The 144179-nt window shown below is 36.2% G+C and overlaps 1 protein-coding gene across 1 annotated transcript; it reads left to right on the plus strand.

The window, feature by feature from the left end:
* Positions 1-46711: 46711 nt before the first annotated feature.
* Positions 46712-115170, plus strand: LOC108773761 (neurotrimin). Its single transcript, XM_018539683.1, has 8 exons — positions 46712-46763; positions 87157-87323; positions 96452-96637; positions 96963-97152; positions 98244-98372; positions 106972-107091; positions 107343-107513; positions 114917-115170. The coding sequence occupies exons 1-8, from the start codon at positions 46712-46714 to the stop codon at positions 115168-115170; spliced, it is 1269 nt and encodes a 422-aa protein (XP_018395185.1).
* The last annotated feature ends 29009 nt before the right edge of the window (positions 115171-144179 follow it).

Genomic DNA, 144179 nt, shown 5'->3' on the forward strand with positions numbered 1-144179 from the left:
CCTAATTCCTCGGGATCTCGTTTCGTCCTTCAAGATGTTTTTCCCGTCCTCGCGCGGCCACTCCCTATTCCCTTTAGTTCACACGTTACCGCGGAACGTCTATGCAGCTCGCATCGTTGGACGCAACCCGCGGGACGAACCGCTTCCGACCGCATTTCCCATTTTCCACACGGCTGCCGGGAGATCGGAAGAGGATCGCTACCAATCACTCACTGTCCACTACAACTCAAGCTGCCAGATCGTACGCGCGCGAGTGTCGGTTGCCCGCCGGTCGATTCGACGTTTCTTTGGCGGTCGATGCTAATTCGTTCGTTGTTTCTGCTATTTGTTCGCGGCAATCGACGTCTGTGGAACAGATATCGGACTGGTCCGTATCGCATGGAGTATGATACCAATTTCGTGCGATTCCTCGACAAACGACGCGACGTATACGCGACGTAAAGATATTGGTACAAACCAATACTGAAAATTGACGATTTTTATGGAAAAGACTACATTTTTTTACATCTATATATATAGTGCACGTTCACCACTAAATTTAGATAGTTAATCGTTCGCCTGCAGTTGGAATTTTTTAATAAAATTTCATTCTCAAATTTCACTCTCATTTCTGCTCAAATTTAAATTTTTTTAAATAAAGATTTTAATATTTGAGTTAAAAAATTATTAGATAATGTAATAGAGATGTTGAAATTTGTAATTTTTTTGAAAACCTAGAATAATAAAAAAAAAGCTTGGACTAGACAAAAAGACTCAGATTACAGACGGAGGGAGGAAAAATATAATTGCAGACTCAGATTGCACAGACGGAATAGATACAGTGAGTGCAAAAAGTATTAATACGAAGAGAAACTTTTATTGAAAAAGTTTATTTATAAAAAATAAACATTAATCAGCTTTTATGCAATAAATGTGTTCTATCTTAATGCGAACAAAAGAACTGTGTGTATTCGTAATCTTAAAAACTATATTTTGCGACTGTAATTTTTTATTTTTGCTATTCCTAAGAAATACTATATATTACCATATATCTTTTAAGTAAAATAATTTTATAAAATATACAGTCTATTTTATTCTTCGTCAGTAAATTGTTAATTATCGCTTACTCTTTAAAAATAAAAGTTTTTTAAAAGCTCCCTTCCTTGTATATACGAATGTTGTTTATACTCATTGCGTAAATAAATTATTGAAACGAAAAATTTGAACGTTAATAGACGAGGAAATGCTTGTCCGTTTTTGCAAAGATCCGTTAATTCTATAAAATCCTGGTCGAAATTTCGCGAAAAACTGTGCATCACAAAAGCATCGTGTCACTCGCGAAACGTACGTTCCATATAAACATTGCAACACAGCGAGATTTTTCATTGATTTTGGAAAAAAAATGCTCAGAATTCATTCCGTTAAAATATCTCGCGCGGCGCGACGTACGCGGTCGTAAAACACCGCGATATAGCAACGAACGGGGATCAGAGGGTTTCATGTGACCACTTCGGCATTCCCGTGCATAGTAACGTAAGGGGGTGGGTTCGAAACCCATCACTCACTGTCCACAACAATCCGAGCAGGACGCGCACATCAGTTATCACTAGCCGCTTCTTCGGCAACGGACGCAAATTTGAGCCGCCCTGCAATAGATACCGTAAGCTAACGAATGGCTTAAGATTTTGCAACGTTACACTGCGCGTTTACAGCAATTTTGATCGAACTATGCTTTTCTCTGGTGAATGAAAATGTGTAATATATTATATTATACATATTTTGTAATTATATTATGCTTTGTGAATTCTCTTTACGTAAACATGTATAAATTATACTTCTTCAAAGTAATTTTAATTAACATTAATTTTGCGTGGACGAAAGTTCATATGCGCGAAAAAGCTTCGTCATAAAATTACATATATGAAACGGACGTAATACATCCCTCTAAAATAAACAACACAAGGGATAATTAAATAATCAATTTTGTGTACCACGTGACTTCGATTCACTGTATCGCTTTTCTGTCTAAATTGCCTAAGTAATCAAAGGTACGCGCAAACAACGGAAAACTAGAAACTTGATCGAGTCAGTGAATCGCCGATATATCGAACGTTCAACATTTGTTCATGTCAACAGAAAGTAGAACTTGTTTCGTCGAAGCGGTATCCAATTCGCCACGTTACGATATTGCTGTATCCTTTTTCTCTTTCCGTATCTGTCCTTCCGAAGTCGGCTCAGAGATACAAGGACACCACAACACCTTTTCTAACTTGACTGTTCCAGTTATTACTGAATCGTTTCTCTTGAAACAGAGAGAGAGAGAGAGAGAGAGAGAGAGAGAGAGAGAGAGAGAGAAAGGGAGGACTAGTTTGCGCTTATGTGCCGCGGCAGTGGTATGAGGTCACATTGTCGTCAAACGAAGGCACATTCAATTATCTCGAGACCGGCGGCAATGGGTGCAATCTCAAAGTATAAAGATTAAACGCTGCAACAACCCAGCAACAACGATGATGGCGATGGCGACAGTGGCGATGGGTGACGCACGGCAATAGCAACCCTTTCGGGTTTCGGTTGGCTTTTATTGTCAGAGATAACAATGGAGAGGCCATGCAGATGCCCGCCGTTCATAAAGCCTCCCACCCTGTTTTTTAACCTGGCGTCGCTCCGCTCCCCGTCGAGGTGTTCGAATTTTTCCTCTTTACGCTCGAGGGCGGCATCCACTTCTCCCCTCGCGCACCGCGCCCTTTTCTCTCTGTTCACCCCTTTTATTGGCACACCGGAATGTTTGCATTGCGAGACCGGCAGAGTGGCCGACCGGCACGGTCCGTATGTCGGTTTCATGAATTTCATTTGTAGCGACAAGACGACGCGTATATATTCACGCTATAGGTACGCTGGCAATTCGACTGGATTTTTATAGACGCAAAGGGGGATATATTTCCTTTCCACTCTTTTACGGACGAAATCATGCCTTGTGGCATGCTGATCGAAACGTCGAGATTTGAGGGGAAAAAAGAGAAATGATTGGCCACGATTTTCACTGTGCGCGCGCGTTTAGTAAATGAATGCACTTGGTAAGCAGGGTGTTACACAGTTATAGAAAAGTAACGTGACCCTCTGCATTAATGTTAAATTAAATGTCATCTTTAAATTTCCGTGATTCGATTAACATTCTCTTGTGTTATGCGGCCGCACCGAGTGCTGTGCTATGTACGCTACGTATGCAATGTTCGCTGCACCGAGTGAGCACACCGAAAGCTATGTTGAACATTTTTCTCGTCAGACTACTCCCCAAAATATTCGTTTGCCCTAACAAAGTACTGCCGATTTTGATGAAATATTATTATTTATGTCATTGTGTGTGTACATAGAAAGAAAAGTGAGTACATAAAGTAAACGTAAAATGATCAAAATATAATGTCATCATTTAATGAAACAATTGCATGAAATTAAAATTTTAAGAATATTTTCGAGCTCCAATAAGAGCTTCCACAAATGAAATTTCGTTGTAACAACCACACGGCCAATAACAGTTTAAAAAATACTTGTTTTCAATTCTACTATGCATGCCCGTTCATGACGACGTTTCCAAAAAATAACCGAGAACTAAGCACTTTGCGGCACGTTGCGACATCGCTAACATAACAAGCATAGCGAGCATAGCGTACATATTGTGTGCAATTTAGTGTGTGGTTAGTCACATTATAAATAAAGATTATAAATAAACTATTTTTTTTTATGTACGAGATAAACGCTCCCGTTTTTTAAAATAATCGAAATTGTAACTAAACTTAAGAAATATAATAGCTTAAGAGTTATTGTTTACAGTATATAGTTAACTAAATTTATAAACTGTATGCAAAAACCCAGACCTTCAACTCAATAATTGAGAAAAATACGAGCCTCTGAAATTTACTTGGTTCATTGGACTACTTACCCCCCCCCCCCTATATTTAAAATTAATCGAGGATTAAGGCCCGGTTGCACCAACGTTACTTTGATTTTAAGCGAAACTTAAAACTCTACCTCGTTTTAAAGTCGAAAGAAAGACAGAGATAGAGACAGTTTTAAGTCTCTCTTAAAATTGAAATTACGGTGCAATCGGGCCTAAAAGACTTATATTTTCGTAGCATTTAATTTATAAAGACTCTTCTTCTTTCAATCGTTATAGGTACTCTATTGTAATTTTACATTAAATTGATTTGATATTCCGTCATTTCCAACTTTAAAGTAATATAAAATTTACGGCAACAAGCAATGTCTTTTTGTATTAATATGCTTATAACTACCTTATACAACCATGATTGCTTCTTACAGCATTATTGTACAAGTAGGATCTTTAAACGTTCAGTATATATTGCTCTGAAATATAAACAATATCGTGAGAAATGAACAAAGTAGCCCCTTTTATCCTAGCTATAATTGACTTATCATTTTATTACATCTATGTAACAAAAAATTTAAATAAAAAATTCAGCATTTTTCATACTCATTATCATTATTTGTTCCTTACAATTCTAATTAATAGTATTAAAATTAAATATTCATTATATACAAAGCAATGAAAAAATTTAACAAAGATCAAAAATTTAAACGAGTCAATTCAAATTAGATGATATAACAATATAATGTTATTTATATTAAAATGTGAATTCTTAATTCCAATTGAATTTAATCGTATCTGATAATGAATCGTAATGAAATGTCGATGAATCCAAACAAATATCGTTTTTTTATTGATTTTTGCAATCCAATTGCCTTTAACGAGAAATTAAACGAATATTAATTTTAAATTGGATACAATATTTAACGGTTTAAATTGACACTATCAATAATGTGAATTAATTGAAATCATTATAGAATATGTGTGTAAAAATTGCTGCGATAGATTATCGAATTCATTATCTTTCTTTAAACTACTAAAATTTTTATTCATAAGATTGACTAAATTTATTGAGATCATTAAATCTTGAAATTTATAGACAGCGTGAAAAGTTTAAAGTCTGAGAAGTTTTTATATATAATATATTTTTAAAAGTATTAAATTTCTAATGTTTATAAAAACTTTATATATTTATATAAGAATTTAAAGATTGTAGAGTCTTTAGATTTTACTAAATCAGATTTTTAATCTCGCAATTGTTTTCACCTACACAAGAACATGTCATGCTTTAAATCATTTAAGTCGTTCTTATATTTCTCAATTTTTCACACACATCTTCAGATTTTTTAAATTCTTTAGTCCCTTTAAATCACGAAATTATTGACAAGATTTTGCACGAAAATATACAGATATATTAATTAAAAAAACAGACCAATGCTGATGTGTTAAGCGTTAGGCGAGGCAACCGAGAATGAATAGCGCACAAAAAGAACGATATTGGTCGAGCAAAGGGATCAAAGTTTACCGGGCTCTAGAGACATAGCACGCAATTACATGAACATACAAACACGTCCGCGTCCTTTTTATTCAACCTATTTTCATTCTGTTTTCCCATGACGTGTACTCATCCCATATGCACTCACAATAGATATACATATATGGCCCATCTACTCCGTTATATATCAGTATAAACTCATTAAGCGCGACGAGATTTATTTTCTGTGACTTGCACGTTCGGATTTGTCAGATCAATGACGTTCTTAGCAACACAATTTTAAGCGATTATTCTTAACATTCACTTTCTTCTACCTTGATATATTAGTTCCTGATAATACGTGTATTGGTAATGAACTTGAGAGATTCATAAATAAATTATTTTAATATACAACAAATAAACTATTTTAAGATTGAGCCAAAATGACGAGAAAATTATTATTTCATTAATCAAGACAGGTTTATTAAAATTTAAATGTATTTTTTTATATTTGCGATGTATTTCTAAAATGCATTTTTGAGATGCAACATTGGCAGCAGACAGGAGTAAAAATATCCGCGCAAAGAGTATTTTTACTCTCGACTGCTGTCAATAAAAGATTAATAAAGAGAAAAGTACACCCGTTAAGCTCTGAATTGATTATTATCGATAATAATTTCAGTAACTATTGTATTTTATAGTCTAATGTCAATTTTGTTCCATAATTATCTCATTAATTGAACTTGGTTTATAACGCATATAATTATTATTAATTATTTTATTAATTAAAGTAGAGAAATAATATTTTGTCTAGACAGTCTTTTATTGGCTACTGAATGAATATAGGAATTAATAAATTAAATTCATTAAGCACTGAGATAGAAATTTAATTAGTAAATTATAATTTAAAAAGATATATATAAAAAATGTTTTTCTTTATATATATATATATATATATATATATATATATATACATAGATTGGATTTCAGTTTATTTTGAATGAATAATTTTTTAGCGCAAACAACGCAAAATGCTGTTTTTCCATTTCTTCATTCATGCATATAACATGCCTTTCTTAATTTATCCAGTCTCGACTTTATATAAGCAATGTCACTAAAATTGAAGAAGTGTTCAATTCCGTGTTCAAATGTTTCGTTTTTTTTACACCATGTTGGTTGACGTACAATAGTAGCGAAATATTGCAATAGTATGATAGATATAGACGATTTCAGTGATATTCAATGACTAATGTAAACAAATATATCTTAAAATAATAAACTTTGTAAACGTGGGCGTATATACCCAACCGATATTGACCGATAAATTTTCGTCCAATAACAGCTGTTATGTTTTGATAGCTTCGAATATTTTTCCCTATTTTTCTAAAACAAACAACGTTCCACAAAAACCGATAAAAAATACTCAGCCAACGCTTTAAGCTTGCGAAAAATCTTTCCGATCAACACAACGTAGAGCGATATAATATACACAAATATATATTCATTATATATTATATTTCACACGACGCGACGTTCGCTCCTACAAATAGCGCATTATCGTGATTTGATGAAAAATTGCAAAAATTCAATAAGTCCGATTAATTAATGCATCGGCGATGAATGAAGGTAACTCAAACTCGATTGATCGCCCGCCAATCGTGAGAGTTAACTAATTAAACTGAGCATCGAAAGTTATCGCGCGATATTGAATAGAACTCGAAAATCCGGATCTCATCGATGTTACCTCGAGCGGACTGCGCGTTAATTTTCACCACGCGCCAGCTCGTTTTCCCACGGATTCTCCCTCCCTGTCTCTCTCTTTCTCATTCGGATGAAATTTTCATGGTTTTCGCAGAAGCTCAGAGGCGAATAAAGCGCGTTGTCGGTCGAAGGAAATGGTAGTAACAAGATCGTTTGATATACAACGGCAGTTTTCGCGACGCAAACGTCTTTCACGAAAATCAAAAGTGGGTGATGCGCTCGTAGAAATTCTATCAAGGAAAGGAAGAAAAGTGAAGAGACACAGCCCCGCACACACATATAAGAGAAAGAGAAAAAGAGATAGAGAAAGAGAAAGGAGAAGGATAGGTGAAGCGTTTCCCATCGCGTAAACCTACTCCGACTTTCTCCTCCTATCGTTATCTTTTTCTATCCTTCTGTCGTTCTATCTCTGGCTCTACCTTTAACTCGTTTCGGTCTCCCTTTTTCGTTTCGCGTTCTCCTTCCGGAGTAAAACTATACTCTTTCTCTTCTTTTCATGACGTCGTCGTACCGCCATGCGGCCCCGTATTACTCGAGCTATGTAAATGAATTTCGTTTAATTATCTGGGAGAGGTCGCGCACCGAGAACGAGAACGACGGAAACGTGGGGGTACGAGGGTTAGCTCCCAAGAGAGGGTGACGTTGCTTTCGCTGTACAGTTAAAGACTGCCCCTGAATTCACTGCGACGGCACTTTGCCAGCTTTAGAGAATTTCTCAAGTCCGATCTCTCTCTCTCTCTCTCTCTCTCTCTCTCTCTCTCTCTCTCTCTCTCTCTCTCTCTCTCTACCCTTTCTCTTTCTCTTTCTCATTTTCTCCACCTTTGTCCACTTCTTCTCTTTCCTTCCTTCATTTCTCTTTCTGCTCGCTACCCTCGCGCATAAATGCTACCCTTTTCTCTCTGTTGCCCCTTTCTATTTATTTCTCGTTGTCTCGCAGCACCGTGGCACGGCTATTACACTGGTTTTGTCTTCTAATCGCGCTACGGCCAGTTCCTTACGGAGACGTCAGTTAATTCGTTGTCTTTGGGAAGCATAATAATGAATCGCGCTAGCTGATTCACGACGCATCAAATTTGCAACGCGAACAGCGAGCTGCAATAGGTAAAATCGTTAATAGAGAAAGACAAAGTTTCGAAAATAAAATTTTAATAAAAGATTTCTAAAGAATAAATAGGAGGAACCTCTTTAATATATTATCTATTCACGTAATTCTAAATTTATCCTCCCAACTGTACAGATTAATTCAAATCTAAAAACGGCGAGGATCGACCTTTGAACATGGTTGAGTTTACGCCGCTTCATTTGCGTAGAATAAGTTCCCTAATCCACACTGATTTTTTGTTTCGCTTTTATATCGATTGGAATTGCATTGCATGCTTAACATTGTTGGCGATTCGACGATATTGTTTTTACTGTTTGGTATGCATCGGTGAATAACCCTTTGGGGATAGAAATTTAATGGATAACATCGCGTACCTGACTCGCATATTTTTCTTGCAGCTCTTGCCAAACATTCGATATCAGATATCTCGCCCACGATTTTCCAACTTTCTATATCGAGAATATTTCGAAAATCGTGCACTATCACATGATATCGCCTGTATAAAATAAGAAAATCTCCTATATATACCATCATGACTGCTAAGAATGGATTTTTTAATATACCATAATTCTTTAGATATGTATAATCATCATATTCTTCATATAATATTCATATTTCACTTATAATAAGTAAACGAGTATATCTTGTTAGAAACAGTTCCCAATTTTACTTGGTGCTTCGAAAAAAAATAACGATTTAAATTTAAATAAATTAAAAGGCAACGATGACAGTGTCAGGAATAATAAAACTAGGACGCGGAAATACACACCAATCCAATCGGCTTACGCGATCCGCAATGTGGAATAAGAATATACGGCGAATTAAAGTTCGTTTGGAACTATGCGGGTATTGGATCCCAACTACTGCGGAAGTCCCGTTTTTTCACGTCCTTGTCTTCCTCATTGCAACCTGAATTCCAACCAGAGTCCTCCTCGTCTGATCGGTCCCAACGGCGGCAGTCGGGGCTCTCCGTCGCCCGGGACGTTAGTTAAGATTAAGTTAAAGTTGGATGAACTTCAGTCCGGGCCGAGAAACTATGCATAAGCGGTTATATTATCGCCAGATTTTGCGCGCCGCGCAGCAATATAATGCGAATTTAAGAGGGATCTTATCACGTCGTCCTATAACCATACAAGTTTACCATAATATTAATAAGACGTTCTGCCATAACAGGTACTTGGATGTGATTCTTCATTCGCGCGCGTGCGTGACGAAACAGCTTTTCATATATAAACAAGACATTTGTCATGTAATTAAAATCGTCATATAATTAATCATCAATGATTAAAAACATTTTTGAATAATATTAAAATCGCGTAGCCAGATGAAATAGTATTTTAAGAATTTATTTATTTAATAAGATTATTCTACACACACAAGTCGCAAACGCAAAAAGATTCACAATATTTGTTGCGAATAAAAAGCGGTTAATGATATCATTAATCAACACTTCTGATTTATTGTCATGACGTTGCAAACTATGTTTTACATTTATAATTTATGCAAAATAACCTTTAGATCATGCAAACACTAATCAACTTAAAAAAAGAAAACAGATGACTTATAACAGAAAATAATAAATAAATAATTTAAAAACAGCTAAAAACAGCTAAAACTGAAGTTTTTAGACACTTTGATTAAATTTTGACTTGTATATTTATGTGAATTTTTACAATATAATATTGTAACATGTGAAAAAATAGAACGCTATACATATAAATCAAGTGATTTGTGCATAATTTTTTTTTTCGAGTATATTTAGCGATTGAAATAAATGTCGTAAATTGACTTTATTTTCATTCTATCGTAAAATCGAAGTATCGATTTTCTTTTCGACAAATAAAAAACTAAAATTAAACCATGCGCACGTAATCCCGCACGTGTCTTCGACACGGTAGAGATTTGCTCAGAGGAAGAGAAGAGTCTTCAAGTCCGTTCTGTCTCTCACAAGGTAATTTTTTTTAAATCAAACCAGCGCGACGTTGTCTCGTCTAACATTCTCGAGCGATATTCGGAAAAAGTGACGGCGACGCCGAGGAAGGGTGAAAAAGGCCGCATCGATGGCGCATCGCACGACAATAGTAGATACACGTACATCTCCCAACGGGATATATACGGCACCACTTTATCCTCCTTCGCCCCGCCGCGCCGCCGCGCCGCCCCGTTCCGTTCCACACCCTTTCGCGAGAGTGCAGTGCTTCCAACTCCTCCTCCACCACCGAACTGATGCACGCACACACGCGCGCGTTATAAAATGCTCGTTATAGTTCGCCACGTAGGCGTGCGGGGTGAGGAATTTAATTTAGAACTTGATTTATATTTTAGCGGGCCATAAAATGGGGAAATAATTTGTCTCCTGAACGCGTATGAGACGGGCTTCCTTCTCTGCACTACTATGCAGGGTTTCGTACGTATCAACCGTCTCCCCTACCTTTCCCCCCGCTCATCTTCCTTACGTTCTATCCGTACGTTAAACCCACCACGGGTCGCCTTCTGCCGAAAGGTCGCGAGTCGACGGGCACATACATTACGCCCAAGTGCCGAGCCATCCTTCCCGGCAATGCACATGGGGGATTCTGCTCTTACAAGCACCAGCGTTAATCTTGAAAATCTTTTGTACGCGAATTTTCGAGGATCGATGTGAGAGAGGAGCGATTAAAAGATAAAAGCTGAAAGCGACTCTTCTGTAAATGCGCGATTAAAAAGGCGAAACCACAGATGTTCAAAACAATGATTTTTTTTTTCTTTTAAAAAAAATTACGTCTTGTGTTCAGTCATATAATTAAAGATATTAATTATATATTAACATAAAAAATATACTGACACAGAATATCTAGAACATCTAATTTGCAAATATTTTTTGTAAAAAAATATATCGAAACTCGTTGCAGAAGATTTTATTCTCAAAAAGGTTTCAAATGTCTATCACGTTATATCACGTTTAACATCTTTATACAGCGCGATCGTTAATTTATCGTAAACACGAAATCCGCAATCTTCGGCGTCAGGGATCGTGTTGAAAGAGAGAACAGTCATTATCATGACGTCGTAATCAACGACGAAGACAGACCTTAATGCCGAAGTAAGGAAGAGGGGCTGGGAGATATTTACGACTCGGAAAGAGATAGTGCGGTGAGTATAAACGTGTATAGGATGGGCTAGAGCAATCTCTTCTCATCCTCGATCTCGCCGAGACTGAGGGATTCATTAAGGTTGGATGGAGGTGTTAATATAGTGAACATTGCCGCCGGGAGTCTCGCGCGCCACTTTGCCTCTCGTAAGACAGGGATACGGAGTCACCGAGAACGACAGAGAGACGAAAAGGGGACGTACGGCGGATGGCAAGGGTGAGCATTTTGCGAGGAAGACGGGAGCGCGAAAGCGTAAACGTGGAACTGTCGACGAGGCGGGACAATCGCGAGGCTCAAGCGTACCCGTGAAGCTAAATTACGTGGGTTCCGCCACCAGGACGAAACTATTAGCTAGGATTTAGATTCGCGCGACTCGACGGTGTCGCTATCTTGGTCGCGTATTTTGACGCCGTCGCCTATCGTCTCGGTAATTTCCAGGGATGGAGGGAATGAGGTGAGATGTTATAGAGTCGCCGAAATGAATCCCGGTTCTCTATAATACTATATACATCAGAATTAAATATGCATAATCTATGTCTAGACTATTTACACTGTCATTTTACGTTACATTAAAGGAAATATATGAGACCGTTAAAGGAATATGAGATAATTTTTGACAAAAGTAAAAGGATGAGTTGTTATTCTATATTAAAAATATCATTTTATTCGACTTTATCGGCTTTAAAAATTTTCGTAGACAAATGAAAATCTAGTCGAATTCACTCTTTTCACACAAAAAAAAAAAAAAAAGCGAAAACGTTATAACTGCTCTATTATAACCCATAGTTTATTTACTTGGTTCGCAATTTGAAATTTGCGTTTTTGAATCATTGGTATAAGCGTGAATTGAGCACTTTCGCCGAAGTAATTGCCAGTGTATTTCACGAACGAAACACATACGTGTTTCGCAAAATGCGAAATGGAGCAATCATTTTGAAAGCTTCAAACTTGCGATTGTACAGGTATACGTAACTGGGTCGAGAAGTTTAGAAAACATTCATATACCCTGCATCTATAAAATTTCCGCGTCATCGTGCAACGCCCCTATCACCCAATTTATTTGTTCCTTGCGTGGAAATTAACAATCAAGCATTGAATGCGCTTGACAAAGGAGAGCTACAATTTGCTCCTATCTCCCGTAATCTCTCGTAAGTAATGTAATCTTTCAGAGTGCTATGAATATGCAGGTGAGGGCCCATGTGGTTTTTTATTACGTATTAGGTATAGAAGTTAATTTTCACCTCTACTTGATTCAACTGTATATTGCGATAAAGATTCAAGATTGCTTTTGCCAAGCACTAGTTCGTCGCTTGATTTGTCCGTCTATTTCTAAAAGAAATCGATAAATGAAAATACTTGTTGAAATTTACGTATAAATGAAATTTATATCGAGCTAGATTTTCTTCCGGTACTACCTACTAATGTTTTAATTCAATTATTCTTTACCTCAATTTTATCGATTTAATAGATTTCTAAGGAATTATTTGTATTGATAAGTTCTTGTTTTTTTAAGAAAAACTCAATAGACGCTCGATGCAACCGCGAAAGACGTTTGAATCTCGGCGATTCGTTTGCCGCGATGGAGCTACGTTTACGTCGTTTCAAACCGCATGCGGATTCTTTTTAAACCGTATTAGTTACCAGCGCGATTCCACTCATGAGGTATTGAACGAACCGGTCCGTTAATGGCGCGCGATCAAAGAATATTGAACGTCGATTCGTCGAGAGCGGCTCACCAGGAGTGCTCTGGAAATTTCACGTTAGTTAGACGTAAACGAGCCGTTTCCCTCATTTCTCTGATCCAATCTTGCGCTATTATTCGATCCGTGAATAGCAGTTGCTTGTGAAAGAAGAAGAGGGATATTCAACTGTTCACACGCCTGCAGAGTTTTTGATCAAGTTCGTTAACGTCAAATATATCGCGTATTCAAACGATGTTCGAAATATTGAATTTTTAAATTAACCTTACAATATTATCAGATAAAGACTTGTTGTATATGTAAATTTTATGCGGACCAAATGAATTTTAGATAAATGTAAGAAGATAAAAAAATGTTTATTGTGTCTTTCGTTTAGAATTATTTTATATATTATATTTATTACGTCAAATCGGTTTATTTTTTAATATCTTTTGATATCAGCGAGAAAAATAATCAAGTGTAATTACACGGGAAGGAGGAATCGGCACGTAATATTATTTTGCTACCATACTGTGCATCTCGTCAAAGAGCAACTCAAGATCAACATCGTTCTCGAAGTCACGTGAGCAGTCCCGTAATCAGTGGAAGACCTCGTCTCACGTCCGACGTCAATGTTTGTGAACATCAGACAAAGTCTTAACTGCGAGCAATTTCATCGAAATAGTTGGGCGATCCTAATTCCGTCAGATCAATTTAGCAGCGGATCCCTAACTTGTACGAAGTGCAAGACATGATAACTCGATTACCGCTGTCCCTCATCTTATTCGTTCACCTAAAAACTCAATACGTGATACTGAATTACATTGATGACGTTACACTAACGATGCATTTGACGTATACTTATTTAGATAAAACGCTTTCTTACATACAGAAGCTAAGTAAGTTCAGCGATGTGAGATGACGGGATTCTTCGCGTTACAATTTTAAAGTGACGCTCGGACTTTCTCGGCTTTATTCTAGGACCACGAGGTCACGAGGCAACGGCAAAATCCTGAAGAAAAACAACCCTCTCTCTCCAGCCTGAAACCGCACTCAAAAATCTCCCAAATCCTTAAGTCCTCCTAAGGAAACATCCGTGGCTTAGCGGGGATCTACCGCCAACCTCGTTTACGCGACAAATTCTACGTTGGGGAAATAAGAAAAGAGAAAGACACATGTTACTCAATCAAAATACTCTAAGAAAATGAAGATTTTTCCTTGCAAATCACGGAAATATTGTTTAAAATTAAACGCATTAATAATGTTGATGACACGATTATGTTGATAGTAACAAAGAATCATGAATTTTGCGCATAAAATACCGACAATACCTGTATTAATAATATTTACTGTATGATAAGATAATATATAATGTTTTAAAAAATGGTATTTAAAAAATTTATAGTAATACATATTTTAATTCATTTTTTTAAATTATGAAAATGATATTCTATATTCAAAATTTATCTTTAAGAATTACACACATCAAATATGCAGAAATAAAAACAATTTAAGAATCTTCAACATTTCCATTCTTATTTTATTCTATTAATAGTCAGAGTGATAAAGAAGAGGAATAATAATATATAACTTAAACTGCTATGTCAAAAAATTATATATATACATATAATTGCTCCTGTTGATTGTCGAAGATGTCTTAACTAGATTAATGATTGGAATTTCATAAGAACTGTCAGGTTTAACAGATAGTAAATGAACTGCACGCGATGCACGATGGACGAGCGATGGGTCCAGGATGGAAGGAAAGTCGCCGAAAACGGATTACGTGTGACAAACACAGGGATAAGTCTTTAGACACGGAGCTAGGTATAAGGGCGTCGTGTGTCACCGACATGCAACAAGTTGCCTCCAGTGGAGTCACCCCCGTGTCTCACCGCTCCGCGAATAGCGAGCCACCCCGCATTAAATCATTTTTAAACGTCCTCACGATCGCCGTCGGACTTTTATTCGGGCCGTCGGGCCGATACAAACCGAAGTCTGACGCGCGATAAATTTCTTCCTCGTCGGATTTCTTTCCTGAGAAATAAAATCCAACTATCAGACGCGTATATTGTTTCTCATTCTTAAAATATAATATCAATGTAAAACCTGTTATAAGTTCAATAACTTTAAAGTATCTATTTTCAAAAATTATGTGCCTAAATGTACATTCCTGTTAGTCGAATATCGAAATCAGGGTATCTATCGTATTACACATATATACCTTGTATATTGTAAATATATAAAATAATTAAAACAAAGCATTTTTTAAATGAGACAAATAAAGTTATTCTTGAGAATGTAAAAGAAAGAATAAAAGCGGTAATCTTCTTTAAAATTTAATATTTGGTGAGAGTGTATTTAAATTAATTTATAGCTGTCAGATTTGTCTGACGTTTTAAAATGTTACGAAAAATGACTAAAATTATAAATAATTATAACACAGTTAGTCGAAAGAAAATTATAAAAACATCAGAATTCTCTCTCTACCTGATCTGTGTCTTAAAAGGAAACTTGTAATACTAAAGTCAGATACACTTGGAGAAAAGAACTCTTTGGAAGTTTATCGCATATCTGTAACATAGTCAGAAGTATGCGGAGAATTCCAGCGCGGGTCAGGTCGGCCCGGTCGTTAGAGGGCTGGCCTTCCCAGTTCACCCTGAGCATGTATCAAACTGAACGGCTCCGCATTTAATAACGGTCGGAGCTCGCTGTCAGGTCGGAACCGCTGTTTAAAGCAACCGTTCGATTGATTGATTGATTGATCGATTACTTGGAGCGGCAACCATGTTACCCACGAATACGCAACACTCTCACCTATATGTTCTACGCGTCGTTTAACTCTACGTTATGCGCGTAAATTGTAGTACTATGCTGACTTAGAACAAATGCAGCAAGTTCTCACGTAATATATTCGAAACTAAAACTTCCATTACATAAAAATGGTTTTTAAAAAATATATTTTTGCAAAGAGATATTAAAATGATTATCTTTTCTCGTTATACATATAGGAGAATGTCCTAAATCGGATCGTGTTCCAAATCGGACCTTTTTAATTTAAATAAATACAGTTAAACAAATTAGCGTGCTATTTATAATGTAAAGTCCTTATAAGACACCGGACATGTGACAGCAGTTTGGCAGTACTTTATCATAACGTTCATAGAATAGACGCAAATATGTATTTAGGCTATCATGCAAACATTTTTTTTAAAAAGAACTGTATTTTTATCTTTGAGTTTAAATTGCTCGTTTTATTCAATACTAACAAAAATTAATTAAAATATTTTAAAATTCCATCTAAAAGTTCATAAAAATAGGAGAGGTCCGATTTGGAACTCATAGTTCCATATCGAACCGGAAAATGCATTTTTGCATTTTCCGTTATAGTTCGACACAGAGAAGAGATACGTCAAAATGGTCTCAAGCAAAAATGAAGGAAATTAAATGATCTTTCGAACGGTATCATTGATTTTTCATGATCGGACTTTATTTACGCCTTATAGAAAACAGAAACTGTAAATAGGTCCGATTTAGACTACTCTTCTCTATTATATATATCTTAATTTCTTTTTTCATTATCTACCAGTTGAATATTTTTGTCGTTATCTGATAAATATAGACATTTGTGTAACATTTTATTTTTGTATATAGAAAATTGAATCATGAATATAAAATTGCAAATCTTATTTATTAAGAAAGAATGATAAAAGACATCAATTATATAGATGACAATTATTTTTTGTTCAGTGTGCAATTTAAAAACTATTATTACCTGAATAAAATATTTCTTCAAAAGACAAGCAATTCTTATTTATGATAATAAATACCAAGAAAATATAAAATATTATGAGAGTTACGTTTCCTTGCATCCGTAAAAATAAAGAGGTCGCATTCAGGAACTTTGTAAAATTGTAAATCTGCGGAATTGTACAGTTGGTAAACTCCACCGAAGTTAAAAGAACGTTCTAGAAAAAAGATGGACCGGCTGCTTGTTTTATTTCCTTTTATCCTTTTTTTTTTAACCAAGTAAATTTCGCAAGCTCCCCCACTCGTTTCCTCTCGCTTTTCTTTGCACGATGTTACGCGAATAATTTGGAAATGGTATCGCAAGCCGAGATCACGTCGTGCGCTTAATGCGGTGCATAATGGAAGCGGAAGGGGATGGAAAGGGAGACGATACTCGATGTAATCCGCGATGCACACACATGCATACAACGGGGGCGCGCTGCAACTGGGCTACGAGGTTACGCCGGCGACGCGTGCGGGCGTCCTTACGAGCGATAAATCAGCGACGTGCTCGTGAAATTGAGCACGCGTGCAATCCCCCGTGTAAACACGTTAGCAGTTCATAACGTCGCGAGATCCATGGAAGCGATCAAACCTCGCTGCTTTCTCTCTCCCGTATATATGCGAAGGGAGCGCGGCGCGGAGTGTCGGATTACGTCTTCCTGATATTAACCCTGCATTGTAGGAGCTTGCACGAAATGCACCTTACTATGTTGTCCCCGTGCAAGAGATGCGGTTGATTAATAAAATATGAAACGCGCGTCACGATGGAAAACTCTCTTGCCGTGGATTGTAAAGTCTTCTTTTCTTGTGTGAGAGTACATGTAATCCGTTTATCAAACGAAGAATAAAGCCTAAGAGATTTCGTCTTGTCTCTATAGAAATTAATGTAAAATTCAAAATAGCTCTCTTATGTCTGTATAAGTAACGTCGTGTCTTAGTCACTGTGATACTGCTTATTTATTTATTAAATACAAAGAGTACCAAAGAAAAAAAATTAGATAAATCGATGTGCATTTTAATTCCGTCTGAAAATTACCGACCTTACAGCAAATTTTTTATTAACATATATATATATATATATATATAATAGATTATAAAAATTACTTCAAACAAAATAATCGGTATGTATTATTTAAATTTAATAATGCATTAATGCAGAGAGTACAGTAAGCGAGATGAAGAGAAAGAGAGAGAACGGCAATGTCGCGTTAAAAAAATAGAATGACATTTTATTGCGTACATCTGCGTCCGCACTCGTACATGAACATAGCCACAACCTTTTTCACGAAGTTCACAACATAGGCGTCACCAAAGCTTTTTTTTTAGGAATCTTTATTAAAATCTGAAAGATCTTTTCAATCCCGATAATTTTATATTACAAAAATAAAATTATATAATAATTAACATAATAATGAAGTTTTCAATAAGATAAAAAGAAAGGTCGACTAAAATCATTGAAAGAGTTAAAAAAAATATAAAATACTTTAATATTTATATATATTAATATATATTTTTTAATTGTAAAGATTTAAATTGTAATCTTTTATCCCTTATATGAATTTTACTACCTTATAGTGTATTAAACCGTTGCTATTTTTCTCTTCTCTTTTTAAGAATTTAAAGACGAATGAGAGAGTTGTATCGTATTACGACGCCTATGCAGTCATATACATACCGCACTCGCGATTGCCTCGTAGATTTCTGGTACGCACGTACGCATAAACGCGTCATTGCGCTGCCATGAACCCAGCCGACAGGATGGTCAGAGAAAGAGAGAGAGAGAGCGGGGGTGGGGAGGGGGAGGGACTGGTGGAAGGTGATGAGCAAGTGGACAGAGACGCGAGATTGGGTTGCGGGACGGGGTTGCTGTGGTGAGAGTGGCGGAGGCACATGCGGAGGGTTAATGCATCAACATCAAAGTGGCTTGCCGGTACAATTATTGCACTCAACGCACTGGTCGCTACCGCTCGGCGTGCGGTGGCGCACACTCACATGGATCGCAGAAATAAAACGCACACACGTCCGCTACAGCGGCGCCATGAGAATACAGACCGTATGCACCTGGCCCAGCAGAGAGATATAGATATAGAGAGAAAAAGAGAAAGGAGGGAGGAAGAGAGGGGGAGAGAGAGAGAGAGAGAGAGAGCCGTATATTACATTCTTCCGCATTTAACTGGACGGACATTAATTTGAAAAAGTAGGCGGCTGTCGCACCGTACCACGCCACGCCGTGCGCGGCACGGTTTAGAATCTCATATTCTCGCGCGGATGCGGGCATGCGGACTTTACGCGAACGTTCAGCCGCAACTTATGCGCTTTTGACGCACGCGATTTTCCTTTTTCCCTTACCCGTTTTTCCATCCGTTACCCGCCGCTCGCTGTGGCAGTATTGCGTCGCGTTGCGTTGCGTTTTTGTGTCATCTCACTGCACTCGAATGCGTTACCGAGGGATTTAAGATTTCCGCGCGCGTTGTTTCTCCGCGAGAATCCGCATTCGCGAGACTTAAGCCAGAACCAACGGTATTAACGGCAAAATCACAGCAAATTCTGGTTGGAGCTCTGTGCGAGAGCGAACTTGTGCGATTACATACGAATATAAATATATAAATATCACGAAGGTATTTTTAAATATTATTTTAAATAATTAATTTTGCTTTAAGAATGAATCTGCATTCAAGTGCATTATTGCAGAAATTCAAGATTTCCACGTTCGCGCTTTTGAATTTACGCGTTGGCGCGTTATGTGGTCAGAGAAATTATATTTAACATTTTACTCACAAATTCACATAAGCTAACGAATTATACAGGGTGTACCGGAAATAATGATATAGAGATAAAGATTTTTCGTATAAAAATGTTCAACAAATTTTCGATGAATAAGATAAATATAGGTATTATCGAAATTTATATATTATTTTAAATTATATAAAATTTAAATTGACAAAAAAATCAATAAATAATCAGATTGGATGAACCAAGCAGATTGTAGCTAGTCAAATTCATACTTAATGAATACTTAATTATGATTTTTTCAAACAACACTAAAACTTCGTTTTACATTTTCAACTTACCTTCATATGAGGAATCATCTCTTTCTCTGTTGTATCACGCTTTCCGGAACACCCTATTCCGGAATATGCAAATGTAAATAAAAGAGAAACAAAGAATATTCTATGTATATCTAGCATATTCCAACTAACTTATTGTATTTAATAAAAGTAAAATATGCTAACGTAGTCAGTTATAACGTTTGTATTTATATGCAAAAAATATAAACTAATTTTATTTTATAAGAAGTAATTTATTAATTTTGTATAGCTTATCAATCTGCATTTATTGATAATTTGATTATTGCCTTTTATATTTCCATAAAAGTATTAGAATTTTTAAGAATCATAAATATTCCTAAAAATAGTTAATTATATTATAGTATATAAAATAGTATAATTAATCAAATTAACTCACATTACTTTTTTCTTACAATAACATCTAAGGGAATGAATAATAAATAGACAGATCGATACGCATGTATCGTAGGTATACGTGTTATGACTAAATACGCTTGAGTCTAATTATGTAACAATTAGGCAATTTAGATCAATTTTGAAATTATTCTAAAATTCCTTTATTTTAAAATTTGAATTAAAGTAACTGGGATATTTGAATATATTCGTGTGATTAACTGTTGCATAATTAGACTCGCACATTTACATCTATAACATGCGTATTGATTTTCCATTTATTATCAGCGATTTATACTTTTTTATATATACAACATATAATAATTAGCTATTCTTGGTAACATTAATGATTGTTAAAAATTTTAATACCCCTATAGAAGTGCAAGCCAATAATCGAATTATTAATAAATATAGATGGATGGACTAAAAAAATTAGTACATTATAGATATATAAAAACAAATATTATAACTAACACATTAGTATATTTCACTTTTATAATAAATAAGTTAGAATATGTTATATGAGAAATATCTTTGTTCTTCTTTTATTTAGACTTGTAACATTCGCATATTAAAAAAGTCTCTGAAAATTATTTTTCTCTCTTGTATGCACAAATTTATATAATATTTAATCCTGGAAACAGAGGCCGCACATGCAGACATCAAATTCGATTTAAAAAAATATTTGAAAAAAAGAAGGTAATAGAAAATAAGAAAATATTTGAGTTAATTAATAAGGCGATTGATACCTTTGACCAAAACTTGTATTGCAGTGAGAGATACAAAATAATGTATATGGAATACGCTACGTGACTATCGTGGAAATAAACGTTTCGCCTCGCAAATAACGAATAATAGTTAAATGATAAATTACCCTCTGGTTGCTCCGCCGTTGCATTATACGTCCTCGGGCCCCCTTCCTCTCTCTCGGTTTTCCATTCTTTCTTCATAGCACTTGTACACTCACTCGCGAAAACACGGTTAATTACGATTGTGCGCGCTTTAATTATTAAAGCACGATAATCACGCGACACTTTCCGCGATACAATAATACGACTGATAAAGTCAAACTGTCGATTAATTGAGATGCGATTCGTTCCAAAATATATCATCAAAACCAGGCGAGGAATTTCAGGCGCATAAATATTTTTAATAATCTTTCTTTCCTGTTTTAAATAAATACGTTGTCTGAAATATATAGATTTACTTCGATAGATGACTATTATCACAATGCGCTCATTGATTAAGCTATGCTCACGAGTTGCAAATGTCGCTGAAGTTACAATTAGTTGTTAAGTCTATGATAATAACTTAGTAAATCGAGTGCGATGTTAATTTTACCAAAATTCACATTTGGGGGTGCCAGTTTCACTGATCTCGATTTAAGTCCCGATGGCGTGTGTCACAATCAACAGCATAAGATCGATCGCGCATCAAGCGTAAACTCGTAATGTTTGCGTTTGACCCGACCTACGGATACCACGACCCTGATCCGTGTTTATTATGTTTGTATCGAAAGACGTACTACGTGGTTACGCCTTACTTGTGATTCTTATGTTTAGTCCGAATTCGGAATTCCTTACCACGCATCTCACGCGATATTGTAGATGAAATAAGGAGTTACACAACAAAGATTTTAATCAATTGCTTCAGTTAATGTTCGTTATTCATTGACATAAAATACGAAAAATAAGAAAAAATCGCATATTTTATCGTTAACACATTAATATGAAATACTTAACGTGTGCATTAGAAAAAAATATATAATATACATTAAAAATCTCGTATATTTGCTCGTATATTGGTCAATTTTCTTTATTGTATAAACCATTTTGATGATATTGAGTGTGTATATATTCTATTCGTAATATTATATATGTATTACTATATTCTGTCGTTTCTGAGATCAATTTTGATAAATGACTTATTATTGCATTGCAAATTTAATATATTTATTTTTTAATACTAATAATTATTAATAAAATTAACTTTGTTTTTTCTATGACAATGGCTATAACGTATATCCTAAATAAACGAAAATGTCGAGCAATGCTGTGTCAATGCAAATTTTTATTGTTATTGTTGAATATTTAACGCTTCAAAATAAAAACTGATTATGAGTGATATTCCATGTGTTTAAAATTAATTAATTATTGAATCTAAATTAATTTATTTGGAGAATATAATTTATCTTTGTTTTTTATACAAAAAGTCATTATGTGAATTCATGTATTATTACCTAAAAAATTATTTTTTATTTCGCAGAGAATAAAATTGTATGATTTTAATAAATCAGAAAAGTATAATATTAAATCGTTACAAAAATAACTTTTTTATTTGACTTATTAAAAGTACGCAACTGTTTCATTTGTATTAAACTGGATAAAATTTTAAAAATAGAATAATAAATTTATCTAAATTTTATTAATAAACTTGTCTTTAAATTTAGTAATTTTTGTATCGACCGTAAATTAGTAAAATTTGTATCGACCAACAAACAAGGAAAGAATTACACGCCTATAACGGTCTAAGCTGGATCAAGGTGCTAATAATAAGTATGTGTGAATTTTTATATACTACATATGTAGCCCCCCCATAATTGCGCGCTGAAACATTCAGACATATAACGCATAAATACTACAGTAGTATTATAGGTAATATCACCGAAATAATTTTTTAATTTTAGATTTAGACTTTAATTTAGAACTTTACTTAGAACTTTAAATTTAGATTTAGTTTATATTCTTTGTAGGGGAATCTTTCGAGTTTTGCGTAGACACCTTACTTGTCAGGATCTAAGATTTTGACTGAGGCCCTCGGACGCTCACGTCCCGGCCTCCTCCCCTTCTCGCGGGGGCACACGGCAGCAGCCAATTAAGCATGATCGCGAGATCGTGCACGGCCAATCGCCGAATTCGGAAAACCGCGCTACTTCGAGAATCTTCTCTCACATCTCCTGCTCACGTGCAAGGACAAAACGTTCGAGACAGATACGATCACGCAAAACAAGCAACTGCCTACCAAATATGCTTACATCTTTGTAATTATAAAAACATAATTAATCAATTATTTATATTTTTATATCAATGTGAAAAGGGTTAAATAATTTATATAATATCTGTCTATAGTATAAATTAAATATAGTGTAAATACAAAATTCATTTCGCAAATGTAATTTCTGGAATTGCCCAACTTTAAATGAACTGGAAGATTACTTCCACATAAAGATTGTGTCTATTTCAATTAATAAGTTTATTTACAAAAATAATATAAATAATTAATTTCAAAAAATATCTTTTTATGAAACATATATATTACATCATCAGAAATCATATCTCGAATTCATTAATGCGTGAAAATTCACCTACGCAATCTAATCCATTATAAATTAGCTTAATTTCCCCTAAATAATTATATCTCAATTTTTATATTCATTTATTTTATATTTATTATTTGTTTTAAACTAAGAGTCCTTTACATCATTTATTATTGTTTTCATTTATTTGAACTTACACATCATCTGTTTACGATTAAACAAAAATATCATTTTTTCCTGTGAAGTACGATTCAATTAATTGCGAGATTTAAGCGCGTAAGCAATCACCATGACGAACGTGGTAAATCACGAAGGGCCGCCGGTTATTCGCGAATTTTAACTCGTTTTCATCAACTATGTATGCTACATCAATGCTTTCGCCTTTCTCCTCTTTTTTTCTTCCATTTCTGACGCGATATTCCTCCCTGTCGATCGTCGGAACTCGTCAGGAGGGACGTCAGGAGGACGCTCGTCATTCTCGAAAAGTAATTGCGCTGGAAAATGTTAAAGCGCGAAAATTGCATGTTTTACCACCACCCCTCGCATCCTTCCCCTTTTCGACTTTGCGTTTCACGGGGGCGCATGTTTACCGCTTCGCGCGGACGTGTGTAACGTTTGCACGCGTATCGGACACGCGTGCTAAAAGTGCCAAGCGTGACGCGGCTGCGGGATGAGCATGGGACGAGAGCGCACAGAAGTATGGACCGCGCGGTGGGATATGTGGTATGACCGCGTGAGGAGATAAAAGCGGATAACGTATATTCAGAGGGATCACCGCGACGGCGGATACCCGCGCCGATGAATAATACCGGATGTATTCCTCGATATAGCGTCGCCATTTTCGATGCAGCGGTGACTCGCCGCCGTTGTGCGACGATTAGAATGTAAAAGAGAGCCTAACGTGAAATACATCTAACTTTATAGAGCGCGAATAAATATCTTTATAGAATAGTTTACATTGTTGAAGAAATAATTTTCACTTTAATATGATCTTTTCACTGTGTATTTTATAATTTTAGTTTAATAATTTGTCGCAATAGATTATTCATAACTTCTTAAAACGTTTATTAGCATCAAAATTATTACTCGCGTGCTTATCAATTTAATTTAATTTTGACATTATTATCCCAGTTTCAATTCAGGAATGCGTTTTAAGACCGAAAATTATTTCCGCGGTTTATTGTAGAACTAAATATGTATATAAATTCACATTGAAATAGATGATATTATTTATTTAAATAAGTACTGAAATTCAGCTGAGACCAGCGGTGAGACTTTCTTGTTATATTTACAATAGTTATATATATGGTCTTATGTCATTTATTATTGTTAATTCTTTCATGTTTTTAATTCCCCCCCCCCAAAAAAATGCAATTTTAATTCATTCATTGATGCAATATCGAGAGAAAGAGAGAGAGAGAGACTTCTTCCAAATATATCTCATTTAAAATTTTAAGCGTAACGTAATAAATTTTATGATGTAAGAATTATCGTGTTTCTGTGATAATTTATATATTGATAACTTTAAATATTTGCGTAATGGTGCTAGACATTGTTATTTAATCGATTCGTAAATGGCAATTTCGCAAGTCCTCGCCGCTGAAGAGTATCGAGGTTCCCAAGAGAGACGCCGGTTGTGTTCACGATCGGAAAAGCCAGGCCATGTGCGTTATACGCGAGTATGTTTCCACCAGCGGTCACAGAAACGAGCTCCGTCCCGCTCGTCTCGCTCGTTTAACCCAGGCGAGCGCTCGGTGTCCTCGCTAATAGGATTAGCCAGATTCGCGAAGTTTCCTCCGAAAACGGAATGACCGCGGTGGATGTAAACGCCGACGAAATTTGCGGCGGATTTCTGGTGCCGAGCCTGCTCATCGCCATGGATATACCTGACATTTCGATTCGTAAAAGCGACACTGAACGCCAGATGCTTATCAAACAGATACAGCGATTACACTCGTAACATTTGTTCGGACATCTCACAATTTTCTCAGCACACGATCCTAATTTTCGTGACACGTCGACGTGAGTGATTTCGAAATCAATTTTTTTCGAATTGAAAGTCTACAATACAAACATTAAGATTCCACGATGCTTCATTATCGAGAAACGCGATTATATTCGCGAAGATACACGGAATATCACAATTTAAGTACAACTTTGTTAGAAGCTGTTTAGAATTTTGTTGGAATTGTTACAGTCGACCTTCTTACGAAAAGTGAAGGTGGAATGTAATTCCGACTTCGACCTTCGCGCGGGTTTTGGCGGCAGAATGCAGGGGAGCTTGGTGCCAAAACTATCCGACACAGGTTCGTAACATTCGTCGGTACCCACTGTCTCTGTAATGCGACCACTTACGAACGTGCAGCCGGCAGCTATGCAGTTTAATACTTGCGAGTGTTTCTTGCAGGGGCGGCATACCGCGCATACTGCGCTCCTTTTCCTTTCCAGCTTCTCTCTTTCTCTGCGGGGGTTATTCCATTTCGCTAGAATAAACCGACGAAGGGTGGAATTTTCTTGCGGTAACCACGAATCGACTTACACGCTGTTGGAGTAAGAATATGGTTTAGCTGTGCATAAAGGAGAGAAGAACAATGTTTAATTCGCTTTCTTGCAAACGCGTCCTGATTCACTGGGATGCGTGGAATTATTGTGACTTTTGTGAGCCGGAGACTTCTATGAAAAGGGAATGAATTTCAAGAGAATTTTCAGTAGAGGCACTTTAAAAATTTACTTCGTATCTTAAGAGTGTGTTACATAAATATATTCCTTATATTCGAGAGAATAATATTGCACAGGACGTAAAAATTATTCAAATATCCAATGCGTGACCTTAATCTTCGTGTTAGCTTAAATTTGTCGCTTCTATCGACATAAATTCTCAAAAAAAAAAATAAAGTAAAGAAAAGAGAAAAAGGCAATAGAGGAGCGGCGATTGTGGCAAGGAGTGGTTTCTTTATGTGCGACATGGTCTAATTATTGGCATGACCCGGTAGCGCACTCGATCGAACGTGGAAACGGTCGCCCAATGCGGACTGACAAAGATGACGTTCAGATCTTGAAGCACAAGTAACCGCGGAAGTGAAGTCCGTGCAAACTCCTGCAGACAGCTTCACGAACTTCACCAGAACGTTACGTACATGTGTGTAACAGTGTAATCGTTCACCAACGTACCCCGTGAAGTATATAGTATTGTTCAAAAAAGATACTCCCTTATCTTGTAGCGTGTTCGCATATTTCGTGTACTGTGAATAATTAAAATCGTCGTAATTTATATGCGATACAGTACAATTTACTCGTATATTATCACGAATTTCGTCAACAAATGTGAATTCGTGGTAAACTCTTACGCGCACACATTACAAGTTTTTAATAAAGTTACAGCACTAAATCACTTATTCCATAAGTTTATTTAAAAATAATTTTTAAATATTTTTCTATTAAAAATTTCAAATTGTTTAATAACATAATAAGTGATGACGTTTTGTGGTAATATTTTATCTTTCTTCGAAATGAAACGAAACATGATACGAAAATCACAGAAAACACTTGAGCTGAACGTCATCGCTACATTTATCTGCAATTTACGTTACCGTCGTCGTAACGTTGATGTTAAGTCTGGCCATCATCATTGAACAGCGCTGTACGTTCGGACGGTTTCAACTCGCTCGAGTGGCCGTTATATGGGGTTCTAAGCATTCTGATTCTGCTGACCATTGCAATCCTCCGCCTCCCATTCCTGTTACGCCACCCGTTCCGTGCGCTGGTACGAGAGACCCACCCCTCGAAGCTACGTGGTTCGCCTTTAAACCACCCCATTCTCGCGCTCGTTCGTTCCGCGACTCTTCCTCGCGCTTACTCTCATTTAGTGATTTTCCAACCTTTCCTGTGTGGTTCGATCTCTCGCTTGCTTTCTTCATCGACCGCGCGCGGATCTCGTTAGCGGTGCCTTCGATTTCACTACGTATTTCTACCTCTTCAGCTATCCCGTCCGTAAGAGGGAACGTGTACGGAATGACCCTCAGCGAAGGGCAGAGTCGATGGCCATGCTTACGAGTTGAAGAATCAGAATGTTAGCGAATGCAGAAATTATGTGACACATAAGTAATAATTTATAGTAGTATAATATTATCATATAATACAATATTACATATATATATATATACATAATTACTATTAGTAATTATAATTAGTGCATATTAAACACTTATAAGATTCTCAAAAAAATTATGTATTGGAAATTTATCTAACAATTTTCTACAATACAACCAATACATGAAAAAATACATTTTTCTATTTATGACGTCTGTTTACAGATTAAAAATAAACTGCCAAATACACATTAAAGTTTACTGTTGAAATCTCTGTATTTACGTTTATACCTATTTTTTTCCTAGTACGTTTTATTTATTAAGCATCTCGTATTTGTTCTCTCGACAATAAACTCGTAGTTATTTGTTGCCTCGAGGAAACACGATCTAATAAAAAGTTAAATATCTGCAATGGTAGTCAATTGCCGTTTAATTTTCCAGTACTGCCAAGAATGCGAATATCGCGGTAGATTGAATACGATTTCAAGATTGCTTTCTTCAAGCACATGATCAAGTGAAATAAAATATACTTGAAGTTTTATATATAAATATGTGTATAAAACTTTGTATGTGTACACATACACACGCACATAAAACATATATATGTAAAAAGAAATAATAGATGGAAGGGGAGAGAGAGAGAGAGAGAAAGGATATTAATATTTGTAGAAAATAATATCGTTCACAAACTGCGAACAAACGATGCTTGGTAAACATGCCCGGAATTTTAAGCGAAAATCTTCTTGCTACCGCGGTTAAGGGAGAATGTAAATCCAGCGTAGCCGAGCTCGCGAATTATAATTTTCATTCCACGGCACGCGAGCAGGAATTTGTACGGGACGATAGTCAAACTTATGTAAGAATTGCATCGACCAATTACCCTCCCCCATCTCAACCTGTTTTTCCACCTACTTCCTCGCTCCAGCCGTCTTCAGGATAAATTTTTATGGCACTGAAAGTTTTCTCGGCGATTCTCGATTAAAACGCTCCGCTAAACAATTTCGCCATTACTGAGATACGCCAATCGCCGGGCTGGTGAGAGAGAAACTATAGGGAACTTTTTTAAAATGCCTGATACGCGACTGAATGAGAATCGGACGCAAAAGTTCCAAGATTTTAGATATTTTCATGCGTAATTATATTCGTTGATATAAATATACATTTAACTGAATTATATTTTAAATAATTTTTTTATCTGCAAATTGAGAGTATAAAAGTGTGTGTAAAACTAGAAAATATATTTTAATTATTTAAATATCTTTAAACATATTTAACGATATTTTAAAAATCTTTCTCTACAAAGCAGCTCCAGTATTTCATATTTTTTATACGACATGAATTAATTACTTTTTACATGACATCTAGATGCAAAAAATAGAAAAATTATGATAAAAAGACATGTACAATTTCTGAGTATTTTTTTTTAAGAGAGATTGTTATTTAGGTTTTTATTATTAAAAATATAAAATGCTTATTTTTCCTTATATTATTCTGTGTATCAGTTTTTATATTTATTTTGTTGGGAAAATGTGGAAACATAAAGTTTAATTTATAACGTAGTTTCTATTAAACTCGAAATAGAAAGTTTCAGAATGGAAAGCGAAATGTATTTCTCGTAAATTTCTTAGTGTAAGGCAAAGTTATCTTCTTTTTCTTCAAATAAAAAAATGCCTGTTATATGTGTGTCTATTACTTATATATAAAAAAATTAATGACAAATAATTTAATTTATTACTAAATATATTTCCTCTTTTTATAATTTATTTCTCTAAATATAGCCAAAAACTTTGTGTAAGTCCATAAGTTTAAAACGAAATTTTTTTTATTCTCAGTGTCGTTGCCAAAATGCAGACAGATCTAAAAGTTGATCGTTTAGCTTCGAGCAGTTACATTGACGGAAGTGGCCAAAGAGGGTTGGCTCGTTGCGCGAAGGGAAAAGAAAAAACCGGGAAGGAATGAATAAAGGACGAAGAATACCAGAAGTCGGTGAAAACTCGCAGAACCGTCCTGGTGGATACGCCAAGTCGTATATATAAGGTGTCTCAAGTTCTCATGTAATGTTCGAATTCTTTTTCTGATATAAGTAAAAATCTAAAAATCTCTACATCAAAATTTTACATTTTAAATTATCGGAAAAAGTCGCAAAAATTATTATGATTATTAATTATATATATATATATATATATATATAATATACATTACAAGTATTATTTTTATTATTAGCGTTATAGAAGGAATTAATTTCATAAAATCTTTAATGACTCGCGGACATATACGTATTGAGTTGAATTATCTAGAAATGATAACGACAAGAAATATTTTTTTTAATATAATATCAGATAGATAAAATATACACTCTACATAAATGGAATAGGCGAGAAAAATAGCTGATGTTTTCAATATCACCGTCCTTCATGCATTGGCATTTCAGAATAGAGCTTATCTCATTTAATCTTGTAAAAAAGGAGAGAGTGAATAGATTTTATACATATCATATAACGTGTCGCTAAACATCTTTGACTTTAACATATTTCTTCATTCGTATTCGCAAAACTTGCAGGATGGATTTGTCCATAGAGATCAATCAATACTCGGCTTTTAATATATCATCTTAAAATGTCTAAAGGGGATCTTCAAGAATAGAAAATGGAATGTGATCAAGTAACGTAAATTTTACGCGATTATTAAAAATAAAATCAGAGGTTAAAAAACATTTAAAAAGAAAACAAGAAATAAAGTTTTACGCGACTATTTAAACATCTGTTAGCTATAAATAAAAATCTGATAAAAATAAAAATCTTTCCAATAAATGCTGACAAACTGTTAAGACAGTTCATGGTCTACTTGAAATCGTCGAGCTAATCTCGTACAGTTAGATTTTTATCGCCTAACCATCGTCGATAGTAGCACGATCTCGAAAACAGTACGCAGTGAGAGAGTCAGCCATCCTGCCGAAATCGAATTCCATCAAGTTGAAGAAGTATATCGGCGACGAAGAACCAACTCGAAACTTTTACAAAGTCTCCCCTTGTCTCTCGCTCTCCCCATTTGAGTTTGGCAATTGTCGCGGAACTCATCCCACTCGTAAAGTTTCTCGGCCGCGACTTCACTATCGTGCTGCAAAAATATCAGCGGGAATTAGTTAACGCCGTTGCAACAATTCTGACTGCAACAAGTAGTTAGCACGGCACGCTTTGTCATGGAATTACATACGTAGCTCGGAAAATATTAGTTGAGATCTACGTGATGTGTGTGTGTTCTTTTATTATTATCCTTCCGGTTAGAAGACAATTTTTAAAGTCTTTTGAATGTAAGAGAAATAGAAGTTACAAATCCTACCTTAATATTTAATATTTGATATCTTGAAGATAATTTGTTCTTCATCTTATATCCAAAAAAATATAGAAAAAATAGAAACAAGAGAGAAATGTTAAAATTGTTTATGCACTTACAACTTTATTCTCAAATCCTGCTACTTGATTGTTATCTAATTTTCTTTAAATAAATTTTTCTTTAAATAAATTTTCTTATTCAAAAATTAAAACAAAATTTATATAAGATTGTGATGTTCAATAATAGACATAAATATATCTACCGTAATCGGCTTAAGAAAAACATGTATATTAATATATATATAGCTGGTAATTTTTTTTCGACATTTTTATGACCACGTTATATGGTTAAGGATCTCAAAGAAATAGTTGAGCAGAATCTCGAGCAAATCGAAGTTCGTAGGTTGACATACGAGAGAAGTGACCTCCGAAACTTTCGATCCTCTCATGGATTTTATCCTCCAGAAATCTTTTATTCCTCGCCTAGTCTCGCATCGCATCGCAAAATCTTTCGGCATAGAGGATGTCAAGTGCAGTGGTGTTCTAGCTACAATGCATGTGCGAAAGAAAGAAGAAAAGATGAAAAAAAAAAGAAAGAAAAGGAGGAGGACGATAAAGACAACGAAAGTTTTCTTAAGCGGGTGGTGGTTTGCGGTAAAAAGCTGTATTGTAAAATTGAGAGTAAGCAACGTAAAAACTTTTCCGCGAACGGCAAATCTCAAATTCAGCCACACGAAAAGTATTTTTACGCAACAATAAATAAAGATTAGCATTCAACAAAAAAAAAAAAAAAAAAAATAATTTTCGCTTAGAGTCGATAGGTGTGGAAAATAATATACCAGCAAATGATTTTCATAGGATTCATACAATATGATGGAATCGCAGAGTGTTTTCGTACTCTATTTACGTTCCAATATTTTTCTATATATTTTACTCGTACGAGGATTACCCGAAATGTTTTATTGCTACGGCCTGAAAGCAAACCGATGTTTTTCATTTCGCAGTATCGAGCAATTTATTATCATTTGTTATTTTTCAGTATGATATATAGTTATACGCTTTCGTAAGCAATAAAAGTTTTCTTGATAATCGTACCTACATTTATTTCTATAATAAATTTAATTTTAAAAGAAAACAAGGTTACTTCCTTGTAATAATTTATACAATAATCTATACAATATTGCATAAATTTGAAAGAAATTTATTTATCTTATGTTTGCATGTGTATCGTTACTTCGACAAGATTATTCAGGCTAATAAACCGATCTTTCTCTCCATGTTTACGCGGAAGCTTCTCACGTTCTGTACCCACATGCGGGATTGAATGCATGCGATTGTTACGTAGCCGCGGGAATGCGAGAATTTGTAATGCACAGTTAACATGCTGCTGACACGTATCCATCGACATCGTCAACCAGCTAGTCCTGTGGGACGAGCTCGTGTAAAGTCTCCAGTGAATCTCGCCTACGTGCTTCCCCCATGGTTGTCTAAGCTCTCCCTCAAGCAATCGTTGTTACATACACGCGATACACACACGTTCGTCAACGCGCCTGCAATCGAAGACACGTTGAACGCAAAGGATGGTAAAGGGAGCGTACTCGAGACACGAGTGTCGAAATTCCCATCTTCCCTATTATCTGCGACAACACTCTATAGCGTAAACCCTGTACCTTTCCTGCGAGAGCCCTGAGGCGACTACGATTGCTCGCAAGGTACTTCGCAACCTAGAAAAATGTCAATTTTCGAACGTGACAGTTTTCCGATTTACTAGCAGAGTGAGCCGGCGCGCTAAACGGTTTCCGCGGGGCGGAAATCGAGTGCTCACGCGACACCTCGTTCCGTCTCGCGGATGGACGAACTGGACGGTCTCGGTGTGAACTGTCGCGCAGGAGACAGTTGGTCTTGCCTCTTTGAAGATGAAAGATCGCGCCCATTTATGGTACAGTAAAAGATAAGATCTCGACATCGTCCTTTCTCCGAACAATGAGGTAAGTTTCTGCTGGAGAGACACTCAATTTACTTTATAGTAACTGTTATAATATAAGTGTGTAGTTATAGCATTGTATGGTATATATATTGTCAGAAAGGGGGTATTGTAAGATATAAGTTATTATTACACAATTTTTTAAATTATATCCCTAACACACAACATATGCGTGTTTAGTAATATATTTTTAAAAATGTAAAGATTCGATTTCTTAAATTCGTTGTCCTCAGAACGTTTATACTAGCTGTTTCTTTTCTTAAAAGTAAACTGTTTAAAATTTTTACTCAACATAAAGCTTGCACAGCTCTCATTTTGAAGAGGAAGCGATATAAGTATGAATATAAGCAGAAGGGTGTACTCAAACGTTGAGTGTCTCGGATACACGTTCACTTAATTACACTACTATTCCTTAATATCGCTCTGTAATTCTGTAATTCTGGCTTTCGTGCACACAGTAACCCAACAAAAATGTAAATCTGCTTTTACCAGTGTATGGTATTATTTCAATGGAAAAAAAACTATTTAATATTATTCTTAATAATTTAATTGACATACATATGAAGAAATGTGCTCATCGTTTGATCAATAGATATTTTAATTTTAAATTCTATTAGTTTTGTCTCTATATAATGAATGTCTAATAAAAAATTATGTAAAATTCTAAAAATTAATGTTTTGCCTCAAACTCAATACATTTATAATTGTGTTAAAGCTGTATAATTAATTATTGATCACATGGTTTGCATTATATTCTGACGTGAGATTTATTTACTTCCTGCGGCGCGACAGGGTGAGACATGATTTATTTCGCTCATGTTATTTCGCGACGTGTATTTCCTATCGGATAAGTTCTCGCAATCTTTAAGCGGCGGATACGAAATCACTTTTTCACACTTACTGCCTTATCGAACTTCGAATGTCCTTGGCTGAGGAATGCAAATCAGTCGGGCTTAACTTAGATGAACCCTGTCGTCCAAGGAAAAGAGGTATAAAGAGAGGGGGTGAGATTATGGGAGAAAGTCAGAAGTTTCGGATTACCAAGTGCAACGTCTCCTCCTTAGAATCCAAATGCCGTAGACGGGTTAGTTTGACTTTCAATGGATTGCCAATCGGTGCAAATGCGTCGCACCGTTGGAATACGGCGATGGCATGTGCGCGGTTCGATATCCGGATATAAAATACGGGACGCGCTAGCTGTGTTATCTAATTGGATCAATTTTCTGACAAATTATAAACATCATTCATTAAAATGACTCGCTTACGTAATCGTAAATGATTGGATAACGCTGAAGCATGCTACATATTTAAACTGTTCCGTCGATGTGTAAATCTCAACAGTTTGTTGATTGCAAAGTATATTAATAGAAATCGATTTTATTTTTGTGAGTATATATATATATATATATCAATCGTTACTTTAGTCAAATTAATCATAAATTTCGTACTTTTATCAATTTGATCTTTCAGTAATTTTAGTTTTTAGAAAGGAAGAGTTGTCAGAATAGTCAAGAACGTAAGTTAACAATGTCCAAGTTAAGAAAGGTCTCAATTGTACTTTGCTTTATATACTATAATATTATTAAGAAAGAAAAGGCACGCGAGAGAAGTCATGTATTCAGACTACACACAAAACATTCACCGTGATACATGTCCATCCTGTGGGATATTTCAGTATGATTTTCTCGGTCGGGGGATACGAAGAGAAGTTTGAAGGTTCCTCTCGATTTTCCCGGCTCCGACAGGCTACGTCCTGCATCACAATACTTCTCCAATTTCCTGAGCAGAAGTTACGGGACACGTTCCATCATGACGTCACGAGAACAAAGCTCTTTCTCTCTCCCCTACCGTCTTGCTCGCTTTTCGTCCCCGCAAGCCCCCCAGGACTGTTCTCCTTGTATAGCTAGTTGTTCCTTACACCCGGCAGACGACGGTAGTGGGGATAAATAATCATTCGGGGTAAACTAAGTTTGTGCGCGCCGCGCCGCGACGAGAGGACGTCAAAGATCGCGAACGGCGACGGCGACTTTCGTTCGACGTCTGTTCGATCGTTAGCTATGGAAACTCGATTCGTCTTGCTTTTAGTGCGTCTACCAAGTTTCTACCACGGTAGATTCGGATATGCAAAAATAATGGTCAAGTCAGCGGCTCATTATATTCTCGTTACGGCGCGAGAAACTTGCCGCGTTATCGAAAGGAGAAGAGAAACTTTACGCGCGCGCGTGATAGCGCGCTCATTGATAGGCGAAAAAGGAACCCTTATGCTTGTGTTTTGAAACGCAACATGCACTGAGAGAAATAAGTTTGTTATTAGAACATAAAGTGATAAAAAATGTGATGATTTGGTAGGAAAACGAATCGATCAGTTATTATTGCAAATAATAAATAATACACGGTTTATATACGATAAAAATCACATTTACTAAATCATAAATTAGTATTGCTAGCGAATAAAAATGTATTCGGCAGACATATAATTGCTTTTATTACTAATAATTAGTTGGACTAGCAGACTAATATCAGTCTCCACGACAAAAAAATCTTGGACATCAAATCAAAAGTAACAAATCGAGTACTATTCGTTTTTGGCATCGACATCTGTTGTTACTATCTACAAAATCTTTTTTCTCAGTGTATGTAATAATTTTGTTAGTGATCAGTGCTGAGATTCATAAGTTTTAATTTTCCATAGATAGAGCTTTAACATTGTAAGATTTGTAAATCGAACATACAATTTTGGGACATCCTAATGTTCAAATAGTGTAATGACTTAAAGTAATTTTATATTTTACTATCTTATTTTTTACAGTTTTGTTCTATTCATATAAGCTAATTATGTATTATTATGTATTATTATTGTATTATATTTATACTAAGTTCAAGGATTGCAATTTTTTATATGGCTAAAAATTTTAAACTAATAACAAAAAACTTTAATGAAATCTCAATAAACCATATATTCCTTTAATATTACAAAAATATATATTTTTGTTATGAGTTAATTAAAGATATTAGAAAATAGAATAAAAAGATAAAAAAGAGTAAACTGCTATTTCTTCCTAAATATCGCTATTTAAATTCACAAGACTCATTTATATCGCGTGATAATTTTCGTGACAACATTCTGAACTGTAACATTCCTTCATGTCGCATGTTGTAATCCAATTTAACACTTAGTGTATCCTGCACACGGAAAATTCTAGAAGTCGTTGTAAAAACGCGATAAAAGAATATACTCGTATTTAACGGTAGCTAATTTAATTGTGACTCCTTTGCAAGATACCATCGAATTTCTTAACGAAAATCTACTTATATGCAGTAAAAGTGCAATCAGCTCGATCGCTAATGCGCCCTCACGGGCGATGCGCGGCAGTTACGTGTCGTCTAAATGGAATTTGCAATTATCCACCTCAGGCAGGATCCCTGGTATCGAGGTTCCTGATACTGAGTCGGGACGACCCTTTGGTTTGCCCGGTCCAACCTAGGAAAACCGCTCGTAAGATGCTTGTGGTTACTGTCGCTGATAAAGGAATGGACGGACGAGGTAGGGATGGAAAGGTATGCGGTCGTGGGAGGGTTACTGAAGCAAGTTCTTATAAGCAGTTGCCGCATCTTTGTCATAAAAATATCAACCTTTTAGTGTATCGTATATATATACATAGTAAGATTTACTTATCTATTTCAACGTCCTCAGTCTAATAAAATCTTGTTAATAGTATTTTGTCACGCGCATTCGCGTGATAATACCTCGCTGTTACCTTCAAATATTATCCCGTGATAGAAGATCATCACAAGAGGATTAAGACCGCACTAGAGGCGGCTTCGTCGTCGCTTAATGAAGTTACACGGCGTCTTTGTCGACACGTCGCACGGCGAATGTGGCTACACGCATTTGCGAGCAGCTCACAAATTTATTAATATTAGAATGCAACTTGCAACGAGAGGCCGCGTTGTATCGCGTGTACAGTTTCGTAATAAGGACGGGACTCCCGCTCGAGAAACGGGAAAAGCGACGGAGGGAGAACGTCGGCAGCGATGAGAGGGAGGTTAACTGCCGGGCGTGGGCTATGCGCGCCACGTGTAATTAGCAATGTTCTGGGTGTAGGGACTCGACTTTAATGGAGCGCGTCGCATTAACCCCGGCATTTGCACGTCAGGCATGAAGATCGAGTGCAGCCGCACGGGCATGCCTCTCTTTCTTCGACTGGCACCGAATGAATCCGGGATTGTCTCGTTGGCCATTGTACGAGAAGTCATCCATGAGATCTATCTTGTCGTTGAACAAGAACGAGGGGTTTATCTTTAATAAAAAAAAAATGTTCCTAAATTAACGCATAGGATATAATCATCGTTGACTAAAAAAAAAAAAAATACCGATTCCTTAACAATTTTTGCAAAACCTTAAACGCGTTCCTAATTTAGATAAATGAGAAATTTAGTGTGCTTAATTGTTAATAATTTTGTCTAAATTTTACAATTTCCAATTTAAAGCAAAGTTATGTATTTCAATGCCATCGAATAACCGGCGTTTATTCGAACTGGAAATTGTAAAATTCGTATGGAAAAATTATTATTAGAACTCACTTCGACCGAATTGTATGACTTTTTTCGTTCATTCATGTTGAACAATTCTTGATCAATTTTCACATAATATTACCAACTTATATTTATAATAGAATAGCATTTGTTGTTACAAAGTTTCAATAATTTAAATGTTTAAATCATATTGTGAAAAATCTAATACTGACTAATTTAATAGTCAATTTATTACTAAAAGGTAACAATTAATTACTTATTAGGAGTATTAAAAAAAAGTAAACATTAAACAACGGTGCTTTTAATATATATACTTCAAATAAGTAATTAATTACTATCTTTTAATATTGGCCGGTATTAGATTTCGTAAAAGATGTATTAAAATAAATGTAAAATTTCTAAAGAGACCGTAAGTAAAGATGCGGTAATAATCTCGCAATTTTACCGAGCACAAATAGAATGTATAAGAGAAAAAAATGGAGACAGAAAGAAGCGACAGACAACGGGCACGTTACAGACAGTGCTTTCGGTTGCAGCGCTATATATGCTGCGAAGTTATACGGTGTAAGAGCCGAGTTATATTACCTGACCTGAGGGGTCTAACGCATTCAATTTGCGCAGGTGTTTCTCGGTACTTTCTCAATATTCGACGGTGTAGTGGGGCACGGCGCCACCATTTCCCCGTGGCTGTAAACTCAGTTTTATTATTGATAGTCCAGCACTCGAGACACCATTTCTCCTCGCGCTCCAAGAAACTCGCTTGCACAACGAGCGATCTGAGCCCAATGACCTGTTTGCGCGTAAGATAGCATTGATACGCATCTGAAACGCATACCAGATGTTTCTATTCTGCCTTGCTTGAATTATCGACAAATAAATGTCATTGTTATGTCTCTCGTGTGTCTGTATAAATTTCAAGATATCACTTAGTTCATTTGTCATAAAACTCACAAATTTGAGATAAAAAATCGCATGGAGATGAGAGAAACAGCATCGCAATCATTTTAATATGTTATATGTTTAAAAACAACTCGAGAAATGAAAAAATATAATTTTGCACATAAAAAATATATTGTTTTGTGTATTTTCTATATATCTCTCGTTTACATTTTCATACAATCTTAGCACAATCGTACGTGATCTACAATTGTGATTTCATTTCTCCGTCGCGAGAAGTACTGCCATTCTCAGAATGGTTAACAAAGGACGAAACAAAACACGAAACGCAATCCTTGTAAAGGCAATTAAAAAATATTACAAGAGACCCTTGCCTAGAATTCGCAATGCCTCGCGATTCTCCAACCGGTTCTGCGCAAAATAAATATGCTAATTTCGGTCATAAAATTTCCGACGGCGAAATTCCGCTGAATTCATTTGCAGACTTTTCTGCGGAGAGTGTACGTTTCTGTACTTCCTCCCTCTCGCATAGAGCTGCGTCGCGAAGTGTGATATATTAGGGTGCTTTTGTACAAAGAGCGAATTACGTTCGCACTTATACGACATCCTGTAGATGTTCCAGGTTGATCATAATCTTCACGATTGTAGCGAACAAGCACTTAAGCAAAAATGTATCTCTTGTTAACAAATTACATTGCTCAGTGAAAATTGGGAAATTCCATGGGTTAAAAGAAACAATCTAATTTAACAATGCATTAAAAGAATGAATTAGAAATTGACTTTGATTAGAAAAGTAAATTTTAATTAATGTACGTTTAAACTTGTATTTAAGAAGTATAGGAAATGCATAAATATCATGCACAAATATTTTTGATAATTTACTTTGAAAAGTGTATAAGTCTCTATAAAAAGTTACTGGAATTGGAAGTTCATATTTTCCATATAAAGCTGAATTATATTATATATGAAACGCATAAAACAGCCCAATAAGGTCAATATTTATATTCAACAATTTCATAATTTAAATTTTCTCTCAATTACTTTTTTTTAAAACATGTTTATTTCTTATAAAAATAATTGTTGACCCAGATTCTAAATTGCTGCTACACTTTCGAAACTACCTTTAATACAATATAGAAGAAAATTTGTTGTTTCTTTATAATTTTTCATTTTATTAAAAAATAGGTGTAATGCATCGTTATTCGATAGAATAAGAATAGAGGCAGAGTCTTAAGCTCTTCATTCATAAACGGTTAAATACAAGGAAAATTCCTTAAGCTGCTCTGTATTCGATGCCATGCAATCGTGCATCTCGCTTACCGTAAATATGCATAGAAATTGTAGAAAGCGATTAAGTAGCATTCGGGCGACCGAGTTAGCTAACTCCATTAGCATTCAAGGGACATGCTTTGTAGCATCTCCTAATTTAATAGCGCCCACAGTTTAGCTAGAAGCTACGACATTTCGATTGCCGCGATAATTATGATAATAGTACGAAAAGGAATTCCAACGTGCACACTCATGTGCAAATGTTGGATGTATGATTGGTATTCAGTATCGATAAGCAGGTGTGGTATATCGCGTCGCTATATCAGTCGCAGTTCATGTTGGCACAGGTGCAATGTAATAGGACAAACTGTATGATCAATAATCGCGTATTAAAATATGAACGTTATACATACATAAATTTTAACAATATAATGCAACAATACGAAGAACGAACGTGTAAATACAACATAGATCTTCGTATTAATAATTCTGTATTAATTTCAAGCAATGTTATTTATCGGTTATTGAATATCTAAATTATTGCAGAACGCTATAAAATATTCTATTCTTCAAATGTGCGTCCCGTATTTTTGTCTCGCAGAAAGATAATACATTTTGAATTTTCCACTTCCCGGAACCTCGTTTCTACCTGCGCGCATCTTCGGAGAGATAAGCCCAGGGAAAAAAGTCACGTTCGCGCGGTTTATCCGATTTCCCCCCTTTATACCGCTGCTGGCTTGTCACCGCCGATTCCTTGACAAAGAGAAGCGAGGAAGGACACGAGGCAAAAAAACTGTTCTTCAATACTTTCCGGATACCTACCAACACTTTCGGAGCGCGCGTTAAACGCTTCCGGTCGCTTCGTGCGATCGACGAAGACTCGCCGAGCTCGGCAGATATTTTAATGGAAGTTCGAACTCGACTTAAGATATTTTGCCCGAGCGATGCACGAGGCCGCCGAAGTGTTCATAATGAGATGTTAATGGAGTAGCCGAGGAAAAAAAGTCTGTCACTCGTCACATCACGGTATCGACAGGTCTCTCTCCCTGCTCAGGATCCCTGCATCGGACCTCCCCCTTCGTCTCCGCCTTCCCGATGCTTCTTGGGTTCGACCTCTTCTTTACGCCGTGGAACGGCAAGCATTTTCACCCTCCCGTGTGTCCTTCGATCGGGTAGGGCGAAGGGGGAAGCCTATAATCCATTTTGTCTACCGCAGACTTCACAAATGAACTTCGCTTAAAAACCCTTTCTAGTAGGACCAGTTAACCGGGTCGATCGACAAGTAATCCTGCATCAGAGACGAAATCCCGCCGACTAACTTATACAGCGAGAACGGGAAGAGGAGTGTCATGTGGATTAATATTTTTTGATCTTAATAAGGATAGATGACAGCCGCTAAGAGTACAAAGTCCCTCGTCATTTTTCACCAATTATCAGCTCTGTTCTCGTCGCGGCTACGCCACAGGACGGTTTTACACCTAACGATAATGATCTACGATAAGGCGACACGGGGTAACGAGCAAGTTGCCAGTGTTCATTAATTCCGCGATTAAGCCTTTCGGGTTGGAGTTACATTTAGCTTCTGAAAGAAGTCTATAAAGTCTATTTTAGCCAAGCACTACAGACAGATATCAGAGAACTGCTTTTAGAACAAATAGATATGTAGTTCAAGGTCATTTAAAATTGGAATCTGTTAAATTAGGATCTTCTACGAGCGTTAGTCACAAATCGATATCATGTTATTTCAGGCCTCAAAATAGACTTTATCGCATTGATTTCAAGCACAAGTCTCGACCACGGTGCTTCTTAAATAAAGCTGTGGATAGGGAGCTGTATCGTTTTGCTTTGATATCGCTCGAGGTCAAGGCAGATCTTGTAAGATGTTATTATATTTCTTGTCGAGACAAAGTTTTGGATACTTTGAATTTGCACGGTGTGGCCGCATCACCGAGACGTGAGAAATAACACAAATGGGACGCGGGGAAATATATTTGATGTGGACAGCGCGATACAAGTTTGGTGGTTGTGAGTATCTTCAACGAATATTTGATAACCCCAGGGATGTGCTGTCTAACTTATAACTACAAAATAATACCGACAAGGGACACGGCGGAAGCACGCTATCATTTTAGGTTTTGCCCAACTTTCTGTTTAGTACGAACGTTTTTATCAATATTGCGCGTAAGGACCGATTGCTCGAAAATGGAAATGAAAGTGTAACATTCCAGTATCGCGATAAAACTCCGATATATGCAGATATGGAGCACATAATTTAAAATAATATATAATACAACACGCATATTTGGTTCTTTAAAGTTATATATTAATAGAAAATTCATGATATTAAAACTATAAGAATCTTCTAAATAACAAATGATAAATATGTTCGCGTTAAATGACGTCATTTAATTTTTATGCGCGATCTCGCGTGAGCATGAGGGATCGGTATCTCTACCCTCAAATCGACACATTTTATGGCTCCGCGATGTGGGACAGTAAAATGTTTCTTCTATTAATTCGAATAAAAACACTTTTCGCCGTTACCATTGAATAACACTTTGTTGCCACATGTAAAATATTAGATTGGATTATCGATCGGGTAATATCCTCGTCGAATTGAGATAAGGGAACAAAATTAACCAATGATAACCGCTGTTACTGACGCGCGTACCAATCTACGTCATTTCATATCTCGATCTAACCTTTCCAAGACTTGCATTCCATGATGCAACTCCTTGTGTGTGTGTGTGTGTGTGGCTACGTAGTTTGTTAAAATGAAATTCTAAACGAATTCCTCTTATTCTTGAACTTTTTGTCGGATACTTTTCACAATAGAGAGAAAACGTTCCCAAGCGCGTCGGTGACGATACGAGGAAAGGACGTCTCGTCGATTCGGCGCGAAGTCGTTTCTTCCTGACGAACTCGTAAAAGCGAGACCGAGGACCGTAAACTCACCCCGGGGAAGGTCGGACGGAGATGCTGAATATTCACGAATTCGCCGACCTACACGCCGTACTGCATCGAGGATGGTTCCCGCGTGTGCGCGCGTGTCTTACATATTCCGTATCCACGTAGGTGGGCCTCTCCCGATGCTTCTGTTGCGAGCGGAGCTGAACTTTGTAGAGCGTTAGAGCTCTCGGGGATACCAAGTCCAAGAGAAATAGCTAGTTTCGAATTTAATCGTTTTCCTCATTCATATATTAACTTGATTTCACACCGTCTTAATGAACTCCTTAATGATCGTGTTACGGAAGATTGGCAGATTAATGTCCTGCCAATGCGGTGCTAAGAAGGAATTTCTTCATCTAAGTAATTCTTATTCAGAAAGATATTGAAATTCCCTTAAGTTTATATTTGAAAGCTGAAAGAGTGAGAGAGAAAGAGAGAGAGAGAAAAGACTGTTTTATTTTTGAAGAAATTGTAAATCAATATTCTGAAATTCAATCATTTTTGTGTAATTTATTTTACAAAAATAAATAGTGAGATAAAAAATTTTTAATTTGAAAAAATCGAGAAATGGATATATTTTTTTTAATCGCTATTATATTCAAGACAAAAGAAAGAATTCATTAGAGGGATGAAAGAATTCTTGAAAACTCCGAGAGATTAAAAAAAGATTAAGCTTTTTAGAGAAAAAGACACCAAACAAATTTCTTTCATCGAAGAACGGAATAAGAAAATAATATGGATGTAAGGAAATTATGCAATATATATATATATATATATAAAAATTTAGATAATTAGAATTTCTTGGAAGTGCAATCTGCATACATCAGCTCGCTCGTCATTCATGTGCATCAAGATGGCACGTCCGACATTTATTCAAGGAACTGTTTTTCATCCTCTCTTATACTTGAGCTGGTATCTATCTCACATCCATTATCACTCCCGTCTAGGCCCGCCAATTAATCACGGAAAGGAAATAAGATTTACCAACAGTCGTAGTGGAAAAATAATTATCTCAGCCACATTATCTCACACGCCAGCTTTATCACAAACCGCCCTTTGCTTATCCTGTTATCTAAGCACGTAACATCCCTGCGTAGACGCCGTTTATCGGCACGACATCCTTCTCTTTTAGTCTCTTTTAAAATATGTTTTATATTCTCAATTACAAACAGATAAAATCAGTAAAGTATAGGTAGAATCATATGTATAAAAAATTTAATCATCATCTATATATAATTCTTAGTTTTTGACGATAACAAGAGGTTTAAATTAAACCATTAAATAAATCAATCAATCTTAAATTTAAAAAAAGGTGCTAATATGCGTGCATGTGAGGGTTGAAATTAAATTTTGGTGCTTAATAATATCTTTATAATATATAAAAATTCAAACACATCTTCCAGTACTTCGAATTAAGTTCTTTGCAATGTTTTAAGATGTTTGTTAGCAATCGTTATTATTAAATTAACGATCAATATATGTATATTCAATTTATAATATTACTATTTCCAGCTTTAATTCAGTATTACGTTTTCAACATCAATGTGTTTAGCGCGCAATTTGATAAATTGAAAAATATATTCAAATATTCATATAGAGATATCATTAAGCACCAAGATCTAGCTTCGAAACATCGCGTATTACAGCTAATTAATTAAATCTTGATTGACTTTTATGTTATTTCTCTATAAGAACATCTTTAGCAAAGTGAAATATAAACCATCAACAAAATCGCAAAATTGATACTACATGTAGGTATTTCTATTGATGATTCGCAGGAGTGGCAATATATTGTCACTATTTTGCTAGTCGCGAACGAGGTCAGGCGGGTCAGGACCATCGAGAGATAACGCGCGTAGGGACGATATATAAATGCGGAATGCAAATTACTGTTAACCCCATTGGTCACTTTTTGTGCGTTCGTTTATGTGCGAGAGATCCGAACAATTCGTTGTCGGCTCTGTGCTTCGGGGTTGGTATGGATTGGCTTCACGTCGCCAATAACGAACTGCAGCATCGCCAGCTCCGTGTTTCGCATTTTACCTCGCCGTCCTGTCTCGTCGCCGGCTTGTCGACGTCCCTTTCTCTAGATCCTGTTTGCTTTAAACTTGCAAGCGTCGATAATCGAGTTGCGAGCTCGTTCATTGTTAACGTATTATTCTTCGCGCGCTGATGAAACGGAAACAAACGGACAACGATGGAACGGCACTCGAATGTCACATCCGAGTTCGATTAATATGCGTTAAATGGATGATGATCAACGGAAGCAGAGGGTTATAAAACGCGTAGAGAGGTGCAATGAGATATTCGCACGCGCATAGAAGTATAATTGATAATATTTGTTAATGAAGAAAAAAAAAGAGGTGAATGATTCAATAGAAACCAAAATACAAAATCGATACATTTTCTTACAATTAGTTGTAAAATATTTCATGGTATTTTCACAATTCATATAAATTTTTGGCAACGACTGTGTTTAGTTTATTAATGTTAAACGATCGAAACAAAATTATTGCATAAAACATTATTTCGCTCTATCAAAGATCGTAAAATTGATTATTAAACTTTCATAGATACCCATAAATTGAAAGTGACGTTGCTGGCATTTGTACTTGATTGCGATCTTAATCAAGTTATTAATATATGATTATAAATCGATCGGCACAATAGTCTGGGCTGTGCTCTGATTATTTCATGGCGATCGAAGAATGAATTTTCGGGCGGAACTCGAATAACATTACTAACGGTTTATCGCCGCTTAACGGCTGCGTGCATAATGAGAGGAAGTGAATCGCGATGTCGTATCATGCGTATTATGCGGAACGTATGTACGTATAGCATATGTGGGTTTTATATAATAAAATCAGCCACTTCACGAGTGCTGTAACATCGGTATATCGCCCACGGTACGCGTAAGTCATAAAATAATGGACGTTGAATATGCGTGATTAATTTCTCCCACGGCGACAGAAATCGTCTAAAGCGGAAATGCATTTAGGAGCAATTTATCGCCGAATATATACGTGACACGTACTTACATAAACGTGACAAACGCGCTATTTGCATTCCACCGGCTTTCGTTCCCGTAAATTCTGTCGGCGCCTGTGATAATTTATAAATTCGCGGAAATAACTTATTTTAACTGACAGCGCACTCGTCAAAATTGTAACAGCGATGTAATTAAATTTATTGCGACATTTATTAATTTGTTAATGCGGATTGTAAATAAGTACTGTGATAATATAGTTTCTAAAAATATTGAAAAATATCCACAACTTATTTAATATAAAAGTATAAAAGTTGATACTTCTCAGAAAGTAGAACTTTGATCATTTTCTTCAAAATTGGCATGTAATAAACATCCTTTACGAGAATCGTGTACGATAACAAATTATTAAAAATTTCTATTTATATATAGTTGAAAGATATACACTGGCCACACACAACATATTACAAATTTAATCAGTGAAAATAAATCGTCAAGTTAATATTCTTTCCAAATTATGTTTAATCTCTAACTTCTAAAAGCACAATTTTTGACACATCTCGTGTGGTTAAATAATAGAATTATCTACTTATATCTGAAAAAAAAAAAGGTAGAATGCAACTGCATTAATAATCGTGCATCGAACGTAAACACGCGGTGTTGAAAATGTCAAAGTAGTTTCTTATTCATAGCGAACAGCGAAATTAACGTTGCTCCGCTCTTAGCAAAGTTTGGCCAAGATACGATCGATGAACGTCACCAAGCGAAACGATACGCTCGGCCGGAGCGAGCGCGACGCTGCTGCTCGATCTCGAGATGCGAAGCTGCAACACGTTGAGCGAACCCGAAAGTTCGCTCGCTGGAAACGGACGATAAAGCGGCACGGGCGACCGTCGCGACCGGCCTGATAATGCCGCCCCTTCAAGTAAATGATCGACCGATGTGATTGTTTCAGGCATGCTATGTGTCAGAGCATCGGAAACGGAGGTCCGTGTAGAAGATGACGGGGTTAAGTAGATAAAGGGAGCAGGCCTGGCTGCCATCGACGACGGACGATTCCCTCGGCTCTTCTCTTTCTCACCGCAGCGCACAATGCTCTGCCACCGCGCCCTTGTCATTCTCATCGCTGTCAACGTGCCAATCGGTAAGCGATTTCAATTCTGTCACCTCGGACCTCTACCTTCCCTAATTATATTTCGAAATGATTTGAAGAAATTTTTGAAAAAAAATTAACACGAGATATCCAGAATTTCTTCTGAAAATATTTAAGACGTACCGTTTTTATTTTGAATTGTTGAAACTTATACTCGCTGCTTTGCATATGAAATTTACAATAAAATTAAAAGGTATTCAATGTATGTATCACAGATATTTTATACATATTACGTAGAAGGTTTTATCTTTTGGAATTGTAAATATATTTCCAAAGAATTTGAAAAAGTAATTGTCAAAACGTGTCTATTCTTCTCATTTTAAATCGTCCCCTTATTTCAACAATTCAAAAAATTAAGTTTTTCAGAAAAGAGAAAAATCTACTTTTCAATTTAACAGAATATTATTAATTAATCAGATAGTTATAAAAGTTACAAAAAACAAATTCGAAACATTTCATCAAAAGTAACATATCTTGAAATATCATCAACAATTTACTTTAAAAAAAAGTTCTTCAACCTTCGATCAATAAAACTGTCTTAACTCTAAATATTCTGTATAGAAGACTCTTTTTTATTTATAAAAGCAATACAAAATATTTAAATATGTCACTTTTGAGAAAGATATTATATTATGATCTTTATGAAAACCATAAGAACGATACAAGTGTTATTTGATGAACAAACTGTAAAGTTAAATTAGTTGCTTGTAAAATGATCGATGGATTAATCTTCATCTCTCTCTGACTCATTCATTTTTTTAGTTGTGTTACTTTTGAAGCTAATGGAGAACTTCAAATTATTTATCCACAACGAAATATTTAGAGACAGCTTTTAACAAGAAACTTCTCTTCGTTCGCCGATCGCATTAATCGAGTATTCGATGCAACTAAGTAAATTGAAGCACGTGCACGATTTGATCAGCGAGCTTCTGTTACATATATCATTCCCGGTCCATTACATCCGATACGCTTATTGCGATTGACGCAGAAGTCGATACATTGCGAAAGGTGTCCGATACGAAATCTGTTGTGCCCGACAACGAGCAATAACGCAGATGCAACGGGGGCACGATGCCAACGACGTTCTATATACGCAGTCCGCAAAATAAATAAAGTGTAGTTCGAGTGCCACTTCGCTGCGGAAGCGCGACGCCATCCACCGTCGAGCTGTCAGATTCTTGCCCGAATGTTTATCCGATAGCAGTAAATAGAGAGGAAGCGATTGCGTTTTTGCAAATATTTCATCCTGCTGCGTTACGATTTATTACCCACGGGGCTATTCTACTTCGATATACGACACCCAAATACACATGTTGTCAAGTTTATCAAATTTCTTGATAATTCTTCTTTTATAGGGCAGACAAATAAGATTCTTGGATAATTAATAGAAATAATATAATAATTTTTTGTATATAAAAAGAAACAAGCTTTTTGGAGAAGAAATTTTACATCTTCCCGATCAGCACGCAATTTTAAAACGTTTTTTTTTAGAAATGTTTTTTAAATATTGTGTGCTTCGATTGAGTTCTTAGTGTATCAAAGGGTTATTGAGCTCTTTTTTAATTTCAAAAATAGTCTCCAAAATTTCCACCAATTCTGAAAAATTAATTTTTCATATTTGTTTTTATACTAGTTTATATCCTCATATTTTTATTATAATTAAACTTGTGTCTAATCCAATTCTGTATATAGATATTCCGGAACAACTACCTATTCTCTTTAAGAATCGTGATAAAAGCTTAATAGCTTGTGCATTGCCGAGTAATTGCTCTTTCCTTTTTCGTGATTGATGTACCGATTAGCTGCTCGACAATCGACTCAACGCAATAAATTCGATTTAACCTCAGCCGTACTCGATCTTGACATATAATTCTGCCAATAGGTACTATATACTAGACTATGCATCGATTATCCATCTATTGAGCAATTGAAACATGATTAAGATGCAACTTAATATTACAAAATATAACATAATTCAAAATAGTTGCATAAATCATATAATTATGTCAATAAATTATTTGTTGAATATTTATTATACAAATAAGCGCCTATGTTATAATAAATTCTTAAATGTCATTCAAAGATTTTCGTTCATTACACAACAGACACGAATTTATTTCATTTATTTAAAAATTATTTAATGCTCGAATGATAATGAACGATGATCGTTGCTTTTAATGTTTTAATGGGAGCATTATTAGCAATTAAAATCAATATTTAAATTCCTTTCTATTGATCCAATTTTTCAAGTAAAAATATTTTCTGATAAAACAAAAATATGTTTTCGATATATAAAAAATATCAATCAAATTATAACGTAAATAAAAAAAAAACAACCACTGCCGAATTTTACTTATTTATTCCTGATTCTAAATGCATCGCGTAAAATAACTGAAAACGATCTGTAAATCGCTTGAAAGAGCATATTCAAGTAAAATGTGCACGAGTTGCACGAATGTAGGTAATTCAAGTCCGAGTTTATTCGCAATTAACATGAGCTAGTTGAGAAATAATAAACGAACGCTCATCGTGAAGTCCGAACCGCGCGATGACAACATCTGGCGCGGATGCCGTGGTACTAAATATACGTATATCATACGAACGCGCGTGCATGGTATATCTCGAATGTTGCCGGCATCCAAAGTGCGTCAGAAACGCCGCGAGCCTGGTCGCTGTCACTGATGTTTATTGGCACAGAGAGCGTCCACCACACGTACTAAAATTAATGATAGCTTGTTTAGATTATAGTCCACGGACGTAGTTGGCCTCCGGCAATCTACCCATGTCACTTAACTCTAGCTAAACTTTCGCGATACAAGGATATGCGAAAGTCAATGATTAAGTTATTAAAAATATAGAGTTTTAGCGCAAGAATAATTCTACCATCACACGTTGATGTTATTTTAGAAATAATTTATAAGTTAGAATATATAAGTAGTTCACAAACGAAAATATAGTCATATCTCGAAAGTCGGATCTCGCACGGAATGCCAGAGATTCGGATTCGACTCCCGGTCGAGGTAATATTTTTCTCGCAATATAAATTAATTATTTACAGATTTTTAATATTTCATTCAACATTATTAAGATCCAAGATGCTATGAGCATCGAAATTGTTAGATTGTTAGTCAATTTAACTCGTGATAGTACTGCGGTAGTTTATTAGAGTCTGCGTTGTAAGTCTGAAAAAATTTCGGCGCGCATCTTTTAAGAATCTACATACATAGTATATAAATTCACGAAATTATAAATTAGAAGATCCAGCTTGACCGTTACGGCATGATCTCATCGGTACTTATTAGTTTAAACTCTCACGGTCCAATAAGATTTGATATTATATAGTCTTTAAATATTTCGTAATCTTCTCTGAGATACGATAAATTTAAAACGAATTTACAATAGGATACCTTCTGCGTAATATTAATATCAGCAATATTAATACCGCGATATCGTCCTTTTTATCTCGACATTAAACATCAATGATTTTTGTGGAACAACACAAAGTAAAAACCAAAAAGACAGACTCGTGTCGATGTGGAGATAGAGTCGGGCAGTTTGCGATCGACGGATACATGTTCTATAATCCGTCCTATGCAACGCCGACGACGTCCGATGCAGATGCAATGGAGGATCGGTGCCAAATACGTTATACGGGCCACGGGAAATGGGCACGTAGATCGCAGATATGGCGCGTCCTCCAGTACTGCGGCATGGGTCGCTCTAGTCTGGTCAACTTCTGGCCCTGATGTTTATTCGGCGCGAGTGGAAGCGCCGACTGCGCTTGTCGTTCGAATTAATTTACCGCTTGCGGGCCTCCGGTCTCTTCACAGATATAGATAGATAGATAGATAGGTAGGTAGAGAGATAGATAGACAGAGAGAGAGAAGTAGAGTCTCGACGGTATCGTTCAATCCCGTTAGAAACGAGTACAGGATCTATATTTATATATTGTCTAATATATCCGTAGCACAAATTTTAACTGAATATAGGATTTTTGTTAAAAAATTTGTAGATGCGCGTTTATTTCTAGCCTATCTAATTTAAACGGCGCGACCTACGTCTTCAGACAAATTAGTACAAAGAAACGTTTCTGTCCAAATATGTCTATTTAAATTAGTTTCGCGTGAATAATTTCATTTGATGTCTCCACAAAAAAGAGTTTTATATATATTCTTCTAGAGCAGATCTTTATATATACATATATATTCAAGCTCACTCTTTGCAGATGTTGTCTTTTTCTCTTTGGACAGACGTTGAAAAATTGAAGCGCATTGTCGAAAATTACTATCAAATTGGCCGTGCAATGTCGTAAGACGATATCTTTGTCAACCGCAAGGAATACCACCTCACGTCCATGCTATAAAGAAACTGGAGTGCCTTATCCACCGGTAGTCAGTAAGACGCTACAAGTCAAGCGTTTCCAGATGCATCATGAAAAATGCACCACCCAAACGTGTCTGGGACCGACGTAAGATCGGCAGGGTGGACTCTGGTGGAGATTTGACTCGATGAATCGAGTGAACGGCTACTAGCCGTGAGTGAAAGAAAGAAAAAGGGAACAAACGACGGAGGTTTTATCCGTCGGTGACCGGATAAGATTGTTTGTCTATACTGCGGATCAACGGTGAGATTCACCGATTGTTCCACAGGGCACTGCTGGCATCGCTTTTCCACCCCCTGGCGTTCCTTATCGAGCAAACAACGACCTTTCCGACCAAATTGGTCGGTCTGACTCGGAACCGAGTAAAACGTGATTAATCGCTCGCCTCCTTTCGCGGGAATGTATCTGCCTCGCCAACCCTCCAATGGTTATATAGCGATAAACGGATAACCGCGGTCCAGACCCAATTGAGTCTCGATCCGATATAGGATAGATGCACCGCGCGCATCGCTTTCGATCTTGGGGGAAAAAAAGTAATGCGAAAAACGGAAGCAGAAGGAGACAGCGTGAGAGAAGGATATGTTCGTTAGGTGTTAGTTCGTTAAACCGATTTCTTTTTCCATCACTTCTCTCTTTCTCTTGTTTTCATTATAACCTCAAAACTTGCTTGTATTTCTGACCATAATAAGTTAAAAAAAAAATCGCATAGAACTAATAATTCTTTCAATCAACTCGTTGATTAACAATGGAGTTAAAAAATAATTTTTATCTTTGTTTGATTAGGTAGTAAAATACCTTTATTTTTAAACCTTTCATTTTTTCTATTTGTGTAAATTAAATTTTTGGCGAAATGTTATAATTGTTGCATCATAAATATGGATATTTTTGAGAGAAAAAAATGTTTCGTCGGATTTTTAAACACTATATTTTATATAATAAAGAATTATATAGAGAATAAAAAGCTCCTAAAATGTATGTATCAGCACATTTGAATATCATACTTTTATTTTTGTTAATCAATTTCAAAATTTTCTGCGTGTTTTTAAAACAATTGTAGCTTTTAATTTTTTTATTGCCATTAAGTAGGAAATGTAATAGCAAAAGAAAGCAAGGTTTAACGCATTTAATCCTTTCTAAACGACGAAGGCCTTTGAAAAACTACGGCTGCGTATTTCAAAGAACGGAAAAGTACCACTTCCTTTAATTACTCTGCTTGTGTGAGGTTCTAGGAAGAGAAATCTACCTGAAAATCATTATGCTGCTTCAAAGCCACTTCGTATTACAAAACGGCTTTTAATTGCGAAGCGAATAAATTATTCGATTCAACTAGTCCAACCTTATTACATTAATTATATCTGCCGCAACCTTTGTATGTAAAAATAATTCATTTCTCAAATCAAAATAATCAGTCATCTTGAAATTTGCTTGAAACCGCGATTTACAATATTTATATTATATAAAACAAAAAATTTAATTGTTAGTTTTTGAAATAAAAGGAATCAGATTTGAAAGATTAAATTATAAGTTTTTAATTAAAAAAAAAAAGTACGAAACTTTTTCGTATTTCTATTTTAATTCTTATTAGTTGTACGTTATCTTTAGTTATTCATTATAATAAAAGAATCACGAACTCCAAAACCTAAATGTGAATAATGGATTATATCCTTGTGAATTATATTATGTAAGAATGTACGGAAAATGAGGTAGGATTATATGAAATATAAGCACCTAGAGATCATCGATATCCTATATCTCGTATATATAATTTCATCATTTTCAAGTTACAACATTTATGTTTTTATGAATCGCTCCCGTATTATTCACTCGAATTTACGAGGCTCTCCTAATTCGAACGTAAAAACTGTTAACTACTTTCGACAAATCTGGAAGGGTTTGCAATAAAAATTCTACGAAATACTGCCTCTTTCTTCGTTTCTTAATTTCAGACATTAAATACATTAGCTCGGAAACCGTGTTACAAACTAAAATTCTGTTAAAGTGAAGTCTATTTGAAATTAACTAACTTCCATTGAGGGGATGAAGCTTCTAATTTTTAAGCTAATTTTTAAAGAATTCATCATTGAGTTATCTCTTTGGAAGCGTCGTTGATAAAGGGTTAACTCTTAACATTTAAAGAATCTTTTACGCGAAAAAGCGTGACATACGCAATACGTAAACTAGCTTTATTACATAAACGAAAGTGGAGTGTTTGATTGCGTCTCGTATTTGGCTATGCCCCACTATCCTCTACAAGTTTACCCGTATTGTGACAACGTAGTGCATACACTACGAGGATGTTGCACAAGTTCACACGAACGGTTGACCTCGTAGAAGTTTACCCCATACCTGGTAGCGGTATTCCATTAACTTCTGTCAACGCCAAGCACCACAAGCCCGTGTCCTGAATACGGCAATAAGTTAAAATCAAGCGTTTAGGCCCGCAACAAGACTAGACTCCGGTCCCCTTTCGAGCATTTTAAACTATCAATTTGCATGAATAAAGACATTGCTTATTATTGCAATGTTTTATAATCTGCAGAAAATTAAAGACATGCCTGGCTAACAACTTTTAACTTTATCACTGGCTTAAAAATATGTATCTGATTGTTAAAAATGCACGTTACTATTTCAATATATACCTATATTTTATTCTATCTAGTATTTATTCTATTTAATATTAAAAAGGATGTAATAAAAAAAATACAGAAAATATGAATATTTTAAGATTTATCCAGAGAATTTTTTTACTCACACAACACACATATGTTCGTATATGTAAATTTATGTAACATTTTGTTTATACATACAGTAATTTGTGAACCTTATAGACATTTATTATTCATTCTGGTCAAATTATTAAAGAACCATAAATATGTATCGTATTTCTTTTCGGTATACAAACATATTAGAGTGCTACGAACACGTCGGTACACGCGTGCATACCAGAGGGTGAGCCCGTGACAGGATATCGGGGCTTCGATTTGATCGCATTGCATTGCGAGAGCGCACAGCCGGGTCGCGTCACATCGCATCGCGTCGCTAGTGGCAAGATTCGAAAGTAGATCGGGAAACGGCGGGGTAGGCGTGCGACAGACAGGCGAGGTAATACATACAATCCCCCTTGTTGTCTGGCATCGGCTTGCCGTCGATAGACGATCGGAAAAGATGGAGAAGAGAACTGAGAGAGACCAGAAAGAGGGAGAGGACCATCTCTAGGATAGAAGGAGAGAGAGAGAGAGAGAGGAGAGCAAACGGAACCAAAGTAGAGAGAGACGATGGAGGGATGGAACCTGGACAGGAGTCCTGAGTAGCTTTGAAAAGCGCGGCTGCCGCCGGAAGTCTTATAAACAATCCCAGAAGCGCCGGCAGCCAAGACCGAACTATCCCCCGATCTCGCGCAAAGAGGATCAATGGAGAACGGAATGCGTGTAAACAACGGAGCATTGCTCACGTGCCTGTGTGCGTGTTATACGCGCGCGTACGTACGTGTGTGTGTGTGTGTGTGTGTGTGTGTGTGTGTGTGTGTGTGTGTGTGTGTGTGTGTGTGTGCGCGCTCGAGTGAGATGGCCGCGCTCTCGCCCGCACGACACTCTGCACACGAACCGCAAGACACGGCGACTATACAGAATTGCATCTCCCCTCGCAACATTCCTCGCGACGTGCCCTCGCGTTAATGTCCACGGTGAAATTTGAGAATCAACGAAAACGGAAAAAAAAAAAAAAAAATACAGGGTACGTTATTGGCTTAGTTTTCGGAATATAGTCAAATCCGGGATATGCGTGCGAAAGAGAGCCACGTTGATGAGACTTATGCTCCGTTGCGCCGCATTTTGTTTCCCCCTTCCCCCCCCCCTCCCCTTTACGGTAATCGCAAAAAACTTTAGAAGCTTTCGCAACTGTCGTTCCGTTTGATTACGACCGCCCGTATTTAACATGTCACGCCTGTTACGATAAAATAATAATCGCTCGTCAATGCTACGCGACGTGGGATTGGGGATGGAAATTAATGTAAATGAAATTTAATAACACAGAGAGAGTAAAACGGAATAGAAACAATCAATATGAAAAAGAAAAAAAAAACCTTATATTCCAAAGTTTTTAAATTTCTAAGCAACATATTCTGCTATTCGTACCTATAATATCACGTTTCTTACATATCTTTCGTTCTAGAATAGACAACCTCCGCGCGCTCTGATTTTCCAGCGTTTCCACGATCCACGACTCCGAGCTACGCGAAACGTTTCATATACGTCCACATCGATCCGGGAGAGCCGTGGGCTGATATCGCGCGGCGCACAGAAAATCGACGACAAAAGCGGCAACCTGTTCGCTCGACCTCGGTCATGGAAAATATACGCGGTCCGTGGCAAGGATATCCTATTCGGAAAATCCTTTTCAGAATCGCGTCCGTCTGCCATTGCTATGTATGACGCACAGACAGCTCGTTGGCATACCCATCTTGCATTATGCATCCCGTCATAATGCGACCCTTGGGGGCAGGGGATGGAAAGGGCGCGAGGAGGAGGGGAGGGGGGGGGGGCACCCACGGAAGGGTGCGGGCGCCAGATTCGCGAATTCCTTTTGCCTGTTTTGTAATATCCTTGCATGCACCACACACGACGACCAACCCCTACGATATCCTGCGCGCGGGGCTCGTATATATATCTGTTTAACACATAATCCCCGCCCGTATCTACATACACTTGGCATTGCGTTCACGTGCGATCGAAGAAACCGTTTCCACCTCGTTCGTTTTCTGATTATGAAATTATATCGCGCCCCCTGAGAATCGACGCCGCGCGATTAGGCAGAATCTCGGCGCTATACTTGGGAACTGTATTCCGCTGATCACTCCTGTTCTCTCGGTGGATCGATTACACCCGTTTGTTTGGAATAATTCCAACTGTACAGAGTGCTTTAAAAGTAGCTTCCTTCAACAAGGGAATCTCGCGAAGCGACGAATTCTGATTTTAATAAAAAAATGTATAGACGCATAGATTATACACATAAAGAAATGAACTTAGAAAACATTACTTGTGAGATGAAATTATCTCTTAAAACATTTATTAGCTCCAATTGATATTTTTCTAATTCTACGTAACCTATAACACACTGCGTATACAAAGTTTATAAAATTAAAATTTAATAAATCATAAGACTTCCTTGTAAGTCTCATAGATGTCTTGCTTAAGAGGTAACGTTTCAATGATAAAGAAAACTACTGTTATCTGTCGATTATCTCTGAAAACAATTAAGTGTTTGTCAATAATTATTAATAGTTATCGTTTTCTAGACTTAAAAGAAATGTCGTTACTTAAATAAACGAAGGAATGATTGTTATTTTCTACTAACCGAGTTTCCCCTATAAAATCTAAATAACATGAAGCAGATTCTCTTATGCGCGCCGTTAAATGCAGTTCTGCCAGTCACGTTATTCGTTTCCTTTTATCTCGGCTTAAACAAGAACGCAAACGATGGTCCGTGCGGAGGCTTAAACGATTCTCCCACGCTGCATTTAGACGGATAAGGGATCTCTCATTGGAGGAAAATGAGTGCCTCTCTCGAGAAAGTGAAACACAGCCCCGCCAAGCAGGAAAATAATAACGGAATAATAACGGAAGATCATCGCGCCTTTGATGAGAATTTTATCGCGTTACGAACGAAGCACTTTCTCACTCAACGTTCGCTCTGTCCAAGTTTTTTAACTGGTTTTTATTAAAATTGACCAATCGGTCTTTTTTTTTTCTTTATTTACTCGCTACACTGCGGTTAGGTAAAGGTTTCTACATAATTAAAAAGTTCTCTTCTTAAAAAAGCTATTTAGCGACGAAAATACAGCATCGAGAAAATTAATTTCTACCTTCATATAAAACTTCATCTGTTGTTTATTGGCTTGACCTGCATTTATGCAGTTTGATAACTTTATTAAGATTTCAACGGGTATCTGAAAGAGTTTCTAATGTAGAATAATTATGTATCTCTTTTGACATAAAAGGAGAACTTCGTCGTTATGTGGGAATAGTATAGTACCAACAAAAGAGGACGTACTCATCAACCGAGAAGTTATAATATTTGTCGTTATATATATAAGAATTTGCAATAAGCCAGGACAATGTCTGGAACGTAAACGTAAAATTTCATCATTGTGACATACACCTTTATATCATCAAATGGTCTACAATTAAAAGATAAAAGCCTCCCATATGAATTGTTTGCAACGAGAAATGTTATATACAAATGTCATATATGATACATTATAAAATGAAATTAAACTACACCGCGTACGTTGCTTCTATTACTATTTATTACTATGTATTTGCGCGGTATTGCAACCTGACCTCAAAAATGTTACATATAAAATATTTTATTGATTTACACTCCGTCGCGTACTTCCGCTTTGAAAAACGCGACTTGTCATCACCGACACGGCGAGTAGTCTGCTATATTTCTGTGCGATCGGAGTCAGATCGAAGCCAGGCGAAGCGAAGCCGCGTAAAACGACGGATACGCAAATATTGCGTTACATGGAAAAATACCCCGTGGAGATGCGCTAAAGCCGAAATAGGAAAAAAAAAAAAGATATTGCCCACGACAGCCACACGCGATCCCACGGCATCTCGCTTTAAACCGATACGAACCCGCGCGCTCGTGAAAAGCCCCGTATGGAATCAATGAGACCGCCGTTGTGCAGAAACGTCATGCGGAATTCTCAAAACGAAAGTTCGATCCGTATAGCAACAAGGAAAACAGCCGACCGCATACGTTGAAATTTTAACCGTTTCCGTTCGTAGACGTGCTTTTTCAGCGATTAGAAATAAAATCGTGAGGCTGCAAAAATTTCGCAAAAAAAGAAAATAGGTGAGCCATATGTTTGTCTGCCTGATAACATTCGTATTATAACTTCAATTATTGTACGTAATAAACTCTCCCCACATCAAAGTAAATTAGTAAAATTTTGAATGCGACGTTACGAAAATTATTTCTCAACGTTGTAAAGAGTCCTTTAAGAACTCTATCAACTCTATCGTAATTTATGCAATAATATTCAAACTCGTCGACATGTACGGGATCTATTCTCTTTGAATTGAACAAAGTAGTATAAACACGATATTGTCTTTTGGAAATAACGACACGGAGGAAAGGGAAGATACATATATAGACAACGAGCGAGAGGATCTCGGAACGCGGGCGAGTCGCATGGAATAACTGAAAGAGCGATTCCGTTGGCAGAGGGATGTAACGTATGTAACACAATATGCACGGTGTCGTCTGTGCCGGGCCATTTGTTCGGACGCGAGCCTCGGCGCGAGCAGCCCCCGCGCGCGCATTCGACGCGACTCGCGCTATCAAAAGAGCGGACGAGCTCTGCGCCGGCGTTGATAACGGCTCGCCGCCGTTCATATTTTACGCCGCGCTCATCAATAATTCATGCCGTGAATAATGCGCCGCTGTTTCGCGTTACTTTATACCCGGGTCTCCTTCCTACCCATCTCTCTACCTTCCTTCCTTCCTTCCTTCCATCCCCCCTTTGCCCCCCCCCCCTCCTCTCCTCATCTAGCGAGAGCGTCCCCGCGTGACGTCGGGGGCGAGAGATCGGGGTGCGTGCTGTATCCGTTTGGGACACTCTTATCTCCGAGTTTATCCACCGAAACGGAGACACGCTTCAGTCCGCTCGTTCGCGAGAAGCTGGGCACTGTGACCAGCTCTTTATTCGACTCTCTCGAGGAAGGTTTCCTTAGGATAGTTAGGATGACTGAGAAAAGTATTGAATCTAGGCTTTTAGCTGGTAGACTCTTTCAACCTTCATTTTTCTAACACAAGATTGGATATCAACCAAGCAGATTGCGAGATAAACAATTTTGAGAAGAAGTGAATTTTTTATGAGAAATTTGTGTATGTTCGAAATACTATAGCAATGCTTATACAATGTCACATATTTAGTTTTAACTCTTTCAGGTTGACAGTAATATATAAATTATATGAAATTGCTTGATTTCACGATACTTGAGGAATTAGTTTAATGAAATGAGTCATTAAATTAATTGCTTCCGCCAATAATGTACTTTAAAGGTACAATCGATGTGTAGTGTCTGTGAATTTTGGATAGATAAATTTATTTAAATATGTAACAAATAAGTAAAATACAATTCACTATAGTAATAAAAACTTGTTTATAAAAATTTCACATGTAAGAATTTTTTCAGATTTACATACAGTTTGGAACAAAATAAAAATCTAAAGTTCGAAAAGTCAAGTTACGGGTAAAAATTTTATATTATTGACAAAAGACTAAGAAACAATGATTTAAATATATATATATTCTTTATAATTTTTTATATTTAAAACATATAATAATTCTTAGAGATAACAAAAACTCCTGTACTATAATTCAAAAACAAACTCGGAAAGAAAAGGGCACTAGGAGTCAAATGCAGATAACTTTACGCAAACGCCGATATATATCAAGCAAAACTTATTTATTATAACAATTATTATGAATTACATAAAAAGAAATAAACAGTAAATTGTATTTTTGTTAAATGTAACATTTAGATTAAGTTTACTATTATGTGCTTGAATGAGTTCTCGTTGTTTTTTGCTAAAAAAAAACTCGTGCTTATAATTTTATCAAAAAGATACCTGATATTTTATTCACAATATTGTCCATCGAAAGCTATAACCTTTTCCCATTTTTCGGATAACAAATGGATTCCGCGGTAGAAAAATTCAGGTTCTTTCGAGGCGATCCAGTCATCGAGCCATTTTTTTTTATATATCTTCGAAATAACTGAAGTACTGCTCAGAAAGACCATGCTGCATCGACCGAAACAAATGGTAATCTGATGGAGCCAACGTCTGGTAAATAGAGCGGGTGAGGTAAGACATCCCAAGTGCCTTCAAGATTTCCTTCACTGGTGGTGCAACATGTGGTCTGGTGTTGTCATGGAGAAGAACAACTTTATCATGTCTTTTGGCGTATTGCGGGCGTTTTTCTTTGAGTGCTCGATTCAAATTGAGTAATTGACGTCGGTAGCATTCATTGATGATTTGACAGCAGCTCATAGTACACGACACCGACTTGATCCCACCCAATGCACAGCACGATCTTCTTTCCATAAATATCTTGTTTCGGCGTTGATGTTGATGGTTCGCCGGGACGCACCCATAATTTCTTGCATTTAGAATTGTCGTAACGAATCCATTTTTCATCGCCAGTCATAATTCAATGCAAAAACGACTTCCGTTTTTGTCTTTGCAGCAGCAATCCACAAATGGCTGAACGTTTCGCAATGTCTGTTTCTCTCAATTCATGTGGGACCCAATTTCCTAACTTTTGGATCATGCCTTTTAAACGTTTCCTAACGACTGACACATCGATATATTTAATGTTTCCAAGAACTCTTTGAGCGTCTGACGTGAATCTTCTCGAAATAATGCCTCCAATTCTCCATTTTTTAATTTTTTCAGCTGACCAGGGCGCTCTCTGTCATTTTTACATAAAAATCGTTGTTTTTAAATCTTCTAAACCAATCTCTGCAAATTGTTTCAGATAGAGCACTCCCTATAAGCCTCCATTAGCAAACGATTTTCAGCAGCAGATTTCTTAAGATTAAAACGGAAAAGTAACGTTTTCCGCAAATGAAAACCGACATTTTTAAGGTAAACATATAGAAAAGGCCTACTTACATTTCATTGTGAAAATAAAGTACTACATGAATTTTTAAAGATGGTACCACTTGTGTTTTACTTTTTAATTTGGAAGAATATAGAATTTAATTTCGCGCTGACTGTTGATATCAAATCTTTTATATAAATGATATATGTCATTAGAATTAAGTAAACACAGTCGATTAAGTAATTGGCGTTGGTGAAATTGGTTTTTTACCAGAAGCACTTCTCTTAGCGCTTTTTTTTTTACCATTTTTTAAAAAGGTAAGTTTATATATGATTGAAATAACTTGATAAAATATTATTAACGTATAATAAATAGATATAATTTTATTGTAAAACTTTTTATTAATATTTTTTGATAAAATATTTTTTTCCGTTTCTAATAGTTTGCGAGATATAGCGGAGAAAACTGAAAATTTAAATTTCTTTCCATCAAACATTCACTTACCTTTACATATATCTATGTATTCACTTTTCATACTTGCATATAGTCGAAAAGGAACATTTCAAAAAATACATTGCATGTGCCATTGTTATTACTGCTCAGGTATTTCCCCGTCCCAGAGAAAACGCAGCCCTTTCGCAAAGACAATACTCATTCCGGTACATTCCACCCACCCGTTCTCTCGCAACAGCCGTGCACGCATGCGGTTTGCTTTAACCTTTGCAATAACGCTTACTTGGTCACGTCATCGTTCGTACCATGAAAAATGGCAGCACCGTATTTCTGCCTTAACTGCATTCTCCCGTTTTTCGAGACACCAACGATTCTCGTGACATTTCTGTCTTTTGGTTCACTTTGTAAAATAGAGATACGTAGTTCTCTTACGTTCTCCTTTCTTATTTTCAAAGCTGCAAATTTTACATATCAACTTTACATTTTGTAATTTAATTATTAATAATTTTTAGATAATTTCAGAAAAATTAAATATATTGTACATAAATATAATAATTATAAATTCACGCTTTGTTTAAATTTTTTCGCGTTCAAAATGTAAATTAAATCTGAAGATTTTATACACATCCAGGTAGAAATTACGGTATGTCATGTGTATTTATAAATAAATCAATTTTTATAAGTAAATTTGTAATTATTAGAGCTTATGGAAGAAAAAAGTTAATACAAGTCAAAAAGAATAAATCATTATAATTATTGATCTTGATGTCATTAAGAGGCTAAACTATTAATTTAAGAAAATCTAATGCTTCTTTTCACATAAATTATAAAGTTCGATTTTCTTACTACTCTAATTCAAGCTTTATTAAAAATACAATTAACGACTGATAATGTCACAATCCATGACTCAACCAAAAATAAAGATATAAATTATTTCAATAAAAAATATTTTAGCAATGTGTGTGTGTGTCTAAGTGCAAACTTGCAGATTCGCTTGATACTTAATTTATCATCAAACATTATTTCTATCATTCGCCATAAAACGTCCGTAATGAAATAAGAACAATAAATTTTAAAGATGAACAATGAGATCACAAGAGGTTACAGAACAATTGTAATTTTTTATAACAAACTAAATTCGGAATATAAAGAATGTCTCTAAATTATCAATATTCGTTGATGGATTTCTTGAGCATTCAAGAATTGTTTCCTTTCATCAAAAATTTCATTGCATAATGTTTTTTTTACCATTTTTAAAAATTCAGCTTAAATATTTCTGTAACATTAAGTCCTTCCACAGTAAATCGAGTTACCATAGAAATGTTTAATTTCTTTATAATGAAATTGAAGTACCGAGAACTTAACATGTGTAAAATTCTAGAATAGTTAACGATGAAATGAGGAAAAAAATGTTGAAAATATAAAAAGGATAAAGGGGTAATTCGAGAGTCATCGATAAATATAAATAAGAAGTTATTGCATATAAAAGATTAGAAATATAATTAAGACACCCACAAATTCAAAACTGCATACATAAATATTGAAAATATAACTTTTAGCGTATAATTTAGTGGCAGATAAGGATCAGAGATGTTTCTTTGATTAACTGCACACAAATATTACTATAGACTTTTTTAAAAAACGAGATGATAGTTTAAAAAAAATTATAAAAAAAAAAATTTTTTTTTAATATTTCATTTAAATTTAATGCAGATATTTAATATGATTTTGAGTGGACCTTGATGAAGTATTTCAAAATTTTCGACACTTTACTAAAGAATCAATTCCAAACTTTTTTACATTGTTAATCTCGTTCTAATCTTGTGTGTGTGTACGTATGTATGTATCGATTGCTAGAAAAATCTGTTATATATGTAAAAAAAGTGATTAGTTATTATTAAGTAGGAAGAATATTATCGGTCATTAATAAGCCATGTGGTCCAATTTTACAACCTTTAAATACAAATTAAAACTAAAGAATATGTCTAGCGCATTGCACAAGTTTTTAAAAGTAAATGTATCTCCTTTCGCATCTCGAGACATTCCTTCGGAATATCAATGCGAACAATTTCTAGTAACATATTCGTCATCCACTACGTGGATGATTTAAATTCCCAGATCAATGAATAATGGATTTATGATTTATCCGCTTGTTACGTAATGCAAAAGATATGTATTTATCTCATCGTACCCTGTCGTTCCCCTTACATTTATCCCTCATTCTATGCTTTGAATCCTTTTTAGATATTTTCGACAAGATAACGTGGAAAATCAAATTTCATATTTATATTTATAAAAAATTATCTTAATACTATCGTAATTATAATCAATTTTGTCTCAGTGTACAATATATCTATTTCTTTAGTAATATTTTTTATCTTTGCTTTTTTATGAATTATAAGATTAAAACCAATTTCATCTTTCAAATCTCACAGAAATTGAATCACTTTTTTACTCTTCTCAGTTATATGTTATTTCGGACAAAAAGAATAATCGTTTTTGCTCGTCAAACCGATATTTTCGGCGATGGAACGGACTTATCGGCTAAAAACTGGGAACTAGAGACGGTCGCTTAACCCCTGATCGTTTCTCGCGCGCTTTATCCTCTCTTCGTTTCTCTAAACCTCTCAAGCTGTCTTCGTGGAAGACGTTTCGCTAGGAATCCCCACAGCGATGTCTAGAAAGAGAGTAAAAGAGAGCGCGGACCGGCCTGGTTCCTCGATACGACAACTCGATGTTCCGTGTCAAATTAGCGAAAAAGTAGTGGCATTTTGTCCCACGGGAGAAACCGCTTCGCGCAACACGCTGCAATCGTGTAAGGGACGGTGGGATTTAAGAGATATCCTGCAGCGACTCCCGGCTCCCTGTAATTCAAGTTCATATATTGGACGATTCCCTGTCGCGGATCAATGCAACGTTCCCCGCGGGGATGTATCCTTGCCAACTTGTTTCGTGATGCCTTGGATACGATTGCGCGAAAAAACTCGATCGAAAGTTTTCTTGACCAATTGACGAAGGTAATTTAATACTATTTTTAATTTACCATCGTATAATAATAATTATTATTATTATATCGATTATTATATCGTTTCATTAGTTAAGAAATAATTTAACCAGTGTTCTATAATTTGATGTACAAAAGGTGCAAAGCGATGTTTCTACAGAGACGTTTTTTTATCTCTTTGCCTTCAACTTGCAAAAAATTTAATAATAATAATTTAGAGTATTTGGAGAATAGTATATATAATCATATGCTTTTCTTTAAAGAATGCGCTGTAACTTATTTTTTGCCAAGCTTAAGTTTTTAGTGAGCTTCTTCACGAGCAAGCTTTTATCTGAATCAAGAATTATGTCCTGCTGAATCATTATCCTCAAAAGAAAGAAGAAAGCGGATGCATGCAAGCGGTACGAAGAAATTTTATCCAGCAAGCTAATTGCGATAGAATTACGTTGATATCCGCCTTTAAAGTGTAGCTTTAAAGATCGGAGCCCATCTCGTCTTGGACGGCCCGGAGATCTTCACTCTTTCTACTTCGTATTACGTAGTCATGAGCTCATTGCGCAAAATTCGCGCCTTTGCATTCAAAGCGAGTCTGACAATGCAAGCGTGCGGCTCGAATCGATCGGTGAGAAAGACTTTAGAACATCAAGTGGTTCGTTTTTGCTATCCAATCGGTAAGACCGATATATCGATTCGTAATCGAGAGAGAGAGAGAGAGAGAGAGAGAGAGAGAAAGAGAGAAAGAGAGAGCCCAAAGATACTCATGCGTGTGAAACACGCAACCCCAGAAGGCAGAAATTTCATGTCACACGCCATGCTTCGCTTGAGAATATATCACCACCCTATAAGAAGCACACCCTTTCGCTTCCTCTCTAACTCAATATATCGAAAAGCGAGAGACGTCATTTCGAATTTTGAAAGCTCGTCGATGCCTCTGGTTGAATGATACCAAAGAGACTGAGCTCGAGAGAGATAAACAAAAACTACAGATAACTAATACGTTAGTATAAAATAATTATTAACAATAGATGAAATAAATTAACTAAGAGAGTAAAAAAACAAAGACGACTAAAGAAATACAATCAAAATTTCAAGTCAAGATCTTGCGGATTATTTCGATCACGTTTATGAGACATTCGCGTTCCTTGAGAAAAAAAAAAAAGATCGAGATAAGGTACGGTTTCTCGTAGATACAACGGGCTGCTCCCGAGCTTCTCCGATTCGTTTGCGAACGTATTACAGCAGTAAGAAGCACTTGATTTTGCTGTGTGTACCAAAGCTCATCGTCAACGAAGAAGGTATCGAAAACCGAGACGGGAGCCGAGACCTCATCAGCATCTTCGACGCAGGGAGGAAATCACGACAAGAATAGAAAACAACGAACGAGAACGATACGAAAAGTGCGCGGCTCCTGGGAGGACAGGAGAAAGGATTACAGGCGAAAGAAGATAAGGATAGCAAGCTGGCAGACGGAAAAATACATGGAAATAACAGTTGTGCTGGGTGAATATACCAAGGAAAAAACCTGGTTGAATGTAGCTGACGCGGCGATATTGCGCGAACGTATACCTAAATTAAGGTTGCTTCGTTAAATAAGTATTAGTTTAAGTTAGTTGGAACTATTCATCCGAATGACCGTCTTTTCTTTTTCAAAGATTCGTTATTAAGATTTTTCAAGACTGTAATTATTTTAGACATCTTGACATTTATACGGTTAATATTTGATTGGCTGTTACATCGAGATGTGCAATAGAATATCAATAAAAATAAAATAAAAAGACATTTACTCGTTTAATTAAAGATGTAGAGTTTATTCTGAATAAATAAGTTATATTCCGATATTAAGATACTATGGCGATATTTGTGGACGCTATTTACTTCCATTGTATACGTCAATTTGTATAAAAGCGCGAATCTTTTAAGCATTTTTTCACTAAACAGCTTTACATTGGAAATAAGTCCAGTGAAATTTACACGTTGCAGTTTTTACGCACGATCGAATCTTACAACCCCCATTGCTATCTTCCGTTTCTTCTGAAATCTCTTCTCTCTCTTTTTTTTTTCCTCTAAAAGCTATACGCAGAGAAATCTCTTTAATGCTTTGCCTCGCCCACTGCGCCGATTACGTCTTTACGGTTATTTTTCTTTATGAGCGATCAAAGTAAATCGAGGACGGAGTAAGAGGAAGCAGTAAGAAAGAAAGAAAGAAAGAAAGAGAGAAATTAAAGAGGTGGCAGACTGGGGGAGAAAAAGAGGGATAAAACGAAGTAAAGGAAGAGAAGCCGAGGACGGGAATGATGCGTGAAAAAGAACGAAAGACATAAAAAGTGCACATGGAAAAGCGGATTCGAAAGAGGCAAATGAGAGAAAAAATAAAAAGGAAGGTCGAGAAAAGGAGTAGATTCGTGAAAGATGCGATTGAGGACATTAAGGGATAGAAAGAGATATGAAAGAGGGATCAAGAGAAAGTGGGATAGGGCAAAGGAAATTACAAAACCAAACCAGAAAGCGAGCGAAAGAGAAAAATGACGGAGGAATATAAAGGAAGAGTGAAAAATAAAAGAAACAGGAGTAGTTATATAGAACGTTGAGCTCGATAACAAAAACGAAAATCGGAGGATTGCGAGAAATACGCGGCGATGTAGAGCGTAGAAAAAAGAGAGATTGGAAAGAGGAAACGAGCAGGATCGCCACTATTCGCGAAAGTGTACAAGGGTAAGAATTTTGGTATGGCGGAAAGAATTTTCCCCCGATGGTGTGTGTGTGTGTGTGTGTAACAGAACCGAAGACATAAGATAAGAAAAAGAAAGCGGAAAGAAAGAAAAGTAGCGAACGGCGAGGGGAGAGTGACGTGGGATTCGGTCAGGTGTCTTGACACGTCCGGAGACATTCGTGGATTCGGCAGCCGCTTGTTTGCTCACACCCAATCAAGACTTGGACCTTCCTTCCGTTATACGGATCTTTCCTCTTTTACGGTTATCCACACGAGTCGTCACGCGTGTACGTGTAGTTTTAAATACGTGTGAGGAACTGTCTTCGCGCAATCGCTTCTCTGGTCGCCGTCTAATCCTCGAACCTGTCCCGACTCCAGTTACTCTACTAGACATATTCCCGTGAGACATACGCGAGCTTAGCCTGTTAATCGAACGTATACGTGATATACGTCCGGCGAAATCAACTCGCCGAATCTGTCTGAGATGAGAAAGCATCGCTGAGCCTGCGATACACTACTCACTTCCAGCTTACCTATCTAAAACGTCTACATGCGATAAGATCTAAGAGATCTAAGATTTTACTTTTTAATGCTCCACAACGTAGAAAGAAGATATTGGACGTGGGTTTCTTATCCCTTGAGCTCTTCTGCTATCCCATTCCCACGAAGATATCACTGTGGTTTTCGTCCATTTCCAACCATAGTCATATATAAACTCGACGATTTTAGTAGTAATCTGTATTATAGAAAAAAATGTGTATTGTGTAAATTGAACCTTCTTTTTTCTATTCTACGTACAATCTTATTTTATATAAAATTCTATTTCACTATAATATGGTACGATAATTTAATAATAAAAGCAGCCGATATAAAATATTTTTTTTTTTTCATTTTTATTTCCGATTACAGTTAAATTTATGCGTTTAGATGAATAGTATAAAAAATAGTAAATAATGAATTTTCTATTACTTGTGATAATCTGTTTTCTCATTAATTCTTAAATGCAAAGTCGATTTGCATGACACAGTTCACACACAATGTGTATTTTGTTATATTATTATTACGATTATCAGTTAAACTTTCTAATAATATGTAGATGTAATTTAATATAGAAATTACAGCATACACAGAAAAATGTAATTACGTAACGGCAACAATTTTATTGTGTAATATCAGAAAAGTTTTTTTTTTTTTTGGCAGATATGAAATTAATTTTTAAACGAGTGAAAAACTGCGGAATTTGCGAGGCTGGAAATTTAGAAATCAAGGCGGTTATTTAGGAGAGAGGGAGGACTTTGAGAAATATGCCACTTGAGGGAAAAAAAAGAATTCTCGAAGTAAAATACACGGCTGCGGGAATCGCTGCGAGAACAGCCGGCATTCTGCTCTCCTTAACCGGCTATACATAACTTATGTTTGCGGCGTTATATCTCTCAACCGGGTATACCCGTGGTACATCGTATAATTTCATCTCGCGTGCCGACGTGTTGGGGAAGAAACACGTGTAGGCGAGCGCCCAGACGCGGCGGGGATCCAGCGTAAAATGAATGTAAGACGTACAGGGGAAGATTTTCACGCGAATTCCACCGCGTACATAAATTCTCTCTTTTCCAAAATTATTAATAAACGCGTATCTCGCCTGTATTACGTATTTATCACAGGGAACCCTCACAATACAGTAATTTGTCGTTATAAAGATAATATTGTATGTTTAATTGCGCGCGAAAATGCCATATGTAATAAGATATGAATACAGCAATATCGATTTCAAAGGTTTAATTTCAATACGCAACGCTTTTAAAAACGTCGAATCTTTCGTCGTGTACGGAGGGACATTCCTGAGAACACAATTGGAAATCACACTCGAGACACAGGGGATACCGTTCCTGAGAAAAGCGAGGGAGTTTGCTTTTCGTCGAATTTCCGCTGTCGAGACTGATTCCTCGGTGGGCCACGTCCGTCCGGCCAGACGTCCTCGAAAAGGAAACGAACGTACACGTAATTTCAATGACCATCCGTCGCGCTCGACCGCTAATTTCAGTTGTGCAAGGAATTCCTCCGTCCCTCGGGTACACCTCGGTACATTGCTTCACGTGCTCAAAGAAAAATAGTAGAGAAATTTCTCGAAGAAATTAAGTCCCGAGTAAATTAAGTCGAGAATTCTCCAGTTAATAAATCACAGCCTCGCTCGAATTCATTTCGAGGAAAACGAAACATTAAAATATTCTGTCGGTTCGCAGAGTCTGCCCAAATATTTGGACAAGTTAAGATAAAAGTTTGTAAGTCAGGATATAAAAGCGATGTTTGAAATGTTAATTTCTGTAATCGTTGCTAATTTAAAGCGTTAATAAATATCGAACCTCTTACAGTTATTCAAAATTTGTGGGAAAATTACGTCGAGTCGTTAATAACGGATGTCCATTGGCTTCATCCATTTGTGTAACCGACACTAATCTTTTTTCATTACTCGACGACTATTAACTCTTTCAGGCAAATACCATTTATATCCATTGAAACCCGATAAACATAATTTTCTCACAGCGTAAGCCAACGGAATGATGCGTAAAATAGTCGTGATAAAACATTGTGGCACATTAAACCTGTAACGAAATATCACCAGATGTTCAATGCGATCGGTGCGATAGCAATTAACTTTCATGTATTGATACAGTTTCGCGGCGCTTATTTTAGCAAATATTCCTCGAGCGGTTTTGCGTCGATGCGGATTCGTTCGAAATCATGTCGAGAAAGAAAGGTGACAGGAGAGTGACGGTAAAGTGAGATAAACGAATAGGGAATAATCGATTCCGCCGATCTGCAGAGGATATAAAATAAATTGTGTAAATATTAGTTCCCGCAAGTGGTTATGGAAAATATTTTTAATCATTTCGAGAAACGAAGAAAAACGAAGCTGGCCGACCAGCGGACACTTCGTTTCGCGAATATTGATATTCCTCGCTCTCTCACCTACGAAAACACTCTCACACGCATTTGTTGAGAAAATATAGCGGTCGTAGAATCGTTAATGCCATGTATCCGAACTTCACGACGAGAAGATGTTTTCAGTTTTAATATATGTATGTAGTGCGCGATCAGTATTGCCAGTGAGCCAATTCATAGAAAAAAAATATTGGATCACGTAAATTGTCATATAATATCGTATTAGAATCCATAGACTGTTATATATCTAATATTAATAAGCATTTCACATAAAAATAGTTTCAATATTTATAAATCGCAGAACATTTTAATGCTATAATTACAACATTGAAAAGAGCAAAAAAGCAATTCTACATTTTCGATTAAAAATATTGTAAGATTTTGATTTATATATTTTGATGTAGACAATTAATTTGGGAAATATATATAAATACACGCGTATGTCATCGTTTTTGATTAATTTAATTTGATTCGATAGCAATATTTATGCATCAAAAGTTGATTATATTGATCTGATCTTGATTTAAACGAGATATGACTTATCGATGTAATGAATCGTACGAATCTATATAAATTCGTCAGTTCGTTCAAATTCAAATAAACAGGCGGACACAATGATCCCGCGAATTAATATTAATCGTTCATCCGCAACCGCCGCTTAAGCCTTTCTGCATGGATTTGTTACACTCAATGACTTCATTTACGATTGAATTGGTGATAATAACAGATCATGAAAGAATATTATATGTAATCGATCAAAAATAATAAAATGAAGTGAAGTGTATATGTGTGTGTGTTATTACATAAAAATTTATTTTGAAACAAGAATACATTTTTCTACTACTAGCAATCTTGCATTCATTTATTGACAGAAAGGTATGTCTAAGGCCCAGTTCTATAACTCACGGTTAACTCCTAATTAACTTATTCCTTGTATTTCCTCCAATTCTAGAACTGGAAGGAGACGAGGAATCCTACATTGAATGTCGATTAGGAATTAATGAACCGTGAGTTGCATAACTGGGCCTTAGAGTTCTAATAAAATTAAATTGAATAGAAAAATTTAGACCTCAATCCTAAGTGCTGTTGGGAGTCCCAAGATAAATTACTTTTTCACATTTTTCTCATCCGTTACAGTGTTCCCTCGTATAGGAAAGCAACTCCGAGACGAGCGACATTTTCTCGCAGCTCCATATCGTCAAGCTCTTACTCATTAACGTAAATGACAACGGTCAGATCTACAACCCTTGATTCACGACCCGTTCCCATTCGCGACGGGCGAGTCTGTTTTCTGGGATCGCGGTAGTAGTGGCACTCACGGGAGAGCAGTCGCGTGAAGTAGCATGAGCAAGGCGAGGAGAAGTGGAGAAACGTTTGAAGAAGGATCGGAGCCCATCGGAGCGATGGTGTTGGCGGCGATAGTCTGGGATCCTCGTGGGAGACGTCGAATAACACGTTACTTGCTCACGGCTCCTTATACCCGGGGACACCCTCTCTTGACCCTTCCTCGAGCAAGCCGCTCTCTATCTACTCTCGTCCAACGTTCTCCGCTTTTATACGACGGTCAGTCGATGGTTGCGGACATTTCTACCTCCGTTTCTCTTGTTCCCGCTTCCGGTGACAATTATTACATTTCCACGAACGGATAATTGGAATAATCGAATATGAAATAATTAATAAGATATACTCTTTTAGAAACATCTACGTAGATACGAATTTCGCAGGATCAATATAAACTTATTTTTAGTGTAATTTACAAATACTAAAAATATTCAATGCTTTTAGCTTGAGATCGAAAGAAGCAGAACTATTCTCTTTCCTCACACACATATTTATTTAAGTGTGTGTATTTAATACTAATTTATCCCTCATCAACTCTAATATAAATAGACGAATAATTTAAACGATGATTAATAAATCAATCGATTAATTCAATAATCGGTACTTAAAATTATTTAGTAAATAATTTCATTATGAAAATATGAAAACGTTAATATATACAAGCGAAGTATCGTGTACTCTGAAAATTAAACCTTACTTATATATGCGGCAAATAAAGGAAAAGTATGTCAATCATCAGGCCCGCAGGAAGTTAAAAGCGTGCCTGATCGAAGAGATATTTCGTAGAATAAAAGACCCGATGACAAACAACAAAAAGCGACAATCACGACGGCCCACATGTAACAATATAACGTTTTTGCTCCCTTTCGAGTGTAACCGGCTAACGGTTAACACACGCTTACACATCGGCTCGCACACCCTGCCCCTCGTCTGCGATTCCCGTCCTGTATCAGATTTTTCATTCGCGTCACGCGCACGCTATCCAGGTTGAAAAGTTTTATCCGCGCTTTTAGCGACGATCGCGGACAGACGGATTTAGAGGCGGCGGCGGCGGCGAACGCGGTGACGAGGTATTTTCAATTCGGACGGCTCCACGTTGGCTGGCGTCGCGTCGTGCCGCACCGCTTGAACGGACAAAGGGTCCAGAGGAACAGTTGATTGGTTGTTCCGTCTTTCTTGTCACAGTCGCGATACCGCGTGACAGATCCAACCAACCAATCTGTTTCGAAATGTACAGCGACGCCAACGTGTTTTCCGCGTTGCAAAAGCGTGCAATCCGGCGGGGTGTGCTTAAAGGGATCCCGCGTTCGCTCTTCGTTTCTCTCTGTCTTCTTCCTGTCTCTGTTCGTTCCATATCCTATTTTAGGTTCTCTTCCCTCCCTCTCTCTCTCTCTCTCTCTTTCAACATCTCACCCGGGATTTTTCTTCCGTTTTTCTCTTCTTCTTTTTTTTTTCCCCAACGACAACTCATTTTACCATCACCACGTTAAAAAGCGTTTCACGTACGTAAGCTTATATAATTGGACGACACGAGATTCGCGCGACCGGATTAAATTTTAATCCCGTCCCATCGGTGGGTTTCCAAAATTTCGTCGTACCGCGGCATCCATTATCATTCTCGTGCGCGGGCGCCAAAACTGCTCGTAAAAGTCTCTTCCGAGCTTATGCTTTAAAATGTATTTCCCATTTTTCCCCTGCTAATCCGCACGTCTCGATATCATTAAACCCACGTATGAAAAAAAAAGTTTCGTAAAGACATTGATTATGAAATAAAGAAATTTTTCGCATGTGTCGTATCTTGGTAAATTTTATATTTGAATATTAAATTGCAAATTTTAATGTAGGGAAAAAAGCCGTTATTTTTACGAGAATAGATAAACTCTATCCAAAGTATGTTATTCCCAAAATGGATTCTGCTCCAATTCGTAGTTCGTTTCAAGCATTAATTTTTTTTTTTTTCATTCCGACACACTCCAAATTACGTCCTATCGATCGCTCTTGTCCCATTTTACATTTATTTGCCCGTATCAAACATCACCGCTCGTGAAATCAAAACGTCGAAAAAGACTATTGCTGTAAATGACACTCGGAAATTAACCAAGCGCCGCGCGCCGTCCCGTTCTATTGCCCGTTAAATTAGCAACTTCAACAAATATCGCAGCTAGCGGATTCTCTCCCGCCTCTTTGTCTTTCACCCGCTATAAAATAATACAAAAGCGATTGCGCGCGAGAGTCATAAATTAATTCTCGTATTGCTGCACACTCATTCACAGACGATTGCGGAATCGTAATGAGTTTAACATTTTATGAACTTTTGTTGTACGATAATATGAATGTCACGAACGTTGATTGTTACATCGTGCGAAATGTCAATAATATCTGCCATTTCTAGGTTAGGCACTTTGAATGTGTCGCATCTTTATATTCGTGCATCATAATTGTTTGAGAAAAATCGACGGATATAAAGTAAAAGATGTTATGCAGCGCGTAAACACAATTAAGAATCTATTAAATAGTGTGTCGACTTTTCAATAAGTCTAGTTTATAAATCATAAATTGTTCGTGTTTACAGACATGTAAATGCGAAATTAATATTTCATTATTTAAATTTGCAAAACTCTCGCGTTTCCAACGGAAAATTTCTACTTTGATTAAAACTCCATTAAAGAATAAAGACCTCGCCGCGATACTCGCCGTAATTTAAACGAGTATTTACAACAGAAGCCGTACACTTGTCAACACGCTTCTATCTAGCGATAATGCGAGGAGGCTTTAATTTAACGGCCGTGGTCGTCGAGAGAAACGAAGCAATAATGCAATGGCACATTCTAAGAAACAAGTTGGGTACGATCGCAGAATGGAGCTCGCGACGACCCAGTTACTTTATCTTCTTCGTTCTTGTTCGAGAAAACAAACTCTCTCTTCAGGTTCACTCTCTCTGGAAATGTTAAATTGCAAGCGCAGGTATTCGTAAGTATTGACTCGAAACTGTTATGTTTAAATACCCTTCAACTTTTTAATCAATCCTGTTTCGCAAACTTGGCCACAAAGTTACAAGAAGGAACTTATAATATTTAAAGAAATGTATAAAAAAATTAATGATTTAGCCTATTTAAGCAACTATATTTTTATATTTTCATTAAATCGTAAATACTAACTAATATAGTACCTTCCAAATTTTTTGAAAAATAATCATAAAATACAAGAGACACACACACAAATACATGTTTATATAAAATACTAAAATAAAGTAATAAGTCTATGTATATACATATATTTGTATATAAATTTATTTTATACATATATAACTATACACACATTCTTATAAATTGGAAACATTTATAAGGCTCATAATAAAAAATGATCTTACAGGAACGTGTTCCGTCAGGAAGTCACGCAACACCTTTCAGAATGGATACGAATGTGAATCGCGAGTGCACGAAAAATTGTGGAAGGAAAAAGCTTTATTCAGCGCCGGCACGAAAAGGTTAAATGCGAACGCACACCTCTGGCTCCAAGACCCGATCGCAAGAAGCTAAACGAGAGTACATAGCAATAAAAGCGGGGGGTTAATTCTCAGATAAGGCCACTATGTTGAATGCAGCTCAGTAAACGGCCCATTTGCACGGACTTATTTCCTTTCGGTCGACAAGAGCATCTCGTGCAGTTAAAGACAATTAATCATAAAGTACGCCAGATGTAACTATTGATTAATAGTCGATAATTGCGTTGAAACTTACATTGCAATCGTTTATCACAATTCGATAGAATGTTAAATATCGTAAAAGGTAAATTAAATCTTGTTTTATTTAATTTATATACTCGGATTGAACCGTGCAAGTTCACAAAAAAGTTCTTCTGAACTTTTTTGTAATGCTCTAATTTATTGTATATTTTTAGCACGTAGTAATTAATAAAATTAACTTAAATTAATTTATAATGCGGCTAATTGACAGAAGCATGCCTTATCATTAAAACGTATATATCGTTCAATTACGAATTAAAAATAGTTCACGATGTTGCGCGAATTTCTGCTGAACTATGACGCTTGGACGGGACATTTTGATCCAAAGCTGGCGTTAAATTCAACCAAAAGAGAACATGGCAAAACCGGCTTTGCTCCGCCTTCATCTCTCGGTCTTAATTGCGAAAATACACCGCGTTTAAACTCTCCTGATAGTAAGAAGTCTAGAGGCGAAAGCAACGTGGCGATAAACGCGAAGGTGCATTTTCGACAGCAACGGTTGTAGTTCATGAGGGATGCTTAAATCTGTCTTCTTCTTCCTCTCGACTCGTCGCGAAATAAAAATTCGCAGTAATTTTGCTCTTGAAAACAATAAAGGAGCAATAATCTGTGAATTGTAAGAATTTAAATTTTTGTACAAATTTCTGAAAATTGTTTATCGTTTGTTTAATCTTAATTTTAAATATTTTGTGAACCGACCGTGATAATTTCAAAGTAGGTTGTTGCGAGTTGCGGCGAGTACACATCTTCGATAGAACAAGAATCTCGGTATTTGAAGTATCTAAGTCGGTCCTGAATTTTGGCGCAATGCCAGCTCGGAACCCATGCTATGGTGAACACATGCGTCTCGAAGGGCGGTCGAGTGCGCGCTCGTAAGAGAGCCGACATTAACCCCGAAAAGAGACCTTTACGACGCCTAGGTATCCTACGCCCGTCCATTATTCCACGACTTTCCAGTCGCGCCACAGATAATCGCGTTAACAATTACGTGCCGGCTCCGCTGCGAGTTATCTAAATTGATTAGGGAAGTAATTGCATTTGCCCTCGGGTCTCCGCGACGAATTAAAGGAAAGATAAGGAGGGAAGGGGATGAAGCGAATGATTGCATTTCCGTAAGTATCCGCGATATGCGCATGCATATCGCATGGACTCGTAGTTTGCGCTTGAAAATGACACCAATCGTCCACAAATTGCATTGATTCTTATTCGGATAAATCTCTTTTTCTAATAAAACGATAGGTAATATCCGAAATAAACGAGCTCAATTAGATTACAATAAAAAATATATAACTTTATTATATTCACGGTACGTTTCATAGTAATCTCAATATTTCCCTATAAATATACATTTATAAGCACATCGATAAAATTAACCGAACTATAATATCATAAACCAACTGAGACAATTATATAAGTTCTTATAATATTATAGTTCGGTTCTTTTTCTAAATAAATGTGCGCGTCATAACAATTTGAATATGCCTAGGCATTATGATGCATTGCGATATATAGGTACTTTATCTCCCCTGAAGTAACATTCTATCGTTTTTTTTAGATGAATATTTTTGAATGGATAATAGTACTAGCGTCATCATAAGAGCTAAAGAATTTCCTCAGTAATCGTTTTGCGATTATAATCTCTCGTCGTTACAGGAAGATTTTGATATCGCGAGGGATGAAGATCATTCTTTGGTTTGAGAGAGGCGTATAAGAGGAATGAGGAAAAAGAAGAAAGGGAGAGGTAGAAGGACAAAGAGAGAACGGGGAGTAGGAGAAAGAGACTCCTGAGATAAGATAGGTAGATGCGACGTAAGATATTCCGTACGAGGTACGAGCCCGAGCGAGTTCCTTATCCACCGCGTCGCGGGATGAGAAAGAAATCTTTAAAGCGCACTTTGATTCATAGGCGACCGCCCCGGCAGTGAGGGACAGAACGTGACCTGGCATTAAGTGTCCCATAAAATATTGCGCTCATGTAAATACCCTCGTAAAATTCAGCGGGCAATGCGGGGGTGGTGGTGGTTGCCGCTTCCCTCGACGCTCGCGCTCGTGCCGTGCCGTGCCGTCGCGTCGGCACATCACACCGCGATATTCTAGATATTTACCTCCTTTTGCCGCCTCGTGCCTTTCTCCCCCTACTCGGCTCTGCAAATTCAAATTCGACACGCAACCCTTTCTTCTCGCACTCTCGTCTAGACCGACGTGTATACGAGAGCTGCGCGAAGAAGATGAAATGTCTCGGATGAGAGAAAAGCTTACCGAGAGATTTGACTCGAAATTTCGCTTCCAAATCCGGCGTAGAGAAAGAGCCTCTCTTTGAGAAATTTGTCGCGAATGCGGTAAGCAACAGGAAGGCAAAATCTCAGCGGAAGATAAAAATTGTAAGAACGCGCATTTAGCTCGCATAAGAAACGAATGGAGAAACACATTTCGACGAGGCTGCTGTTTTATAGTCAGTGAATAGTAAGTCGACAGATATCTTTCCCTAATTCATGTCACAAACATGTAGTCAATAATGTAAGGCCAGCCACACACAAGTAAATTTATCAAGTATGTATGCGCAATTCGCATACATATTGTACAAGTTTGTTGCAGGGTATGGTGACAAAACTGTACAGTTATTGCAATAAACTGATATATACGCGGCTATATTCGACAAGTTTATTTGAACGTGTGTGATCGGTCCAATATTAACTACAAATAGATATATTCATTCTGTGTGCTTTTGTTTTACAAAAATATATTAACTTCGTTAACTTTCGCGAAGCCCTCTATGTGTACAAAATAGAAGCTAGTTATTAAATGGCAGGGGTTTTAATCGAACATGCCAAACATAATTCAGCTCATGTTACGACGCTGCGTGTCGCGATATTCGACGTTAGTATTACGGACGCTATAAACTCAGTCGATTCGCCACACAATTCTTTTCCCCGTCATAAAAGCGCTTGGGATACTGCTTTTTCGAATAACCTCGTAGAATGTGATAAAATTCTTAGTTTGCCTCCATGATGAAAGCAACATGAAACATAACGGCAAACGGATTGATGAATTGAAGAAAATGTGCCAGATTTATCATAAAAAAATTAAGGAAATCAAAATCATTGTTGGGATATAAAAGATAAGTTGGTATTCCCTTTCATTTACGTATTTATGACAAAAAAATAAAACAATAGAAAAGTTACCGCAAAATATCTATTTTACAGTAGATATTTTTTTTTAATTTTATTTAAATTAAATAAGTGTATATAATTAAAATAATTTTTTTATTCACACAGGAAGAGGTAAGTACATTTTTGGACGTTTTGTAAGTTCATATCAATGTTTTTCAGTTTGAGAGAGTATATATAAATGATACATGTATGTATGCAGAGACGAGATACGTTGGCTCATATTTCAGGAAAGCTTATAGCTGCACGGTAATAGTAAGTCTTTACTATTACCATGCATATGAACATATTGAGTTACAACTTAACTCTGACAAAACACTTGATATATTTTCATATTAAAGTAAACTGCAGCTAAAATAGTTTATTCTTTTGTGATAACATTTTGTTATTTTAAGATTGCTGATACCGTCATGCTAATCGACATAATTTATTTGCATTGCATTATACGAACAAGAAATTATCAAATAATTTTAAACTTTTAATCGACACAACATGTAACAGTTTCTTTTTAAATGGTTTTCTCCATTATATTAATTATAGGATTGTTTTATGGAGACCGATAGGGTTATTTGACACTATAAAGATTAAGTAATTAGCTTTTGGAAAGGACAGATATACCGGTTTACGCTGTAAATTTATGTATTATTATGTAATTATGTATTATTATGTACTATTTTATATTTAAAATCGTATTTAGGAAAAAAAATATAAGTAAAACAAATTTAGGAAATTATAAATATATATAACGAAGTATAATATTAAAAATATCTATTATTATTTATAAACTATGCAATTTAAATATAAAATCGTAAAAGTCTTATTTTCACATTTATAAAATTCGTTTTTAGTTGATTTTATATAGAAACACAAGCCAGAAATATATAAATTAAGAATTTTTATTTCTCTAATTATCTAAAAGTAGTTTACATATGTATTTATCAGTATTAATAAAGTATGTGTTTAGTTTCCAAAAGATAAAGGGCCTATCTCTTTAAAAAAACCTATGTATTAGCGACTTTCCTTGACTTTATTTCAATCTTTTAATACTTAAATTTATATGGCATTTCATTATATATTAAACACATTACGAATGAATAATCTTTTTATTTTATTTGAGTGTAAGTATATTTTGGTTCAGTAATTTTATTTTTTTAAATTTAAGACTTAAATTTAAGTTTCAAGATTTAAATTTAAGTTTCCCAGAACGTTCCATACGATCGATTTGTCAACGACGCGCAGTTACCGAACTTTTTGATGGCAGCATACTCTGCGAGATACATTTGTTATAACACTCAAAACTTTTACTTGCACTGTACGCGCGTAGACTTAACTCAGTGGATTATCGCGGCCACGATCGATCGAGAGTCTATAAAGCCACGTGCTTTCAGTTAATTACAGATTTCTTAATGAATAACTAATGAATAACTATGACTTCGACAAAGTTAAACTTACGCGCTGTTCGTCATTATTACTTGTGGGGTGATTAATTTTTTAATTTGCAATATTAAATATTTCGAATCTAAACGTTTCAGGTTAAAAACTCTGCGAGAGTAAAACTTCATGAAATGAAACTCTATGAAAATCCGCAACTGAGAGAAAATAAGACTTCTGATAAATTCTGTACATCCTCTCATATCTGTCACGTCGCGCAATTTTGACGCATATGTGTGCATCGCGTGCAAACGTCATCCATTCTTGTCGGGTATATGAAACTTCTGGCATGCAAAAGATTTCCGTATGTCAGTGTTGTATTTACAATGGCACGAATCTGGAAAAACATCACGGTGTAGATCCTTAACACTACACGTAACGAGATATGCTTCGGTAAACAAAGTGGGCTTAATCATATTTAGTTAATTCTGTCACAAATTCATAACGGAATCAATTAAATACAAACTCTGACTCTTTGTGGAACATTTTCCCTTTTCCCTCTGTCAAATTCAATTCCTGTAATCCTTCAGGCGTAAGCGTAGATAGCGGTTTTTTTTTTTATCGCAACAACGCTTCAATATGTCGTCGTCATCGTCGTTGTCGGCACTCGCGACGGACAACCTCGAAATGCGTACAAAATGCGAACGCTCCCTTCGCGAGTTTATAGGAAAAATTTTCGTAGGGAAACTTCTTAATTGAGTGGGAATATGCTACGCGATGCACTTCGTACTCTTTGCATTTTTCCGGTCTCGCATTTTCCATACTTCGCGTCTTCCGTAAAAGTGCAACGCGAATAGTTGGAAGCTCGTAACTCCGTGAGATGCATTCTCGCCATCGATACAGCGAAGCGACGTATTGCGAGATGGAAATTATGGGTTTCCTGAGAATCGATCGTAGAGAATAGTATAATTTGAAATTTAAAAAAATATCCTTTTTACTCTTACGGAATATTATTATCAATCGCGTATAATATAGTATACAATATACATAATATATACTATATATATGTATATTATATATATAATATACTTAGCCTTTTATCTAGACGTTTTCCAATCACTTCTCATCTTGCAAGCACAAGAAAGTTTATAAAAACGCTCTAATTGTACAATAAAAGTGCTGACAGAGTGTAAACAAAAATTTGCATTTGGTTGCACAAGTCGTTGCTTTATGCGCGATGGAAGATAAACGAACGTTACACGCTCGGGACTTTGCACTGTGCTTCGTAGGATAGCGCGATGGTTTTATTGTAAAGGTAGATGGATTAAGTGGCATTACTTTACACTGTCCTTTGTAGCCGAGGACAATTTATGCGAGACCGTTGCTCCGCATAAAGTGCAAGCGTTTCGGCACGGCGTTCCTTTTACTAATCTAATTACTTTATGTATACGCGTGTGTGCATTCTCTTTTGCGCAATAAATCAATGGATAATTGTGCATGTTTTAAGATATTAAATATTATTATTGATGTTATTCTATTATATCCCTTTTAAGAGAGCACGTGAAATATTAATATATTTATTTGTAATGTCTTTACATCTTGATACTTATATGCGCCTCTGTATAATATTACAGATCTTATATAACAAATAATCGTCTACACAATTTTTACAAATCCATTATCTCAAATTGAAATGAAATATAATTTGTCATTTACCGATATTTACGTAGTACAGCAGCAGCAGCAGCAGCAGCAGCAGCAGTTGTATTATAAAATACGCATTGAACTGTAAAATATAAATATGTACAAATTACAGTGCGCCTCTAATAATTAATATCTCAAATAATTATCATTCGCATCTAATAATTAATTTGCAAATGAAATAGATCGTTTGCCTTGTGATTACTCCGCTGTTTTCCGATGTCTCTTTAAAACTCTTGCTCTTCTTCTCTTGTTTCATTGTTTCTTTTTTATTTCTTTATAGCACTCACATAACACAAACTCACAAAAATACTATTAATTACAATTGCACATCCGCTCATAATTAGAATACTTTTACCGTAATGCCGCGCAATATGATTAATAAAGTCAATTAAATAATTAATTAAAACACAAGGGATTTTGTGAAAATGTACAATCAAATGCGTCTCCTGTATATTATACATATATATATTTTGAGATCTCACGAAATACTAGAAATTATTAATATTTGTATTAATAAATTGTAAATTATTGTGTGTATTGTTATAATACGTGTATTATAAAATGATATAATATGAATCACGATTTTTCGCTATTTGAATCATATTTGCTTCAGTTTCTAATTCATTAAGATACTTTACACTTTTCAAAACTCCAGAAATCAAAACAAGCTATATCTCAATTCAAACAGCAATGCAAGAATTATTTAATCTTAAATATTTTTAAGAAAATTGTTATCATGAACAATAATTACAAATTTTTATTCCTTATCATTTTTCAATCCTTATCATTTCTACTTTAAATAAATAACAGTAAACTGTAAAATATTTGTTCCAATAAGTTGTCTCCATACATTTAGGACATATTTATTAATTAAAAGTAAGTCAATTATTTATGTATGTAAGTGTTGTTGATTGTTAATTATTAATAATCAAACACAATAATTATTAATAATTCAACACAAATTGTTCATTGTTAATTATTAATAATCATTCGCGGACAATAATCGTGACTTTGTACTAGCGCCTTTGCTGTAAAAATCAAGATTTAAATATCAGATGGCCATAAGTAACACAGCTACAAAGAGATAACGATTGCCGCTAATTATTATTGATAGAGAATTGCGTCGGGCTTCCACGAGGCGTGAACCACGAACGTGAACATATAGGCGTTAGCAAAACTTTTTCCAGACGGTGTGGAGGCGTTAATATATACCGCCGCCTGGAAAAAAATTCTGCTATGTTCACGTTCGTGATTCACGCCTTGTGGAGGATACGCGGAGTAATTTTCTATCAATAATAATTAGCGGGTTTTTCACGCTTGATGTCTCTATAGTACTTGCCATGACCGCGTCTCAAAAAAGATAATGAATACAAAATAGAGTTGCTCGCCTATTCGAGTCTCGCTATATAAATGATAGATATATTCGTACTTGGCTTTGCGTAACATGTGTCATAATAATGCAAACACATCGCAAGATTTCCACCGAAGTTTAATGTAGAAAAAAAGTTTCGTACACTTCAGTTCTTGTAATGTAAACTAGTTTTGACCAACAAAACTATTACCATATTATACGGTATACATACATATATTAAAATAACAAGATTAAAGTATCTTCTCTTATAAAAAAAAAGAAATGTTTGCGTAAAATAATATATTAGCGTTTTTTTAAATTAATCTTTTTTTAAATTCGTCCATTTTTAAACGGATAAAGTAAAATGTACAGCGACTTTAATAAATTAGGATAACGAATTAAATTATCATTAAAAATAATGTAAAATAATAAATTAATTTTCATTTTTTAATCAAAGCAAAGTTGACGTCATGAACATTATTATGTAAATTTAAAATTACATTTAATAAATCGCTTCAGGTGTTATTAGTGTTATTAATCGCGATTGCACACATTTTTATATCAAAATAAAGATAAAAAAATTATAATAATTGCAATGTTCCAGAAATTAATGTCATTATTTATACATAACAAATTATATTATTGTATATCAAAATATTTATCACGCATATTCAGAAATTATATATTGTGACTCCTCAATATATATTTTTATTATCAAAATTTTAAACTCCAACAAATATCCAGAGTATCAAAATCGCTGAAACTCCGTATAATGACTTTCTTATATTATATTAACGTTTTAACATGATTTATATTTTACACCTGTGTTAAAATGTAAAATACAAAAAATTAATAATACAATTTATAAAGTAGAAAAAGAAACATTTCTTGCACAAATTGACATTGGACAGTACTATAATAAATAAAAATTGAGTATTTTAATTTATATAAATAAACGAAAGAGAAAGAAAGATGGAGAGAAAATTTTTCATTAAATTGAGAAATAGCGTCATAATATTTATTGGTAATGACATGTCAGTAAATTCTGTTTGTTTCGATTTATTCGGTCATTGACGGTCTCTAGCGAACAGAAATTTCACGATATATTTTACCAACGGCTTACTTAGTGTTTATGTATGTACGTCACTCTTCAAATAACTCGTAAAATTCAACGAACAAAATTGCCGACTTCTCGCGGCATGCCGCGATACGTCCTACATCTTCGTCACACATCGCGACTGTAAAACTCAACTCCCTTCTACTCTATGAAGGAAAAGCTATTTTCCTTGAAGCATCTCACGTTGTCGCAATTGCAATAAATTATAGCGCACATATCCGCGTAACCAATTATATTAGCGTCACAACAAAGTGGCAATGTAAATATCGCTCGCAAAGCAGTACGAGGAGCATTTTATTCATACAACTTTGGCCGGTTTTTAACACCCACGGAAACAAATATCGTTTTGAGCCATCGTTTTTTAAACACAAAATATTATGTTTTCTAATTTTTCTACAAACTGTATGTTAATTTATGATTTATAAGCGATTAGCAATAATATCGAAAAGTAACATTTTTAATCGACTGGCCTTTTAAAATGATATATTGACTAAAATAAAAGGCAATATATTTATTGATGATAACTGTCCGCATTACAGCTTTGTGACTGTCACGCATATAAAAATTGATATAATATCTTACGTCACGAAGGAAAGATAATTTTTCTATAGGATACTGCAGCATTGCGCATTGTAAAGATGTCGAAGCATTTCCGCAGCGCGAAGATCGCGGAACCATTTTTAGTCGCGTCTGTCACCGCGGGAACGTCAGATAAATCGATCAGCGGCTTTCATAAGACGCGTTTTTCCCACCTTCCATTTGGCCTCATAAAATTCACATAACCGAGTTACATTAGATGATACTAGCTACTACTGCTGCTGCTGCTGCTGCCAGCCGCGAATTTAAATTCAATACGCGGAGGTTCTTCTCGCGCTAGAGGCGGGTGAACTTTTCTCGTAAGTCAGTTTCTTTGTATCGTTCACCAGACACGAGCATCATATTGAATCTCTCTTTGTCTCGCAGTGCCTCTTCCGCATCGCAATTGCAATTACATAATGGCCATACGATACATTACAACGTGTAATATTTTCTTTTAAAAACCAAAAGCTGGAGGCGCTCTACATAAACAACGCTAAAATATGTTCAAGATAATAATATGTAAAAAAATGTAATACCAACCACGAGAAAGTGAATTTTATGATTATGTCGACAAATATTTTTTTCTTTATCAAAATATCTTTATATGTATACAGAGAGATCGCGGTTTCGTTGATCTCTATAGGTATACAAATTTTATAACTGGAGATGTAGATATATTTGAAAATAATTTTATTGGATTATCAAAATAATTATGTACAAATTTCAAGTACAATGAGTAACGCAAAATGTTTTGACATTCTAGTAACCAGTTTGAGCATTTTATTACATACATAGTTATTTTGATAACGTAATAAAATTATCTTCAAATCTGCTAAATTTTTAAATATTTTAGCAAAATTGTTCTTTCCATGCACCTCTTCTTGATAAACATTACAATAATGAAATGAGATACCACGATTACATTTGTTGCTCATAAAGCTTCACTTTTCAACAAATAAAATTATACAGAGTACTTTTCTATATTGATTGAAATACCGGTTCACAAGAAAGATTCCATAGATCGAAACTATAGTTATTAAATCGTACGTGGAATGCTACGGTAAAAATGTGCAAATTCGTTCACAAAGGTAAGTGTTAAAAGTAACAGGAATTCAAGTCTCCAATATTAAATCCTGCTACAGCAGTCATTGTTCGACCACGGCGAGAAAAAATATAGCCGACAGAATTTCCATCACATAGCTTAGCAATTTCCTGTATTGCCTTCACTACTGTCGCGATTTGGAAATTCTCGAATCTTACTGCATGAAATGTTCTATTCTTTCTTCTTTTTAAATGAATAAATCACGATCGTATATACGACTAAATACGTGTTTATATCATTTATTTGATAGTTAATAATGTACTAGTGTGCAACAGAACATTATAAATTATCAAAATAAATATTTACATAATTGATACGTATATATTTACTGATATTATCTGTTTACAACAGGACGTTATTGATATTTAATCCTAAATAATGGTAACAAATGATAAAACATATAGCTACGAATCGGAGAAAAGCGTATCTTTACGCTACATACTGAAGTAAAAATATAGATCTTGTAGGCAGAAAATATTAAAAAAAAAAGAATGACGTACTATTTCACACAAAACAAGCGACATTTCCGGCAATTTCACTGTATCGTTTTATTCGCAAAATATAGGTTCCGAGATAAAGTTCGCCGGGAAACTATTTCACGAGCGACAGGTGTTAATTCCGCGTTGATTACTTTTACATCGTAAACCGGCTAAATGTTGTCGATTCGGATTGTTACAGCCTGCGAAATACATGCACCGCAATGGGATCCCATTAACAAACTATTTAAATTCCACAAATTAATTTAGTCCCGCCGCTGAATATGTTAACAGTGATTTCTATATATGTGGAGTATAAATATGGAGAAAACACTTGATCTCTTAAATTTCTCTCAAACGAGTCATTTTATTACTGCTATATAGTACCGTATCTTTTATCTTTTCATTATCACTACATTGTGCGCAAATATCGCACTGTTATATGTTAGTAAAAAGTAATGCAGTTAAAAACGATACTCGGACAAATCTATTTTTAGAATTTATAGACAGCTCGGAAATGTGAGAAAATTGCTTGGAATGTTCCGTCGCTAACCCGTTTATCATTTTTGAGCGTTCCGCAAAAAAAAAAAAAAAATCCACCGGTACTTAGGCATTCGCGCATAGTGTACGATAGTTTCTGTTATGAGATAGCTGGATGCCCATAACGCCAAACTTTCTACAAAGGCCCGTTTTTTTCCATGAATATATAACACGACATAAAATATCCCGCATATCCGGTGCGTATCGTGGTAAAAGCCTCGGGATATTTTCACGAAACTACTGCGACTTTCCAATTTACTCTGACGAGAATTGACTAACCGATCTTAATATACAATATGTTTACATGATACTTAAAACGTGAAACTCACAAAACTCTTTTTTAAATATAATTATATTAAACGCCTTTTCTCCTGCGATTACATCCCTAATCCATCTAATAAACACTTAAATCTTAAGGGACAGGAGACGTCACTGTGCTGTATCGAAAATTAATGTATTTTGATAAATTTAATTCAATACTAAAAATTTAGATTAACAATATATTTAAAGAAAAAAAAATAGCTAAATAAGTATTAATTTTTGGTAAAATATAATAAAAACGTCTCGTTTAATTTTACGGTTAACATGATTTCTCGATTAACAGCACAATTGCAAACGCTAAAGACAACTATATTTTCCGACTTGTCACATCCCTAAACCTTAGAATCAATCCTACTTTCCCTTTAAAGAATTATTTGCTCCAGCGCAGCGGAACTTTCGACGATGGAGTGAAGTGGAAAATGAGAATTGTATTGAATTAACGCGCGATCATTGTCGTTTGTTTCAGTGACGGGGCTAGAGCCAGACTTCGCTTACCCGCTGGAGAACGTAACGATCCCGCAAGGTCGAGACGCTACCTTCACCTGCGTGGTGAACAACCTCGGTGGATACCGGGTGAGTCCTTCCTCCTCCGCGAGCGGAGATCACTCTGGCAGCGTCAAGGGTAACGCCCGGGTAACTATTTTACCATTAACCTGTGTCCGCCTGTAATGGACTACTACCTTATCTACTACTACCTACTACTACTAACTCTACTACTGTCACTACTACTACTGCACCACCTATATGCGCGCGTGCCTGCACTTCACAGCACTGCATTTAACTGCACTACCGCCAGCTATGAAAAATGAGAAATATATATATATATATATAAAGTATATATACTACCACAGTCGCCAGAGCAGTCACCATCACCAACCATCTCTCTGTACGACATCCATTTTCATCTATCAGTCCGTATACAGGTACTGCTCGACTACGACGCAGCAACCGAAGTTTCATAGTCTCTTCACGTTCCTCCTGTCTCATTCTCTTCGTTCACTTCGTCTGAGAAATACCGACGATTCACACCGAAGAGAGAAAAAGAGAGAGAGTGAGAGAAAGAGGATTCTTCCATGGGAAATTATTCACTAAATGGTTAATGATGCCTTCGCGCGTCGAAAGAAACCGTATCGTTATCCGTTATTATAGCTAATAACTATATATGCGTTTAGTTATTATTAAACAAGATGCGCCGTACAACGGCTTTCCCCGTTTTGTTCGCGTCGTTGGGTTATGCATCGCGAGTTGCCGCAACTAAGGTGCTGAAACTGTAGTTACTACAATATGTACGCTCGCGGTTCATGTTTTAAGATGGCATCTTCCCCCTAATGTTCTAGAGCAATTTGAAACGCAAAGTAGATTAAACGTTTATTGAGATCGATGTTATCAATATTAACGCGTCACGTAGCCAAGATGAAATTTATTCGGATCGATCTATCGATCTCCACCTTTGTCCTTTCTCTGAAAAGAATTCGAATCGCGAGAGGATGAATGGATACAAAAAAGCCGATCTATCGTTGCAGCTATTGTCTTTTTTTTTTTTTTTTTACAATGGCTTTCGGGCACATTGCCCACTCCTATTTCCATGGAATCATGCTTTCCAAAAGACCATGTCCAATATCACTGGCGCAAAAATTTCTTCGGTTTCTCTCAGTGGATGTCCGGGATAAGATCACAAGCATCGTGCATTGATTAATATAATTGTAAATTTTATCAAGTATATCGATAAACTGCAAAAATTTTTTAATCGGAGATAACGAAATGTTATATTAAATAACAATTATATTTTATAAATAAACAAATTTTGTGATATACAAGTGTTTTAATTTCAATTCAATTTTATATATAAATTTTAATGATTTCTAGTAACTTTCTAGCTCGCAATTTTTAAACTGATTGCTCGAAAGATGTTATTTGTATTTTTTCTTTTCGGAACACCCTGTAGAGAGTTTAGAGCCGCGTGTAATTGCGTAAGTTTCGCTTTACACTTGCCGGTAATAGCGCGATCCCAGCAATGGAAGGAAGATTGATCAAGACCGGCACACAGTGCCGCTATATGTAGCGAAATTGATTTCACGCGAGAACATATCGCCGATGTGGCGTATTAAGCGCTTTACGGCTCCACTTGTTGAACCGATAACTTCTCGATAGCGCCGAGAGCACCCCTTCCTCTCATGCCACGGAGACCTTTCGCCAGGGAAAGAAATTTCGGCGCTGTGCGCGCGACCGTCGTAGGTTTTAATTAAACTTGGCACTGTCAGAGTTTATAACTTGTTGGAAAATGCGATTACTTCCGGCAATGCGCTCGCCCGCGTTTCAACTTCTTTCTCTTAACACGGTCGGACAATCCTCCACGCGGGAGTTTACGTTCCTTTCTAATAAGGATCATCGCGACGGTTTCATTATTTCTTTTCTTTGCTCTTCTACATTATTAAACGTATAGAAATCTATGAGGGAGAAGGTAATTTTGCTTCGTAGAGATTACTGCGCGATTACTTTCGTCAATCTTTCGCAAACCTTTCATAAATCTTACAACTAAAAATATGTTAGAGAATATTTCAGATTGAAATTAGTAATACCCTGATTGTACATTTTATAAAATAGGTAAAGCTTCTTTTTTATATTCTTACATTATTAGTTGTATAAATAATTCAAAATTTTTTGGGAATTATTTGCAGTAGAAAATGTTGTTATGTTTGTATATTTCAATTTTATTTTTATATAAAAATGAAAAATCGTTGTTCTGTCATACAACGACATGTGAAATATTTTTTTAAATTGAAATAACATCTATTGTCTAAAAAAAAAAAAAGAATTCTAACCGATAAAATTTTCTTATTACAGCACAGAGTGCACATTTCGTTGATATTAATATTAAATATCATCCCGCTTTCTATCTCTGAAAATATGCACAATTTCGTTATCGTGATTTTAACGCATCGATGTATCTACCACTTTTGTTCGCAAACTAAAAAAACATCAGAAAATACGGTAATCGTGTAATTATCGTAAAAGAAACATTTCGCCTGTAATATAGTGCATCGTGCGTAATGGTAAAATCTGGGAGATACATTCATGCATAATTTATCATCGCGATCGATCAGCAACCACTCATGTGCCGTTAATTCAATTGATTAATTCGCAGCTCTTGATTTTGATCATTAACAGAATCGCTCCGTATCCATACAATTTTATCAGCCACGTAAAGCATTTGATAAATAAATATGTATACTTCGAATATTATGTTTTCGCCGTCAGACTGATCTTTATTTGGATTTGAAAATAACGTGTGTATTGATAAAAAAGAAGTTTCGTTTCTTCCCACACTTTTCTTGCAAAAGAGCTCTTGAAGACGATCAGCGGGGTTCTCTGTCTGAAACTGAGTTTCTCTCCTCGTTGAATAGAAACTGACAGAACGATATCGTTCAAATTTATCATTGCAACGAGTACACTGCTTACAACTTGTATGCCCTATGCTCTAAGCGAGTCTTGCGGATCGACCAGTGCGAGCCTACAGCGAAGATGTCGAGGCCTAGTATCCGGCTTTTCCGCTTGTTAGATTTAAGCTTCGATGCTTAATCGCACCCGCTGGGAAACCGAGGTAGTTGGGCGATTGGCCCTAGGCAACAGCATCTGCCTTTGCTTCAAACGACAATTAATGAACGCAAGAGTGCATCATATATCGCAAAATAGCTAATATATTTATACACAACAATCTTGTATAACTTGCAAACTCAGATTTTCTTATATATATTAATTGTGATCTTGTCTTTAACAGTGATTTTGTTTAATAGCGTTTTTAAATATACAATTTTATGATAATCTTAGCTTACATATTTTAATACGCAATATTCTTAATATTAAAAAAAGAGTAGATTCTGTTGCCTCATTGGATAATAGCATATTTGGAAATTTGGAGACGAGACGTTTCAAAGGATATTTCAAAACAGGAATGATGGGCATGAAACAATGACAGATAAAATTTCAATAATTGTAAGCGTTAGGCATAATCATTTTTCCATGAGCTTCGAGCACATTCGTGCCTCAAACAAACACAATATATTTTCCATTCAGACATCTTGCCATTTCAAGATATATCTCGATTCTTTATCCGACGTAACGACTCTTTCTCATTAGAGCGAATTATAATTATTCGTCATTGCACTAATTTCCTAAAATCGAATATCACGATATACGTTCCGTGTCCTGGCCCCCTCCGATACGAAAACATTCAGGTCCACATTGGCTTGTCCACGAATGCACAATTTCTATTTGCACATGTGTCTGTTTACAATGCATAAAAACGCACTTGAGATTTGAATGTTCGTGCGAAATGAAATATGGTGCAAGCTGCATTGGAGAAGGATTGAGATGCACATTGTTCGGACGTGTTATGCGCCCTGAGTAATTGCCGAATCCGAGAAGCGAGACGTGCTGGATACGTATTGTTCTTAGCGTGTCACTGAATTCCTGTCTATATGCGAGAGGCATGCCAATGATGCATGAATATATGATAACGGAGAGTATACGAGGTTGCATGAGCATGTTTTTAACAGTAATCTAGAGAGATAAACGAAATATGTAACTTAATATTAGAGTTTAGATCGGAGATGAGATAGGTCGGGTTTTAGCAGCAGCAATCGATTTTAGCGTTTCAATTAGAGACTATAATGTGATATCTTCCTCTTTTCGTATGAGTTTCGATTGTGTCTAAGTTATGCATAAATGTCTTCTATATCTATATAGGACGTATTATCAAATTAGTAAAGTCAAGAATAGGAAAAGTAACAAGCGTAACCAAAGATCGTGAAATTATGTTTAAACGGATAAATTTTGCAAACGTTCTCGTCGGATATTTAATGTTAAACGTGCGATTTTCTTCCCTCATTTACATCGATTGCGTAACTCCCGAGGCGAGTAATCTCAAGCCGGATCCAGATCAAGTAGACGAGGTGCAAACAAACGCCAATGAACAGTGTTCTCACTTTAGCGAGAGCAGCATCGCCAGTGCTTATCGAAGCAAGTGGTCCGTTCGTGCTCGTTCGCGCTTGTTTGCTTCATCTGGGTCCAGCTTATAGCTTATTCGATCTTACACAAAGTGCGAATAAGACCGACGCTTTTATTCGGATCACCCGGTACGTTCATATAGAGCGTACGCTAGAACGAGTAATCTCGTCCGAAACGTGCGTGTCACGTGGATCGGTTAATCGTTCGAATTCCGCGCACGCGGCTATGCGGATGAGTGCGTTTCGTTGTACCGTCGAGCGTGCCGTACCGTGTCATGCCGTGCCGTGCCGTACCGTGCCGCGCCGCGACGCTCGGCGTTGCGCTCTGCCATAAAATCTAACGTTTAACCCGCCATTATTATGTTCTTGGACACTGCGCTCAAATTTCGCGCACATCCGCCATGAAGCAAGCAATGTACATACAATAAACAATTACATTTATAAATATACAAAAGACGCTCTAAAATCATGACCGCCATGATATAATACCATCAGTTTTAGAGTAATTTAATTTAGAAAAATTTTGTTCTTTTCTATTTATTTTCTTTTTTACTTTAATCGTTAAATACTGTGTAGGAATAAAATAAATTGTAAAAGTAAATCTTGGATTGCATCGTTCGTATAAGGTTGATATTCTCGAATCAATACTTTCAAATCGTTACAAATTATTTATTAAAAAAATTTAACGTTGAATTTGATTTAGTATTACATAATATAATATATATTACTTTTCATATATTTTTCTAGAGATACATATTTTTTTAAGTCCCAAGTACAAAGAAGAAGTTCTTTATTGTTAAATTACCTCAGAGAAATTTTCCTTTTCACTGGCTGAAGATGCAAATCTCAATAAATGTAATGATAGAGAAAAACGTCTCGAAAAAGTTAAAGTCATCGAGAAGGACGAGAACGGGCAAGAAAAGAGTGCGAAAAGAAAAAAAAATAATCCACACATACAAAGATAATTAATTACAAAATAATATTCTAGTATTTCGATCTCCGCCGGCAAAGTCATGATATTGAAGAAGCTGTAGAAAGCAAGGAGAGAGAGAGAGATACCTAACTCCAACTGAGTTGTCCAACAGTGAGCATCATGATGGAAGGCAAGAAGGAGGGGAGCCGCGAAACTTTTAATTAGCAAATTTATCCATTTATGTACTATACGCCGCTCAAAAAGGGAACAACCGTACTTTGTCAGTCGGCAGTCGAGAAAATAAGAACTCAAGAACGAGTCGCGCTATATAAGTGGGTGACGGCGTCGGAAAGCTACGAATAAAACGCGAAAGATGAGAAAGGATGAAGAGTTAGGTGAGCCGCGGTGAGGGGTTCTGAAGAGGCGCGGAGGAGATGGCGGGAAATAAACGAGGTGTGGTAGACTGGACCGAGGCTCCCGATCCCACAATGCGCCACAATGGAGCGCCGACGATGGTTTTGCATATGAAAGAGGACCGAGAATGGAGGGAACGTGAAGCCAAAGGCCGGGGGGGAAGGGGTAGTAGGTGTACGTAACGCGATATTATATCGGACTAGGAAGGTTAACTCACCCCCTCGCCGTCGCTCTCTCATCCCCCGAATCTCTTTGCGTCTATCTATCCGTCTGTTCCGTTACCACCGTGGGGGTACCTTCGCGGTTTCTCCTCCTTAAAGATCCACGAAGATTGGAAGACTGGTGGAGGAAGAGGGAGAGGAAAATCGTAAGCCAACAGTATCTACTCTGGGAGGAAACTGCATTAGATAGAGAGGACGTTTTTGCATTGAGATAGAGGCTCGTTTCCATACAAGGCACGGCGTGCCCTTTAAGATCTCGGTCGCCCCCCCCCATTCGTGACCCGCTCTTGCTCAAAAAGACATGTGCGCGATGCTGCGTGTCCTCTAAAGAGGAAAAGAGAAAAATGACGTTTTTGGTGTACAGGATTTTCCTTTCTGTGGGCGCAGCAGGATCACGAGATCGCGCTCGGTTTTCGAGTTTCAACTTTCGGATACGGAGCAACGTATTGTGCATGCCTTCGAATTGCCGTCGTAGTTGCTCGCACGATACTATCCGACTCGCGTTGCTATGGATACGTTCTTTCACTTCTGAGAGCGATTTTTATATCGCATATTCATGAAAAATTTGTTACAGAGTTTTCCGAAGAGCTCCACGAAGAAATTGTTTGCTGATCATTTTTATTTGATAATAACTGAAAGATAATTTCGTTCCACATTTGTGTTGCGTTATACTGATATTTCTAGATATAATCCCCCCCCCCACTTTATAAATTTTATAAGTTTCATTTTCATTTTTCATTCCGTATGTTTTATTTATTTTTAAAGCATATTTTTGACATTTTAATTTCGAGAAGCTTGAAACACACGTTCATTGTTCGCACATAGAAATGTTTTCAGCTTTTTCTCTTTTTTTCCTTCCTTCTTCCATTTCAGTCCACAACAAATTAATCATCAGCGAATGAATTGACGGCAATATGACATAAATGTTTGAGAGTCACAAGCATCTGTCGGTCGCGGCGACTTTTTCGTCCCCCCCCCCCTTTCCGAGAGGGTGTTTTACCGCCCCTCTTCCCCTCGGAACATCGCAAGGCGCGCCGAAAGGAGAATGGGGTCGCGCTTATACTCCGGCATAATATATTATAAGTGGAGGCACTCACAAGGCCGTCACTACCAAACACTCGCACCCTCTCGCATCCCAACCGCCCCCTTCAGTCGTCCTCCCTTCATCCTCCGCGTCCGCTCTCTATACACTCCGTTCGCGGGTTATCGATAAGAACCGCGGAACTCCTTTGTCGGTTGATAGATAGCCTTTCAAAGCGATGCGAGGTCAGATATTCGACATGGTACAGGTTCAATTTCATGCCAATAATATCTGTGCAGAGGGAGGCGAATAAGGCAGAGAGCAGAAGACGGGAGGAGGATGAATATTCGTGATGCGCCACACTGCAGTTTCCTCTTTCAGGATAGCTTCAGCCAGAATGTGGAGCAGAATGACGATTAATATGTGTTAACCAGTCATGATTGCATTTTCACGCCCCTTTCTCCGCCCAACTCTCTCCTCTTCCCCCCCTTTTTTTCATTGATTTTAATCCGTAAAAAAATGGGTTTAATTAATGGCGTATATCAGCGGCTTGGAACGAACTGCAATAACCGGTGAGAGTTCAATTTAGCGTTGATGATACGAAGGATCGCGAGCGAAAGCGCGGTAACCCACATTCGGAACAGTCACGATAGTTACTTCAGAAGTAATATAACTTGCGGAACATTCACGAGAGCGTGAAGAACTTGTAATAAATTATACCAATATGGCAAGATCACACAGGCGAAATATGTGTGTGTTTGGTCGACATTTATTTCTATCCTATTTACTATTTTTATATCCAATATGAAGCTCGCTCGAGTTTTTGATGTAAACATAATGTTACATCCTATGAGAGTAAAACACCTGAACTTTGCTACTAAACCGTTATCTCTCGTGGCTACCTTTCTTTATTTTTCTGAAAAGTTACGTTCTATGGGTTATCGTGTTCTTGCTCGCGGAATTCTTCATATTTACACAGTGGCAGACCGTCGCGGCGCGCAACGGTACAGTTTTCCAGTCGTGGGATGCGGTGGAGTAGCGCAGACTTCGCCATAAAGAGGAGATTCTTTCGTAGAATATACCGGCTTTTGATGCCTGCCTTCGAGGCGATGTATACGAATATTTCATTCATTCGCGAATAGAAAGCGTCCCGTGTTTATATCTCTCTTTCTGCACAAAGTCTCGCAGACGTTATCGTAATCGAGTTCATATTTGAATCGCGACAGAAAGCTTATGATTGTACTTCCGAATATTTCAAGAGTAACTGACGTATAGAGGGAAAACCGGCAAAAGCGATAGGAAAGTGCTTTAGGTTAGTAGGAAGTTGGATTCTTCTTCAACATCGGTGGACGGAGTAACTCTGGAACTTTACTTAGTAATTAACTCTTTCGGTATTTATGTTCGGCATATTAAGGCACATTAAACGTTCCTTGTGTTCATTTTTACATTAACCTTTTAGGGGCAACTGAGTGCTGCAAATTTGCAACGTTCATTTTGAAATTAAATTTATGATAAATTCGGGGTAAATTCGAGATCTGTGCGAATAGGTTATGTTATATTCAAGAATTGAAGTTGGAAAAGCACATGCTTTTATGTATTACAAAGTATTAAAATATAGTATTTTTACTTATCTAAAAAGGTTATACATCGATATTGAACTTGAGCGAATAGAGTATTTTTGTAATGCAAAAATTACTTCATGTTCACTGATTTATAATGCGATTTTAGACTCGGAGTTCTAATCTGGTTTATGGCTTCTTTGTATATTTCGTAATATTCCATATTCTCTCTTCGCTGTACGTAAGATTCTTCACTTACAAAAGTTAGAAGTCATTTTTAGCAAAATCAATAAAAATTGTTTTTAATGACAAGCCAATGCCGTCTATAAAAAAGATTAAAAGCATTTATTTTAATTTCATGAAAATAAAAATAATATACTTTTCATTCCAAATCTGATAGATACCGAAAGGATTGATTAAAGTATAGGTTGTGGAGAAGATACAAAAATGTTGAGCTTTTAACAGCACTTTCACGAAATATCTCTCGAGATAGAATACCGGTTAGATCCGCGATCAAAAAGAAATAGTTAATTGACGAGTTACGCACGGCTATAAGATTAGGTAGGCTTTGGGAAGGCGGGGAAACGGTACTGAATCGGTTTCTAAGAAATGGGTTTGTGAGGTCAGGTGGCGTGGATTAAAGCAGACACCAAGGCGATCCTAGCGATTCATGAGCACGTGATCACGAACAACGCCCGTCTGTCGGTGACCCACAGCGACTACAACACGTGGACGTTGAATATTCGCAGTGCACGCCGGGAAGATCGCGGGATTTATATGTGCCAGGTCAACACGGATCCCATGAAGAGCCAGGTATTTCCTCACATATGTAGAATGCGATTTTTACAAAAATAACTTATTTCTTGTCAAGAATAATTCCACACGTAATTTTTTTTTTAATTATAATAGAAGAGTGCACAAAAATATATAATAATTAATGATTGTCACGAAATTATCGAGCAAAATGGAATATTTTTGTAATGGGAAAATTACTTCAAGTTTACTGATTTATAATTGCGACTTCAGACTCCGAGTTCTACGCTTTAATCCGATTGGTGGTTTCGTTATGTATATTTCGTAACACTCCATATTCTCTCTTCGCTGTACACGCTATAATTTATCTCCTCCGCATTCACAGAGCGCGTTTTTGGAGGTGGTAATACCGCCAGACATCATCTCAGAGGAAACCTCGAACGACATGATGGTTCCCGAGGGAGGTGCCGCGAAGCTGGTGTGCAAAGCGCGCGGTTATCCCAAACCTGACATCGTGTGGAAGCGAGAAGACGGCACCGAAATCATTTCACGTGCCGGTCCTGGCAAGACAAAAAGTAAGAGTTCCAAGTTTTATTTCGCGCCAATCAATCGCTTACTTTTCCTTTGGGAGCGATAAGGTGACGTACTGCGACACCAAAAGCTTTCTTCGGATGCGAATTTGTCGGCGCATTTAAAAGTATTCCCACTAGAATAGATCACAAACAACGAAGACCAGAATTTAATCGGCAACTTCCGCTCGCATATCCGATAAATGTACAATAATTAATTAATCTGGAGAACTATGTTTTGTTTCTGAGATAAGTTATTTTCAATTTCAAAATTCTAATCAATAATTCAAAGAAAAGTTGAAATACGTATTATTAGCTGACTAATACATCTCTATTTACAAAATGAATTTGTATTCAATGCTAATTCTTTATATGAACGGTCCTATTTAGGATCTCATCCTTTTGTTTTATAAATTGCTCGCTTGATTTGTATAAAACTTGGTCTTTGGAGTAATTTGATAATGCTTTTTTCCAATCTGAGGTAAAAAAAAAAGTAAAAAATTCATAGTAAAATAGATTCTAAATATGGTAAATTTTAAAAAGTAATTTGATCATTGTAAAAAATTCCTGATCAGTTTCAGGAAATTACGAAGTGATACCAAGTTTTGCTTTGTTTAGAACTCATCAGTGTTACACACGTAAACAGTATTGATTTCAAACTCTGATTTTGAGCACTGTGACCCTAGATCTTTCTTCATTAAAGTTACGATCCTTCCGAAATTCGATGTTTTTAGGCTATATTCAAACTCGGAGACATCTCCTAAAACCGAGTTTCGCAATAACCAGATTGTTTCTTTGCAATCTCATGTAATTTTAGAATTTTGAGGTCAGAGTCGAATTCAATGACCCGAAAAGATCTTCTATAAGTTACTTTGTTAAAGAACTTCTGCTTCCAAAAGGTTAAATAGTAACTGTTACATTTATAATAGATCGTATCAGATATAGATTTAATGTGCCGTAACGGCAAATTTCCACGTGGACGTTTACGCGTCTGTACCACTTTAATCTGTTAAGTCGATCGGGTATTAATGTTGCACACTTTGATTACGTGTAACGAGCTAACTTCTGAGACCGCCCCTCATGTTTGCATATTGCAGTACCCAGTGCAGAGGGCGAAGTGCTGACTTTGTCGAAAGTAACGAGGGGTGAGATGGGCGCCTACCTGTGCATCGCTAGCAATGGAGTGCCTCCGTCAGTCAGCAAACGAATGATGCTGCACGTGCATTGTAAGTACATATCTACTATTCTACTTACAGCTTGTTATATATCTCCACCGTTCATTTCGCGCAAAGGACATTTTTCGTAATTAGGAATACATGTCTCGTTTTATCAATATTTTTGCGGTATATGTGTGTATTTTAAAATATATTATTTAATTAATGATATAATATATTTTATTTTATTAATTTATATTATTATATTTATTATAAAGTAATTTTTATACAGAATATTGTATTTCTATCTCCATTAAGTAAATCTCTTGATCAATTTGAAGTCAATATGAAGTCAATATGCAGCAGAAATGTTTACATAAAATGTCATATATGTAATTTTCTCATTGTGAGTAAAAAACTTGCTAAAATTTTCAATTTATGATGCAGTTAAGTGAGAAATAACAGAATAGTGACTGCATAATTTCTCTGCGTAATCCAACACAAAGAATACAACAAAATTTATAAAGTAAATATTGCGGACGCTTCGTTACGAACTGTAGAATAAGCTGGATAAAAATCTTTCGCGTGATCCGTACGGATTAAAATTTACAAATCTGCTTCTTTGTCCAACAAGTCACATGTATATTTCTGACATTTCATGGAATATCAGCTTTCCATTAATCTTCAATTAATAATCATAATTTAAATAAATGGCTGGCATTATCTTACAGAATATTCTATTTATTAAAACGATCAAATATATACCTATAGGTGAACGTACATGAATTTAAAATGATGTTGAACATTTAAAAGAAAGTTGTTTCTTATGACATTTTTACAGAATATTTTAACTTCATTTTCATTTCTATCCGAAATTCAGTTTCTACATTAATATATTTGTATAATTAAACACTAGTATAATAAAATAACTCTACGTAATATTCCAAATTAATATAATTATAAAATAAATTAAGTATAAAATAAATTATATTTAAATTGTGTTAAAAGACGAAATTTAATTTAAGTCAAGAAATTTTGGTTAAATCAAGCTAATAATTAAAATTCTGAAATTTGATTCATGATTTGTCGATACTAAAGCTAATTGCACTTTAATCGTCACACACTCACAAAAATAAAGTGGGACAAGCGTGTTCGCGAGGGAACGCGACAAGATTCGTCTTTTTTTTACTACTCGTATAGCTTCACGGTTTCCTGTGCACCAAGGCGTTTCCTTGAGCAATCGTCCAGAAGGTGTAAAGTCCGCGAACTACCGGTAGTAGCCTTATCCACGCGAGACACACTTCTCGTTGTAAAACGAGAGAGGCGTCTCGGAGGGAATACAAGACGCCGCAGCAACGACGAAGAAAAGCGTCGCTTGTACGACGAGATAGCCATCGTCGCCTTCCCTTGCATAATTTTACCGTAGTAAAGACGGGAGGGAGACCGAGTAGAGACCTCTTCTCCGTAAAAGCTGGAGACGGAGAATGACGAAGACCGCGGCTAGGAATGAGAGAGGAAAGGGGGAAAAAGACCGAAGGTAAAATACTGCTTAAATAACAGGCGCGTAATGCGCCTAGCGACGAGGGTGAAGGAGAGATTTCACAGGGTGAGATGGGGTGTCGGAAAGGGGCGCGAGATAATAAAATTACACTCGGGACGACGGTACAACACACCCACGTTCATACCCTCCCCCGTCACCCCTTTAGAAGGTTTAGCGAGAAGACGGTGTGCGCAATAAGGTTCCGTTCAAATTGCGCGAAAACGAGGGTGGATGAAGACGCGCAGAGAAGCGTGTTATGTCGAAGAAATGTCGTAAATTCAATATAGATTTCATTATGAAATTAAATTGATTATCCACACCTCCCGTAACGTAAAGGATAAAGACAGTTTTCTTCGATGAATCGAAGCAATCAGCTATAACAGTGAGATAAAATGAAATAAGTATGTATCTCATGAAACTTGTAACAAAACAACATTTAAGTTCCAAAGGACACTTTATCATAATAAAAACAATAGTACAACACAATAAAAAGTATCTATAATTATTTTTATATATATATATATATAGCTAAGACGCAACCATTTGTTGCAATTTAGTCAAACTGCAATGGTCATTAAGGATAATAAAAAAAGGACAATAAAAATCAGGTAAATAACATGAGGATACTTTACGCGAGAAATCCGATAATTGCAAGAAAAATTCCCATACATCAAGAGATTGTACACTCGTTAAAAAAGTGTAATAGTAAAAGAGAAATGAGAGGAGGAAGTTGTAGTTTCATCGTGGGAGAAGCGTGGTGTGACGATAGCAAGTTAAGCCGCGGTTACGACCGACCCGACCGTGTCTTGGAACCCAGTGGAGGAGCGGTAATTCCTCGGCGGAAATTGGACGTACCTATGTACGTAGAGCTACGCTTTACTGCGGTGCACGATCTTGCACCTGGCCTCGGGCACCATGATAAGATCGTACAATAATCGAGTTTCATTGAAATACGCTATATGTAGACTATAGACGAAAACCCGCGTCCGTCCGCGAGCTATTGCCGCGAAATTCGCGCGACCGACGTGGGATTATTGTGGATATAGCAGTGCGCGCGGAGTCTCGGGGTTGATTCGGAAATACGGAACTGTGCTCGTGGCAGACGGCCGATTGCTTTAAACGATCGCGTGATGCGAATACAAAGTGCTGAACTTCCTTTGAAAACGCGGAAGAACATTCGAAATTGTTGGCAAACGCCGTTCGCGTGCAATTACGCGATTGCTACTTTGTCGTCGACATACGTGCTAATTGTAAAGCTCGCTGTATCAATCTGGATAGTGCTTGCTATTACCTTATATAATAATAATACTAACAATATCACTGAGTTGTTGCAACAATAATGTAACTCGAAAATCTTTTAACTGATTATAGAAAAAAATGGAAACATATAGAAAAAACATGGTACAATGATACAGACTCTCCAGATTAAAACCAAATAGATAACTGAACCAGGCAAAAATGAGAGTGCAGCGTTGATTATACTATAGTATGCAAGTAAAAAAGATGATTTTTTTTACCGTGAATTCTTTATTCTATGGACTGGTGATCATTTCCACAGGTAAAATTGTACTCAATTCGGTGTCCTTTTCAGCATTAAATATGTCTCTGCTTTGTGTGAATAAGCAAGTCTAGCAGCAAATTGATGGAGATTGATAAAAAAAAAAATATATTTTGATTCCTCTACAATTAATTAATACACCATAATTGCATTTTAAGATTATTATACCAAAATTTAATCATTCAAAACAAATTAAATTCATTTTCTGGGTAGTGTGATTATTGTAGCAAATAAACGACATTTCTCATATCGTCTCGAACAGTTTTATATATTTTCAGAGTTCTCGATAAAGTTTTGTGCTATGAAACGATATTAAAAGAATCGATGATTTATACGAGATATATTGAACTTTATGTGTCTATAAATCTCATTGTCGCAGCTACCATTTAACATCGGGAAAGTCATTGGTAATCGTAAATAGTTAGCACAATACTTCCAGACCTTCCCAAATAAAATTGTACTCGCGACTCACGTTCGCTCATCATCGGCATCCACGCGACGACAGAATGAAAGTTCCTTCTTAGTTAAGGACTCGGAAAAGAGAGACCGAGCCCTGATCTAATCATCGCAAGATGTGACAAGCTGAACTTTACTCAGAAACTTTAAACACCCCGCCGTCCGCTCCGGTTTTAACTTAGTCTCAACGTTTTAACTTCTCCGTTACATCTCTCGCGACTTCCTTCCTCCTCTGTTTGCGACTTTTCCACGGAACTCGGACGCGTAATTACGCGTTAGATAAATATGGTTGTACACGAAGGGACAGAAGAGGGACTACTTGAAAAGCAACGCGACGAGCTGCATCGCAATGCGACAAGTACATCGTCGAGTCTCGACACGGTCTTAACACTGCTTCTTAACAAAGAACTATTACGTCGGAATAGTATATGTAGTACGAGCGTGATAGAAAAGGATCGAGCGTTATCTTATCACCACAGGACTATCGAACGTTGAGTTCTCTGCGCACTCAGACAAGAGGAAATCTTGTCTTTTATGGACCGTAAGTTTCCCACCTACGAGATGTGAGAGAGAGAGAGAGAGAGGGAGAGAAAGAGCCATTTACGCAGCTAAGTCGCTACTCAACCAAGAAATACAATAATAATCTCCCTCACGTTTGTAAGTTAACTTTATATATAGTACATTGTGCGCTATTGGCTCTTTTTAAGTAAAAAATAATAAATAAAAGAAAAAAGAATTAATATCGTCATGATTACAATCTTAAAATTAAACTTGTCGACCTGCGTTACAATCAACAAGACAGCGTTCATTCAAATTGCGAAAGATTTAACTTGGGTGATTTTGTTACTTTACTATCCGCAATTACTCATCTGCTTACTGTAATTAATCGTTCGTTTAAGTCAGTTGCTGTCGGTTTCTCTTTGCGTACCGAAGGTAAACTCCTCTAAGTAATTTTTACAATTTGTTAAAATACTGGATTGTAAGAAAAATGCGATAAAAAAGTGAAAAAAATGTTTAAAAAATATTACTATACAATCCAACTCTTTCGCAGTTCTTAAACGTTTACGTTTCCTTTAGTTCTGTTTAAAAATATAATAGATTTTATCTTACAAACTTAAAAGCGAGCAGAGAAAATTTTTTTTACAATGAATATCGCTTTTAAGTCCAACTTAATTATCGCAGGAATCGATACGGCAATTTATCTAGGGGGCATTTGACGCGATATTGAGAATTGCGCGCTGCATTAAATTATTACACCGCATTAAGTTGTTACACTGCATTAGATTAGACTATGAACGCGACGAATGCAATTTCGCGCCACAGGTCGCATTAAGCGCCTCGAGGCACGCTCGCTGCGCTTAATTAACGAAGGCGGCGAAAGAAATTAGCTTGTGCCGCTTATTTATCTGCAAGCTTGCGATTGTGCTTCATGACCGGCTTCCTATTTCAGTCCATCGGTTCAGATCGATCGACTGTCCATTTTGCAGCGCAGGCATCGCATTCGCGAACTTATTTGATTGATGTTCGACAAGCTTATTTTGGCGTCGCTATATTTATCGGCCATACCGCATCGTGAACTTGCACACGTTACCGCATAACATCCAGTTATGTGGTTACTGCATAAACTTGATATAAGATGCACCATATTCTCGAAAATATTTTTCGCTAAAAATACTCCGCAGTCTGTTGACACAAATTTATTATATCAACAAAAATCTTTAAAAGCATAAATAGATAAAAAAAAAGGAGATTTGTTCAATAAAAAATTAATTCTTTTAACAATTTAATTTGACGTTCTAAATTTAAAAAAATTTGATTATTAAAATTTTGCTAAAGAAATATTTGATTAAAGCTCAGTAAATAAATTTGTGGTAATAGTATAACTATTCGAAATATTTGAATAAAAAAACAACATAAAAAATTGTTTCAATGCATGTTTATGTACAATAAACGATTTAATACGATTTTATCGCTACTGGTAAACGACCAATTTATCAATAAACAACAATATGCAAAGTACTCGGCGACGATTTGCATCCCACGCAATGGCTTAGCGGTGAAATGTTCGACGTTAAAATGTCGCAACGTATTTACGTTTCGCCGAATTCGGGCTCGTTCACAATTAAGAGTAATGTCAAGCAATCTCGCTGTTTGTTATCCGGGCAAACGCGTCACCTATCGTCACGTACTGAGCTAAATGTTACACGAAGAATTCCCAGAGCGAGTATTCATCACTATCATACCGTACGCGCGTGAAATCAGTGCTGTGAGTTTTTGGACGCGGATCGAAAGTTTGCACGTAAATCCATCGGAAAATCATGTAACGGATTTGCGGGACACGCTTGGCAAATCGGAGCAATTAAAACTCCCTCTCTTTCTCTATATCTCTCTTCTGTTACGGCCAGAAGGGATTCATAAATCAATTCTCGCGATACAACGCGCGGTTATGCTTAGGGGAGAAACCGTGATTCAATTCGGCGCATAATTGTTCGCCCGGAATTGCCGAAAGTCCGCGCGTTCGAATTAACACACGCCGAAGTGCCTCGTTGTATCGTGTGTTTCGTTTTGATAATTCGTCCCGCACTTTCTAGCTCGTTCACGTTTTACGGCATAACCGATAATGTGCGTCACAATTACCAATTATTCGTAATCATCGCGCAATTATTATTATTATCGCGATCGTATCCGGATTTGCGTTTGACAAAAGCGTTCTCCAATTAATTCGCACGGATTTGATGAATAATTAAAATATCAAAGTTTAATTCCTTGAAGGACTTATCTATCCGTTACAAATTGGTTTCATATATATGTATAATACTTGAAAATGCTAAAAAATCGTTACCTTATTTCAAAAAAGACACACAATGCAAAAAATGAAGTTCTTTATTCTTCTTTTTTTCAGAAAAGGAAAAAAACTATTTTTCAATTTAACAGAAAATTACTGACTAATCAAGTAATTTCGATAAAAGAGTATACTCTTAGAAACATGATTAAATGTCAGTTTTGTCATTTTCGTTTCACAATCCTTAAAAAGACCATCCTTTTGGAATTGTGACAATTTTAATATCCTACAGAAATATAACAGATTCGAAATATTCATTAAAAGTAACACGACTAAAAATATCATCGAATAGTGTATATCCTGATCAATGAAAATAATTGAATTTTCGAAATAAAACAAGAAGGTTCTCCTTTTATTTACAAAAACAACACAATTCGAAGTGTGCCATTCTTGTACAAGATACTATAGTCTCTTTAAAAACCTTAAGGAACTTTAAGAATGACGCAAGTACCATTGAGGAACTTTGAAAAAGAAACGCTTAAAATGACAACTGTAAAAGAAACATCTTACAGAAAATGCGCGAAATAAAATTTTTTCCTCGGTTACAATGTCAAAATTATTTGATTTTTATTCCAGGACGTCGATAAGTCTGACTTACAGACCTTACAGTTATCCTACCGCCAAACACTCTGTGTATTCCCCTTTCTCATATAAAAGTGTCGTCTCGGTGCTGCTGGGATCTTTGGTGTGCACAAGCGCGGCGCGAGCACATATATTTCCCAAGCGGCGCTCGAGATAAAGAGTCGACCAAAGACCCAACGAGGAAACGGCCAGTTTATCTCGTGCCATCATCTTAATTTTCTGTTACAACGTACATAATATCATCACCCAACATTCTAACCCATCGATATCGCTGACGTAATCTTTATTACTAGGGGTACGGACTATCTTAGGAAGTATTATCTTTTAACGATGACAATACAGAATCGTTAGAGATTGTAATAGCAAATCTCATGAATATGGATAGTCTATCCATATTCCGTATTTGTATGCAAATGAATATTCTTAAATGGCTATATGTATATACATAACGATTTAAAAATACATGATATATCCAAATAAAACACAAAATTGTAATAAAATCAAAACAACATCAAGTAAAACCTTGATGTCATTCGATACACTTTTAACAATGATTTTTATGTGATCTTTTAGACAAAAAATTATTTAAAAATCATTATGATATCAAAATTATTATCAAACGTACTAAATGCAGACATCATGATTCTTCTTGAAAGTTTCTTGATGTTATCTTAATTTTATGATTTTTTGTATATTCTACCTGGATTTCTATGCAACATTATATAAAGATATTAAAGCAACAATTTAACAACATGTTTTAATACTTAAATACATAAAACATATAGAGATTATTTCGTCAATTCTTTGCATACATTTATTACAGCAACTTGAATTCGCTATTAAATTCAACATGCAAATAACACTCCATCTGACATATTCGTCATTATTACTAAATTATATTCTTTTATCTTGTTTTGTTGTGATATAATCAGCAATTACGTTAACTTCATTAATAGATTCAGATTATGCCGTAAATACGATATGCAGAGCTTTTGCTAAAGTATGTCAGAAAAGATGTGAGTGAATTCAATGAGCTATAGGGTAGCTTGTTTTCCTGAAGACAGAATTTCACGTCGGTGGGGTTAAGTAGCCGCTGTAAAACGCACTGTAAGCGCTTTGTGACGACACGACGTTTGGCCGAGCTTCGGCCGAAAGAAGAAGTGCTCGGCGCGGTCGCCTGTTAAAACGTAAGCAGCTCATGGAAAGCTGCTTACGATACTCGAAATGAAAGGCAGTCATAGCGACGCTGCCATGAGGCAGAGAGAGAGAGAGAGAGAGAGAGAGAGAAAGAGAGAAAGAGAGGAGGGGGGAAGGGGGGAAGGGAGGAGAGGTAATGAAAGGGAGATAGAAAATGCATCCTTTCTACTCGCTCGCTAAATGACAATCTGTCAGCGTGTTTCATTAGCGTGAGATGCTCACGTAGCTCGCTAATGACGCACTTGCACAAAGGGACCACAATGTAACTGCGAAATAAGGCGATTGAATTGTGCAAGTGGTACAATACAGTACCCGCTGTTTCCCTATTCCGAGATCTTCGTTTTGAAACAAATCAGAAAAATATTCTTTGTGGTGTTATGGACGATGACGTTCAATTAGACAAATTAATTCGCGGGAAACCGCGCACGCGAGTGTATCGCTGCTGTTGTGCTGTCGTTAGTCTGATCGCGACTGATCGAATTATTATGGTTTACAGTTCACCCGATGGTCCAGGTACCGAACCAGCTGGTCGGAGCTCCGATCGGAACTAACGTCACGTTGGTCTGCCATGTGGAAGCGTCACCTAAAGCCATTAATTATTGGACTCGAGAAAGTGGTAATAGAACAGCGCAATCAGCGTAGTTCTTGTCGTTCAATTTACTTGAAAGATAAATGACACTTGTCATTTTGAATTATTCTAAAAGATATTTTATAACTGAGAGCATTCACACATCCTATACAGAGATAGAAACTATTTTTCGCTATCTATAATCAGAAATTGTGTCGATTAATAGAAATGCTTTTTTCAAAGTATAAAACTTAACTTTATTTCTTGTTAATTTAATTTTCCAAAATGTATTTCTGCAGACGAAATGATAATCACTAACAGCAAGTATGCCATGTCCGAGGTGAAGACGTCAGTGTACAGTGTGCAGATGCGACTGGTTATCATGAACCTGCAGAAACACGATCTGGGTGGTTACAAGTGCATCTCGAAAAACTCCATTGGCGACGCTGAGGGGAACATCCGGCTTTATGGTGAGTTTCTGCGGTTAACGCGTCGACAAGGGCGAAAACAGGTCGTAAAGTCTCTCTCTACGCGAGTTGGGGCTTCCGGAAAGTCTTGGGAAACTTCGTCAGACACAAACGACGTCGTACCGTCATAAATTCTCTTACGGAGTTAATGCATTTATTATATTTTTTGAAAAAATTAGTAGTCAGTCCGAAGACAGTTTAGATTTAAATGGGAAGGACATGCTGAATTCTGTTACTAAATCAGGTAATTGGAATTTATCAACCTTTAGAAGACGGGGATTTAATTTAAAAATCTTGCAGCTTTACCTTTAAGTTAAATTTGTTATAATTTATTATCTCATTGCATTCTTTGTCTTAAAATATGGTACTGTTTCAGTGCCACTATAGTGACTTTTCCGTCTTATAAAGATCAAAGTATTCGAATGTTGGAAAAGAAGCTAATCCAATAACATTAAAAGGATAGTACAATATCGGAAATGTTATTACGAAATTTTTTCGAAAGTAGATTAAACTGTACGTGCAGTATGTTTACGTCCATTTTGAAATATCTCATATCACTACTGAAAGTGAAAGCTTTTCTACGGAAGCATTGAAACAGCCTTAGATATCAGAGACATGTATTTGATTGCGGAGGACGGTCGTAGTTGCTCCAAGACGGCGAGAAAGTACAGCGTATCACTGCGACATCGCCGTTTCCATTACATGCACGATTTAATACGTCGCAATCTCGCAGGAACGATCGACGGCAACGAGCATCTCGTGTATTACGCGATACGATGGTATATTTCTTGTCGCCCGTAACGATACATCACCGTAAAAATAACGAATGATTAGCTTTACCTGTAGAATTAAAAAAAAACCGCACGTCTCTTTGTGTTGGTACTATTTTCGTTCATTCATCGCGAACATTGAACAGCCAAGTGCAATGAACAACGTAAGGCTCTCGTTTATAAAAGATATAAAATACTTTATGACTTGAAAGTGAACTCGAGATTTTATTTTTTTCATCTTTTAATTATTTTTCCTTCGTACGTGACTTGGCGCGTATTGTATAACAAAGGGCGCGGAAGACAGTAATAAAAGTAAGCTAAAGTGAAAATCTCAGGACAGAAATATTTTACATACACTTGTGTAATATTTCTGACACTAACTCTCGTCGTTTTGGTAATCTCAGGAATTTATCTCGAAGAAACCGCACGGCTGTCACTACAAGTATCGGTATTTGCGAAATTAAGTTTCCTCTCGAGTTTTACTATTTAAGATATCGGAGAGACCGGCGGCCGCGAGACAGATCGGAATTTCCGCAGTTTCTTAGCCACGTCTCCGTCGTAACCGTAAGTTATTTCATGACGCAGATAATACTGTACTCTTCTGATAATATTTATGGAATTCGCTTCTATTGTGTGTCTGCGAAATACCACCACCAACCGCCAGCCATGAAATACCTAAGTCAGTAATCTTCAAAATGTCTTTGCAATATCGGTTAAAACATGATTACAATCCACACTGTTTCTTCCCGAAAATACCTCCTTTTAACATTCTTAACATTTAAACGTTCTACAGTAATAAGTTTACACATTCTATGCACATTATGTAGTAACGTTATGTAGGAACACACAAATCACAGAATATCTGAAATTAAAAACAAAAACACTAGTAATTGAAAACAAGAGTTGTAACGATTTAAAATCATTAATTGCTTAAGAGAAAATAATCTATAAATTAGATACGTAGGAGCAATTGTAAGATTTTTTAGATTTTTTAACATAAAAAAGTTTCAGCTCAATATCGTTTTTCTTTTCTCTTTAAAATTTAAGACAAATATAACATTAAAATTTTATTACACTCGATAAGGAATATAAAATATGTGTGATTAAAGCTAAAATTTTGGATAGCACGATGGTATCTCACGTTGTACATGCGACGGATGACTCTACGACCGCAATAAGTCTTCATGAGCGGTACCCCATAATTTTCCACTCTGATTGAACGTTACGATCCGTTTACAGCATGTACGCAGACCCCTTTTACTGTCGAAAAACGAATGAAAAAAGGCATATATTTCCGCGGCTCGACGGCGCGGTCCTCTCGCCGGTGTGTCATCAGCCGTAAATGCGCCCATAACTTCCCGCTTATTTTTCTCGAAGCGCATCCTTATTTTTTCACAGTTTATTTACCGGATTCCGCGTCACATAATTTTCCGCTTTATAGCGCGGGAGAAAATTCAACGAAGCTGAGAATTACCCTGCGTTCCTGGCACGAAATAGCATACGATCAAGCATAATCAATCCATTTTCTACGTTGGAATTTTCTGTAATTTTTGGTCATGATAATTATAAGTACAATAACGTATTATTGGCTAACATAAGTTATGCATGAGGGCGACAAATTTAGAGGAGGGACATTCTCGAAAAAGATTTCTAAAAAATTGCCATTTCCTGGCAGATTGAGAAAATTTCCCGTCGAAGACAATAACTAACAGAACATAGTTATTATACATTTGAGGCTTGAATAAAGACAGCAACAATTATATAGGGATACATGAGACCAGCTCTGGTTAAATAATATAATATTCAAGCAAATGTGATTTCAAATACAACCTCTGAAATTATTTGATCTAAATGAAGCAGCATTTTCTAACAATTTCTAAAATAAATCGCGAGAGAAGTTTTTGTAAAATAGAAATTTTATTTTCTATAGAATAGTGAGAGAGAATTTTATAGAAATGTGAAACAAAATAATATTTCTGTAATATATGGTTGGACGGATATATACCTCATTCTATCATTATGTTTTATATATGTCGCAAATTATATAGATGACAAGAAAAATTTGATATGATGTACAATACTTAATAAATATAACAAATCGATTCATTGTACTCACTTTAGCCCTTTTAAATAAACGAAATAGATATCGATCCAATTCCGACCGTAACCGTAATAATATCGTAATAAAGCATAGTACATACTCACAGAATTATTTCTGTTTTTGGCATTAATTTTGCTTATTCACAAAGGATGCGATGTGTAATGCTCATATTCATGTGTTATTCATACGTTTTACTATTTTATGATCTTCTTTTATAAATAATTCAGTGCGCGCCTGTAATTTTCACTTTTTAATACTTTTTAAAACATATTGCAATATTTCATAAATTTCCTATTCAAAACGAGGTAGAATGAATAATGTTAGGTATTTCTTCTTATGAAATTAGCATCTTTATGGAATGTAGCTTTTATAATCCGCCTAAAAAATTGGCAATAAAAATTATTACATTATCGCGTTATATGTCATGAGCTTCACATCCGCGTTATCGCAGCGAAAATTCTACACGTCGTCGTCGTGCGATTGGAGCTAAATTCCGGGCAAGTTATCGACGAGAAGCATGTATAAAATTACAGATTCACACGCGACGGTGCGATCAGCATCTGCATTCCTGTGCGCATGTCAAAACACCTTAACACAAGTCACAAGAGGTATAAAGAAGATTAGAACAGGCAACAGAATTTACTATTACTATAGAATCTCGAGAAATAACAATATAGCATACAATGGCTGTCAAAAGTTTCCGGCCAATATATATAATTTTACGATAATTTTTGTCAATGATCTGTTTTTCAATTTTATAAGTTCATAAAATTCTTATCGTACTGTACAATCAAAAACAATATTCTATTAAAAACATTTGTCCGTGTATAATGTAAAAAACAATCATAAAGGAGAATTAAAACCAACAAACAAACACAATAAATATAATCTATTGGATGTTGGTTTAATTTATAAAACTATATATATAATCATTAAAAAAATAAGTATATCGCATTATGCGAAATGTTTCGACACACAATGTCTTCATCAGCTACAATGTTTTAATATTAAGAGTTTCATTCTACATATTTCGTCTAATTCTATTCTATTTAAAGAATATGGACTAATTGAAGAATATGACTGCTTCGTAGGCAATGTGTAATAATAACAAGGTTACAATATAATAATACATACACTTACGTGTTATTTTTCAATGTATAGAAGTCTTTTTTATTTACAAAAAACAATCCGTGTTATAAATAAGAACACAATATTTTAAATACTAAAATATCTAGAAGTATACTTGTGTACTATATAGAGATCTTTTTATTTGTAAAGATTCTTTATCCGAGTAGTATATATAACAAAATTATTCACATTGGCCGGAAACTTTTGGCCACTACACTGCATGTAAAATTCCTCCGTCGCTACTTTTCAATAAAAAGAATTTACCAGTCCTTAGTTTATCTCTTTATCGAAACACGAATAGAACGGCGTAACAAGCTGGACAAAACCGAGCCTGATATCTATGAGTTAACCACCCCCGCCGGCTTCCGAGCGCGCGTGCAACCCTAATGACGGCAATTTTATCGTGCTGTCGTGTAAAGAGCGAGTGTACGCGCGGAGGAAGCGCGCGATGCTATCCCGGCATGCTCGAACTTCTCGTTGAAGTCACGCGATCAGATAAACTCGAAGGATTAACAGTTAAACCGCCGGTGTAAACGGGGCGCGAAGAGTCAGAGTGAAAAGAGCGTGCGCTGTCTACGCTGCCTGGGGAGGGTGGTTCGGTAGATTTAAGGGCGCCGTGCAGGGCGAGGACCGGTATAAGCTATATGGAATGTACGAGGACAGTGGCGGCATGTTGGCGCGTCATGTCGAGAGCCGAAAGTCCGCGAAACAATATCCAAGCTTTCCATCCCGCCATCACCTCGTCCCGTTTGGCCGTGCCGTGCCGGTTTTTCGTGTTCTCTTTTCCGCCGTTCTTCCGGGGATGTTCTTGTCACAGATTGCGTACGGTTGGGATTATTATGGATTTACCTTGATAAATGAGGACTCAATATCAGAAGCGTAACTCGGGAATGAAGATCGCGTTGCTTTAAATTATAAGTCCGCGGATTTGATTTCTCTTGAGATATTACATTATACGGGAGTGTCTCCCTTCGATACTCTCTCTTATCATATCCCGTGGCACAGTTTAACGGATGAGTCGTCTGTATTAAATGATCGATATTACTTCCATATAAAAATTTGATTATACCGACTTCTAATCATTTGAAATATATTAGACGTGCGTAACTCTCAGTCTTTCAATTTTCTACTTCTTGACGGTTTCAACTTATTACAGAAGAAAAATTAAGATAACTATTTTTTTTAAGAAAAAAAAAAGCACAGCAGTACTTAAAAAAAATATATATATATATTATCGCTAATATAAATAATTTAATTAAAAAAAAAAAAAACTGTTTGAAATTTTTCTCCGCTTGCATTTTCAATAATATTGTAGTTTCCTCTAAATTAGGCGGTACAAGTTGGCCGCCGTCAAAAAAGCGCTACGAAACAATAGCAAAGATCGTCAGAGCATCACGTCTCCGGTTAAAAGACCGTGAAACAATATCTAACCTGACCGCCAGCCCGCCGTTATCTCTTTTCTTGCTCCCCATCATCCCACGTACTCTTGTGTCTCGTATTAGTTATCGTTTATATCAGCCGACCAGACAAAACGCGCCGTCCGGAATTGGGTGAGCCATCTGTTGCCAGACATGATCGATAAAAGTCTGCCAAGTGTTATCAGTGCTAAACTGCTATTTAGACGGGCTGCCGCACCCTCTCTTCCACTTCTACTTCTTCTTATAGTTCTTCTAACCACCGGCACCGGTCTACCGCAACCTGTCTCTTCGTTCACAGCAGCTGTATACGGGGTGTCGCAGACTTACTGAGATAAATTTTCCTCTCGAAGGAATTGTTCGACCGTTGCAGAATCGATTTTCAAATCCCCGAACAGAAAAAAAAAAAACAACTCAGACGAATGTAATTGCGAAAATGTTTTATATCGTGATAAAAGGTTTCTACGCGTTCAAAATCGCGAATTTTCTACGCGAAGGTAAAATTTTTACCAGAGAATTTACGTCATATTCGGATTAAATTCATTAGCAATATTGCTGAGTGGAGTTAACCGAGCAAAAGGAAAATTAGGATGGAAACTGTGCCTCACTGCACGGTTTGAGCGCCTCGTAATGAGTAAGTAGCAAAATGGCTAGTAGAGAGCACATCTAATTCAATATCATTGAAACATGATCTTGTCAATTAGCTCTGTGATTTTGGTATTTAGTAGCTTCGTCGAAGCTATATAATCAATATAGGAGTTAGACATTCTAACGTTACACGAATCACATTACGTTAATATAATTCTGTTCACATAGGACGAAACGGGACGTCTCAACATTTAATAATTACCTAATCAAATTTCACCAGTTATTCTGGCCGACTTGAATCGATTTTCAAGTACATATTTTTTTAGAAAATATAATTTGAAAACCGACATTTAGGAGAAACTTAATAAAAGCAGCTAGTAATTGCGAAGTTCTCAATGATGCTTAATACAGATGGAATTTAATCACACATGCGAGAATTATGTTAAAGCTGCAGTACATTAAACTGGTAAGGGAAATTAACGTCGATTATTTCCTAAAGCAAACCATACCGATTGATCTCCTTACATGCGAGAGATAATGGTGTCTCATATCGTTGTATCTCCCCTCTGCCGCAACATCATGTTTCCCGCTATCACGTATCGACGTGCTCATCATTCGCTCGTTGAATTTGAATGAAACGTGCCACGGATATTAAGCACCGCTAAAAAATATCCGAGGGATGTCAAAGACAAGGATATATTCGGGGGAAGTTCATGTGATAAATATTTCTAAAAAATATACACATATATATATTTTACTTCGAAAAAGGAATTTCTGGAGATAAATGGAAAAAAAAAAAGGAGAGAGTCGATTCGTTTTCCATTGCGCGCAACAATAGTATAGCACGAAATTCCAAAAAAGAATTCTCACTTCACTTTTATTCGTCTCGCGTGTGTCGAATGACGTTGAGTGTAAAAACATCGTGCGATACCCTCCATCGAGCTTCTGCACATGCGGAAAAAAAATGATATCTACTCACACCGGATCGCGCCGGCTACTGGCTGACCACAGTTGAAATAATGTTTCGACGGTCGTGCCTTGAATTCGATAGCGAAGAAACTGCAAGCCTGGCGCTCTCATTGCACGTGCGTAACAGAAGTATCGACAACACTTAACATTCTTCACATCGACTCGACAACTTGTAAAAGATCGCGTTTAATCCTCGCTTTTATGTAACTCTTTTTGTCTCTTTCTCTAAGTACAGCAATTTATTCAAAACACTCAAAAACAGAAATGAGAGAGATGAAGAGAAATGTATAGATTAAGTAAAATGAAACACATATATATATAGTTCTTCTTCTTCTCTGAAAAATTTAATTTTTCGAGTTGTGTCATTTTTGAAGTAGGGAACAATGTTATTCAGAAAAATATTGATTAAACTCTTCCCTTCTTGTTTTATTACAGACATGGAGTTACCTAAACATTCCAAAAAGGGCAGCGACCGGCGATCAGAGGATGACGCGGGCGACTCGATTGGTGATCGCGATCACAGATTGAACCACGCGCATCAAGGATCCCTGAGGGAAACAGGATCGACCCTGGAGCCAGCCTTCGACGCGGACGACAATTCAGCGTCTACAACGTCGAGAGACAACGCGCCGCCGGCGACGATCGGCATCGTCCTGATCATGCTGCACCACTTGGTCGCTTCGACGTAAGATAGACGTAACCTATTTGCCCTTAAACGCAAACTACGTTTACCACGAGCTCGATTCGCTAACCTAAGGAAACTCCGAGATAGCGACAGAGTAGCTCCGTCGCCTCGCGTTCTCGGCAATCCATGATATTATTGTCGAATCTCGATATCATGTCAATCCTGACGGAAAATTAATACAATACTTTAAACGGAAGCGACTACTGTGCTGAATGATACGTTTGTAAATATAACAAGGCTCACTAAAAACCGTTAAACAAAATTCTTCTGCAGAAATCGGAAGGTAATAAATTGACACCGGACATCTCGACTATTATTTTAATCCTTTGCGTGATAATTTTTTTTATCAGTTCGATTTTTTTTTTTTAATGAAAACAAAATTATGTTTTCATTATTTTATTCGTAACAAATGACAGATTAAAATTATATATATTGTATATAGGTTCGGAATCTCTATCAACGTCAACTTTACGCGGTAATTAAATATTACCGGCTCGCGTTTCGGTGATGAAAAAAAAACGCATTTCATGAAATTTAAATATGATATGCGAGAACGAATGCTAATAATAATGTTCACATAGAAATAACGGAAACTTGGCAAGCTCAAAAAGCACCGAATTAATGAGCAACATGTTAAATTAAGTAATGCAACGCGTATCACGTGAACGAAGCAAGCCGACTACTAGCGTACGACAGTGCAAAATATGGATGATTTTATCTTTAAAGGAGACATTTTTTTTAAATAAAGCGTCGATTTTGCTGTTTTAGTTATGTTCGCGTGTTATTTATGTATAAGATATATGTACTGTGAAATCTATTACGTTCTACTTTTTTCCAGTATATAATTTACAGTCGAATAACGGAAAATAGATTTTTTCCTCTTCGCGTGAAATTATAAATATAATTTATCGATTACGAATATTATTATATATAATTCGTTGTAACTCATATTTGTATGTTATTGGTAAATTAATCTTACGTCTCAAAATAATTGATCATCAGAAAAATGTCTTCAAAAAATTGTTTTCATTACTATTTGCATTATGAAGACCGACATTATTCGCATTATAAAAACCGCGACTTCTTTTATATAGTACAAGCCGTCCATATTTCGTATGGCATCGATCCAACAACGTGGCCGCTCTTCCGCTTAATGCTCGTGTAAATTAACAGCAAGTGAATATCGACGAAACGTTAACGGCAGACTGAAGATCGTGAAATTTTGTTCGCGTCATCATCGCGAGTTACGGTTACCGCGATTATCCGTCTACGGATTAACGAGATATCTCGTTAGCTAGCCGTGTCTCCGCGTCAACATAATTATTAAATCGCCATTTTTTTAATTTGCGTTCGAAATGTCAGATCATGGGCGAGGCGGTTACATGCGAAATTCATTACACAAATGTCGTTCACGTCGAGTGGTCACCGTTACCGGAGAGGAAGCGCTCTCCAGAATGACTGCTGTGAGAAATCGCGTGTGTTTAATTAACGTGTGAATTTCCATCGAGCAAATTTCACATTAGACGCGATCGAGTGGAACGAGCTGCCGTAACCATCAACGTCTGATCCAGCGCCGATTTTGCACGATCGAGAAGCGTATAGTATTGGGCCTTTCGTTCGTGTGCGTGAATTCGCAATGCGTACACCCAACTCGTATCCCCAAGAAATACAATTTTGTATTGCGTACCCTTCTCGAATCTCTAAACAGGCACTAGGCGAAGGAAGGAACATTCTTGAAAAATTTTACATTGCACTAGTCAACGTTCACAATTTCAATCGCTTTAAGGATGTATCAGGTGTATAGTCAACGTTCACAATTGCAACCTCTCTAAAAATATATCGGATATACCAATTTGCAAATGTCTCTGCCAAAAGTGACTAAAATTGGAAAATTTATACTTTCTGTATAAAGATGAAAAAATGAATTTACTTTCACAAAAACAATATAGGAAAATATGTAATCTTGTTCATAAGTTTTTATTTCTTTTCAAAATACATGAAATATATATCCTCAAAGATGCCGAGACACTTTTTTGGATTATAAAAAAAAGTGTCATTATCCTTTATACTTTATACAGTTATATCAGCTACATTCGATTTTTTTCTATGGAAAAAACATTAGCGCGTATGACAAGATGGTAATTGAAATTTTTCTCATTAACATATTCATGTACAAACAATTGGACGGAAATATTTTTATCGGTAATTTCGTTATTAAATGTCTATGTCGATCGAGCCGTGTGACAGAGACGCTTCTCTTTTCGACATCTCGACATTACTCAGACAACTACGTCGTTTTTAATTTCTTCAACATGCAACACGGATGTTTCGTGGTTTTAGTCTCGGTTTATTTTATTCTGTTCTAAGAATATAACGTAATATTACATTTGAATCAGTCGAGAAGATCCTATTAAGCAAGAGAAAACTTTCCATTCTTATGCCACAAAAAGAACTTCACGAGAAATTGGAAGAAATACTGATACATGCTTTAAGCAAAAAAAGTAGGAAATAGAATTTTCTAGATAAAACGATGCTTTGTAAATAACTAATTGCCGACCTGCCTGATCATCAGAATTCAAATATTGGATTATAATAGATGTTCAATCAATATCACGAGAAAATATTCGCATATCAAGAAATGGGAGTGCGAAATAATAGTAAATAAAATTGCTTACCATCTTATCGATGTTAAAAGCAAACATTGCTGAAAATAATCTCATTTTTGCAAAAATTACGCGAGCTATTTATATAAAAAAACTTTTACGAAAAAAAGTCATGCTTTCACCTTTCTTTTTGAGCTGAATTTTTTTCATGTCTCACATTAATATTAGGATTCATTTATAAATAATGCTTATGTGACTCATACGCATCTATGCAAATTTTCGGGAAATTTGCGGTCCGCCGAAAATGCGACGGCTCGGTAAACGATTTTTTATACGTAATTTGGCCCAGTTACAACGAGGCGCGCAGACGAAAGTGAGAGATAATTACTCGTCCTGATTAGGAAAACGTGCCAAATGTTCGCCTTCATTATTCTTTCTTTATTTTAGAAAATTTATTCATGTTATTTAAAACGGCTCATTATAAATATCGGTATCTCAAGGGTCCACATCGCTTTTCTCCCGAGTCTAATCTTAGATATCCATGTTGTTACTTCCATTCAGGCGGCTTTTCTATAAATGGCACCAAGTGTCGGTTATGCTCGTTTTGAGTTGGCGACATTTACGGAGTAAATCTCTGCCGTCTTGGAAATGTTCATATGAAAACAACTAAGAGCGACGATAAAACGATCAATCCATCTTTTTGTATAAATGTATATATACTTTCAAATTAAAATTTATTAATCCGATATTATTAATAGCTAAATTTCAAGTCTCGTATGATTTATTAAGTAGATTAAGATCCTACGACTTTACTGTAAATTACAGCACAGAAAACTGTTACATTCCCTATAATAGGAAGAACTTTTAGAATCTTACTTCTCAGTTTTGACATAAAGGCACTCAGGTCCTTTTACATAAAAGTCGTCCATTTAATGGGACAATGAATAATGTCGGTAGACAAAGGATACGATGCTTTGTAACGACAACACTTTTACTACCGCTCATTGTCAACGGCGTTGTCAATTACGTTATCCGACAGTCGCGTTGCGGAATGGACGATTAACGCGTATGGAGGTTAAATATTTTATACTTGTGAAATACGAAGAATAGCGCACAGTCTGCTGGTACGAACACCGTTTTCACAGAGGTATAATACCGTGTAACAAAGTAACTGCCCTTTTTGGTCCCTTCTTCATGTGACATTAAATTAAATATTGTATTTGTCATTACATCATCAATTATAATCGTAATAAATGTGATTATGAGAAATTTGTCACTGTAACAAGAACTAATACCTAATCTGCTTTGTTCTATTGACACGTTTATGTAGACATGTTCTTTTCTTTCCTACTGTACATTCATCACGATTACGGTGATATGTCCCACGTGATAATAATAAAATATTAATAATTTCAAACAGGATTAATCACGCGATATCATTAAATAATTCATAAGAAAGCTAGTATCCGTAAAATCATTGTAAATCGATTGTAAATTTAGCTAATTCACATTTCGCTTGTGATTTATTTATTTATATTTATGTATTTCTGTATTCTTTTTTTTCAATCTTAATGAATATAAATTAATCATAAATTCATGAATCCAATTATTTTGCCATGAAAGCTTGAAGAGCATAATTTCTGACAGCTATCGATCTTCATGGTATAAGTTAAGGAGTGTTGCGATGTCGTGATGTCGGGAATGATATTAGTGTCATACTATCCTGCTCGTCAATAGATTTCACATTTAATGTCACGTGGAAACGGGTCAGAACATCAATTGCCGCACGATTAAGACGCGACACGATTGTTTCGTTATTTATTCGCAATTGGGCCTCGTCATAGTCACATAAATAAGTGGAGTGTTTATGCCTGTTTTGCGTGCCTGCGTGTACATGCGTGTGTGTGCCATGTGAGAGAAAACATCGCGATGTCTAATTATTATTAATGGAAAACGGGAAAACGTCTATGTGTAGATTGTGTAAATTACGGAATAGGGTTTATCGAATTGTTGATCGTAGGTGTGTTTATATATATACAAGAATTATATATAAAATATATATATATATATAAATATATCTAAAGCGTAAGTCGAAATAAGAAAATAAGAATCAAATCGTAATTGAAATCGGCCTTTTGCGCGTTAGAGCGGATAACTATTGAGTCTTCGTGGCTCAAAGTTATCGACTTCTGTTGATTCTGTCATTGTTGATTATCATTGTTATAGCTGTCAACGCTTCTTAAAGATCACCCCGTATATCATCCTTACGACAAAACGACAAGAGATGAGAAATAATAAAGATCACACGTACAGCACTACATTGTGCGATATATCATTTAACAGTTGAGAAAACATAACGCGAAAACGTCTCCATTTTAATGTTTAATGATTTGTAACATTTTGATAAAGTGGGTTACGAATTAATGCACAAACAGAGAACAACAACATTAATATATTAAAAAAGTATCAATTCATGTTTATCTCTTCGGATGTATTACACGTCATACTTCTAATATAATTTAATTCGACAAATTTGAAAAAGTCCAAGAGAAGATACTAAAGTAATGTATTAAATTATGTTAACTCATTTATATCATGTTATCATAGTAAATTAAATTTCTCTATTTAGCGAAATCTCGACAGATTTCGATCCATACATTTTTATACGTGATATATTATATATAAAATGTGTAAAGATAGTATGAGAAAAATATTGTTCGATTTTTTAAGACACGTTTGAAAATGTTTGCGCAATTAAAGAATTAAGATGACACGTAAGCGCGCGTGATGCGCGCGGATTGTGTCGTGAATTAACATATCATTTAATGATTCGAGATGGTTTCGTGATGTTTTACTTACATATCGGCGAATCTCCGTGCGCTTTGATCGTTCTCGTGGATTTCCAAACGCTCGAATTCATCAACGGGCATCGCGTATATATATGGGAGCGCATAGAAGTACCGATATATTCAACGCCTTTACTTAAGTTGTTAAAGTAAAAAGAAAAAAAAATATCGGCTCTGTGTCGAGCTAAGCATGCTGGACAGCATCGAAATCCGATATTCTTCCTAGCGTTGAATATCGATACTTTTAGGCTCTTCTGCACATCATATCGCCCCGAGACAGTCCACTTTGTCGTATCTGAAACAATGTAAAAAGTGCTTTTAGTACGATTAGAGTCGAGGCGGTAGAGAGAGCTCGTGCGATTTCCCTCGGAGAGCTCGATCACGCTGGCTCTTTTAAGGACGAGAGAATTAATCGGCGATTCGGAAAGGACGGCTATAGCCTTTAAAAGGGATGTCTCGTACGAGTGGCCGACCTTAATATATTTTGCACTATGTATACATAGATATGATACAGAATGGCGACCTATCCTCCCCACAAATACCCCCTATTGTGAATACTACCGTCTTCGAGACCCCCCTTTCCTTCCCTGTACTGCTCTTCCTAAATCCCGTCCTCCTCGAAATGAAAAATGTTTAGTCAACGGCGGCGCATCGCACACTGTACAATAATCTCACGCGCGTGCATATGTTATATAAATACACGATATACGTACGATTAATGATATGCATACCTGTGCGTCGATGTAATTAATTACTGTCCTCCCTCCCCTGTAATACCCCAAATACGACACGCAACTTGTACCAAGCCAAGCCACGACTTATCGAAATATTGTCGCCAACGGAGGTATATACATATTATATATATATAAAATATATATAGACGAATAAAGAGACGATTAATGTACATCATAGTCCTTATCTTTATTTGACGTTTTACTTCTAAACTAAGTATTGATTTGCTTAAAATTTGTAAGAAAAAATGTAAAGAATTAATTTAAATTCTCGATAATAGCTTGAGTATTTTATACGTGTATATTTCAATTAGCTGATTATACGACTAATTTAATTAGATTTTATTGATTTCTACAACGGATCGACGCTACCAAAGAAAGTAATATCTCGCGAGAGACTACAGAAGATTGATATAGAAGTAATCGATATCCTATGTGGGGAGAGAAAAGCCACGGCATTACTACATCATTACAAGCACTAGGCAATATGTTCATTACGTTATCGTTGATTACATGACGTTAATCGTGTAGGGAATAAATAATTCGTAGTCGTCAAGGGAACCATTTACCAGTCGATCAAAATTCCGCAGCACGTGGATGCGTACGGATGTATGCCGATGCGGTAGTCATATAAAGTGTATATGCCATACAATACGATTATGGCTGATAATTATTCGATTTAATGAGCTGCTAGAGATGCCAAAATAGCATTGAGGTGCATTCTCGATTACCAATACGTTATTGTCGAGAAAAGCATGAATTATTTTCTAAATTAAATCTATTTTCCAAGCGAAAGACGATTTTGATAATTTTAACAAAGATTAATAATATATGTAAATGAATTATGATGAAGTTTTCGAGATTATAACGTATTAAAATAATAATTTTATTGATTGTAACATGAAAATTCCTAATATTTAAAATGAGGTAAGTATATAATAAGAAGTTGTCTTTCTTTCTCTTACTTGAGAAATAAACCTGTCATTTAAATAAGTAACATCGAATAAGAGTATTGTCATTTTAGAAATAGTAAAAAAATTCACAAAATATATTATGATTATAAAATCACCCTAGATATCTTATTACAGATTAAAAGTAAAATATGCTAGCTGAAAATTTCATTTCACTTACGATGTAGTAATTAAATTATGATATTGAATACGACGTTATTGATTATGAGAAGAGAACTACCTTTTGATTATAATACGCGTCGGTGTAGTGGAACTTTTAATTGTACAAACAATTTATATCACAGAGATGCTAATATCAACTCGCTCACGCATACTCGCGCACGTCCGGCGTATTCAATTTCGATCGGGATTACAATTTCGAATATGACTCTCGTAATTGCGGGGACTAATTAATGACTATTATGAGAATTAATTGGAACGTGACTCCGTGTCGCATATTTTAATGCAGACGATTACACGTTAGCAAATCGCTAAAAATTTATATTTTCACTGTGCATACATAAATAAAAAGATACTAGATATAAGAGAAAAATTGATAATATTGAAATTATATAATGACCGTCATATTTGTTATATGTTCTGCTTCACTTAATTTTCAATTAATTAACACAACATTGTCATATATTTATAACATTCTCATACAATATATTATCATAACTATTATCAACTTACAATATTTTATTTTGTGTCTAAATATAGATTATATAGAATATTTATAACACAAACACATTTTATCCTTATAAATTTTCTTAATTTACATAGAAATTTATTTACTTTTTAATACATTATTATGTATAACTATCTTAATAAAAGTTAAAATAAAACACAAATTCTTATTAAATTTACTAAAAATTTTAAAAATCCCAATCGCATATCCCTCCCCCCCTCTCTTTCTCTGTACTAAAGATATGAAAATCATTACTCAAATGTTATATTGAAAACTGATATCAATTATAGTTATCAGAAAGATTACAAATCAATTTCTAGTATTGTTAATAAGAAATCGAAAATATGACAAATAGCTAATAAAAGAAACAAATAAATTAAAATATTCTTATCATTCTTGATTTTGGACTACGGGTGTAGTTGAAAATTAATGTAGTTCAAAATTAAGAGCACGAGTGTAACGTGAGGTGGGTTACAGATCGTTCGCTCGTTACATCCAAGCGAGCTTTCGAGCGAGCTTTCGAGTGAGCTTTCGAGCTTAGCGCCCAATGAGCAAGTAAATTGCAGGTACAGCGTACCTGCGGGCCTTCGATGATTATTCAATTTAATGAGCTATTGTAGACGGCCTCTGGAACGTGACGTTTACACCGCAACCGGTTTCCGTGCCGCGAACGATTGGCCGTTCATGCTCAACGAGTTCGCGGATCGCGCTTCTCTCCTCCTTCCTGTCAATCCTGTCTCTCGCTTCTGCGATCACGCAGGATACGCAAAAGCGAGAAATCCGCGTGCATACGCGCGCTTAGTGCTCACGTGCACTCGTGGATTTGCGGTGCGAGCACCTCTAGCTGGAATTTCGATGCCGTGACGAGCAACGCGAATCCATTGATAATTAGTAGACACTTCGAGGCGAATTAATCCACGACGAAATGACGAGCTCCGCGCGGCCGGTCATTAATTAAGGACGACGAGCTCCGCGGGAACGATAAATCTACTCGGCATTCATTACAGTGGGATACGTATGCGAGATACAAGAGCTTGCGCTTCTCGGCAAAAATTCACGCAAAACCGTCCAATTTGTTGAAACTTTTTAGTTTGTAACTTTAAGTATCTTGATAATGAGGTTAGGTCTCTACCTAAGTTACCGTTTAAGCGAGATCCGGTACAAATTAATTAAACAACAAACTTTTGTTACCAATCTACGCTTTTGACGCTTAAGTCTATAAAATCTCTTTCGATATTAAATACCTCGCCAATTAAATCGCTCTGTAAATTTCTGCTAAGACAATGTCTTCTTTTTTCTTTCTATTTAACTTGTAGTGAGAAAATATTTATGTATTAAGCGATTCTAGAATATTTTTAAATTATTCATAGAAGAGAAATAGTGAACGCTTTGATTTGTCAAATATATGTATATATATATATATATGTGCTGAAAAAACGAATTAACGTTCAATTCAAGAACAACCTAATACGAGAGTGTACGATTTACGCGATCTATTATCTTCAGTTCACGTACATAATCAGACACGAGTCCGACGTGATAACCCAAGCTGTTTTCCAAGATTCCAATTGGATCCCACCGAGGAATCGAAAGTACTCAGACAGCCGACGAGGGTGAGCCGCAGGATCTGCCTCTCTCCGGATACGTACATACTAGTCTCGTTTCGAGGCGAGTCACGAACGAGCCGGATGGGCCGTAGTTCGGACTCCTCCGAGAAGTCGGCAGAAAAAGAGTTACCTCGTTAATCCAGATCAGCGAGAAAACGCCGAGAAGGGTGACCGTAGCTGCAAAGCCGAGTGCTGATAGTATAAGGCGAATGCTGAAGAAAGGACGAAGAAGGCAGAGCCTTTCGAACGTCGATGATGGCGAACAAACTAGAGGCATTGGAGATAAATAGAGAGAGAGAGAGAGAGAGAGAGAGAGAGAAGGAACGAAGGAGCATATTGGAGAGGGTGGATACCAGGAGAGGATGAAATGGCAGGAAAAGGGCGGACTGATATTGTAAGTGGCTGCGAATCCTTTATAACTGAGAGAGAACTCTCGCAGGCTGAGCGGGGCGAGCTTGGAATTTTTGATGTAGTAGCGGGCAGATATGAATATCGGAAAGTTTCCAAAGGAATTCCGCAGGGTCGCGAAGCGGACGGGGGTTGCGACGGAATCGAGAGGAGGCAAGGAACGGAGGAAGCTGGTGGTGCGGCGCGGCGGACAGAGATGATGCTGCACACGCTGCTGCGCCTGGAACACAGCGGCAACTTTGAGAAATTGTTGAGAAACCGATAAACTTCGCAGCGGACAAACAACGATTTGAACAGATACATAGATTCCGATATCAAAGCGATGCCACATGTGCATCGCTTCGGATCTCCAAGATGAAGTTCTATGAATGTGATTGCACAGTTAAATCTCACAGCGAACATCCTTGGCATCTTTATGAAAACATAAATATAATTATTAATAATGTTCATGTCATCGCAAGTCTAAAGATTTGTATATATCTAAACTATAAGATTCTCTTTACAAAATTATTACATATTTCTAGATTTAAAAATTACCATAAAATGTAAGTGCGCGTTTAATCGGAAAAAGTGATTACATAAATAAGCAAATTTTCTAAATTTTTATATTCATGTATGAATAAATGCATCGCTTTTCAATTACTAAATCATAAACATGTTGATAGATACGTTGATAACTAAATTAATGTTACATTAATTAATGTATATTAGATGTCATTCTCAAATGTATAATTATTAGAATTTGTATGAATCTCTCCATGAATTTTCGCGTTGTAATGTAAATATAGTACATTATCATAAATTTTAACGTTGCTACATAAAAAATTATTTTGCACAAATGTTTTTTGTATTACTTATACTATATATTTTGGAATTCAAACTATGTTTAATAAACATTTGCATTTCGATAATCTTTCTATCAGAAATATTTAATCATTATTCACAGCGCAAATAATTTTGTACAAGACATATTATCGTTCTCGTGGATATACCAGACGCTCTTCAAATACTTTATCAGTATATTGAGGAAGTTTCCCCTAAGGATGTAATCAACTCTTATCGATTGTATTCGTGTGCGCATCAACAGAATAAAGGAAAACTTTGACGCCGTCAATTATGCGTGTAAGCCGGTATTGTTTTAAGCATATTCCTGCAAGCGAAGTCAGCTCTTACCAAACAGTCTCAAACTTGACGCTAATGACCAGTAACTACAAGATGCTAGAAATTATACAATATTTAATTTCTAATTCCCGCTCTTTTGCAAAATCAGTAATACAACTCTCGACAGAAATTCTGGTAAACCGAAATCAAAATAATATTAGTGATAAAATAGAAAGTAACAAAAATATAACGTTTTCTTTTTCCAATAAACGTTAAAAATGCGATATTTTCTGATATTTTGTTTAAATAAAAAAAAGACACACGTCTCGAAATCAATAAATTCCTCGTCGGGTAGATATGTTGTGTAAAGAGGGCCACCAATATAGATCACAGACATAGTTCAACGTCCTATGTGTTCTGAGCCGAGCAAGAGGCCGTGTCTATCGATATCATTGTAAATGGATATCCATAGAGACGATCGCATCAAAGATGACCCGAACACGAAGTAATTTTCCGGAATTGAAGCTGACGTACAGGCTCAGGAATAAGGGAATTCCTTTAAAGGTACACGACAGCTTCAGTGAATATTTTTAGAGCTTATTTGTACGCGATTAACGGTGAAATCGATCCAAAATCAGTACTCGATAATATAAAATTGTTATTCTATATATAATTTTTCTGCAGATGATATAAGTAACCTTTTTACATTTCATCTAAAAATAAATCTGAATATCAGCAAAAAGCAAAGCTTCTACAGACATATCATCTGTCAGTTTATTTATTTATTGAATTGAATTTTTAGTTGTCATACACTATAGATATCTTCTCCTTTCAAATTATGCCTTCTCTTCGCTTAAATGTCTATACGTCTACAGTAAGTAAATAAAATATTTTCTTAGAAATAGAGCAATAATCGCCTTATCAATCATTTTCATTTTTAATTTGCAATGTAAAAAATATTCATAAGAGACAAATTAAAAAAAATGGTTCCCCTTATTTTTGAGTGTTGACAGTTTTTGACAAACTAAAGTTAAATTATTTTTTCTACCAAGAGATTAACTGAAAAATTTTTTCGTGATTTCGTTACTTCAATATTTGCGATTTCCTTTGTTTCCTTCATAAAATGGATCCATATCACTCATCGTTACAAACTCAAATATCGGATATTGTACGATTCAGGCACGGTGACGTAACCGCGCACGTGTATAATTGCACGCGACGTCGACGTTTAGTGCGGAATAATTCCGGCTTCATATTTCGTGTTCCAACTTTTCCTCGCGCCCAGCTGTAACGTTGATGAAACTTTTTATATTTCATCTAACGGTCTGCAATAAGGGACCCTATACAGTTTACAGTGACGACATGTCCAATCGTATCTACGTATACAAGTTTCTATGTCGTCGCACGCGTTTAATGATACTAAGCAGGTTTATTCAGGATATATCCAGTAATATTTGATCATTAAAATACACAGAAAAAATGGTTTTGCTAAAATAGTAAAAACTGAGATCCAGATCTAAAAATAACTTTATTTAAACTATTAATTGTGCGGGACGTTTAAATTGGTTGTTGAGAAGGTTAAAAACTTTTTACAGTATTATCGACGTTCAAGCGTTCTACATAATTAATTTAATGATCTAAAAAAAAACTTCAGATCTGTATTTAGTTAAATTTTTAATACTTCAGCAAAATCGTTTTTTCCATGTAACAACCAAATCGCGAATTTTGGAATATCCTGTAAAATTATAAAATATTTTGCTGTAATATTTTGCTATTATTAGAGTATGTATATATAATGAGATAATTTTAATATTAATAAAAATAATAACAAATGTGTAATAATAATAATTATGTAAAGAAAAAATAGAAAAAAGTAAGATCTTTTAAACATGTAAATTAATATTCGGATATAAAATAACGGAAAAAGCTTCGTGTGTAATCCCAGTGGAGAACTATGAACATCCATTTATGTGATTGGAATAAAAATGGAGACTTTGAAAAATCTCTTCCTACGATATCAGAGCAAAACTCCGTTAAAGAATTCTACATTACAGTTATAATAATTTTGTGGATCTAAGGTTATACAACTACAAGATTACAGTCATTGTAATTCATTTTTAATATTTGTTCCGTACTCGTGATCTGTGATCCGTTCCGTATATGATAAGCATGGAGTTTGGTATTTATCGGCACGGCACAAGGTTGTTGCAGGTATTATGGGCACGGTGCACGTACTACCTGAAGAGCCCGGGCAAGGTAAAGAGGAGCGAAGCGAGCTCCGCGCTCTATCGCGAATCTTACCGCGCGTGTAAACTCATAAAGCGTGAAGCACAGTAACCAGACCGGCGTCGTGACGTACCTTAAGACCTCGCAGAGTAAAGGATAATAATGTCTCTCGCGCGTAGCTTCGTTTTTACATATCCCGACTGTGCTTAGAATTGCAAACCTTTGGACCAAACCTATTTGAGTTTCTAAAATTGAAAAAAGAATTATAATTAATATCAGCTAATCAAGAGGGTATTTAGAAAGTCCCTATATCTTGGCATCGCCAAGGATAAAGGATACTCGAGATAACACTTGGTGTATCCACGATCTGATACACATCCTATACATCGAAATAGCTTTCAATCAACCGTTTCGTCATGCTAAACGCGTCCCATGCGTTGTGATGCATCATCGATACGAAAGGCGGCGTTCGCTGATTACAGCCGCATTTCGAATTTCTGGTTGGGGCGGAGGAGAGAAGGAAGCATGATAGTGGGATACATATTATGCAAATATGTTTGCGTTGCCTCATGTCGTGAAATAATGTCGACGGCCGCTGGACGGCGGTCAACCTAGTGGCCGAGTGCCGATAGCGTTATTATATTATTTCGCTAATGTTATTGCTGTGTGTTATGCGCGGAGCCCAATTAATATAATGCGGACGGGCGGACCGCCGTTTGATCGGATTTGCGCGGGCCTTTGATGCGGCATCCAGTCTGAAATCGACCGCTCGATGATAAAATTGATTAGCGTCGTCGCTGTCCTGGCAACCGAGTGACTTGGATCTCGTAAATACAATGCAAAGTATATGTGTCGCTGATGGAAAACCGCGTCTTACAAATGTACGAGTAAATTTATTACGAAATGTTGTAACTCTAGCGGGAAGAACAGAGTGTGGGTGTAAGATGTAATATCGTTATATTACATTTTCATCCTAATTTTCAATTTTCGCATGCGACGCAAATGTCAGCACACACACATACACATTAGCTACCAAAAGTGCGAAGAAATAATTTTGGATATAGTTTCAAGCTACTCGCAAATTCCAAGAAGGAACGCTCCTATAAGTAGGACTCGTAAAAGGACGTAAAAATCCACGGTGGAAGTTCGTTTGTTTCCAAAGTGAAGCGAGGAAATATTCTCCGCGTCCGCGGACTTCGACGGCGCAAACTTCAGAGATCGAACACGTCAAACTTTGAATAACGAACCGGCTGCTAATGAGCACCGTTCATTGTGCCGGGAATGCGTTACTCGCGCGCGCGCAGATCCCTGGGCGATATTAAATATTTGATCAATATCCCGATCGCACGGCGCATTGGCTGCGTCGCCGTCGCTCGCCTGTGATCGGTTATCCGATTACTTTGCAATCGGTTTTATCCGCAAATGGAATCGAAGATCGCCGCGGCAAGTCGGCGATTAAAAGCTCGCTAGTGCGTGCGAACGTATTAAAGCTTGCAAACCGATAAGCGAACCTCGCGCTCCACCGGTTGTCTTTTAATTAACAAGTTGGTGTTCCGCTCGTAAAAAACGCTGGCCACAAGTGCGCTTTTTGCTGGCATGATGTTTCGTTTTATTACGTGTCTTAATTGCTGTGATTTAGAGATCCGCTACTTTAATTTTAACTGAATACAAGTCTTGTGTCTTTCCTTCTTGATCTTGTTTCTTTAGTAAAGTCGAAATCACTTCCCATAATTAAATTGAACCTTGACAAGTGAAAATTTCGCTAAATTTGATAAATAAAAAATATGAAAAGAAAAACTGTAGCTTTTAAATACCCAACACTACAATAGTCTCTTATTAATTATCACAAAATTCAAGTCGTACATACTTGCACAATTTTCAAATCTTAAATCCGATAGTCGCCACTAACGATCATAATTCAAGCATCTGCCAAAGAGGAATCCTAGAGGCAAGTTCTTAACGAGCGTTTCTTAATGATCTTAAAATCGCGTGCACTCAATGGGATAATTACAAAAAAACGGCGTCATGATATTTCTCACCGCGGGAATCCCTTTTCTTTCGCCACGTCCTCGATTTTTTTTCTCTTTGATTCTTGCCGCGTGACTCGCGATTAGCATTCGCGATGTCCACAGCGGCGTGCGGCCGTTCATCTCTCGTCTCTCGTTGCTTATAATCCGCCTCTTACTCATTCATGGCAAACGATGCCCGTCGAGGACAACGACGTCGCCGTTGAGATCGGAGCGCGACAAGTAGCCGGCAAGAGAGCGAGTTAACGGGAGGAGTGACAGAGACAAATCCGCGCGGCTGGGTGTGTGTGTGTGTGTGTGTGTGTGTGTGTGTGTGTGTGTGGGTTTTAATTATTTCCACGAGATGAGATTTCGCCACGGCGACTAGTATTGAGCGTTAGTCCGGTGTAAATTCCGGGATCCCAGGCTAATCGGCATAATTCCACGGAATCCGTAATGGACTTTGGGAATGGGCGCTGGGTAGGACACTGCACCGACAACGTCCACCCTGCCTCCACAACCAATCCCCTCTCGACAGAGCCGTTTTATCCATCGAGTATCTGTGCGCATAGTATTTATGTAGTGCGGCGTAAGCTTCACATAGATTTGCCAAAAGTTTTATATTCATAGGAAGCGTTGTCCCAAAATGAAATTATACGAAGAAAACAAGAGTCAATATTTGATATATTAGATAATTAAATACATTATATTAGATTGATTAAAACTAATCTCAATTAGAAATCTTATTTAATTTGTTTTTATTTATTGTACAATAAATAATTTATTTTAACAATATTAAAAGTTTCAGTTCTAAAATCAAATTTTTAATACGTATAATAATAAAAACTATCTAATAAAAGTCTTGAAATATAGCCTAATAGGGTAAAAAACTCAATTACTAACAGTGTTACAAATATCGGCAATCTGATTTTAAATGATTTTTTAAAAATTTAAGTAAAATTAAATACAATTATTTACTTAATATAATTTATATACTTACAAAAGTATGTAAAATCAGATTACCAGCAGTTTAGACACTGTCAGTGATCTTTTACATCGGGTCATTTATTCTTCCTTTGGCATCTTATTTCTTATTGACACGTGTCCGTTTCGATATTCTGTGTGCACGTATATATGTGTGGAGGAAGGAAGGTGACATGAGCGTGCCTGTCGTACTCCTTCCTCTATTCGTGTCACACAGTAAATTAGATCTTTTCGCTATCCGCTGACCAACTGTAAAGAGCTTAACGCAATAGATTCACCGACTGTCCAGAAAATCTGACCAAGCGCGATCGAGTTTCAGCCATTATATAATATTTCGCCGCAAACTCCTTCGTATACCGTATTCCTCGATGAATACTAGCGAAGAGTATCGAGTATCTCTACGCGCTCGGAATAGAGTTCATATATGTATAGTATAAAAGTACGGAACAAATTTAATGAGTTAAATCAAATCTTATTATCGACGCAAAATCGATAATCTACGCTATTTATAACTAATGAGAATAATTAGTCTACAATAAATTAGATAATAAAAAAAGAGTAAAAATATTTATAATTTTTAAACGACATATATATTACAAAAATAACACTACGATAACGTATACCAAATCTATATCGATTACTTAATACCTTCATAAAGATAAAATATTGTAAATGATTTTCTTTCAATTAAAACGCCAAAATTAAGAAACATAATGGCACCAAGCAAATATATGTATTTTTATTATATTGTAATAAAAAAGTCACAAGTAATAAAAAAAGCATTTAAAAAATATTGAAAAAAGAGAATTGAGTCCTGAAAAAGAGTTGACTGAACGGAAGATAAACTAATTATATTTCTTTTTTTACGAAAAGTCAATACGTTAGTGATCATTAATTCATTATTACGTTCACGTAATATAAATTTTTGTCTACATAAAATTAAATACTGTATTTAACAAAAACTATAAACCTACTTATAAATATGTTTACATTAATCCTTACTAAATTTCTTCACAAAAACTTTTAATATAATAAAGAGAAATAATATTATATTAATAGAGCAAACTGAATATACTACGAATATATAGTAGGATTTGATCATATCCATGACTTTGACAAATCATTTGCGTTATGCTTATTGGCATTGATCAGTGAATACGACGTATGTATTATCGCGGATATAACGCGAACGGATAACCCCTTCCTCTTGTTTACCCTAAGCCAATCGCGAGTCATTCAATCAATCTATCGCTTATTTTTTTAATTATTAATCAATTAATTACTTCAGAATCATTATTAATGTATGAGATATTGTATATATTATTTGGATATTGTGATTTACTGTGTGTATCATTTCTTAAAGATATTATACAAATATTTTATATCACAAATAATAATATTAATAAATAAGTTTTTAAATTTTTGAAGAGATTATTTAAATAAACAGTTTAATTTAAATGAATAATTTGTACTGTCAATTACTATAATAATTAGAACTGTCAAATTTAAATCCTTGATTAAATTATAATAATTTTATTTATACTAAAATGTCAATCAGCACTATTAGTTGATAAAAAACAATGAATATAATAAATTCTCATTAAATCATAAGCTATTTTAGAAAAATTTTAATTTTAATATTTGAACTTTAGTATGAACTTTTCTAAGAACGCAGGATTTAATCTGAAATTTCTATCACAATGCATCTCTGTCATTCTGGAAATTCATGAAAATTGAAACATGAATTACAAATCTGATTGAAGTGTCCAAGAATGATCTAGAACACCAGATTTCGATAAAGCGACGCCTATATCTCTAATGTCCCATTAACTATATGCACGATTACAGGGGATTACATGCAGGATGCATAGAGAGGGAGAGCGATATCCCACGAATAATTCGATGTCGCATTACTACCATTCCACCTGCGCGTCCCTCGTGGTTGGATTGCTACAGGCAGGTAATAGATGGCTTGTGTCCTAAGGTATTTTATATAAAGATATATATATATCGTCAGTAAAATGTGTTACTATAGCATTTAGCCAAAAATATAAAAATAATGTCCATTAAAAAAAATTGGTTCAAGATATAAATTTAAATTTTTACATTTGGTTTTTTTTTGGCATTAAATAGCATTAAAAATCCTAATGTTTTCTACAATGCTAGATAAAAATGTTTACGAAAAAAAAAATAATATTCTAAACTTGTAAAGTCCGTCGTAGTAGTGCGTGCTTGTAAGCGAGACATTTCCAAACGGATAAGCGGATGCATCGCAAGGAAGGTGCATGAGAGAGAAAGACGGAGACTTGGACAAGCAGCCGACTTGGACAGTTCGACCGGTGGCGTTCAATGCTAATGAAATTCCGCCGGTCGCTTTCATAGATTGTGCAGTCGGCCGAAGCGACTGCCGGTTTGGCATGAGCGCGGACGTCAATGAATGGTCGCGCCAGGACTATCGGAGTAAACCGGTAAAATTGCCTCCAGAACGGCACGTGCGCGCCTGAAGGAACAGAAATTAATAACAAAAATTTAATTATCTTATTCATTTTAATTCTGTAGCGAAATGTAGAAAAACGTATTCTCTATAATTGCAAACACGTACGATATTTCGTACATATTTTCTAATATCTGATTTTATTAACGACTAATTATTTGTAAAATATTTGATTTTCCTTATATTTTACAAGATCTTGAAATTGCCGATGAAAAAAGAAACAAGATAGTATAGTGAGGTGGTTGAATAATTAGTAAAAAAAAAAAAAAAGAATGGGGGGAATAGAAACAATTTCATAAGATTTCTCAAAGACAGGGATATTTCTGAATAGTACAGAATGATGTAAATTCCATAAAATTTCCCACGGAAACGCAACTCTGATAACTCGAGTTTGCTCGAAAGGATGTCGTGCGAATTGCGGAAGTTAATGAAAGAGATCGATGATATATATGTACGCGGAGAGTCAATAGAGAAGCGGAGAGAGCGCAATCCGATCGACAACCAAGTCGAACTTTTAACCCGATAAATGAAAGGAACTGACGGAAAGAATCGTAGGATTTAATAAACATTCCCGGATGGTAATCGGCCGCCGGCAGTAGCCTGGTATCTCTCTCTCTCTCTCTCTCTCTCTCTCTCTCTCTCTCTGTTCCGCGCACGGTTTTCCCGGCGAACTCAGATTCCAGGGTAGATTAAACCCGCCGGAGATATGCCGCCGCCGTCGTCGATAAGTGGCTTTAACTTTCAGAAGCTGTTCATAGTTCAGTGCGTACGTAATGAAGATTCGCAAGAAAGTCAAGGTGGGAGCGAAATCACAGTGGACGAAGTCACGACGACGCGTTCGAGGATAATAAAAGTTCTCTCCCGCGAATGGGGGATTCAATCAATTATATTATATGATCTTATTAGTTCGTAGAGTTTTTCCCAAGCATGATCACTAATCATGCTTAGAAAAAGAATAACAGTTACACTTAAAAAAATTACTATAATTATATGATTACGACCGCTATAATATTAATAATAATAATTATATGTTTAATTCTATCAACTGACATATATAGTTGGCAACTGAAAGTGACTATAATTATATAATCAATTTAAATTATTTTTATTGAAAATTTTTTAATATAATTACTATAGTTGGAAGCTCTTTATAAATTACTTACAGTTGAAAGCTCTTTAAATTAGTTAACATTAAATAGGTTGTTACATTTTCGCATAACTGCATGCTCGATATAATCAGTTTTATGGCCGCAGGATTGGTTTCGCGTAATGGTGCTAACCATGCTGGAAAATGAGATATTTTGATGCGCATAATTATTCATTGTGTCGGGTTTTCAGATAAATTCCAACAGTCTTGAATCATATTTATTACCTGTGCTATCCGATATTCTCTCGCAGTCAAAACGAAACATTAAAACATTTTTTAAGCTAATTTTTTACGAGATATTATAGGTGGAAAATACAGAAGAAAAATATGTTAATGCAATTAATGAAATTAATTTTTTCTGATACATAACTTGGATAATAAGCCACATTTTGTAATTTTTACCGATCATCTATTGCCATTTAAAATTAACGTGGTACATTTTGAATCAATTAAATCAACAAAACGATCGCTGCCGCCGTAGGCGTTATGGCTGCCCTTTACGTCAAACTATTTGACATTGCCACAGAGAACCATTAGCCATGACATCGTGCACGATTTCGACAATCTTGGGCCCGTTCGCCTTCCTCCTGTAAAGGCCTTTGTAGACCAATCGTGTATCCTATGACGGGAAACTACGGGCGAATACAGACGGAGGAGAGGAAAGAGAAATAGAGAGAGGGGGGGGGAAGGAAGGAGAGGAGGATGGAGAGGGAGAGGAGAGAGGGAGAGAGAGGGAGAGAGAGGGAGAGAGAGAGAGAGACGCAGTGTGCAACAATTGTATACGTATGTACATATATAGTCATGTCAGACATTTACACGATCGCACTAGTCGGAGCGACAGCGCACGACGGGTCTTTGACATGTTCACCGTTACAGCAAAATGTCCCCTTTGTGCACACGCGGATATGACCGGCATACACACTAGCCAGCAGAACGATAATAGACCGGTTGATGGCTTTGTAAAACAAATAAATCCTCGAAGGATGCAATTGTTATAAGCGCCGCTTATTTGACGCGCCATCATTTTCGCAATCGTTCGAAGTAATAATAAACCTCGATAATCTTTCCCATAATGTTGACTTTTAATTGAACGGGGCTTTTAATGTAAAAGGGAAAACAGATGTCCATTTTGTTTCGCATTAGAAACATTTTCCCTCATGGCCACAAATAAAATTTAACGGACTTTGCAATTGAGAATATGTAAAGCATTTAACATATTCATGAGCAGAATCATGATATGAAAGTTATTTAATGTATCAATGGGAAAGTTAGAGAATGTGAAATAGTAAATCTATCTGTTTACATGGAGATATATTTCGCAAAGCATCGCCGACAACTTCCTCAAATTCGGTTTTGTATTTGAAATTCAAATTGCATGCGTTATCGAATTGGTGTGCTATATAGGTATATAACTTGGCGGAGCTCAATTATAAAAATATTTGATCATAAATCTATGATATGATGGCATGGGGGAGAATTTCCGTTTCATTGTAATATCTCTGAAATATCGTTCGACAAATTTTTCGACGCTGTATCGAGCAATAGTGATACAGCAACGAATACACAAATCGTGCATTCACATCGAATAAACTGAAAGCAATTTTTATCAACCGCGTAATCGATGGTCACACTCACTCGTTCACGTTGATTACTTAATCCTTCACAAAGCCATAGCGATGACAATCGCGATCAATTTTTCTTCACACACAGAATTATTAATTCAGTTTATGTATCATGTATCGCGGTTTTTCATTATTATTGTTTACGCTAAATTTTATTAACGTTTTATTTAAATGTTATGTTAAATATGTTGCCAACTGTGTCCTTTTTAATAACAAAAGCGCAGTTATTAACTACATACGCTTTATGACAAGTTTATTAAGAATAAATTATTCTTCATTTAAAAATGTCAGATTAACGTTTTTTTTAAACCCTTTTATATAATGATTCCGTCTAGTCTTTTAATAACAATGTTGAACATGTGTAAATTAGCTTTTTATAAAATCGGAAGTGCAAAATTTATAGAAACACATCCGATTACTTATGCGCGCAACATCTACGTATATATTGCTATCAGTAGCGTAACTCAACCATTGATCAGACCGAAAATCATCTCCAATCTAATCGGCATAATAATGATGAAAATACAATTCCTCATCTTGTCCAAAACATAGAATTAATTAAAAAAAAGTATCTTTATAACATCGATCTATATAATCTGACAAAATTACAAGATTTATTGAGGAATCTTTGAACACGTATATACACATAGATAAATCATTATACATATGTATATACACATAATATCGAAATCTCTCTCATTATTAATTTTAACACAAACATTTGCCAAAGTTAATGGTAATTATGTAACGAACCTATATTTTCAGAGAATTTCATACGCAAGATACTTTAGATTAATATTAACTTTTTAATTAAAAATCTGTTTTCGAGAAACCATCGTGTCAAAGATAGTTGATTCGTTTAGTGCCATCCATGTAGTCGATATATAAACGTAATCTCGTAATCAATCGATACAGACTTGACAAGTAACAAACACTAGTGCTGACGTGAAATCTGCTTACGCCATTGACATCGCAGCGACCGATCCTCGCTTTCCCACAGCCAAACCCTGCGCAGTGTATAATTCACGCCGGCCGCGTAGCCGCTTCTGGTAGGTTATCCATATCCCATTTGTATTCGGCATTACGCGCGCATGGATCGCACGGGAAATCGCGTACCTATTTCCGTCAATATCATATCCGTCACGCGGCCGACGGCCAGCGAGAGAACGGTCGGCCTTTGCGGCGATCGCCTGTGCTCGCGAATTCCGCGATTGTGCACGCCGCCAAACGTGACGGAAAACACCTGGTCCGGTCGCAAGGGAAACCCGGGAGAGGGAGGAAAAAAGTGACCGATAGCCACTCTGCAATCTTTTTGTGGTCAAAATCGATGTGTCATTTCGCGATCGACGTTCAGCGAACACGTTGGCATCGACCCCGTAGCGCAAACCACACGGTCGTATGAAAAATATTGTATTCCAGCTCGGTGCTGCTCTCCATTCTATGATTTCGTTACAAATTTTTGTTTTATGCAACGTACAGATTAATTAATTCCGAATAAGTGACACTAAAGAAGGTCTACAATAAAGTTGCAAACATCCCGTTCCCAGTCGTAATACAATTCGCGACAGCCAATCAGAAGCATCACTAATATTATAATTACTATTGACGCTTCTGATATACTACAGGCAGCTGTTGAAAAGTATTGCGACGGGGTGTTTTCAACTTAATGTAGATCACGCTTAAGTATATTATTTTAAATAATATATTCAATGAAAAAATATTTAAAAAATTAGAATTGGCGAACAGATCTATTTTTTAGAATTTAAATTAATACATAATATTTGTTTAAAAATATTTGTAACAGTTAAAGTAAGCTACAAAGATGTACACTGCAATGGAATATGCATCAATAAATCTTCCTCTGACTGCTTTGACACATCAAATTTGTCGATTTAACAAGTTTCATGTAGAAATAAAAATTAGTCATTCACTCTTTCAATTCCTAAATAGACATAATTAGGAACAGAGTATCTCTTAACTTGTTTTTCATTATTAAATAGTATAAACGGCGCCTGGAGTAGACCGGGATAAATCAGAAACTCGCGAGCATTAAATGAACCAGATTTTGCACTCTGCGACATCGTATACAACTTTCGACATCGCTGAGAATATCCAAGCGCGACGAATTGATTCAAACGCCGACGATTTACGCAAACGGATGACGAAATACACGACGACCGGTGCGACGCGTCGAATTTCAAACGTCAATCGGCCAAGTCGACACGGTGAACGTTTTGAGAGACAGACATTTAACATGTCGACTTCTATGGACCTATGCTTTGGTACGGGTTGTTTCAAACCCACGGCGCCGATTTCGTCTTTTCGACGACATAAAGCACAACGCGATCGTGTACGCACGAGTCTCGGTCTGTCGATTACAAAAGCGTCAAAGATACGTCGACAAGTCTTTGATGGCAATCCGCGAACTATTGGACCGTGATTAGCTTTCATTAGTGCACGCATTGCAATGTGTAACGCCCCGACATCGATGGTCATCGTAATTCTATATATTGTCGCGCTCATCGATTTCCAATGTAGCTTGATTATACGTATTAGGTGAATTTAGGACAAGCAAAAAAATGTTCTTTAACGGAAAAAAATAATTTCAGTCTTATCAATGCATAAATTACGATATCGGAATATTATTGCATGGCGCAGTTAAAGGGAATGGAACGAAGGAAAAATAAGATATAGGATCCATCAAAGAGATGGAAGTTTCTCGCGTAATATTGGAATTAGCGAAAGTTGTAATTCCCCGGACTTATCGGGGCAACATTATTCATGAATTATGCAGACAATCTTGTAAAGGCTCTAACTATGTAGCGGACGAGTAATTTTAAGTTTTAACGGGGTTGCGCCATGCTACACTTAGCTGGAATAAAGAATGCATGGATTACGTTTCAAACGGAATTCGTACTTCTGGTGGGACTACGATTGAGAATTTTCCACAATATAAAAAATAGTTTCTTAACATTTTTCTTTGTGTGGTAACCATAATTTCAATCTCTTCCTTTCTTTTTCAAGAGAAAACCGTATCTCTTATATATACTCGTATTAAATGTACGACAGGAAAGATGGAACAAAATTATTTTTTTTAACAGATCAAGATTTCCTTTTTGCGAGACGCGATATTTCTTACCTACGCATGTAAACTTTCCGCAATAACAATCGCAATTTCTTTTCTGTATCTCTTTAGGTGTGCACTACGAGAGACCGAAATTGCGAAAGAGAAACGCCAATAACGCGAAACTCCAATCGTTTGCGACGCTATCAGAATTCTATCAGGTGAGAGTTTCAGCGAAACAACAATTTCCAGTTACGCGCGATGCTCTTACGAGGAAAACGCACATGCACATACGAAGGGAACGCCAGTTTCAGAGGTTACATAACGAAGAAGTAGTTGGATATTGGTATCAATGGGACAGATATGGGATTTACGCGCGTGCCACGCGCCCTCGTTCAATCTCCTTTATGTCCTCTCGGTTTCACAAACTGGTCTCGCCTTGTCAGTCGACCCCGACACACGCATGTATTTCGAAATACTCATATAGCTTATCCTCGTGTCATGTGATCTCTCGTGTGGAAGTCGCTTACGAGCTGGCCGATCTGATTGTTCTCAAAAGGGCGTGACAATGTTCTGTCAGCTTGAACTCTGCCCTCAACCCAAGTCATATAAATACTCCAAAGGAAAACTTCTTTTATGTCAGGACAGGGACCCTCATTGCTCTCGTCTTCAACGGTTACTATCGAATGTAAAAGTGTCTTAGTGTCGATGGAGACCACTGGACAATAGACGCGGACGGTTATCTGATGTTATAACCCTTGTCTATCCACCTTCGGCGTAGTCGGCAATCTCTTATCGAGAACGTCTCGGGACGTTGCGAGAATCGAGGAATGTACGCCATAGCGACCTTTGTATTTCATTCCAGAAAAGGAAATTGTAACTTCATGAAATGAGATATCTCTTTTAAGTAATTTTATATTTATTTTGTTTCTATTCTCATCAGAAAATTTTATATAAATAATTTTCCTGAAGAAAAACTTTTGGAGATACTTTTCTTAATACTTTTGCAAATTTTTTACGGTTTGCTACCGTCGATATTTATATAGAAATATATACCTAAGAGTTTTGAACGTTAATTATAATACATAATAAGGCTCGGCAATAAAGTTTCATAAGATTCCAATCAATTTACGTTATTATATCGAGATCCTTATTCTTGATAAGCTTTCTTCGATAAACTTCTTCTTAAGAGACATGACGGCATGCCTGTTTGATTAAACATTACCTGTCGCGAAAACTGTGAAAAGTAGAAGCAGAGAAGTATGCGTTTCGTCAACGTAAAGTTTTTCGAAAGAAAATAATCAAACATTGCAACTTTGATGTAGAATAATAATATTCATAAAATTATTTCATCGCCATCTTTAAACTGTCAGAATTTGTACTTTTGTTAAACGTAATCACTTTACTTTCGACAGCTGCTTATGAATCACCGTGTCGGTTTTCTTTGATAATGCGTGAGCAAAGCGTTTGGTGAGTGCAGCACAAACAAGCCGCACGAATAGTACCTCCTTGAAGACTTATACGATGTAAAACCACGGATGGATCTACCATCACCACCAGAAACTCTCTTAGGCTGATCAGAAACGCGCGGTAAACGCTCGCCATGAAGAAAAGCTCCGAGCGTGACCCCGAGCTCGTCGTCTGTGAACCCGGTAGGTGCATGATTCCAGAGGATAATGTTGGTGAGAGGATACCGGAGACTATTCACGTACTCTTTCCTTACCCGGCTCCGCACGAATCGGAGGATGTTGGAGGGTGGTGGATGGGTCAGATGCGCTCGTAAAACCATCGTCCCATAAAACCAGCCAGTTTGCCGACTACCGAGACGCGCCCATCAACCGTTCCTTACATGGTCTAATTCCAGAGTGGCCCCACATTCGCACTACTTGCTTGTTGGTGCGTATGCATGAACGCACATGAACATAAACGCATGCACACACGTGCACATGCGAAGAACGCGCTTTAAATGAACACGTACATACGCGTTCCTTTCTCCGTAAATTATATATATATATATATATACATCGTGTGAAAGTAGTATGTGTGCGCGAATACCTCTCTCTGGAATATAGATAAATTTCCTAGCATCTGTGGTCACTATGTAAAAATTAAATTTTATGTTTTTAAGATGCTAGTAGTATCATCAAATCGACGATCGATTTAATTGCGATATTAATATTACAGCTTTAATTTATGATGTATTTCAAGTTCGACAGAGCGCAATTTATATAACTGTGTGTGTCATATTTAAGATTTATGTATAAAAAATATTATTAAACACCAAGATCTAGCCCCGACCGCATTGATTTTTTTTCCTATTTGTTTGATTTATTTATATCGTCAAGATAAACGTCTTCATTAACGCGCGCGCGTATTATTATATTAATAAAATCTAAATTAATTTATTGTTATTGATAAAATTAAATTTTTTTTTGCACGGCACTGAAGTAACTTCTTGATTTATTTTAACAATTAGACTCTAACAAATTTAGTTTTACACTGCCAATATCATTAAACAGAATAATATAAGAGTGAACTGCATTTTCTGGAGATATTCCATATTGTCGAAACTTCATTTTATAGATTTAGTTCTAACCAAGTGTGAGTAGAATGAAATGTGTGAGCGCTGAATAAGTTGCATCAATTTAATTACTAATTCTGTGAACGCAAGCCATTCCAATGACACAGAGTTATTCGTGTGTGGGTGTGTCTATGATATCGTGCAAGTTTCCTGTGAAAGTTATTGGTTTACGGTCGCACTAGTATATCGCGTAGTTATCAGCTTGTAACCTGATAACGCGCCGGCAGCATCGATAGAATCCCAAAGTAATTGTTCGGTCCACGCACGTCGATGCGCGACCGGAATTCGATTGCGCGACGATGCCGCCTACAGTAGTTTCAATCTAAGGGTTGGCAACAGGTAAAACGCGCACATAACCGACCGCGCGCGGTAAGTAACGAAACTCCATAAAGTGGAAAATTGATGTTAGCGAACTACTTTCACCGTAGCCGTAGGATGTCCGGGTTTTTACGCACGTGAACCAGATTTGCTAATTTTCTCGATGTTCGCATACTGCTTTCAGCCTGCTTTTACAGGGATAGTAAAACTATCGTGTCGTAATATAACCAACATTTTTTTCCTTACTCATTTCTTTAGAATATCTCTTCTTAAACTTTTATCTAAAATAATATATAATAATCAAAATAATAAATAGCAAATAATTTTGCAATTCTTAAATAATTTCGTTAGAGTCAGAAATTGTTATCAAATTTGATAAAATTACTAATAATTTGCCTGTAACAAATAACGTGTGCCAAGCAGTAAGACACTACTGAAAAATAAACTAGAAAATCGAAATTGGAAATTCTGACATAGCTTAAGTTCCTTGATAGTTGCTCTGCAGACCATCCATTAGTTCCGGTAAACGAGCCGAAGTAGCTCAGTTGGGAGAGTGTTAGACCGAAAAAGGTAGTTCCAACGGCAGCGAGCTTACAGACTCAGAGTACGTAGATTCCTAGTTCTTACGTTTTTCTTTTTTTTGTTAAAATGTTTAACTTCGTATATTTATTACATTATTATTTATTTGTTACATTTATAAATCATTTTATATGATTATCTCATTCTTTAAATTATTTTAATTATCTAAAAGATTATTAAGATATATTAATAATGTAATATACCTAATGTAATATTTAGATATATTTCATGCATATTATTTCAATCTTCTTATTTTTTAGTCATATTAGTGTACTTGGCACAGGTCGGTTATTGGAAATGCTATACACTTGCCAAGTTTGTATAAAATCGATGCCACCCCAACTATACTCTCCCTTCGTTGAACCTAATAAATTTAACGATTAAATAAACCACCACTCAAAATTGATTCAAATATATTAAGTGCGTTACATCACATTTGCTGACATATTATGGTATGTATATCATGTATGTGCAATTGACAGAAGTATAGGCACTATACGTTCCTTCACACCCGTACAAGTTGCATCAATTTTGAAATGTTACTTTTCTGAATTAACTATATATTTCGAGGAAGATGCGTTACTCAAGTCGGATAGTCTTGCAATGGTCAAGCGCATATTACGTGCCGCAAGACGGTGGAATAAAACCGCAGCAGAAAAGTTGAAGAACAGCATTTTTCGAAGACGTCGACCGCGCATTCAGATGCACACGAGCTAGTTTCAACATTTATATGTGTCGTCTTTTATATGTGTCCTTTCATATTTGAAGAGCACAGTACATCCCGACTAAGTGCGTCCAAAGTATAAAAACAAGTGTCGTTAAACAAGAATTCAATAGTATACAACATGTAAATTTTAAAAGATACTTTGAACATATAATATTATATAGTTATAATTTAAAATTATAACACAATAGATTGTTTTTCTACTACATCCCTAATAGAAATTTGTTGGCATGCAATTGGAGATATATTAAATCAATATTGAGCTAATATTGTATTAATAAATTGTGCTACTAAGTGCCTCGATTTTTTTTGAAACAATAAAAGTAAAATTTAT

This window comes from Cyphomyrmex costatus, unplaced genomic scaffold (assembly GCF_001594065.2).
Source record: "Cyphomyrmex costatus isolate MS0001 unplaced genomic scaffold, Ccosl1.0 scaffold219, whole genome shotgun sequence".
In the NCBI taxonomy this organism is placed as follows: domain Eukaryota; kingdom Metazoa; phylum Arthropoda; class Insecta; order Hymenoptera; family Formicidae; genus Cyphomyrmex; species Cyphomyrmex costatus.

Bases quoted from the DNA above. Each gene is read 5' to 3' on its own strand.
- LOC108773761 (XM_018539683.1), top strand. From the start codon at position 46,712: ATGCTCTGCCACCGCGCCCTTGTCATTCTCATCGCTGTCAACGTGCCA. The intron at 87,324-96,451 runs GTAACTATTTTA...TTGTGAGGTCAG, and splicing joins GCGTCAAGGGTAACGCCCGG to GTGGCGTGGATTAAAGCAGA. The intron at 107,514-114,916 runs GTGAGTTTCTGC...GTTTTATTACAG, and splicing joins GGGGAACATCCGGCTTTATG to ACATGGAGTTACCTAAACAT.